Source organism: Lonchura striata, chromosome 26 (assembly GCF_050655825.1).
Source record: "Lonchura striata isolate lonStrDom1 chromosome 26, ASM5065582v1, whole genome shotgun sequence".
In the NCBI taxonomy this organism is placed as follows: Eukaryota; Metazoa; Chordata; class Aves; order Passeriformes; family Estrildidae; genus Lonchura; species Lonchura striata.
The window spans coordinates 7,860,318-7,973,515 of record NC_140728.1 but is presented as its reverse complement, the minus strand read 5'-3'; the positions used below and the strand labels follow the sequence as shown (position 1 = coordinate 7,973,515).

General features: G+C 52.6%; 5 protein-coding genes and 2 long non-coding RNA genes across 16 annotated transcripts; 4 read left to right on the top strand and 3 right to left on the bottom strand.

Moving 5' to 3' along the window:
* The first annotated feature begins 9,575 nt into the window (after window positions 1–9,575).
* RBM15 (RNA binding motif protein 15) lies at window positions 9,576–17,812 on the top strand. Its single transcript, XM_085561424.1, has 2 exons — window positions 9,576–13,639; window positions 17,425–17,812. Exon 1 carries the CDS (start codon window positions 10,202–10,204, stop codon window positions 13,022–13,024), a length of 2,823 nt encoding a protein of 940 aa, XP_085417550.1. The 5' UTR covers window positions 9,576–10,201; the 3' UTR covers window positions 13,025–13,639; window positions 17,425–17,812.
* Window positions 17,813–24,820: 7,008 nt separating this feature from the next.
* On the top strand, window positions 24,821–29,285 carry LOC146765303 (uncharacterized). Of its 2 annotated transcripts, XR_014950179.1 has the most exons (3): window positions 24,892–25,093; window positions 25,268–26,523; window positions 28,266–29,285. It is a non-coding gene; the product is annotated as an uncharacterized LOC146765303 (long non-coding RNA). The 2 variants fall into 2 exon arrangements; XR_014950178.1 differs by having other exon boundaries at window positions 24,821–26,523.
* On the bottom strand, window positions 28,607–43,775 carry SLC16A4 (solute carrier family 16 member 4). 4 transcript variants are annotated; one of them, XM_085561427.1, is made up of 10 exons: window positions 43,400–43,775; window positions 42,412–42,536; window positions 41,321–41,453; window positions 40,476–40,619; window positions 39,093–39,254; window positions 38,030–38,572; window positions 35,548–35,759; window positions 33,418–33,511; window positions 31,876–31,972; window positions 28,607–28,887 (listed from the first exon to the last, which is right to left on the bottom strand). In XM_085561427.1, exons 1-9 carry the CDS (start codon window positions 43,407–43,409, stop codon window positions 31,914–31,916), a joined length of 1,482 nt encoding a protein of 493 aa, XP_085417553.1. In that variant the 5' UTR covers window positions 43,410–43,775; the 3' UTR covers window positions 28,607–28,887; window positions 31,876–31,913. The 4 variants fall into 4 exon arrangements, with proteins under 4 accessions (XP_085417553.1, XP_085417554.1, XP_085417551.1 ...); XM_085561428.1 differs by having other exon boundaries at window positions 42,412–42,533; XM_085561425.1 differs by lacking the exon at window positions 31,876–31,972 and having other exon boundaries at window positions 43,400–43,771.
* A 3,133-nt stretch (window positions 43,776–46,908) lies between these two features.
* On the bottom strand, window positions 46,909–50,726 carry LAMTOR5 (late endosomal/lysosomal adaptor, MAPK and MTOR activator 5). The gene is made up of 4 exons (XM_077789053.2): window positions 50,661–50,726; window positions 48,914–48,975; window positions 48,245–48,362; window positions 46,909–47,233 (listed from the first exon to the last, which is right to left on the bottom strand). Exons 1-4 carry the CDS (start codon window positions 50,693–50,695, stop codon window positions 47,173–47,175), a joined length of 276 nt encoding a protein of 91 aa, XP_077645179.1. The 5' UTR covers window positions 50,696–50,726; the 3' UTR covers window positions 46,909–47,172.
* Window positions 50,727–57,924: 7,198 nt separating this feature from the next.
* On the top strand, window positions 57,925–64,717 carry LOC110469175 (embryonic pepsinogen). Its single transcript, XM_085561442.1, has 9 exons — window positions 57,925–57,980; window positions 58,305–58,467; window positions 59,340–59,457; window positions 59,870–59,988; window positions 60,810–61,009; window positions 62,935–63,048; window positions 63,525–63,669; window positions 64,205–64,303; window positions 64,490–64,717. The coding sequence occupies exons 1-9, from the start codon at window positions 57,925–57,927 to the stop codon at window positions 64,625–64,627; spliced, it is 1,152 nt and encodes a 383-aa protein (XP_085417568.1). The 3' UTR covers window positions 64,628–64,717.
* Window positions 64,718–67,670: 2,953 nt separating this feature from the next.
* Window positions 67,671–85,003, bottom strand: KCNA10 (potassium voltage-gated channel subfamily A member 10). Of its 5 annotated transcripts, XM_077789054.2 has the most exons (5): window positions 83,870–84,570; window positions 83,343–83,435; window positions 80,271–80,409; window positions 74,403–74,438; window positions 67,671–71,374 (listed from the first exon to the last, which is right to left on the bottom strand). In XM_077789054.2, the coding sequence occupies exon 5, from the start codon at window positions 71,301–71,303 to the stop codon at window positions 69,753–69,755; it is 1,551 nt and encodes a 516-aa protein (XP_077645180.1). In that variant the 5' UTR covers window positions 71,304–71,374; window positions 74,403–74,438; window positions 80,271–80,409; window positions 83,343–83,435; window positions 83,870–84,570; the 3' UTR covers window positions 67,671–69,752. The 5 variants fall into 5 exon arrangements, with proteins under 5 accessions (XP_077645180.1, XP_085417558.1, XP_085417556.1 ...); XM_085561432.1 differs by lacking the exon at window positions 74,403–74,438 and having other exon boundaries at window positions 83,870–85,003; XM_085561430.1 differs by lacking the exons at window positions 74,403–74,438; window positions 80,271–80,409; window positions 83,343–83,435 and having other exon boundaries at window positions 83,870–84,569.
* Window positions 79,107–100,663, top strand: LOC146765302 (uncharacterized). 2 transcript variants are annotated; one of them, XR_014950181.1, is made up of 3 exons: window positions 79,107–83,446; window positions 93,097–98,527; window positions 98,892–100,663. It is a non-coding gene; the product is annotated as an uncharacterized LOC146765302 (long non-coding RNA). The 2 variants fall into 2 exon arrangements; XR_014950180.1 differs by having other exon boundaries at window positions 93,097–100,663.
* Window positions 100,664–113,198: the final 12,535 nt, after the last annotated feature.

The window sequence follows — 113,198 nt, the reverse complement described above, 5'->3', positions numbered from 1 at the left end:
CAGCAAAATCCTCACAGCAGCTCCAGGCTGCATTTGACTGAGGTGTGAGAAACCACCTCAGTGCCAAATGCTGAGCACGCAGGCAGAGCCCAGGCAGAGCTCAGGGAGGAAGGGGCTGCACCAGCTCACCCAGTTTGGTTTGCTGGGAATGCTCTGTTTGTCACTGGTGGGTACCGTGATTAGAACCTGATTGTTGGCAGCCTCAACTTCGGGGTCATTTTGCACCAAAAAGGAGCAGCCAGGGTCTCTTAAAGCATTTTGGAGAGATTGGAAGAAAAAGAGAAGCTCTGAGTATCTTCAGGCCCTGGGATTTGCTCCTGTACTTGTGCTGCTCCACCTGCCCGTGGGACAGTTTGGAGGAGCTTTAATGGAAATCCAGGCTGGACTCTGGTGCATAAATCTCACAGTGAAACCTTGGGGCTGGCCATCCAGCATGGTGCAGGATAAAATCCTGCCTGGGCAGAGGGGCTGGGACCTCCCTGGGAGGCAAGGACTTGCCAGGGATCTATTCCCTCAGAGGGATCCCCATTTTCTGGTTTATGATGTGCTGTTAACTTAATTTTCTGATGGATCCTGTTGAGTCAACACTTCACAAGGCTTGGAGATGCCTGAGCAGCTGGGGAAGTGCCACAAAAAGGCTGAAGTGAGTTGCAGGTAGGGAGATTTGGGGGAAGGCAGAGATGGAAAGCCATGGAGAAGAGGCCAGGAACAAAGAAGCATTCCTCCTTTCCTGCTGGAAGCTGACAGGCAATCCTGCTTCTTCCCACTCAGCCAGACAAAATCCCCACGGACACCTGAGAAATGCCCAAAGCAAAGGGGTCAGGGTGAGGGGGAGGCTGCTGTGGTGGGATGGAACCCAGGGCTGGGGGTGAATCAGCTGTGAAAAGAAAGGAAGGGCGAGGGGCAGAGCTGGGAGGGATCACCCTGCGGGGAAGATGAATGAGCCAATGGCTGCAGATGAATGAAGGCTTCTCAAGGACATCAGCGGGGGCAGGAGACTGGGTGGAGATGAAAGGGTTAAACCAACAAATTGGTTTCTCCTCAGCACCAGCCTGGCGTTTTGCACTGGTTTGTGTTTCCCCCTGGCAGTGTTTCGGTGCACTAACCCGTGTGTGCACACACACACACTGCTCTCCCCCCCGAGGCTGCCTTGGAAAATAACCTCTTCCATCTGCAGGACCTTATTAGCTCCAGGAACGGGTGATTTTCCACAGGTGTCAGATGAGAAAATTGAGATGTAAAGCAGAGAAACAGCTTGGCCCAAGGTGGAAAACAAATTGGGTTTGGGGCTATGGCTGGACCCGCTCTTTACCACGGCAGGCTGGAATGTGCCTTTGCCTTGGAGCAGGAGCTGGTCCCAAGCATCAGGACCAGGAGTAGATCTCATCCTGACCACGTAGGTTTAATCTAATTTAACATTACAGAGGTTCTGAAAGCCTTGTTGGGTGCCTGGGCGAGGCTGCAGAGGGGAATATTCCACCCTGGGTGCTCTTGACTGCTGATCAGCAGCACCCTGAATCCAGAGGGGGCCGGACCCGCTGCGCTCTGCCCTGGGCCAGCCCTGTTGCTATTCTTGCTCAGCCCTGTCTGCTCTTTTTTGGGCTGTTTTTTGTCCTCAGCCAGTCAGGCACCCCATCTCCCAGACAGGAGAGATGAAAATGAGCTCTCGTCCTCTCTGGAGGAGAAGATCAGGGAGAGACACAGAGAAAAAGTGAGGGAAATTAAGCAGAAATAGCTTCAGGGGTCATTTAAAAATATCCCCACGACTGCCTTAAATATATATTTAGCAAGAATTCATAGTCCATGGCTGAAGGAGCTCCAGGCACCAAATGTACAGTGTGGCTTTTGATAAAGACCCACAGGATTTATCACAGCTTAGAGGGGAAGAAGAAGGAATGGAGACGGGATGGAGATGAGGGAGATCCCAGGGCAGGAGGAGGCTGCAGGGCTGCTCCTGTGCCTGTGAACTGCCCCCACACTGCATAAAGCCACGTGTGGAGCCTTTTGGGTCTCTAAAACAAGATCCTTCTCCACCAGGATCTCCCAGCAGGTGTCCTGTGGAGAGCCAGTGGGTCCCACCAGCCTGCCTGTGGCAGGTTTGTGGTGACATCACCCTGTTCTTCATGGCTTTCCTTTGGTGCCTGGACAAGCACAGCCTGGCTTGGGTCCTTGTACCCTGGAGGCTGGGAGCACATGAGGAGGTGCTGGAAGTGCTGATGGACCATCTAGAGGGATGGAAAAGCATGGAATTAAATCCGTAATGCAACATCCATGAGGAGACACAAGTGGCAGGTATGGTCCCATGGGATGAAGCTCATGGAGCCACCACGGGGATGAAGCTTGGTGGGTGTGAATCACCCCAGGGCGGCTGGAATGACACTGTGCTCTTTGTATCAGTTGGGATTGAGATCCCAAAGCATTTCCCAGCTCCCAGTTCTCTGGACATGAGAAGATTCCCTCGCTCCTTGGATGATCCTGGGCTAAAACCCCCTCTGAAGGGCAGCCCTCAGCACCCAGGCCTGCCCAGGAGCTGTGCCCCCAGCCAGCACCATGAATTATTCACGGCTCCTCCATAGGGTGGAGGATCCCCTTACACCTGGAGAAGGGTCTCCTTGAGCAGCACAGCCTTGCCCAGAGCTGTCAGATTGGAAACACAAGATCTTGAGGGAATTGAACTCACACATTTCTTCCTCAGGTCCAGCGCTGCTCCAATGGCAAAGGCGAGGTTTTGACTTTGGGGCCCCGACTGAAGGTTGGTGGGTGTCTCCTTACAGACCTAGGGGCCTTATTGATTGTCTCCTGCCTGAGTTCCCTCCCACTCCTGAGTTCAGGCTGGAACTGTTCCCCTCGAGATGATAAATGGAGCTGCCAGCCTCTGACTTATTTTAATTGCCGTTTTTCCCTTCTCCTGGTGATATAAAGATGTGATGAATCCATGCTGGAGCACCTGAGACAGGATGTGCTGGGGGCTTGGTGGGAGCATCACCCACCCCTGCATATGGAAAAACTGCTCCCTGAACCTCCCCAGTGTGGGGAAACTGAAGCACTGGAGCTGGTTAGGAGGAGGTGGGAAATTGTCTGCAGGTGATTGGGATGAGAAACCAGTTCAGGGCTGCTTGTGCATCGCAGGGGATGGGAAGGGCAGATAACTAGGAAAAATCCTGGAGTTTTGTGGTGAGCACATGTCCTCAGAGCTGAGTGATCCCAGGCACCTTCTCTGGGCTCTCACCTGTGCCCTGGGGTGAAGTATCTCAGCACAGCACCTTTTGCATGTGGGAAGGGGTTGGAGAGAAAGGAAGGTGTCAGGGTGTCAGGAGGATTTGGTCTGTTCTCCTCCAGGGCTGCAGGCAAGGCCCTGAGGGGACAGGGACAGAGGACGTGCTGCCTGGCATGGCATGCTCCACTCCCCCCGTGGCTGGAGCCTGTCACAGGGAAGAGCTGCCAGACGTGACACACACCACCCTGAAGACAAAGGGAGATGGGGATGATCCTTACAGGTGTGGAAGGGAGGTGTGAGGCGCCTGGAGCTGGCTGGCACATGGAGCTGTCTCCTGGGGCCATCTCCTTCGTCTCTCTGTGTGAGTGCTGGGCGCTCCGCAGGCTCCGGCCCAGTGCCTCCCTTCCTGGCTGCTTGTGCAAATGGTTGGAAAATGTCTTTTGCTGCAGGCTGTGTCCTTGTTCCTCCCCGCTGGGACACAGGGAAGGGCGCAGGTCTCGCTGCTGGTCTCACTGTCTGGCTCCTCAGAGCATCCTCAGCACTGCCTCTCCCTGCCAGAGCAAGTGTCACTTGTCCTGCAAACACGTCACACGCACCGGTGACGTTACAGCTCAGATCAGGGCTGGGGCTGGGGGGGGTCTCCCCCATTTCCCTCCCTCTCCCTATCCAAGGAGAATCCTTTGCCAAAGGCAGCCAAGAGCCCTGGCTGGGATGGAGTCTTTGCTGTTTGGGTCATTTTGGGCACTTTTGGTTATGTGATGTGCCCCCTCCAGAGCTGCCACCTGTTTGGTGTCTGCCCAGGAAGCCCCAGCTCGTCCGTCATTCCTGGCCGTGTCACCATGTGGTGACATGGAAATGGCTCCAGAGGAGGCTCCAGTGTTTAAAGGCACCGGGATTGCTGCAGGAGCAGAGATGGGCTGAGTCCTTCTGGGCCCTGCTGCTCCTCCCGAGCACGGGGAGGAACTGAGGCACGGCGTGGCCATGGACCAGGTCCCTGCCTCTCAGTGGAAGTCTCTGTGAGGGAGCAGGATGTAAATTTGGGCTCCTCTGAGCACAGGTAACGCTTGGAAGGCAAAGGCAGCAGCTTGCAGGGGGCAGATGGACCGGAGACAGAGCAGAGCCAAAGCACCTGAAGGCCGTGGATGTCTGCAGCTTCCCAGGGCTCTGCTTGGCTTCCTCCCTGCAGGAGGAGCCGCAGGTCCCAGCCACGAGGGATCGGGGCTGGGCACCCAAAATCAGGTGGCTCCATCCTGTACAGACATCACCGTCCTGAGTGGGGCCATTCTCAGCAAGTCCTGGGAGGGAAACGGGGCCAAGAGCTCAGGGGATCCCTGGTGCCCAAAGCTCTGGAATTGTGGGTTCATGTCCGTGCACTAGGTCTCCTCAGGACACAGGGCTTTAGAGAAGGATGTGGCCCTGCAATGCAATCCCTGATCCTGCCTTAATTCGCCCTGTACTTTGGGGGTTTATTCTTCCCTCTCCATTAATCTCTGAATATTAGGTGGAAAGCGAACAATTACCGTGCTAATGGCTCCATAAATTCCTTCATTACTTATTAAACTCGAGCCCTCCCCACGCAGCGGAGGAAAAGAGACGAAATGGAGAAGAAAAGGGAGCGGAGGGGGGTGAGGAGGCAGGGCAGAGGGTCTCGGGCTGGGCTGCGGCGGCGGGGCCGGACCAGACGCGACAATTCACGGGCTGGCGTTGCCCTCTGCCGGCAGCGGGACGGGCAGGGGCCGCCTGCCCTGCTCTTCGCTGCTCTTCGCTGCTCTTCCCTGCTCTCCCTGCTCTGCCCTCCCTGCTCTGCGGGCAGAACCTCGGGGCCACGGGGCTGGAGAGCCGCGGGGTGTCGGGGGCTGCTGCTGCTGAGGATGCTCCGCAGAAGTCGCTGCTTGGGGACCCAAAGCCTTCGGGAACGATGCTGAGCAGAGCTCATGGCAACACGAACTTGGCTTTTCAGCAGAGGTTTAACCCGGCAGCGGCAAGGGCAAGGAGGGGAGGAATCCTGAGCTGTCTCCATCCCATCCCGCCGGGCAGCGCTTTCCCGGCTGCGGGGATAAATCTGCTCCCTCCCGGCTTTCCTCGAGGTGCCGCCTCGCTGCTCGCAGCCAAACCCCGCCGGCATCCCGCAGCGTGGAGCTTCTCCAGCTTCTGTTCCGCTGGCCAGGGCGAGGTCCGGGCCGCTGCGGGGATCGCAGCCACCACTGCAGGGGAAGCTTCGCCTCGGTTCCAGGCCGGAGAGCGTGGCAGCTCCCGGGAGGGCTCTTGTGGCCTCGCCTAAGTGGAGCTAATGGATTTCCATGTCTCCAGCAGCCAGCTGGGATACGAGCACGTCTCGGCAGCTCGGCTGAATGCAAAACTGCAACAGGCAAATGCCTCCTCAGCAGAGGTGCTCGCAAGCCTGCCTGGATCAGTGGGATCGGAGAGGGAGCTGTGGGATCCATCCAAGGAGCTCACTGCATCTCCTGCTCCATCAGGCCCACCTGCTCCTCTGTCTTCTGCTCCAGCTGGGTTTGGAAAGGAAAACACACAGTTAAACCCCAAAATGATGGTTTTTTGGGGGGTTTGGGGGGGTTGTTTTGTTGGTTGTTTTGTTTGGTTTTTTTTTTCCCAGGAAACAGCCAATTTCTGTGGTTCTGCGACCCCCAAGTATCCTGTGGGATGAGCCCAGCCCTGCAGAGGGACCTGGATGCTCAAGTCCCAGGGACACCAGCTGTAATTAGGTGTTTAGATCTAGGCCAGGGGCTCAAGGGCCATCTGGCACCTGAATTATTCATACACTTTTATCTAAGCACAGGCAGAGCAGAGCACAGAGCTCCTTCTCCAGCCTGGGCCCAGGGGAAGATTCCTGCTTGTGCCAGATCGTTTTTCATGGCCTGACAAACGTGATCCTCTCCAGAGCTCCTTCCCAGTGCTGCGATGCCTTTTCCCAGCGCCAATCCTGCTCCAAAGCACACCAGTGCTGCCAAACAGAGATCCATGCAGAGCCACAGAGATCCACATCACCAGCAGCTGATGCGGAGGTGGAAAAATCCAGGAGGAGAAGTCTCCCCTTGGAAGGAGCAGTTCAGGAGGAATGAAATCAGATTAAATGTCTATCAGGAGGGCCCCGTTCCTGTGGTGATGTGGCCCAGTGCTCCCCCCCCCAAGGTGTCTTTTACCCTGTGACTCATCTGCTGAGGAATTTTAATCCCTGTCTTTCTCTCCCAACCCCGGGCACCATTGGGAAGAGAGGACCTTGGAGACAGAAGTCTCTATCATTTGTTGTTAACATGATGCATTTCTTCTTCAGCCATGGATGGAGCTGTGCCAGGTTTTACCAGATGTAACAAAAAAATTTCAGATGAAGCTGAAATATGGCACATTATGGCTTTCTGTGCACTTTTCTCTCACCTTATTGAGTGATTCCTCAGCTCCTCAGAGCAGTCTGGGCTAGTGGAAGGTGCCCCTCCCCACAGCAGGGGTGGAAGGAGATGGGCTTTCAGGTCCCCCCAACCCAAACCAGTCTGTGGTTCCATAATCCTATAGGCACAATCGGAGATGCAGGAAGGAGCTGGAGGGGGAGGATCTCTGCATGGGATGTGGGGGCATCGGATCCAGACTGCAGTGAGGCTTTCTTCTTGTACACTGGGATATTCTGCTCCCTAAAACCTGCTGGCTGCTGCTTCTCATTCCTCAGTCAACTCCAACCCGCCTTCCAAAACCTTTTTTAGCAGTTCTGAAAGGGAAGTATTGCTGTCAAGCAGTACCACCTTGACAGAATAACAACCTTTCCAGAGGGAAACCAGAATTCCTGAGTCTATCCTTCAGCTGTGTCTCTATGGGAAGCAGCTGGATCCAGCCGGGAGCAGCAGCTGGGACAAGCCCTGTGACAGATCCACGGATCAGCTGTGGCTCCTCCCGCACACGTCTTCGTGTCACTTCACCTGATCACATCCACCCAACTGCATCTGTGTCCCTCAGCTTCCCCATGATGATCCACACACACCGAGCTCCTGAGCCACCACAGCTCTGGCTCTGCTGGGTTCAGGTTGTTCCACAGAAGAGTCTCAGTTTCAGAAGCTTGGTGTATGTTCCAAACACAATTCCTGTCACTCCAAGGTCTGTACTTAAATATCATGGAGCATCCAGTTCTGCTGCCCCCAACATTAGAAGGATTTGGAGCTGTTGGAGTGAGCCCAGAGAAGGCTGTGAAGTTGTTGAAAGAACTGGAGCGTCTCCACCATGCAGACAGTCTGGGAGAGCTGGGAATGCTCAGCCTGGAGAAGAGAAGGCTCTGGGGAGACCTTAGAGCACCTTCCAGGGACTAAAGAGACTCCAGGAGAGCTGGAGAGGGACTGGGGACAAGGGACTGGCAGGACAGGATAAGAGGGAATGGCTTCCCACTGCCGAGGGCAGGGTTAGGTGGGATATTGGGAAGGAATTGTTCCCTGTGAGGGTGCTGAGGCCCTGGCACAGGGTGTCCAGAGCAGCTGTGGCTGCCCCTGGATCCCTGGAAGTGTCCAAGGCCAGGCTGGACAGGGCTTGGAACACCCTGGGTTAGTAGAAGGTGTCCCTGCCCATGGCAGGGGGTGGCAGTGGATGGGCTTGAAGGTCCTTTCCAAACCAGTCTGGGATCCTGTGACCCACTTGCAGCCAGTTGCTCGTGGGCTTCCCCAGGCCTCAGCACTGGGGCTGGTCCTGTTCTGTCTCTTTATCCACGATCTGGATAAGGGGGTCAAGGGCACCCTTTTCAGTGCACAGACAACACCAAGGTGAATGGATCTGTGGATCTTCTGGAGGGCAGGAAGGTTCTGCAGAGGGATCTGAACAGGTTGGATCCATGGGCTGAGGGTCAACAAGGCCAAGTGCCAGGTCCTGCCTTTGGATCACAACAGCCCCTTGGAACACTCCAGGCCAGGGCAGGGTGGATGGAAAGCTGGAAAAGAACCTGGGGGTGCTGGTGACAGCTGCTGGACACGAGCCCAGGTGTGCCTGGGGACAGCAAGGCTGAAGGCACCTGCCTTGGATCAGGAACAGTGTGTGCAGCAGGCCCAGGGCAGTGACTGTCCCTCTGTTCCTGCTCAGGCCTCACCTCCAGTGCTGGGGTCAGTTTTGGGTTTCTCATGACAAGAAGGACATTGAGGGGCTGGAGCACCAGGGTTTAGAAGGTGAAATTAAGAATTTGGAGAGTGAAATTGGGGATTGGGGAGGTCAAACTAGGGTTTAGTGGGGTGAAGTTTGGGGGATTAATTTTGGGTTCGGTTGGAGAAATGAGAGTTTGGAGGGCCTGACATGAATGTTTAGAGTGTGAAATTGGGGGTAGGATGAATCCACTTTGGTTGTGAAACTGGAGGGTTGAGGGTGAAATTTGTTTGGCTGTTGAAATCAGGGTTTTAATGGGAAAAATGGTGTGTAGGGGGATGATCTATGGGATTGTAGGATGTAGGGGCAGGAGTTCCAGCTGGGTTGAGGGACCCAGCCCTGCCCGAGCTTTCTCCTCCTTTGAACTTTTTCCCATCGACATTTCCCACAGGCAGAGCAGGGCAGGAGAAAGAGGAGGAAGCGCCCAGGGCCCCAGGTGGCAGCGGGATCCTCAGAAAACACAGGGATTATGGAAAGATCCTCAGAAAACACAGGGATTATGGAAGGATCCTCACAAAACACAGGGATTATGGAAGGATCCTCACAAAACACAGGGATTACGGAGGGATTCTCACAAAACACACAGATCAGAGGCGCTCCTGTTCCACGGGAGCTGGAATTCCCTGAGGCCTCCTCACCTCAGACCTAACCCGAACTCATCTCCGAGAGCCTCCGAGCTCCAACTCCCCAGGGAAACATGGCGAGAGCAGGAATGTACCAGGATAACCGCTGTGATGTGCAGCTTTAAACGGGAAATATCTCAAGAAGCGGTTTGCTGGCCCGGAGCAGGAGTGCCCGTGTTCTCAGGCAGTTCCTGCAGGTCCGCAGGGCTCCAGAGCCGGCAGAGCAGCGCGGGGAGCCGCAGCCTCATGCGGGCTGCACAAGCAAACAGGGAGAGCGTGAGGCAGGCACTGAACGCAGCCGAGCTCCCCCCGCTCGCCCCGCGGTGGGTTCAGCCCAGCCCGGCGGGCGCACTGGCGGGCTGAGGGCGGACACACGGCGCACCGCCGCACCTCCGCCCCGCACCACCGCCCGCCGCGCTCTGAGCCCTCAGGCGCCGCCGCACCGCGAGCTCTGCCCGGGGACCGCCCCCCTCCCCGCGGCGACCAATCGGAGCCAGAACAAGCCTGAGTGATTTTTGCCTTAGCCAATCAGCACTCTGCCTGTCTGCGCCCAATCAGACGCCAGGGGACGTTTTCTCGCCCAATGAGAAACCAGAAACAGAGTTGCGGCAGCAGGGCGCGCTCCTTCATGAGCGGCGTATGGATCAGCCAATCACATCAGTGCGATGGGTTGCTAAGTGACCAATGAGGAAAGGGGGCGGGGACAGAGCAACTCGCGAGAGTTTGAGGGGTGCGATGGGAACTCACATCTAAGCGGGAGAGCCAATGGCACAGGGCGGGGCGGGGCCGCAGAACGATTATTGTAACTGGCGGCCAGGAGAGCCAATCAGCAGGCAGAGCTAAGTTCGGCCCATTGTTCAATGGGCAGCGAAAATCCTCCCATGGTTGAACAGCCACGATTGACAGGTAGCACCATCCAATGAGATCGCCGCGCCCTTTCTAACTGCCCAATGAGCGAGCGGGGCTGGGAGGCGCGCGACGGCGGCAATTCCCGCCCCCCCCCGCGGGAGCACGGGGCTGGCTGGCAGACCGACAGCGCGGCGGACCAATGGGAACGCGCAGCGCCAGGAGGTGGGCGGAGCACCCCCGCAGCGGCGGCCAATGGGCGAGGGCACCGCCCTGGGCAGCCAATGGGCGCGGGGAGGGCGGCGCGCGGTGCCGGCGCGGCTCCAAGATGGCGGCGGGTGCGTGAGCGGGGCGGTCGGGGAGGCCCGGCGGGAGCGCGGCCGCCGCCGCCATGAAGGGCAAGGAGCGCTCGCCCGCCAAGGCCAAGCGCTCCCGGGGCGGCGAGGACTCGGCGTCCTCCTCCTCCTCCTCGCGCGGCAGCAAGAAGCCGAGCGGCTCGTCCGGCGGAGGCGGCGGCTCCAACGGCGGGAAAGCGGCGGCGGCGTCCGGCGAGAGCAACAGCGGGAGCGGCCGGCGCGGCGCCCACGCGGACAAGGGCGGCCGCGCCGGCAGCCGCGAGTACGAGACCGGTTCGGCGGCGGCCGCGGGCGGCGGGGGCCGGCACGGCTACAGCGGTAAAACCGCGGAGGCGTCGCGAAGCAGCAGCAGCCGCGGCGGCGAATCGCGAGCGGCCGCCGCCGCCTCCTCCTCCTCCTCCTCGTCGGAGCCGGGCGGCGGCGAGTACAAGACGCTGAAGATCAGCGAGCTGGGCTCGGCGCTGAGCGACGAGGCGGTGGAGGACGGGCTGTTCCACGAGTTCAAGCGCTTCGGCGACGTGAGCGTCAAGATCAGCCGGCTCCCGCCCGGCGCCGGCGCCGCCGACGAGCGCGTGGCCTTCGTCAACTTCCGGCGGCCCGAGGACGCGCGCGCCGCCAAGCACGCCCGCGGCCGCCTCGTGCTCTACGACCGCCCGCTGAAGATCGAGGCCGTCTATGTCGGCGGAGGCAGCGGCCGCCGGCGCAGCAGCCGCTCCCCGGCGCTGCTGGACAAGGAGTCTCCCTACGGCGCGGCGGCGGTCGGGGCGGTGGCGGCCGCCGTGCGGCACCCGCCGGCCGGGGCCGCGCAGCGGGCGCTGTCCCCCGCGGGCAGCGGAGGAGCTTTGGGCTACCGGGACTACCGGCTGCAGCAGCTCGCCCTGGGCCGGCTGCCGCCGCCGCCGCTGCCGAGGGAGCTGGAGAGGGAGCGGGACTACGGTGGCTTCTACGAGGCACGGGTGCGGCCGGCCTACGGGCTGGAGCGCGTGGCCGGCGTGGCGGCGGCCGGGGGATTCCGCGGAGGAGGAGGAGGAGGTGCCGGAGCGGCCGCCGAGGAGGAGATCAGCCCCGAGGATGACCAGAGAGCCAACCGCACGCTGTTCCTGGGCAACCTGGACATCACCGTGAGCGAGTCGGACCTGCGGCGAGCGTTCGACCGTTTCGGGGTCATCACTGAGGTGGACATCAAGAGGCCGGGGCGTGGGCAGACCAGCACCTATGGGTTTCTTAAGTTTGAGAATCTGGACATGGCGCACCGGGCCAAGTTGGCCATGTCGGGGAAGGTGCTGCTGCGCAACCCCATCAAGATCGGGTACGGGAAAGCCACCCCGACCACCCGGCTCTGGGTGGGCGGCCTCGGGCCCTGGGTGCCCCTGGCTGCCCTGGCCAGGGAGTTTGATCGGTTTGGCACCATCCGCACGATCGATTACCGCAAAGGGGATTCCTGGGCCTATATCCAGTACGAGAGCCTGGACGCGGCGCAGGCAGCCTGCACCCACATGCGGGGCTTTCCCCTGGGGGGGCCGGATCGCCGGCTCCGCGTAGACTTTGCCGACACAGAGCATCGGTACCAGCAGCCCTACCTGCAGCCCCTGCCCTTGCCGCCCCCGGCTCATTACGAGCTTGTGGCGGAGGCGGCTGCTTTTGGGGCTCACCGGGGAGCCCCCCCTGACCCTCTCCGGGGGGCCCGGGACAGGACGCCACCGTTGCTCTATAGAGACCGTGACAGAGACCTTTATCCTGAGACAGAGTGGGTGCCCCCGCCGCCCCCTGTGCGGGATCGGAGTAATCGGGCAGCTGCCTATGACCCACTGGAAAGCCTGGAGCGCCGCCGGGATGGGTGGTCCTTGGAGCGGGACCGCGGGGAGAGGGAGCTGGGCAGTAGCAGTAGGGATCAGCCTAGGAAACGGAGGCTGGCGGAGGATGGAGGCCGGCACTTGGACCGTTCCCCTGACAGCGAGCGCTCCTCTTCCTCCCGAAAGCGCCACTGCTTGGCCACAACCTCTCCCCCGGACCGCAGCCCCGAGCTCCTGGGAGGCCGGGAGCGTTACAGTAGTGACCCTGAGCGCTCGTCCCGCTTGCTCCTCTTGGAGCGACCTTCCCCCATCCGGGAGTCCCGCCGGGGCAGCCTGGAGCGGGGGCAGAACGAAAAGCGCGACCGCAAGAACTCCGCAGAGCGGGAGCGCAAGCACCGCGCTGCCGCTGCCGCCCAGGAGTGCAAAAGTCCGGCCAAAAAGGACGAGCGGGCGGCGGATGGAGGTGGCGGAGGCTCCCGGCTCAAACCTCCTCCCCAAAAACAGCAGCAGGATGGAGCAGCGCAGGCTGGGGCAGCGCCCAAACTGTGCCTGGCTTGGCAGGGGATGCTCCTGCTGAAGAACAGCAACTTCCCGTCCAACATGCACCTGCTCCAGGGGGACCTCGGAGTCGCCAGCAGCCTCCTCGTGGAGGGAGCGACTGGGGGGAAAGTGGCTCAGCTCAAGATCACCCAACGTCTCCGTCTGGACCAGCCCAAGTTGGACGAGGTCAACCGGCGCATCAAGGTGGCAGGTCCCAATGGATACGCCATCCTTCTGGCCGTGCCCGGCGCCTCAGACAACCGCTCCGCAGCCGGAGCCGCCGAGGCCGCCACCACCTCCACGCAGAGGCCGCTCAGGAATCTGGTGTCCTACCTAAAGCAAAAGCAGGCTGCTGGGGTGATCAGCCTCCCTGTGGGGGGGAACAAAGACAAGGAGAACAGCGGGGTCCTGCACGCCTTTCCGCCCTGCGACTTCTCCCAGCAGTTCCTGGACTCCACGGCCAAGGCGCTGGCCAAATCAGAGGACGACTATCTGGTCATGATCATTGTCCGTGGGGCGTCCTAAGGCCCTCGTGTTCTGTTCCCAACCCTGCCTACTCCTCCATGCAGCCCCTCCAGCGTGTGCCAGGTGCTATGGGATACAGCCTTAGCCAGCCCTGTCGTTATTTTAAATAGATCTTTGTTTGTAGGTGACTCTCCCGGGCCGATTTTCTGTTACTACATTTTTCTATAAAGATAGAAGCCAGAGAGGTTGGTTAGGAGTAGCGTGAATAGGATATTTTGAGAATTTCCTATCAGTGGGGACAGCAGGGAGGCTCAGCCTGCTTTGATTTACAGAAAATAGAAAAATAATAAAAACTGGGGTGGGGGGGAGGGGGGGAAAGAAAAACTCCTGTCTTCTTAATTTAGATTCATGTCCTTTTTTCATTTCATGTATTTTAAAGCAAGTCCCAAGAGCTCGTCCTCGAGAGAGCTCCAAACCGAACAGACCAGATTTAAAGCACTCAGTGGAAATGGAAATCCATACTTTAATAACAGACTTGGTGTCACCTCCTCTCTTGAGTCCTTGAAATTCCGTGTGGGCCTCAGGCCAGCGGCGCTTTGGCCCGTGGGATCCCTTCCCTCGGGAGCCGCAGTGGTTTCCCCGTTGAGTCGCGTGGCTCAGGTCGACGTTTTTCAGGTGAGCAGCAGCTGCTCTTGGGTGCACAGCAGAACACTGAATTCCTTTTTGGAAAGGGATTCCTTTTTCATCCAGCCCCCCCAGGTGCATGCACTGAAACTGGGCTTTTTAACAGGTGTATTTCCCCGATTTCCCAGTGTATCCCATATGTGCACTTTGGGCTTGTAGCAGTGACTAGGTTTGGTGAAGAGCTGAGGACTTTGTTGCAAACCAGGAATGTCTTGTGCTCACTCTGGTGTGCAGGAAACAAGGAGGTGCTTTAAGGAGAACTTGAGTTATATTGTGGGGTTTTGATTTTACTGCCTTTTTTTTTGTTTTGTTTTGTTTTGTTTTCCAAGAGTTGCAAGTTCAGTGGGGTTTGGTTCCACAATGCAAACTGAGCAAGTAAGTGCTTCTCTCCAGAGATGCTTTTCATTCTGTGATAATTTAATTACATAAAAGTTCTCATTAACATTTTACCTCTTTGTTAATAGCAAGGAACTGCTGTCTGCTAGGGACTTTTCAGGTACAGTGTGCAGTGGGCATTACATGAGGGTTATCATGGGCACCTGGAGTAAAGTGGTTTTAGCATCCTGGAGAAATACTAAAACTACTCCAAGATGCTAAGGTTTGAGCTCTTGTTCTTGTGATTCAAGGATGAAACAGTTTTCAGGTTGGTTTTTTTTTTCCCAAAGAACATAAGTTAATTTTTTCTTACTTTTCCCCAATCATTGGGCACTTTTCTCCAGCTGTCTCAGCCACCTTTGGTAATTCAGGCATTTAGGAGGGGAGAAGGGATCTCAATCCCTGATGTGATCTTAATTCCATGATACTCTGTTTAACAACTAAAAGGATGGTGCAGCAGCTTCTAAACTGAGGTGTAAATCTCACTGTATCTCTTTACAGGCCCTAAAATTGTAATCTTGCACTTAAACCCAGAATGTAATCTTGCACTTAGCCATGTTTTCAGGGATTTGGGCAACAGAGAAGTGACACAGCGTCACTTGGTCCATGCTCCAATAGATTCCTTGGATAATTTATACAGGCATGAGTTGATTTCTGTTACAACTTGCATGGCAAAAATCAAATTCAAAGTGTGGAATGGGATATGAATAGGAGATGAAGGAGGAAATGTGTTGAATGTATTTTATGGGTGTAACTGAACTTGCTTGAGTTTCTGTCACAAAAGTAGGAATTTTTGTTACTGCACCACTTGTCAGAGAGGGGCTGTGGTTTAAGAGGGCTTTGATTCCTCTGTCTGCCCAGAATGAGTGGACCCAACATCCCAAACATCGTGGTGAACTGAGAATTCCAATGTGGCAGCATCTCTTAAACACAGATTTTGTTTTCTATAGCTACTTTTCTTTCTAAATGAAAAGATGAAAGCCTCATTTAATGCTCTTAAATTTGAGAGTAAAATCCAGGATTTCTGGGTTGCCCTTCAATGTGAATGTAAGAGATGGCAGAATTCAGCTGTTCAGCTTACTATTAACAACGAGAATTTTTGGGAATGACACCAGAAATGCAAATCACTGTGTTTAAGAAGATACAGCATGTTTACCACTTATTGCAAAGAATGTTTTAATTGGAGCAGGTGCCTGTTGGGTGTCAGTAGGTGATCAATGCTGCAAGTGCTGCTTGCATTCAGAGGGACTTTTCTGGGAGATTTCTGTCATCTGACAGAAATCACTTGAAAGAGTTTTCTGGGAAAGAGACTTTAACAGCTGGGAATTTAAATCTGCCCAAAACTGGGGAAAAAAAAGCACTAAATTTTGTGTTGGACACTGAGAGCAGCATTTATTCCGCTGATCCACAGCAGGCACCTGCTTAAAAACCCATAAAACTTGGGGTCAACATAGCTTGTCAAAGCCAGCTTGGTTTGGGAAGCCTTTTAGGAAGGGCATGTTAGGTGCCCTTCCATTTTTCCTTGGGAAATCACCCTGGAATTTCCTTGGTCCTGCCTGCCACTGGCTGTGAAATTGTGCTGTGCTGGAGGGCGAGAAGGAACAGGCGAGGCCATGTTTGACTCCAGGTTTTCTGGTTCCTTATTTAATGGAGCACCTGCTTCCTTTGAATCTGGTTTATTTGTGGTTGCTGCTCTGTTTTGTAAGCAAGGATTTTAACACCCTTTGAGGGTTCTTGTGGCAAAACTTGGAAAGCTTTTTTTTACTGGCACTGAATTCCTGTGCTGCCATCCCGGCCGGTGCGGCTGGGCGGGCTGTGCTTTCCTCCTGGTCTGAGGTGTTCCCCACTGGAGTAACTGTCCACTGAAGCTGGCTTAGCCAGGGCTCAAGGTTTAGAAGCCCGTGGGTGATACCACTGTGTGTAGAGCAAACCAGATGTAGCAGCTGTTGGCTCTCTCCTTGTGTCTGGCATTACATTGCTGTGGCGAGAGCTCAGTATTCCCTCCCGACCTTGTGTGCAGCTGATGTTCTTCTATTTCATTCGTGTGTTAGCCTGGAGAAAGGATGTCCTTTTCCTGAATAATTTCATCCTTGTGCTTTATTCTTTGGGGAAAGAACCTCAAATGACTCGTAGTTTTGTTTGAGATTTTAGTTTGCTGTTTATTTCTTTCAATTGGAAACTTTGCGCAACTTCCTTGGCCCCTGGCCAGTGGCTCTGTTTGCCACGGGAACACCGGGGTTATCCTCAATCCAGAGGTTTTAGGGACACAAATATCAACAGAACCTTGTCAGCCTTCCAGAGAGAAAAAGGCATTATTGCCAAGCAAAGAAACCTTGCCCTCTCTCTCTTTTGTTTCCTACAAGGATGTTAAAGATGGAATATTTTCGTGACAACTTTCTTGGCCTCTATGGAGAGCCAAGTTTTATGAAAACGAGTTTTAATTTCTTGTGTGGATTTGGGAACCCTCTGGTTGATGGTAACTGAGGTGAAAGGCCTGAGGTATTAATGGGGAGGAGGAGTGAATCAAAATTGTGAAGACAAGTTCAAAAACTCTGAGGACTCAGGGAAAAATGCCTTGGAAAATGGTAGTTCCTGGCTCTAAGCAAAACAGTGTTGAGGGCAGCGCTCCTGGGGAGTGCTGTGTGCACAGAGGAGAGGAAATGGTTGCTGTGTGGCTCTAGAGCTTTTGGGGTTCTTTCCCCTTTGTCCCCCTGTTTATTTCTTTATAGCACTGAAGGACAGATATTCCAATGATTGATAGGCTGAACGATGAGGTGATTTTTGTATCAGGCTCAAAGCAGACCGGGTGGTGCAGAGAATGGCTCATTGAATATTCATCTTCCTGCAGTTCTGATTGTGTGAAACCGATGGCAAGGAGATACGACTTGAATAGTAACAATTTCAAATTATATTGGGTGTGTCTTTGATTTGACCTTTTAATATTGGCATTGTCTGCTGTTAGAACTGCGCAGCAGAACGAGAGCAAAAGAGCTGTGTAACACTACATTTCATGGTTTTGTTGATAAGTTGCCTTCAGGAAACACCCAGTGAGGAAAGTCAACCGAATTAGCAAGAATTAGGTTGGTTTTTCTCCTGGTTAATGATTTCGATGTGCCCCAACAAATGTTACTGCAAGTTGAGTAATCATCAGTACTGTAAGCCTAGTTTCATCCTGGTCCAAAAAGAAGCCCTGCACTACTTGTTTCGCATCTATCCCTAGAAGGCAACTTCATTCCGAGGTTTCATGCCCACGGGTGGTATTGGTGCTTTTTGAAGTCCAAGCAGAATATTCAGAAAGGCCTCGTAGCTCTTTATGTTCATCTGTATAATGTAGGGAGGGGAAAAACCCAAATCTGGTGTACACATTTGTATTGAAATAACGTTTTTTTTCCTCCTGCAAGCAAATCTGGTGGACTGCAGAAGACAACCGCATGGGATACCAAGCTCTAATGGACCTTTGGGAAGAGAAGCTGTGGCTTATGTGGAATTTACATGGGCCTCCTGGTGGAAGAAAGCTTATCTGTTTAGTATTTGTGCATTTTACTAAAATGGCAGCTTTAAAAAAAAAAAAAAGTTGTGTATCTGCTATTGTGATGCCAATGCCCGTGTTTTAAGTGGAAAAAAAAAATGACCTCTTTGCTTTGTGCTGTGTACACAAGATTGCTGGAAAAGTAAAGGAATACCCTTTTTATGGCTCACACAGCTTAAAAGTAGCTGTCACTCAAACATGCGCTCACAGTTGAGCTGATTTTGTTTTCATTCTAAATAAATTGTTTCTTTTGAGGAAAATGGTTTTTCTGCCTGGAAGTGAATTGACGACAAACGTTTGGCCCCTGTGTTGGCAGCGGAGGGGTTCCTGCTGCTGCTGCCCAATTGAGCTGATAGTTGTGGGTCTTGAGCAAGAAGCAGGGAGAGCACCGACACTTTTGCGTTGATCGACCTGTGGTACCAGTCAGAAGAATTGTGTCTGATGGCCTTGCTGTGGCCCCCGTGTTTGCAGTGAAAAAGGGGTCACTTGCTGCGTTTCTCCTCAGCGGGACGGGGCAGCGGTGCTGCTGCTGGCACGCAAGAAGCAGGGAAGCACCACCCTGCGCCTCGGAACGGTGGCCAAGTCTGGGGCTTCGCTGGTTGGAAGAGCTGGAGTTCCTGAATTTTAAGTTTCTGATTTATTTTGTTCACCCAACATGTTTGCCTTTAGTTTTGATTCTTGGTTTTTTTTTTTTTTTAATTTTGAAGAAAAAAAGTTTTGAAATTGCTTTGAATCTTGCACGTAAAACCTTTGCACCAAAATTGCCAAAAGAAAAAGAGAAATGAGTCCTTAAAAGTGTTTAAATGCTGTTAATAAAGCCTTTCCTGCCGTACGCGAGGCGCTCCTCCATCTCCAGGGGCTTTTCAGCAGTTGTGGGTTTAGTGCTGAATGGATGAAGAGTTCCTGAGAGCTGGAGGCGGTAATTTAAACCTTTGCGTGGTGTCTCAGTGCCTTATTTTGACCGGTTTTGAAGCCATTGGTTCCACACGCCTCGGATGTGCATGTGCCCTGCTCGCGTCCCGGCCCCGCCGCGCGCTCCGTGCAGTCGCTCCCGGTGTAGTGCAGACGGGGAGAGGAACAGCCGGAAACGTTGTGTGCTGTAGTTCTCCTGTCCCGGGGGCTCCTGAGCTTTGGAAAGCTGTTCCCGTGCAGGAGCACAACTCCGTGTTTGCCGCAGGAGACTTCGGGGCGCGCCTGAGGACCGCGGCCGTCGAGAGGAAGCTGCCACTGCTGCGTCGCCGGCTTCAGGAGCTCCCGTGCCGTGCTCGTGGTAGAATTCCTGTGGCGTGCCACGAAGACACCTCGAACGCTTGCCCTGTTTGCCTTGACATACTTTTAACTTCCATGGATAACCCCCTGCAGCCGGGCAGGATCTTTGCTAGGCTGCAGATGCCTCTCAGCCGACGGATGCTGTGGTTGTGCTCTGCAAGGTGTCTGTTCCCGGGGCAAAGCGCTGTGTAAATCCCTAAAACAGGTAAGGGGCTGGAAGAGGTTGGACTGAGTTGTCATGTAAAAGAGGATTGTTGTTCACCTTTTGTTGGCTTGATTCTGCAGTTTGTTAATGCTTGTTAATTGTGGTTTCTTCAGTCACCGTGCTGCTCCACCCGCTCGGGAATGGGGGCGAAGGAGCCGACTCTTGGATGCTCTTCCCTCTTTGTTGGGGAGCCCTGTTAAGAAACAGGGCTGTGCACCTAAAGCTACGTGTTCTCAGCTTGGCAAGCTGGAGCTGTTATTTTGACTTCATGAACTGCTTGAATTAACACTGCTTTAACCCAGAGTAGTGTTTATAATTTGTACGTGTTGATAAGGAAAGCCAAGCCAATGATTTGGCAAATTGTCTGTGTTTGTGGGATGCTGGTGTAATAATTTAAATGAAGTTTTTTGTTGTAAATGGGAGCAATTGTAGCTATTGCTGGTTATGAGGGAAGGGAATTGGAAAGGAGAGACCCAGGAGATGCCTTTTCTTCTAGAAGTTGGTGTTTGTAGTTAAAATTCCTATTTTTTTGCAATGTATTTCTTGTGCTGTTGAGATACAACCTCTGAATCTCCTTGGAAGTGTTGTACAATAGGTCTGGGGCTGGTAGCAGTAGTGGGAGATGTGTTCCAGCCCCTTTGCCTGGGTTGGGGGGTTGATGCTGACAGGAGATGGGTGGTCTGTCAGTGTACCCCAAAAAAGGGGATCTTTTGGCAAGCTGGTCACCTGCTCAGGTATCCAGGTGTTTGTGTCAGGGGTTGGGCACGCTCCCATTTTTTGGGTGTGCTCTCGAAGTGTCAGTGGCTGTTCCAGAAGAGCTCTGCCTCTCTGAGTCAGATTTCACTATCTGTTTCACTGGGAGATGGTTCCCTGTCTCCTTTACATCATGCATTTATTCCAGAGACTCGGAGGTATCGTGGGATGTGCTGTGGGATGGTTCTCCTACAGTCACTTTGCCATAGCGAGCTGTTTTTTGGGTGCAGGGTCTGCCCCTCTGCCTCCTGAAGGGCTTCGAGGGATGCTCCAGTGGCCAGGTAGAGCCAGGCTGTTGTTAAAACCAGGCTCTTGGAAGGGTTTAATGCTCTATATGCATCATATTAATTTGGCTAATGAGACTTCTGGGGAAAGTGGATTTATAACGAGAACCATTTAATTAACTGCACTGCAGCAGAGAGCAATGCGAGCGGATTAGATGGGAGCAGGTTATTTGAATTCACACATTTTTTTAGAATAGTGCTTTTACCAGCTGCAGCTGAATTAATAAGTTTAAAACATCAGATGGCCCAGATTCTGCTCTTGGCCAATAACAAGCTTGTGTTGGCCTCGTGCTGCTGGTTTACTATGAAACAGCAAATGCTGTTGGAGGATGTGCTCCCACCTCGTGTCCTGAGGTCTGGGGCAAAGACTGAAAAGGGTTTGGTCAAACAGGCAGAGCACTGGAAAGGCTCTCGGGCTGCTGGCTTTGCGATTCCCGTTGTGTTTCCTGCGGTTCTTGGCTCGGAGCCCTGTGCCTGAGTGTAATTAGAGCTGCCTGAGAGCTGGGTGAGGTACACTCCTAAGGCAGAGTAAGCTCTGAGGGCCCGGGTCAGTGCACGTGCTGTGATGGGTTTCACAGGAGGCTCCTGCTGTCCATCCTGATGGGTTTCACAGGAACCTCCTGCTGTCCATCCTGATGGGTTTCACAGGAGGCTCCTGCTGTCCATCCTGATGGGTTTCACAGGAACCTCCTGCTGTCCATCCTGATGGGTTTCACAGGAGGCTCCTGCTGTCCATCCTGATGGGTTTCACAGGAGGCTCCTGCTGTCCATCCTGATGGGTTTGACAGGAGGCTCCTGCTGTCCATCCTGATGGGTTTCACAGGAGGCTCCTGCTGTCCATCCTGATGGGTTTTACAGGAGGCTCCTGCTGTCCATCCTGTTTGTCCACGTGCTGCTGGAGGTGCCTGTAGTAGGAGCAGAGAACGTGGACGGTGGCACAGAGGTTGCCTATTTTTTTTCCCCCTTTGTACCCTGGTCCAGGGATGTGTTAATTAAACATTGGGGTGTGGATGCTGTCAAACATGCTGCCATTGCTGTGCATTAATGAGTTGCCACCTCCCGTGCCCAGGCTCTTGGGTTTGAGCTCGTGTGTGCTGTCCCAGGCTGGGGATGGGATGTGGTGGGCTCCACAGACGAGCAGCTGAGCTGAAGATTAACTGTGGGTCACAGCTATTTCATCTCCTTATCTGCCTGCCTTGACCTTCATGCCTAGTTCTGCAATTACATCTGAAGATTGGGCTGGAGGCTTTTAGCTCTCTTCAGTATTTCCTGTCCCCAGATCCAGTGATAGGTGAGGCCAAGGTTTAGCAATGCACACAACTTGACCCAGCCCCGAGCTGGCAGCTTTCCCTGGCGCTGCTGCCCTTTGTGCAGGCGAGCTCTTGGATCCTGCAGCCAGCCTCTCCTTTCAGATGCATGTGCTGCGTTTCCAGCTGCACAGCTGCACATTTTAGATATGGCTGGGGACACAATGTGTGTCTGAGGACACATGAGGGGTGTAGAAGGATTTGAGTGAAGTCAGCAAGGTCTCCCAGGGTGGTTGTTAAGCTGTTTGCCCATGAGGAGGAGATGTCCTTTGGGCCATGGAGTGTTTGCAGCCCCCTTGGCCAAGGGATTGCTTTGGTCATTGCCAGCCTGGGCTGCTCCAGCTCTGACCTGGGCAGAGGTTCAGGGCAGGATGAGGTCCTGAACCACCCAAGCTGCTGTCATTGAGGCTGGTGGGGAGCAGGTGCTGAGAAAAGGGGATGTTGATGTTTCTCGTGCTGCTCCTCTCGGGTGGGTGAAGACAAGACTGTGTATGAGGGACTCTTCATCAGGAACTGGACTGGCAGGACAAAGGGGAATGGATTCAACTGAAAAAGGGGAAATTTGGGTTTGATATTGGAAGAAATCCTTCCTTGTGAGGACGGGGAGGCCCTGGCACCAGGTGCCCAGAGCAGCTGTGACTGCCCCGCCCCTGGAAGTGTCCAAGGCCAGGTTGGACAGGGCTTGGAGCACCCTGGGATAGTGGAGTGTCCCTGCCTGTGGCAAGAAGAGGAACAAGATGAGCTTTAAGGTTCCTTCCAACCCAGACCATTCCAGTGTTCTGTGATTCCTGTGCTTCTCCTGTGCCAGCCCAGCTTTCCCCGTGGCACTGGGGCACAGCCTGTTCTGAGCTCTCCGCTCCCTGAGTGCCTCTGCTGTTCCCCGTGGCTCTCAGAGCTGCATCCCCAGAGCCCAGCCCCAGGTACCCCATCCCTGCCACCACCCTTGTGCCAGCCAGGGTGGCTGGGACTCCTTCCCAGCTTGTCCAAAGGCTTGAGGGGCTGGAGCTCGGTTTATTGGTGTTCTCTTTGTCCCTGGGGTGTCGTAAAGACACCCTTTGCCTCTTTCCTCCAGAGTACAGTCCTGGCTCTCTCTTGTCCACGTGAGGGATATCTGCAGGGGAAAGCTTGGCAAAGCTTGGTGGTGGCTTCAGAGGCAAAGTCTGCTTTGGAAAAGAGACTTTGACCCGTGAATTACTTCTGGAATTGTCCATGGCCACGAGCAAGAGCTCCCATCCCATTTGTGGTTTCTGCAGGCTGGAAAGTATTCCCATGAGGATCTCAGCTATAGCTAAAACTCCTGGGTTTTCAACATCTGCTTTAATTTTTGTTCATTAGAGTCGCTGATAAATTCCCATGGACTTCAGTGAGAACCATTATGGTATCTTTAAAAATTTGTATTATTATTTTCCAAACAACTCCTACATCCTATTAAGGCTTCCAGCACCTCAAAAGTGAAACTTTTAAATTCAGGCTCTGGTGAATTGCAGCTTAATAACGCTCCTCATCATAAACACAGCTGCAGGACATGTTCCAGGCCAGGGGGGAAGCCAGCACCAAAAAAAGAGTGTTCCTGTTATCAGTGTGAGGGCAGGTAAACAGCCCAGGCCAGGAGGTGTGTGCCAGGCAGGGGAGGGAAGAACAGCCACGTTTCCTGGTGCTGGAAGGCCCTGGTGTCATAGCCTTAGCTGTTTTAAATTGCTTTTGGCTTTCTTCATGCGGTTTAAGGTGAACCTGGGAACCTCGGCAGTGTTGGTAGCTGAAGCACCTTGTCTGGGGTGGTTTTTGTGCTGCCACAGCTGTGGAAAAGCCTCTTTAAATTCCCTTTAAAATGGGAATTCTGGAGATTTCCCCTGTGGTTAATGGGCGTGCTGGGAGCACTGCAGAGATGATTCGCAGTGTTTGGGTTCAGACTGCCCCTGGAAGGGTCAGGGGGAGATCCAGGCATGGGGTTAAACCCAAAATCCTCTCCCCTCAGTTTTTCTGGAGAAACTCCAGAATAATCCCAGCCCTCGGAGGGGATCTCACTGTGAGATAAACATTGTCCTTATTCTGTGATAAACCTGAGGATCAGCTTCCTCTGCTCCAGTGCCTGCCTTTATCTGCTCTTGGCATCTGAGGAGCGCTGGGAAAGTCCCAGCCTTGGATTTTAGGGATTTTAGTTGTTATGGTTTTCACCAAGGACAGAGCCTGACCACAGAGAGTGTGGGGCAGGGAGAAGTGTATTTTGTGTGCTTTGAGATGCCTCAATCCGACCCAGAATACGGAACAAGGAAGGGAAAACTGCAGCTGGTAGCCAGGACACTCAGGGATACTGTATAAATTATAAATATATGGATAATACATTTATTATTTATAAATCTATCTATATATATAAAATATATTTATAAATAATGATTATTCTATATGTAATATAGAATATATAAATATGTATTTATAAATAATATGAATTATACATATAAATATATGGAAAATCTATTTATTATTTTTAATATATATAAATAGATAAAACAGATTTATAAATAGTAGTTATATATGTAAAATATATATTATGTATAAATATATATTTATAAATAATATAAATTATAAATACATGTGTAATCTATTTTTTAATAAATATATAGAAATAAAAATATATTTGTAAATAATATAAAATATAAATAATATGTGTTAAAAATTAAATAATTACATATAAATCTATAAAAATGTTTAAAATAACAGAAAATATAAATAATAGTATAAAGAAATAGAATCATTTTATATAAATATGTAACAATTTATATAAAATAATATAAATTAGAAATAATATGTATAAATAAATTATGTATATAAATTTATATAAAATATTATAAAATATAAACAATAAGTATAAATAAATTAAAATAATGTAATTATTATTATGTAATAATTAAAATAAATAATGTAAAATCATTCCAATAGGCATGGAGGGGTGCAATGTGTTTCCTGACGTGAGCTCCAATGGCACCGATTTCCATCCCTTTGATGGACCCAAGCTGAGTCTTAGCAGCTTTTTATCCTGGCGTGTGGAACATCCCTTGAAGCTGGTTTAAGAGCCAGCAGGTGCCCACCCCATAAATCAGCCCTGCCAAGACGCCTGGCAGGCACTGGGAGCAGTCCTGGAGGCTGCCCAGGCTACTGCAGGATTACACCTGGGAGTAAATCTCTGGTAGCAGTGGAGAAGCGTTTCCTCCCCGGGGAGGGAGGGCTTTGGATGGAGCAAACCCAGCACTGATCCTCACCCGCCGTGTCTTGCTGGAGAAGCCACTTCCATATTTTCTTCTTGCTTGCTTACTCCTGTGGTGCTAAAATGAATCAGGATTCAGGGTATCAGTCCTCTTGTCTGTCAGTGCTCAGAAAACTAATTGTCTAAATGAAGTTGTTACGTTTTTTTTTCCCAAAGGCACTCGGGTGTTTTACCAGGTCTGAGTTCCTTTGGTCACTCGGATTTTTCCCAAAGGCACTCAGGTGTTTTACCATGTCTGTGTTCCTTTGGTCACTCAGATTTTTCCCAAAGGCACTCAGGTGTTTTACCATGTCTGTGTTCCTTTGGTCACTCAGATTTTTCCCAAAGGCACTCAGGTGTTTTACCATGTCTGTGTTCCTTTGGTCACTCAGATTTTTCCCAAAGGCACTCAGGTGTTTTACCAGGTCTGCGTTCCTTTGGTCACTCAGATTTTTCCCAAAGGCACTCAGGTGTTTTACCAGGTCTGCGTTCCTTTGGTCAATTAGATTTTTTCCCAAAGGCACTCAGGTGTTTTACCAGGTCTGAGTTCCTTTGGTCACTCAGATTTTTTCCCAAAGGCACTCAGGTGTTTTACCAGGTCTGTGTTCCTTTGGTCACTCAGATTTTTTCCCAGAGGCACTCAGGTGTTTTACCAGGTCTGAGTTCCTTTGGTCACTCAGATTCCCTCCAGCCAGCTCTGGTTCCCTGCAGGTCGCTGGATCTTTGGAGAATTCTTTAGTGTTTGGTTTCTCTGCACCATGATTTTTAGAAGGTTTTTAAACCAATGAATCCTACTTAAAGTACTTCCAGATGTGATTTCTCATCAAGATCCAGCTGACCATGGTTTGTTATCCCTTGTGCAGAGGATGAGCTTGGGTAGGAAAATGTTTCCCCAGGTGACTCTGGGCACAGTGCTGAGGCTGGCATTGCTCTTCCACGGGGTTTGATGTATTGTGAGTGAAATAATCTTGGAAAGATCCAGAAGGTTGTTGGTGATTTCTTTCCAGTGCAAAGGGTGGAGCTGCTGCCTGTGAGGTACAGAGGGTTGGAAGGCAGGAGGGATCCAGCTCTCCACTGCCTTCCCAGGAGCAGGAGGGATGGCTGGGAGGGCACCACCCTTCAACAAAGCATTTTTCATGCTGAGGATCATTTTCAGCCATTGCTGCTGATTCTCACTACTGCAGATGAGTAAGGGAAGAATTTCCTTTGAGCAAGGGAAAAAATTTCAGGAATCATTTCCCCATGGAAAGGGTGCTCAGGCCTTGGCAGGGGCTGCCCAGGGAGGTTTGGAGTGCCCATCCCTGAGGTGCCCAGGAAATTCCTGGAGGTGGCACTCAGTGCTCTGGGCTGGGGACAAGGTTGGGCACAGCTTGGACTCGACAATACAGGAGGGCTTTTCCAGCCTTAGAGATTCTGGGATTCCTTGAAGGGAGTAGGGACAAAAGGGATTTTCTAGTCCACCTCAGATTGCAGCTTTTAACCTCATTTGTGTCCCAGCAAGCCCTGCTCTTGCATTTCTCCACAGTCCTGTCATGTTTTGCACTATGCAAAAACAGTTTTAGGAAGAGATTTACATGATGACTTCAGTGGGATGGAAAAACCTTCCCGGGGCAGATGTTCCCATCCTCACTGCTGCTTTTTCTCATGCACATGTTGAATCCTGCAGTCAATGAATGCCTTTGGTTTTCAGAGCTGCCAGGGGAACTGAACCATCTGTTCTGTGCTTGCCTTCCCAGCACCAGGTGTGAGCAGAGAAGTGTTTGACCACCAGCCTGGGCCTGCCCAGTGGAAAGACAAAGGTCTGAAGACTCTTCACCCCCTTCCCAGCCCGCTGACAGGATGGTGCAGGGCACCTGGGAGGAGTTTCCCATTGTGGGAATTGGTTTCCTCAACAATTTTGGATAGACAAGAGGTAATTGTGGCTGGAGAAAGGTGCTTTGCCTGTGCAGGATTATTTTGGGAGTAAATAAAGGCTGGTGGTGCCCATCCATGGCCTGGGATGTGGGAAATGGGAGCTCCTGAGCTGTTTGCTCCTCTGCAGAAGGAAGGAGGGGGGGACAACAACTCCAGTTTTGCTAAATAAGGGTAAGGAATTGGTGAGATATTGGTCTGGTGGACAGACAGGGCAGGACTCTCCTTAAGATCCTGCAGGTTTGCAGGGGAGCTTTGTTGGAGCAGGTGGGGTGGGAGGTGTGGGCACCACATCCTGCCAAGTTGTTTCTTGGTGGCAAAAGAGGTGAAAATATCACAGGGCTTGTGTTGAAAGGACGAAGGTGTTGAGCAGAGGCTTCGTTTACAGGGAGAGGGAGAGAGCAGAGCACAGGCAAAGGTGTTGGAATTGTGGAGAGAGGGAGCAGCAGGGTGAGGAGCTGGTGGGGTGGCTCTTTCCATCCCCACAGAGCTTTGATCCCACTCTGTCAAAAGCCAAAAGCACAGCTGCTCTTAGGGAGATGCAGAAAAAAGCTAAAATCCTAAAATGCCTTCCAGAAAGAAATGCTAGAATCCTAAAGCTTTAGGACTGGAAAACTTGAAGGCGAGGCTCCCACATGGTTCCTGTTACAGCAGCAAACCAAAGCTGCTGGTAGTGTTTGAGTTGGTGAGAGTGAGGAACTTTATTGTTTCATGAGGTGAAAACTCGATTTTTTTTTTAAATGAAAGCTTTGTCCCTGCTGCAGAAGGGCTTGGCTGAGGCCTCAGTACAGGATTGGCTCAGTAGGATTCATCCCCCTGCAACTCCCAGTGCCTTAAACACTTCAGAAATAATAATCTTATCCAGAAATCTTGGTGCCTTGGCAAATGCCCCCCTGGGAATCCTCACTGATACTCGCTGGTCCATCCCAGTCACAGAGTGCTGGATGCTGAGGTTTCTGCTGTAAAGGGATGATGGTTACAGTGGAAAAGGAACATTCCCAAAGCACTTGCTGCTTGCAAGTTCCTGGGAGAAGCTGTGAAACAGCATAAGGAAAACAAACTGGTTTGTAGCACAGACATTCCCCTTTCCCTGTAATTTTCCCCTTATTTAAGCAGAATTTCTATGGCACTGTGGAATTGTGTAACTGCTGGGTTTGGCCCATCATCTATTGATGACTTTTGTTTATTGATGACTATTGATAGCCCATCATCTGTCTGTGACTTTGTTGGAGCTCCTTGAAACTTACAATATTCTGGAGCTTTTTATTAAATATAGACCACCTCATTTTGGGCTTGAAATAACCCTTTTCACAGTTTAAATGAGGGGAAACAACTCTCTTGCTGCCTTAATATTAAAAAAAGGGACGAGGAATAAAAGGGGTAAGAAAGAAAATAGCATAATTAAATCTCCTTAATAATTAAAAAAGGGGGAAGGTAAAAAGGATAATGCCATTGGCTGGAATGAATATCCCAGGTTGACATAATAATTTCAAATACCAAATTTAAAAAAATTGCACCTTCACTACTGGAAGGAAAGTCCAGGCTGCTGTGTTGTGTCTTACCCATCCAAATTCAATCTTTGGCATGCTGGGTGAATCCAGGCTCAGCCCTGGAGCTGCCTCTGTGTGTGCATGGAATCCCTGGGAGTCTCTGGCTGGCTGGGAAGCTGGAGAGGGACGGGTTTAGTCTCTGACTTTGCTGTGTTGTGGTTCTGGCTTTAATTAAAACTGGTTTTCTTTCCAGGTCCTCTGTGCTGTGGCAATAACAGTGCCTGGGGTGTGGAATGGCCCCACTGCAGCATCCTTCCCCCCAAGAGAGGGGCTCCTGGAGCAGCTGATCCTCATGGAAGTGTCACCCTGACCTCCCTGTCCCTGCCTTCATCCCTCCCCAGGGCCTGTTTGTGTCTGAATAGAACGAGCTGAAATCTCTGGCACTGGGAGCTCCCTGGCTGCTCATCCCACGAGGTGAGTGAGTCAGCTCTGCTCTGGGAAGGACAGAGCTGAGGATTAAATCTGAGAGGCAGAAAAACCCAGCACTGTGAAACCCAGGCCATGGCCTGCATTTTTCCCATACACTTCACACTGTGCATTTCTCAGATGGCTTTAATCAGGACAAATATCCAGGTTTCCAAACTGAATGTGACATCCAAAAATTCCAGTTTTCGGCGTTGCTGCTGTTGATCCTTCCCAGTTCAGATGTGATCAAAGCCCAGCCTTTAAACTTCAGCTTGTGTTCAAAGTGGCTTTTTTTAGCTTCCATTTTTGGGCTGCGGGCTCGAAGAAGAAGGAGATAGGTGAGATGAGAGCACAGGCTCCAGCAAAGAGGAAGGAGCAGACGTAGGTCTGGGTGTAGTCATAGAGCCACCCTGCAGGAGAGAAGGTTGTTATTAAAGCAGTGGGATTTTTCTCAGTGAAAAAAAAATCATTTGAGGAGGTGGACGGGAGGCAAAGGATGTGTGTTCTCATCTAAGAATTGCTCAGATATTTTCCTTAAATTATTTTAACTCTTCCTGGGCAGCATTTCCTGTGAGGAAATGACATGCAGGTCATTTTTCCCAGAGCCAGCTTTGATCATTGTAGTGGACATGGTGTTTAATTTGATTGAATTTAATCCCTGATTTTTTTTTTTTTTCCTGTTTTAAGTAAGTGGGCCAAAAGTAGCTGATGGAAGATCCCGTTGGATTGAAGGAATGACTTGCACATGTTGGTATTTGCAACATCTGGGCTGCAAACCCCCTTCTCCAGCCTTGTCTCCTTGTGAGCAGACCCAGCTTAATGTCCTTTGTCCAATAGGAGAGACACCAGGCCAGGATCTGGAAGTGAACTTGATGAAAGTGGCTCTGGGAGGACTTAAAAGGAAAAGCTGAATTCCATCGAGCCACAGGAATGTCTGGAGGATTCAGGTCACCTTTTAAAGTGACCTCCAAGTGTTGGAGGGGTTTGGTCCTGGCAAATCATCCAGGCTCTGGGCAGTCCTTTGAAAGGTGGAGAGTTCCTCTCTTTGAATCTAAAATCTGCAAAGTGGTGGGAGATGCTGCTGCACATAAAAACCCTAATCCAGTCCCAAATGTGGGTGTGGGGCAGCAGCTGAGCCAGATCTGCTGCTGGTGTGAAATGCAATTCCTCTGGAGACATCCACGGAATGCACACATCCATGGGCTTCCCTGGTTTACACCACCAGCAGATCTGGCCCAAGCCTGGGGTTCTTGAACCCAGGAAGGGACATGACACAGTCCCTGAGCTCCTGGGCTCAGGCACTGGGAAAGGGAGATCCAGTAAAATTTGGGATCTGTGCTGGAGCAGAGGCACCGACATTCCCCCGCTGTAGATTTCCACAGGAAGGTTTTATAAAGCACAGGAAAAGCTGCTCGTGCCCAGTTTCAGTTTCTGTTGGCTCCCTCCTGTCCCAGGGGGTGTCCCTGTGTTTGCTCCTCAGGGATTCCTGTGGGCCACGTGCTGGAGAAGCTGCAGCTGGAAAGGAGGATCCAGCCCCTGGTGGGATCCATCCCGTGGTGAGATCCATCCCGTGGTGGGATCCATCCCCTGGTGGGATCCAGGATCCAGCCCCTGGTGGGATCCATCCCCTGGTGGGATCCAGCCCCTGGTGGGATCCAGCCCCTGGTGGGATCCAGGATCCAGCCCCTGGTGGGATCCAGCCCCTGGTGGGATCCAGCCCCTGGTGGGATCCATCCTGTGCTGCTGCACTGGGACACTCTCCCATGACCCTGAGGTTCTTGTGGAGTGGTTCATTCCCAGGGGTGGGATCTGGTTTCACTGCCTGGAAGTCTCTGGGATTTGGAGAGAGGATGCTGACGTAGTTATTTGTGAGAGGAACAGGACAGAGTGCTCCAGTTGAGCTCTGATTTATTGCAATTCTTCTTAAAATATCCTTCAGGATATTTCTTAATTTTTTTTTTTAATTTTCTGGGGGTTTTTTTTTGGTGCTGAATGGGATTTAGGTGCAGTGGGATTTACCAGCATTGCCTCACTGGCAGCACAGCCATCAACTTTCATCACACCCCAACCTTTTGGAGCAACTCCAGTCTCTGTGCTTCCAATTCATTTCCAAAACAATAATCACTCCTGCTGCAGAAAGCTGAACTAGGAGCTTGTGGTGTTCAAACCCCAGCAAAGCAGCAGTTCTGTGAGGAATGCTGGTAAATCCCAGCAATGTAATCCAAACTAAACATTCCCAGCACTGCTGGTGCTGCCAGCTGGGTCAGGCTGTTTAAATGGTACTGCTGATTTTTAATCAGAAGTTTTATTTATTTCTGATGCCCTGAGGAGCAAAATTCAGTGGGAAGGTAAAGGTAAAATTTCGAAAACATCTAAATACTTGTGCCAGCAGAGCTTTTGGGTGACTTTGACCACTCTCTCCCCTTTGACCACCCAAATTTCTTGGGACTGGAGATCGTGCTCTGGGGGCTGGAATCTCTTCTAGAATTTGTGTTACGTGCTTTGGTTCAGCTCTTTTGCATTTTGAGTCAGTGATTTGTACTGCTTGTGGAAATAAACTCTGCCCTTCTCTCCTCAGCTTGCTCGTGGCTGCCAAAATAATGTTTATTCTGGTTTGGGCTGGGTTTTTTCAGCGTGGCAGCATCCAGAGGTGCCAGTGGATGGGGAGCTGTGATGGAGACTCCAAACTTTCCCTTTGGGTCCTGCCAGCTGCCCCTGGATTTCAGGGCTTTCAGCTGAACAGATTTGCAGGTAAGTCACCTTTTCCTTGCATTAGGGTTTGGTCTGATATGCAAATTAGGCAGTTTTAACCTTTGCAGTTCTTATTATCTGTTATCATTATTTCCGCTGCATAAAAGCACTTGAGTTTGATGAAATTGTAGTTGTAAACTCAAGGTTTTTGGGAGGTGAGAGCACCAGGGTCTCTCAGAGCACTTAAATCCTGCTGTCTGCAAGGAGCAGATGGTTTTGGACACTTCATCAGGAGATTTTGGTCTCACTCAGTTTTCACACTTAAAACTCCATTGCAAGAGAGATTTGCAGAATTTATCTTGGGCCCCAAGGCTGGATCCTGAGCTCTGGATTGTTTCCATTTTGCTCTGCTGGATCAGGAGTTGGATCAGGAATTGTTTTGCTTCTTGGCTTTATTTTGGCCTTTATTTATCCCACCTGCATTAAACCTGATTTCTGTGGAAAGCTTTTTGCAGGAAACCTGCTTGCTTTACAAACCCACTGCAGAAAGCAAAAGGCTTCCCATTAGTGCAGATCTATTGCAGGTGGATGGAACTTGAACTGCAGTGTGAGTGTGGATGAGACAGCCCAGGTGCTGAGCTGCTGCTGGATGTTCCTGTGGCAGGGGCTTCAGGGGACTGAGGGGTTGCTGTGTGCTCAGTGTTCACCTTGTGCCAGCAGCAGGATCTGCAATCCAGGCTCTGCATCACCCTGGCACTGGGAAGCTCGTTGTCAATGAAATGTTTTGGCTCCTTGAAATTGCATCTACAGACAGAAAGAACATCACCAGCCCAGGGATATTGATTGGGAATATAAATTCATTCCCTGTGCTGGTGGAACAGCAGCATTGCTGAAACTTTGCATGGAGCTGGAATTTACAGAATCCTTAGCAGCTTCCAGCCAGGCGCCTCTGCAGGCTGGGAGCAGCTGATTTGGAGGGCAGGGAACAAAAAATGATGATTTGGATTGGAAAGGACCCTAAAGCTGCTCCCATTCCATCCCCTGCCGTGGGCAGGAACACCTCCCACTGTCCCAGCTGCTCCAAGCCCTGTCCAGCCTGGCCTTGGACACTCCCAGGGATCCAGGGGCAGCCACAGCTTCTCTGGGCATGCTGTGCCAGGGCCTCAGCACCCTCACAGGGAACAATTCCTTCCTGATATCCCATCCATGCCTGTCCTCTGGCAGTGGGAGCCATTCCCTGTGTCCTGTCCCTCCATCCCTTGTCCCCAGTCCCTCTCCAGCTCTCCTGGAGCCCCTTTGGTCCCTGCAAGGGGCTCTGAGCTCTCCCTGGAGCTTCTCCTCTCCAGGGGAGCACCCCCAGCTCTCCCAGCCTGGCTCCAGCCCTTGGAGGATCTCCATGGGCTCCTCTGGACTCTCTCCAGCAGCTCCAGGTCCTCCTGCTGTTGTTCCCCAGGGCTGGGGCAGCTCTGCAGGTGGGGTCTCACCTGAGCAGGGCAGAATCCCCCCTCCCCTGTGGGGACTCGGCCCAGGAGCAGTTGGCTTGTTGGGCTGCAGGAAAGGCAAAGCTTTGTCCTGGCCAAGGTGTTTGGAGGAGGACAATTCCCCTGCTCCTTAGCAGAGGCTGGACACTCATTTCTAAGTACTTGAAATCTCCCAAATCCTCACAGCTGCCTTGCTTTCCTGGCAGAGGGAGAAGAGCAAATGCTTTTCATGCTCCTTATCTCTGGGCCCAGAGCTCTGGTGGCTGAGCTGTGTAATCTCTGTCAAAACAAGAGATTACTGAGCCTTCTCCTGATGTTTCAGTGCCTCTGCCTGGTGGGAATCTTGCTGAGTCTGTCCTTCCTTTCCCTTCCTCTCCTTGCTTCCCCTCCAGTCCAAGTTCAGTGTTATTTTATCACTACTGGGAGTAAAATCCCTGGTAATGTGCTTGTTGTCCTGCTGTGGTCAGGGCTAAACTCTGCACATGGGGCTTCACTGCATTTTCCAGATATTCCAGGCAGCATTTTCCAAACCCTGCCAAGCAGCATTTTCTAAATACTCCAGGCAGCATTTTCCAAGCTGCTGGTTGGATTTTGCAAATTCTCAAGCAAAATGTTGCCTGTCTATAAAAATACATTTCTGAAATTGGATTTTTTTTCCTCTCTGAACAGAAAACCCATCCTGGAATGGATCCCTGTAGGAGAGTGAACCAGCAGCATGATTTATCCCTGGATTTCTGGGGTGGGTGTGTTTTATATAACATCACTTACCTGCTAAAGGGGGTCCTGCCATGGCTGCTATCCCTGCAAAGAAAGCAGCAAACCCCAGGTAGCTGTGGAGCTTTTCCACACCCACAAGATCCACCTGTTTGGAAACCAAAATGGATAATTAGTGAATGGCTTCATAGGAATGCATATGCACAACAGATTAATTGAATTTTTCTTTTTCTTTTTTTTCTTTCTTTTTTTTTTTTTTTTTTTTTTTAAAGCACAAGAGATAATTTAATTCTTTTTCTGGGGAATTTCCTCTTCAGCTGCAGCTCTGGGAGGACTTTGTCCCTGTAGGTCTGATCTAGCCTGGAACCCGTTTGCCTCCTTAAGGCAGGTGTGGGAATTACTGGGATGGGAGATGCTTCTCTGCCTTCCAGCTGCCCAGATTTGAGGAAGGAGTTTTGAACTCTGAATGCCTTCCAGAAAGAAATGCCAAATTGTAATGGTGCCTCCCCACCTGGATCAGAGAATCCTGGAATGGTTTGGGTTGGAAGGGACCTCAAAGCCCATCCATTGCACCCCTGCCATAGAGAGGGAATTTCCACTGTCCCAGGTTGCTCCAAGCCCCATCCAGCCTGGCCTTGGGCACTGCCAGAGATCCAGGGGCAGCCACAGCTGCTCTGGGCACCTGTGCCAGGTCTGCCCACCCTCACAGGGAACAATTCCTTCCCAATATCCCATCCATCCCTGCCCTCTGACAGTGGGAGCCATTCCCTGTGTCCTGTCCCTCCATCCCTTGTCCCCAGTCCTTCTCCAGATCTCCTGGAGCCCCTCTGGGACCTGCAAAAATTCTGAGGGGATCTCCTGGAACCCTTTTAGGCTCTGCAAGGGGTTTTGAAGGGATCTCCTAGATCCTCTTTAGGCTCTTAAAAAAACTCTGAGGGGATCTCCTGGATCTCCTTTAGGCTCTGCAAGAGGCTCTGAGGGGATCTCCTGGATCTCCTTTAGGTACCTAAAGGGGCTCTGAGAGGATCTCTTGGAATTCTGCAAGGGGCTCTGAGGGGATCTTCTGAAGCCCCTTTAGGCTCTGCAAAAATTCTGAGGGGATCTCCTGGATCTCCTTTAGGCTCTACAAAAACTCTGAGGGGATCTCCTGGATCTCCTTTAGGCTCTGCAAAAACTCTGAGGGGATCTCCTGGATGTCCTTTAGGCTCTGGAAGGAGCTCTGAGGGGATCTCCTGGAGCCCTGTAGGCTCCGAGCTCTCCCTGGATCCTGCCCCATGCCCGGCTGGGCATTCCCTGCTGTCCCCGCTGTCCCCCCTGTCCCCCTATCCCCCCTGTCCCTCGGTCCCCATTGTCCCCTCTGTCCCTCTGTCCCCTCTGTGTCCCCCCTGTCCCCCTGTCCCTCTGTCCCCCTGTCCCTCTGTGTCCCCCCTGTCCCTCTGTCCCCCCTGTCCCCCCTGTCCCCCCTGTCCCCCTGTCCCCCTGTCCCCCCTGTCCCCCCTGTCCCCCTGTCCCCCTGTCCCCCCTGTCCCCCTGTCCCCCCTGTCCCCCTGTCCCCTCTGTGTCCCCCCTGTCCCCCCTGTCCCCCCTGTCCCCGCTGTCCCCTCTGTCCCCCCTGTCCCCGTCCCTGCTGTCCCCTCTGTGTCCCCCCTGTCCCCCTGTCCCCCCTGTCCCCCCTGTGTCCCCCCTGTGTCCCCCCTGTCCCCCCTGTCCCCCTGTCCCCCTGTCCCCTCTGTGTCCCCACTGTCCCCCTGTCCCCCCTGTCCCCTTTGTGTCCCCCCTGTCCCCCTGTCCCCCCTGTCCCCCCTGTTCCTGTCCCCCTGTCCCCCTGTCCCTCTGTCCCCCTGTCCCCCTGTCCCTCTTTCCCCCCTGTCCCCCCTGTCCCTGTCCCCCTGTCCCTGTCCCCCTGTCCCTTTGTCCCCCTGTCCCCCTGTCCCCCTGTCCCTCTGTCCCCCTGTCCCTGTCCCCCTGTCCCTGTCCCCCTGTCCCTTTGTCCCCCTGTCCCTTTGTCCCCCTGTCCCCCTGTCCCCCTGTCCCTCTGTCCCCCTGTCCCTGTCCCCCTGTCCCTTTGTCCCCCTGTCCCTTTGTCCCCCTGTCCCTGTCCCCCTGTCCCTGTCCCTCTGTCCCTGTCCCCCTGTCCCTGTCCCCCTGTCCCCGTCCCCCTGCCCGGCGCGGCGCAGGACTCACGAGCACGGGCAGCACCAGGGCCATGAAGGCCCCGCAGAAGCTGGCCAAGGCCACGGCGTAGGCGAGCAGCAGGGGGAAGGTGGTGGCCAGCGGCGCCAGCAGGTTGGTGACCCCGCCGAGGAGCAGGTAGGTGACGTGGAGCTGGTACCTCTTGGGCCACTCGTGGTCGGCCACCCAGCCCGAGAGCAGCTGGCTCAGCATCTCCGTGATGCCTGAGGGAACGGCAGCTCAGAGCCCCGCGGCACCGGGCAGCGCTCAGCTGGGATGCTTTCCCGTACTTCAGATGGCATTGTTTCACATACAGTTATTGGGTAATGTCAGTGATAAATTCTTCGGTATTATCAATTTAGCTATATTTTACAGTGTTTTATATGATTATTTTTATTATTCGTAATGTATGTATTATATTGATACTTAGAATATTTTATATTTATTAGATAGTATAAATTATAAACTATTTGATACTATAAGTTTAGCTATCCTTTATAGTGTTTTCTATGATTATTTTTATTATTCGTAATGTATGTATTATATTGATACTTACAGTATTTTATATTATTCAATTTATTAGTATAAATTATTAGATATTATTATAAATTTAGCTATACTTTATAGTGTTTTATATTATTATTTGTAGTATATGTATTATATTGATACTGACAGTATTTTATATTTTATTTATATTGTTGCTATCATAGTTTATATTATATTATATTATATTATATTATATTATATTATATTACAAATACATAATATTAATAATATAATAATTTATGTAATTACTAATTTATGTAATTACGAATATAATATAATATAATATAATATAATATAATATAATATAATATAATATAATATAATCTATAGACCTATTATATTATAGTATATTTTAATATTATATTACTATATTATTTTCTATAATTAATTGTAATTCATATAGTGAAATTATACTTATCTTCACATTACTATATTATTTAAAATTTTTATATTTTTATATTTTTATATTTTTACTATATGTTATATGATATTGCATATTATATATTCTAATATAGTTATCTTTTACAGTATTTTTTAATATTTGTATTCTTTTTATACATTATTTGTGTTACACTTGATTTTTTATATTAACCCTAATATAATTTATTCTTCTATTTATTTTATTCTATTAATTATTTGTATTATTTTATATTATTATATCCATTATTTTTATGTATTTATTTATACGGTTTTAAATTATTATTAGTGATTTTTCTAAGATTACTTATTTCTATTACTCAGTATTATTTCCTTTATTGGCTGTGTCACATCCCACTTTCCCTGTTCATTGTGAGGACGTGACCACAAAGGGCTGAAATGCCAAAAAGCTCCGGGTGTTTTTGGGCTGTTACAAAATCCAGGGATTGGCTTTTTTCCCTTTTCCGTTCTGCTGCTCTTCCTAAGGGCACCAAAGTGCTCTGGGAAAATTCCCTTGGGGGGAATTTCACCCTCCTGGGTGTCTGCCCTCTGAAATGCCCTAAATCAGGAAAGAGGAACTTGCTGAAGAGAAAAAGCTGAATATGAAGAAGAAAAATCCAGCTGAGTTTTTAATTTTTCTATAATTAATTCTATTTAAATTCTAAAATTTAATTTTTCTAAAAACCCAGGCGTTTTCTAGAAACCCAGACATTTTAGAGGCTCATTAGCCATTTAGTTGTTGGGGTTTTGAGAGTTTGGGTTTTTTGAGAGTTGTTTTTTACATTTTTTGGTACATTTTTATGAAGCAAAGATCAAAGAGCTCTCGAGTGAGCTCGTGTCCCACTGACCCCTGTGTCCCTCCCACTCCTAATTCCAAATATCCCATTAATTCCTGGGGATTCCTAACACCTCGACAACCCCTCACTGCTGAATATTCCCCAGCACTGCAGAAATAAAATGTATTTTTCTACAATAAAATACTTGCTGCTGACTGAGGCTGGAGCCACTTTTTTATCCCAGCATGGCTTTAATGTTAATCCTGGTTTATAACCAGGTATGAGTTTGGGTTTTGGGGAGTGTGCCTTGTTTATTCCCCTCTTGGAGGTGGATGTGCCAAATCCAAATCCCTGGATCTGGGCATGGGTTGGGATTTTGGGGAATGTGCCTTGTTTGTTCCCCACTTGGAGGTGGATGTGCCAAATCCAAATCCCTGGATCCACATTCATGTAGGGAGTTTTCCCCCAATATTGAATTTCTCCCTTTTGGGTCAAACTGGAGGGTTTTGGCTGCACCCCTGGGTTCTGGTGGCTTGTGGCTTTGAGCACAGCAGGGATCGTGGTGGGCAGAGATTTGGGGTTGTGGGAGCAGGGAGGGTGTGGGATCACCCACTGGCACCGGGAGAAGCACCCCGGTGGGGTGAGGACTCAACCTGTGCCAGGAGGATCCGTGCCAGGACAATCTGGGGCCGTTTTTTGGCAGAGCTGGGGGTGTTTCTGTGCGAGCTGTGGGGGTGAAGGATCCCTGTGCCTACCAGCCACGGCGATCAGGTAGGAGCCGTCCCTGCTGCTCATGCCCAGCGTCCTGGCCCTCGCCACCAGGTGGAAGAAGGGCACGAAATAGGCCAAGTGGCTGAACAGGAAAGACCAGGTGAAAACGAAGAAAACGGGATCCTTCAGTGGGGAGAAGTCCAGGAGAGGCTGAGAAGGTTCCTTTTTGGAGGCTGTGAGGGGTTTGTGGCTTTCCGTGGCCTCGGTGGGCGTTTCTGAGGATATTTCCAGGGTGGGTTTCTGCAACCTTCCCAAGGCAGGTGGATCTGCTGGCTCAGAGACATCTGTGCCATGGGGCACCACGAGTCTCTCTGTGGTGGGAGCCTCCTGTTCACAGAGAAGCTGTAATTCCCTGGGACTGCTTCCATCTGAACATCCACCAGGAGTTTCTGGGTCCTTCTTTGCCACTGAAGAGCCCCGGTGTTGATTTTTGGCAGATTCCCGGGGCGGTTGGGGGCTGACGGGCCACAGCAACATGCTGGAAGGCACCAGGTTCAGCATGATGCCTCCAAAAATCAGCAGAGTACCTGAGGGAAGGGAAAAAGTGTTTTTTTTCTTGATTGGAAAGAGAGGAGCAGCAGGAAATGGCCTTTGTGGAACAAGGTGTGGTTTTCACTGACTATGGAGGAAGTTCTGCCATGAGAAGGGAGTTTGCTGTCTCCTTATGGAGGAGTTAACAAAACAGGGATATTTATTCCTGCTTGTCTAGCTGGAAGTTAATTTTTCTGTGATGCACAGAACAAATCCACAGCTATCTCTGGGATCTGTTTTGCTTTTCCTCATTTAAAGTCATGATGGACCTTCAAGATGGTCTTGAATCACTGCAGTAAAATTAGGGATTTCTGGTTTTGATTTCTGAGGTCTGTGCTTTGATTTTAATGAGTGATTAAATGTTTAATTATTAACAAGATGTCCCCAGATTATCCTAGAAGAGGCAGAGTTATTCCTCAGTGTGCTGAATTTTTAAGAAGAGCCTCTTGGAGCCTCCAGATCTCCCCAGATTCCCTCTCAGAGGTGATGGATGGGAAGGAACAGGAGATGCCTCACCTTGCCAGCCGTAGGCCTCGAGGAGGAGCTGAGTGAAGGGAGCCATCAGGAAGGTCAGCCCCATCCCAGAGCGGGCCAGGGCGCTGCAGAAGGCCAGGCGAGCGCGGCAGCGCTTGGCCGTCATCACCGCGGCCGCCTGGTACAGGCAGGCAAAGCCCATCCCTGTGGGGAGAGGGAAAATGGGAGTAAGAGACTGCCACCACAGAGAGACTCCATCAGGAAAACCCCATCCCTGTGGGGAGAGGGAAAATGGGAATAAGAGACTGCCACCACAGAGAGACTCCATCAGGAAAAACCCCATCCCTGTGGGGAGAGGGAAAATGGGAATAAGAGACTGCCACCACAGAGAGACTCCATCAGGAAAAACCCATCCCTGTGGGGAGAGGGAAAATGGGAGTAAGAGACTGCCACCACAGAGAGACTCCATCAGGAAAAACCCATCCCTGTGGAAAGGGGAAAAATGGGAATAAGAGGCTCCCAACACAGAGAGACTCCATCAGGAAAAACCCATCCCTGTGTGGAGAGGAAAAATGGGAATAAGAGGCTCCCAGCACAGAGGCTCGTGGTGTCCCATGGCAGAGATGTCTCTGACCCAGCAAATCTTCTGCCTTGTGCAGGCTGCAGAAACCCACCCCGGAGATCTCCTCCTCAGAAACTCCCACCGAGGCCAAGGGAAGGCACAAACCCCTTGCAGTCCCAGAAAGGGGTTCCCGTGTAGGGATTGCTGTCCTGCTATCCCAAGCTGGCAGTCCCTGGCTCTGCAGCATTCCCAGGCTGAAAGGAGAAGATTTCTGCTCTCACAGTCAGGGGAGAGCAAGATTTGGTGGGTGGGGTTTGGTGTCTGGGGGATTGGGGGCTCTGCCCTTTTATAAGGGATTTTAAAAGGCCAGGATCTGTGTAGGTCCAGGAAAAAAAAAAAATCAAGGTTAGTTGGGACTGGAATATTGAAACTGGTGTTTTATTCTGAGCATGAAGCTTTGGGAGTTCACACAGTCTCACAGAAAGGAGCTGGGGATGCTTTGGCACTGAAGGTTCACAGAAGCACAGAATGTCCTGAGTGGGAAGGACCCAGCAGGATCATCCAGTCCAATCCCACAGACACCCCAAATCCCACCCTGTGCACCCCTGGCAGCGCTGTCCAAACTCTCCTGGAGCTCTGGCAGCCTCGGGCTGTGCCCATTCCCTGGGGAGCCTGGGCAGTGCCAGCACCTCTGGGGGAAGAACCTTTCCTGATACCCATCCCAAACCCAACACAGCTCCTTCCTTGGGTCCTGTCCCTGATCACCCCAGGCTCCTTCTCCAGCTGAACAACCCCTTGGCTGCTCCCCCTGCAGTCCTTCCCCAAGGCTGAAGGAGCTGATTTCCTGCTCCTGCCCGTCTCACCCAGCAGGAATCCCATGGAGAAGCAGAGGAAGGGGACGCTGGTGGCCTGAGTGCTGAGCAGGCAGCCCCCGGCCACCAGCCCGGCGCCGAGGATGGAGACCGGCCGCTCCCCCAGGCGCTGGCACACCACGGACACCAGCGGGGCTGCAAGGGAAACAGGGACACGGTCAGCCTGAGGGCTCAGAGCCTGCTTTGGGACCCCTGGGGAGCCTCAGGAGGCAGGGGGTGGCAGGGGGTGACGGGGAAGGGTTAATGTTCAGGAGAGAGGCTTTGCCTGTACCCTGGGAGCTCAGGGAGTGGGGCAGGGAAGGAGGCAAAGCCCAAAGGTTCAGCTCTCCTGAGCCTCCTTCCTCAATCACACCATGCCCAGCAGCTCCAAATATTCCACAGCTGGGACAAGAGTGTTGTTTGCTCTGGAGCTGTACAATAAATCTACAGCAACGTTCAGGGATTCCAGAAGGGTCTGGGTTGGAAGAAACATTAAAGCTCATGTAGTCCCACCCCTGCCACGGCTGGGACACCTTCCACCATCCCAGGTTGCTCCCAGCCCCATCCAGCCTGGCCTTGGACACTCCCAGGGATCCAGGGGCAGCCACAGCTGCTCTGGGCACCCTGTGCCACCCTCCCAGGAAAGCATTTCTTCCCAATTTCCAACTTCCTCCCCCTATCCCATCTGAATGGCTCAGTATTTAGAGCACATTTATTCCTGCTCAGGCACGTGTGGGTGCCAGCCACGTCCAGTTTGGAGCAGTCTGGGATGGGAATTGGATGCACAGAGCCCCCTCAGTGCCCCCAGGGCAGACAGAGGCTGCAGCCGTGCCCCAAGCCCTGGGACAGCAGCTCACCTCCGAGGAAGCGCAGGGAGGACATGATGGAGCCGATCCAGCTGACCTGCTCCGAAGATCCCCCCACCTCCTCTTGGAAAGCCACGAAGAAGATCCCAAAGGTCTTCAGCATCCCCATCACGAGCACATTGACCTGAGTTGAGAGGGGGTGGAGGTGAGGTGCCACAGGGCATTGGGAAGGGAGGAAAAGCTTTTCCTTCTGCTTCTTTTGTGGTGGTGTGGGAGGAACAAACCGGGACACTTGAACTTGGTGCTGGGGAATGCCAGCCAGGGTGGGCTGGTCGTGGCCATGCTGCAGATCCTCAGAAAACCCTCTGCAAACTGATTTTCCAAACGAAAGGAACAATGCAGCCCTAGAGCTCAGCTCTTGTAGGATGCTTTTACCTTTGAAGTTACTTTTTTGTACTGCAGCAATAGTCAAAATGGATCCGTTTGGAGATCACTGAGAGGTGATGAGGGGATGAGGGCAGTGGGGATGAATGTTAACTGGGACAGTTTCCCAGGATTTCTCTACCGCAGGGGCAAAGGACAGACAGTTCGTGTCCTGAATTTTAACTCCTGTTGTCTCCCTGTGGCAGGTGGTTAATGATTGGCAGCGAGTTACCCCGGATGGATTTGAAGGGAGGGAAACTTTCCTAGCTTGGGGGGATGGTGCCTTCTTTGCAGTTGGACTCAGTGACTTTAAAGGTCTTCTCCAAGCTTCACAATTCCTTGATTCATCACTGAATCCTAGAGCACAGGGAATTCGTGGCTTTAAGTGGTGTTGAGGTGCCAGGTCCTCCCAGGGAGTACCCGAGAGTGGCTCCCACCTCACTGCCCGAGGTGGGGTCACGCCCTTGCTGAAGGGACAGGACAGTCCTTTGGGGTTTGACACCCCTGTGGGGATGTGTTTGAGCAGGGAAAATAATCCTGGCAAGGGGATGCTCCTGTCAGTCACTGAGACATTTACAGGAGGCATCCCAAAGGGAATGGCGTGCCTGGGGTGTGCCTGGGGTGTGCCTGGGATGGCTGGGTCAGCCTGTCCCGTGCTCTGAGTGAGGCTGAGACCCCCCAGCCCCAGCTCGGGGAGGGTTTGCTTCATTCCCCCTTACCAGGAAGAAGTGGAACACCACTCCCCACGCCCACCCTCCGGCTGCTGCTGCTGCTGTGCCTCGGCTCTTCCCAGCTGACGGAGCCTCCGGAGCCTCCAGCTCTTCATCCTCCTTCCCCTCCCCTGCTGGTGAGAACGTCAGGACAGGTTAACACCTTCCACTGCTCAGTTCCCATTGCTGTTCCCATTCCCGTTCCCATTCCCATTCCCATTCCCATTCCCATTCCCATTCCCATTCTTGTTCCCATTCCTGTCCCCATTCCCGTTCCCGTTCCCATTCCCGTTCCCGTTCCCATTCCCGTTCCCATTCCCGTTCCCATTGCCATTCCCATTGCCATTCCCATTCCCATTCCCATTCCCAGTCCCGTTCCTGTTCCCGTTCCCATTCCCATTCCCATTCCCGTTCCCATTCCCGTTCCCATTCCCGTTCCCATTCCCAGTCCCATTCCCATTCCCGTTCCCGTTCCCATTCCCATTCCCGTTCCCATTCCCAATCCCATTCCCAGTCCCATTCCCATTCCCATTCCCGTTCCCATTCCCATTCCCATTCCCATTCCCATTCCCATTCCCATTCCCGTTCCCATTCCCGTTCCCATTCCCGGGCAGGCAGCGCTGCCCCGGAGCCCCGCGGCTGCGGCTGGGGCAGACACCACACCGCGCTCACTCGGGTGATGCTTGCACCAGACTTTCTGACAATTCCAATTGTCCCGGTGTGGAAATGGTTCGATATTCTCTCTCATCCTCTCCAAATGACTGTAAGCACTTCAGCTCTAAGGGCAGGTGAGAGCCTCAGCGCCGCTTTAGCAGTTTGGGCTTTGCCACAAGCCCAGCGGTCACACACTGCCTGTCTGGATCCACCTCGGAGCTCTCTGCAAGCTTTTCCTACTCCAGCTTTTTCTGCTTGTCTCCCTTCCATCCCTCATCCCCCCCGCGCCTCAGGATCCCGCCCGAGGGGCAGCCGGGGTGATGATCCTGGAACTTTTCCTTACCACCCTGCATGCTGGAAATCCTCCCCGGAGCAGTCGGCAGCAAAGAGGAATCTCTTCAGAGGATCTTCATTTGCTGCAGAGATTAAATCCCCCTTTCCTGACTTGGCACCCCAGAGGCTGCTCCTTCATTCCATGGGGTGAGGGTGGTGCTGTCTGTGCTGAGCAGGACGCGGAGCCCGACGGGGGACAGAGCCCATCCTCCTCCTCCTCCTCTTCCTCCTCCTCCTCCTCCTCCTCCTCTCTGGAGGCAGAGCTCAGCTTCTGAGGCCCCAAGGCGAGAGTCCCTCCCCTTCCCCAGCTGGGAACAGGAAACCCGGAGCGTTTGGAGCAGAAATCCTGTTGGGAAGGAAAAGGAGGGGGAGGCTGCGAAGTTGGAACCCGGGGAAAGCTCCGGGTCCCGCCCGAGCAGAGCCGGGCTGGCAGCGCTGGGCTGGACCGAGCCCGGCCCGGGGCTCTGCTGGCTGCGAGGAGCAGAGCCTGGTCCTGTCGGAACTCAGAATGTCCCTCAGACATTTTGGGATGTTCCGTGCCCAGGTCAGAAGCATTTGAGACCCTGGCACAGCTGGAAACAGCTGTGATTTTGGGTTTGAGCCATGGAATGAGTTACCAACCTTGCAGGAAGAACAAGAAGTCACAAAAGTTTAGATATTAGAGTAGAAGTAGTCACAAAGTAGAGGGAAGAATTTTTGAGTGCTGTACAGGGGGGGTTTGGTTTTGTACATGGGGGTCAGAGGGTTTAAGATGGATTTGGGATTTGGACCTGCCCTGTCCTCCCTCTTTCTCCTTCCTCACCTCCATGTTCTTGGTGATGTTGGCACTCACAGATTGGTTTAGAGTAGAAAATCACCATTTAATATAGGTAATAGGCATTGGGGAAAACTGTAACCATGTAACACGTAATGTACCATATAAAAGATAGAAAAGCACCATTTAATATAGGTAATAGGCATTGGGAAAAACTGTAAATGTGTAACACGTAATGTACCATATAAAAGACAGCAGCAGCCCTGGGTGGGAGAGAAGAAGCAGTCGGGGTCAGAGAGGATGTCAGGGTGTGTGTGTGCCTCTGCCTGAGCTGTGAGCAAACCACAGCAGCCTGAGAAAATCTTTTAGATAATTTGCAATAACCTGCCTTGAGACCGAGCAACAGAGACTGCTGAGCCTTTCTTTGGAAGCTCGGGTTGGAGAAGTTTTTTCACTCCCGACCTACGGTGGTCTTTGACACGGTCCTGGCCCATCCTGCAGGGCCCTTGGCTGGGAACTGCGTTGCTGAGGGGGGACAGGCTGGAAAATTTGGTGTTCTGCATCACTGAGAGAGGACAGGCTGGAAAATTTGGTGTTCTGCAGCTGGGCAGAGCAGCCGTGCTGCTGTGGCCCCATGCTTGGCTCCTGCCTGCACTGTAAATCTGCAAGAAACAACTCCTGGTGAACACTGCCCTGTTGCTTCTGCTGACTTGTTACCCCTGGCATTCCCCAGGCCAGAGAAACTGGCACCAGCGGGCACAGGGATGATCTCTGCTCTCCGTCGGCACAGAATGCAAAAGCTGCGTCCTTCTGGTGCAGCCCAGGATCTCTGGGAGCCAATCACTTGGTTTTTAAAATTTTAAAAGTTTAATAATAATAAAATGGTTGTAAAAATAATAATACAATTAGAGTAATAAAGTTTAGAGTTAGGACAATTACAAGACAATAAAAAGCAAAGAATTACGGACGTCCAGATGCTCTCGGACACTAAGTCAGGAAAAGCATCCCTTGTGAACAAAGGAATAACCTTAAAACAATACACTTGTTGCATATTCATATATCCTTCATGGTTATGCGTACATTCTATTCTAAACAAGAAACTGTTTTTTGTATGTCAACTGTTTCCTGTAATCCCCTGATGTCTTTGAGTCCGAGCAAGGCCTGAAGAAATTCGTTTCTTCTGATAAGAAGCCACAAATTCCTCTCCTTTGGAAGATTTTGGTGCTCCTCATCCCTAAAAAAAAAACCAAACTTCCCCCCACATACATAGTCTCTATTTTAACATTATGTTGTAACCTAAAACTACACTTAACACAATACGTAAGAGAATTAATACAGCATAACTTTCTAACATTACACATATAATATTAATGGTAATATTTGTGAAAAGCCAATCATAAATATTCATTTTTCACATACACTGAGCTTTATTTAGGCAGGAGGGGGTTCGTAGTGAGTGGTTTAAGGGCCTGGAGGAAGGGGCAGAAGGGCAGCAGCATCTGCACTCAGGGGGATGCCCAGGGGGACCTGCAGCTCCAGCCGCTCCCAGCCTGGTGGATTCCCCAGGGCCAGCACGGAGCTGGGACAAGGCAGGATCAGGGCTCTGCTGCAGGTGAACACTGAGCTGGGAGGGAGTGTGGAGCCTGGCCAGGCTGCTCCTGTGAGAGCCTGTGACTGCCACTGCCCAAGAGCTGCTCCGAGGAGTAAAGTCAGAGCAGTGGCATTGTCATTTCACTGACTCAGCCCAAGCATGGGAATAGGAAAACCAGAAACTTCCACAGACACTGAAGGGTTTGATTTGCAGCCTTGGGAGAAGCTTGGATTGATGTAAAAATACAATACACGGATATTAAGCAGAAAAACAATAAACTTATGTTTTTACAGTTGTAAGTAAGAATATGCCTTAAGTGAGAAACTGTATGGGTAAGATGGTGAAATGTTTCTCGAGTAGCAATATAATAGGATGGAGTAGGTTGGGAGTTTAGAAGTTATAATAGAAACATTAAGTTAAAAACTTGTGAGTTAAAAGCCCATTAGATAAACATATCTGCAGTGCAGCAGAAGTAAATAAAGGTGATAGGTCAGAAAAGCAAAATAAATCCTGTGGCCTTTTCTATCGGTTTAGAAAGTTCTATATTACCTTACAACAAAAAATCTTGTGACTACTCTTAAGCTATAGCTGACTGCTTGCTCCTTTAAAATGTCACAGCCTCGGAGACTGATGTTTATCTGAGCAATAAATTCTTCTTAGCATGGAAATAATCCCATCCCTTCATTTCTAGCGGTGACAATGATACCCAAGTTTTCCCTCATGCTCTGCTGGGAAGCTTCCCTTCCCCTCCTGCAGCTGCAGCCCAGCTCCTTTTCCCTCCCCAGCACACAGGAACCTTTGGGGTGTAGCAGCTCCCCCACCCTTTTGCAGGATCGTTTCAAATCTGCGAGGGCAAGAGGGGCCTGGATTTGTGAGGATGTTGCCAAGATCCCTTCCCAGCTCCCAGGGCTGGGATCCCTTCCCACCTCTGAACTTCAACCCAAGGCACAGTGAGCAAGAACTCCCACAGAATGTTTAACTTGAGCAGGAGAAATGTTTCCTAGGAGAAATTCCTTGGAAAGCTTTTGTACCTTTTCTACTGAGGAGGCTCCACGAGTTCCAGTTTTTCTCCAGAGAAATGCCAATGGAGGCAGTGGGAGGAGTTACCCTCCCTGGCTTTGGGAAGGAAGCTCCAGGCCCAGCTCTCCCAGCCGGAGCAGAGAGAAGGCAGAAAGGTTTTTTACAGGTTATTTATTGATTTCTCCAACAAATAAGACCCCCCACGTACAGCAGGGAGGATCTGCATGGGCCTGGGGGCGTGCCCATGCTTCATCCTCAGCAGCACAAGGGCTGAAACGTGAGCTGGAGAGCCAGGGAGCTGCCCAGGAGCTGGTGAGAGGGAGGAAGGGAGGGAGGGAGAGCCTTCATCCCAGGTGTGGAGCTCCAAAGGGAGGGTGGCAGTGCAGGGAGGAGCCGGGAGCAGAGCTGCTTCCAGGGCTCAGGACAGCAGCTTGTGCACTGCCACGGTGATGCTGTCGTGCTTCTGGATCATGATGTTCCTACAGCAAGGAGCCAGGGCTGAGGGAGGGCAGCTGGGGGTGGCAGTGGGCAGGGGAACCACTGGGCAGCCCCAGGCCCCAGCCCCATCCCAGGCCTCGGCTGCTCCATCCCCCAGCTCCATGAGCAGTGACAGAGACATCCCTGCTGCCCCGACTCTGGCAGGCTGTCACCCACAGGGACCCAGGATTGTCACCCACAGAGACCCAGGATTGTCATCCCCAGGGAATCCCAGGCTCTGTCACCCACAGGGACCCAGGATTGTCATCCCCAGGGAATCCCAGGCTCTGTCACCCACAGGGACCCAGGATTGTCATCCCCAGGGAATCCCAGGCTCTGTCACCCACAGGGACCCAGGATTGTCATCCCCAGGGAATCCCAGGCTCTGTCACCCACAGGGACCCAGGATTGTCATCCCCAGGGAATCCCAGGCTCTGTCACCCACAGGGACCCAGGACTGTCACCCACAGAGACCCAGGATTGTCATCCCCAGGGAATCCCAGGCTCTGTCACCCACAGGGACCCAGGATTGTCATCCCCAGGGAATCCCAGGCTCTGTCACCCACAGGGACCCAGGACTGTCACCCACAGAGACCCAGGATTGTCATCCCCAGGGAATCCCAGGCTCTGTCACCCACAGGGACCCAGGATTGTCATCCCCAGGGAATCCCAGGCTCTGTCACCCACAGGGACCCTGGATTGTCACCCACAGAGACCCAGGATTGTCACCCACAGGGACCCCATGCTCTGTCACCCACAGGGACCCCAGGATTTGTCACTTACAGGGACCCCAGGCTCTGTGACCCACAGGGACCCCAGGGGGAAGAGCTCCTGAGCTGCAGGAACCAGCAGCCCCTGAAAGGTTTCCTGCTGCTTTTACATCCCCATTAAGCCAGGGACTGTGCCTGTGGCAGCCTCCCCCCACAGCTGCTCCAGGGATGTGACTCCAGGAGTCTCCCAGGGCTGGGGCAAGGCAAGGTGGGGCCAGCAGCAGCTGCAGGCTGGGGCCTCACCCGCTGTCCGACTCCAGGCACACCACGGGCGTGTCCGTGGGGTCCGAGGTCAGCTTGGCCGCCTGCTGGGCCAGCACCGAGATGATGCCGGCGTGCTCATCCGACAGGGTTCCCCTGCCTGCAGGGGTGGGAGGGCTGGGTACACCCCCTGTGCCAGGGCAGTGCTGGGGACAGGCTGACTGTCCCCCCAGGCCGAGGGGCTTGGTCCTGCCTGGCTCATTTCCCTCCCTGGTCCTGCCCCAGCCCATTTCCCTCCCTGGCCTGTTTCCCTCCCTGGTCTTGCCCCAACCCATTTCCCTCCCTGCCCCATTTCCCTCCCTGGGGGCTGACTCAGTGTCTCCCCAGATAGTTCCTCTCCCTCCACCAGAAACCCCGAGGTGAGCTGTCAGGAACAGGCAGGTGGTGGCAGGGCAGGTGTCCCCAGAGTGGCACTGGTGCAGGACAGCTGGGGAGGGGGGGTCTGTAGGGCCGGGTGGTGTCCCCATCCCGGGGAGCCCTTCAAAGGGAACGGGCAGGACTGGGAGCACCCCAACCCCCCGTGGGCAGTGCCGGGAGCCCCCAGCCCTTTGGAGCCCCTGGAGGGGCCGGGCAGTGCCAGGAGCCCCTGGAGGGGCCGGGCAGTGCCAGGAGCCCCCCAGTGCCCCCCACGCCCGCCGGTGCCTCACTCACAGCCCAGGTTGAGCCCCTGTGAGTCGGTGCACAGCACGCCCACCACGGCCGGGCTCTTCATGCTGGGGGTGACAGCGGCCTCAGAGCCGGAAGCGCAGCCCAGGACAGCCCCGGTGCCCCTGGCCCGGCCCCGTGTGCCCCCATGTTCTCCATGCCCCCCCAAGTTCCCCATATCCCCTGTGTCCCCCACGTCCCCCATATCCCACCCCATGGCTCCTGTGCCCCCATCATATGCCCCCAATGTCCCCCATGTTGCTCATATCCCCACTGTGCCCCCCCTGTCCCCCCACGTCCCCAAGTCACCATATCCCCTCGTGTCCCCCATATCCCCTATATCCTCCTGTCCCCAAGTCCCTCCATGTCCCCCCACATCCACCTGTATTCCCGTGTCCCCCCATATCCCCCCATGTCCCCCATGTCCCTGTGTCCTCCCTTGTCCCTGTGTCACTGTATCCCCTGTGTCCCCCTGTCCCCGAGTCCCCCCCATATCCCTGTGTCCTCTCATGTCCCCCCGTGTTCCCCCATATCCCCCCATGTTCCCTGTGCCCCCTCATATCCCCTATGTCCCCCCCCCACCCCCCATGTCCCCCCATATCCCCCATGTCCCCTCACATCCCCCATGTCCCCCCACGTCCCTGTGTCACCATATCCCCCGTGTTCCCCCATGTCCCCAAGTCCCTGCAAGTCCCCCATCTCCCTCCATGTCTCCCCGTGTTCCCCATATCCCCACTGACCCCCCACATCCCCATGTCACCATAACCCCTCCACGTCCCCCCGTCCCCGAGTCCTTCCATGTCCCCCCATACCCTCCATCTCCCTCGTGTCCCCCTGTGTCCATGTCCCCCGTGTTCCCCCATGTCCCTATGTCCGCCCACGTACCCGTGTCACCACATCCCCCGTGTCCCCTCACATCCCCCCGTGTCCCCTCACACCCCCCATCTCCCACATGCCCCATGTTCCCCATACCCCCCATACCCCACACCCCTGTCCCTCACGTCCCCCATATCCCCTGAGACCCCTCACATCCCCCAATGTCCCCCATATCTCCCGTGTCCCCCCCAGTCTCCTCACGTCCTCCATGTCCCCGTGTCCCCCATACCCCCCGTATCCCCTCACACCCCCCATGCCTCCCACATCCCCCATGTCTCCCACATGCCCCATGTTCCCCATACCCCCCATACCCCACACCCCCGTTCCCTCCCATCCCCCATATCCCCTGACACCCCTCACATCCCCACGTCCCCCCGTGTCTCCTCACATCCCCCATGTCCCCCACACCCCCCATATCCCCGGTGTCCCCTCACGCTCCCCATACCTCCCACATCCCCCATGTCTCCCACATGACCCACGTCCCCCGTACCCCCCATACCCCACATCCCTGTCCCTCCCATACCCCACATCCCCCCACAACTCCCAAAACCCCCGTGTCCCTTCCATCCCCCATATCCCTCACACCCCCGTGTCCCTTCCATCCCCCATATCTCCCCATACCCCCTGTGTCCCTCACGTCCCCCATATCCCCTCATACCCCTCCCACACCCCCGTGTCCCTCCCATCCCCTCACACCCCCCACACCCCTCACACCCCACACCCCCGTCCCTCACGCCCCCCACATCCCCTCACACCCCCCGTGTCCCTCCTATCCCCTCACACCCCCGTCCCTCCCATCCCCAATATCCCCCCACACTCCCCATGTCCCTCCCACCCCCCCACACCCCCGTGTCCCTCCCACCCCCGTGTCCCTCACGTCTCCTCCAGGTGCTGCTCCAGCGTCGCCTCCATGGCGGCTCTCCGGCACTTCCGCCCGTACGGCGGCTCCGCGCGGCCAAAAGCGCTCGGGGCGCGCTCGGCTCCGCGGGGAGCTCGGCTCTTGGGGCTCCGCACCCGCCGGTACCGAGCCCCGCCGTGCCCCGCCGTGCCCCGCCGTCCCCCGCCGGTACCGAGCCCCGCCGTGCCCCGCCGTGCCGCCCGGGGCTTGCAGCGCCGAAGGAAACCCAGCCGCGGTTTGAATGATGCTCCCGGACTCGCCGCGTTGCGAGCGTGGAGTCACAAATCCCTTTCCCGAGGTGCTGGCTCCTGGGTGCTGCCCTGAGTTCTTCTTTATTTTGTCCAGGAAAAATCAAGGTTGAGGCAATTTGAAGAGTGAAGGTGGATGTGAGAAGCCAAGAGCTTCCTCCTGTGGTTTTTTTATCCTGGCACACGGTAAAATTTGGGATGTGAGGCTCAGCAGCATCAGCCGGAGCAGGGCTGCTGGAGACCTGACTTTAATTCTTTTTACACTTTTCAGTTGTGTACAGGGGAAAACAAAATTCCGAGGGGCATCGAAGGCACTTGAGACGACATTTCGTGTTCAGACTCAGGAGTTTGTTATTCCTTACCAATGTTACGGTCTCACAGCAGCGAGTTCTGCAGGTTTTTATTAGCAAAGTACAAAATTATTAACTGTCCCTTGTTATAATTTCGTTTAAGGCTAAGTTATCTCATTAAGAAATGATAATTGCATTATTTTCACTTTTAACCCAATAACTAATCCCTTGAAGAGGACTTTTCTGTCCAGTTACAAAACACCAGCCAAACCCATGGAGAAGGTGAAGAAGGAGCAGCCTTCACCCTAAAACTTCTATTTTGCTCCATATTTATTGCTAATTTCTAAAACCCCAAACTCTGACTTTTCCACCCTGTAATATTAACACACTTTTAACCAACTCCACACCACAATCCCAGTTCTATCTGCTGCCTGCAGCCACCCCCAGCCATGGTAAAGAAAGAGAAGGAATTTAAAAAAAATCAGCATTTACATCAAAAAAACACCAAATAAAGAGATAGTTTCCCTTCAGGCAGAAGCAGGACTTAATCACAAACTTTAATTTGGGGTGTGTGCAGAGCTGCTCCTGGAAAATCTGTGGAGGTGGGAGCTGGGCAAGGGAGCCAGTGGGGTTTGGGGGAGTTTGGGGGATTTTGGTACTCTAACATCACCAATTTTTATTTGTTTGTTTTTTTGTTCCTATTTACTTATTTGTTTCTTATTTATATATCTAGGTATCTATTTATTTCTATATTATATTATATTATATTATATTATATTACATTGCATTACATTACATTACATTACATTACATTATATTACATTACATTACATTATATTAATCTATCTATTTATTATTTATTTCTTCTATTTCTCTATTCATTCATTCGTTTGTTTCATGTACTCATTTCTATTCCAGTTTATTTGCAAAGCCCCCCCAGGTGTGGCTGTGGCAGGCTCTGCATTTCCATCCCCTGTGAAGTCGTTGGGATTTGGTGTTTGAGGCAAAAACTTCCCTGTGCTTGCTTCCCCCCGTCAAAAACATCCAAAATTGGGTGAAAATAAAACACTGCCAAGACCAGGATGAATTTCTTTAGGTTGTGTTTTTTTACATCAGGATTTTTTTCTTTTTATTGGTGAGAGAAAATCCTGCTGAGGGGAGGCTGCATCCCCAGGCTGGTGAGTTTGTGGCACCCAAACCCCCCAGGAAGGGCTCCCATGGCAATAAAGAGAGGAAAAAAATCAGAAAAACCCCCACAATAATTCATAAAACTGTCAAAAAATATATAATTTTATGGTTTGGGTTTATTTTATGAAACTACCTTATTTTATGAGCTGCCTCTGACCTTCCACAAGCTTGAAAATGGGCAGAAAGTGCTATAAATTTGAGAGTTTTGCTTAATTTTTAGACATCTCTGGGTGGAAAATATTACAAATTCTTTTCTCCCAGCAGATCTCACCACAACAAAAAGAAACAAAACGTCTTGGCAGCTTTGCTGGAGCTCACCCTGGGTCAGGGGAGGCTCCGTGTGGTGGAAAAGTCTCTCCTCCAACCCGTGCTTCTAGGTAATGGGGAATATCCTAGGGAATATCCTTTTAACTTTGAGGAAATAGGAAATATCCTTTTAACTTCTAGGAAATAGGAAATATCCTAGGAAATAGGAAATATCCTAGGGAATATCCTTTTAACTTCTAGGAAGTAGGAAATATCCTAGGAAATAGGAAATATCCTAGGGAATATCCTTTTAACATCTAGGAAATGGGAAATATCCTAGGAAATAGGAAATATCCTAGGAAATATCCTTTTAACTTCTAGGAAATAGGAAATATCCTAGGAAATAGGAAATATCCTAGGAAATATCCTTTTAACTTCTAGGAAGTAGGAAATATCCTAGGAAATAGGAAATATCCTAGGGAATATCCTTTTAACATCTAGGAAAGGGGAAATATCCTTTCCTCTTCGAGGAAATGGGGAATATCCTTTTAACTTCTAGGAAATGGGGAATATCCTAAGGAATATCCTTTTAACTTTGAGGAAATAGGAAATATCCTAGGAAATATTCTTTTGACTTCTAGGAAATGGGGAATATCCTTTTAACTTCGAGGAAATAGGAAATATCCTAGGAAATATCCTTTTATCGTCTAGGAAATGGGGACTATCCTAGGAAATATCCTTTTAACTTCTAGGAAATGGGGACTATCCTAGGAAATATCCTTTTAACTTCTAGGAAATTGGGACTATCCTAGGAAATATCCTTTTAACTTCTAGGAAATGGGGACTATCCTAGGAAATATCCTTTTAACTTCTAGGAAATTGGGACTATCCTAGGAAATATCCTTTTAACTTCTAGGAAATGGGGACTATCCTAGGGAATATCCTTTTAACTTCTAGGAAATGGGGACTATCCTAGGGAATATCCTTTTAACTTCTAGGAAATGGGGACTATCCTAGGAAATATCCTTTTAACTTCTAGGAAATGGGGACTATCCTAGGGAATATCCTTTTAACTTCTAGGAAATGGGGACTATCCTAGGGAATATCCTTGTAATTTCCCCCTGGAGGAGCCAGCTCCCGCGGGGGAAGCGCGGTGGCGAGGCAGGGACCGGGAAATGATCCCGGTGGCGGTGAGCGGAGCTCGGGGCTCTTTGATCCCGGAGCTCCTCCCCGCCGGAACGGAGCCAGGAGCCGCCCGGGGCCGAACGTGCGAGTCCCCGGCTCTGCTTGATGTTCTGCTCCAAGGTGAAGCGAGAGGTTCCTCCGCGAGAGCCCGAGCGGGGCGGGAGCGACCGGGAACGGCCGGGACGGGACAAGGACACGGCTGGGATGGGAGTGGGACAGGGATGGGACGGGACAAGGACAGGGCTGGGATGGGACAAGGACAGGGCCGGGACGGGACAAGGACAGGGATGGGACGGGACAAGGACAGGGATGGGACGGGACAAGGACAGGGCTGGGATGGGACAAGGACAGGGATGGGACGGGACAAGGACAGGGCTGGGATGGGACAAGGACAGGGCTGGGACGGGACAAGGACAGGGCTGGGACGGGACAAGGACATGGCTGGGATGGGACAAGGACACGGCTGGGACGGGACAAGGACAGGGCTGGGACGGGACAAGGACAGGGCTGGGATGGGACAAGGACAGGGCTGGGACGGGACAAGGACAGGGCTGGGACGGGACAAGGACAGGGATGGGATGGGACAAGGACAGGGCCGGGATGGGACAAGGACACCGCTGGGACGGGACAAGGACAGGGATGGGATGGGACAAGGACAGGGCTGGGACGGGACAAGGACAGGGATGGAATGGGACAAGGACACGGCTGGGACGGGACAAGGACAGGGCCGGGACGGGAGTGGGACAGGGATGGGATGGGACAAGGACATGGCTGGGATGGGACAAGGACAGGGATGGAATGGGACAAGGACACGGCTGGGATGGGAGTGGGACAGGGATGGGATGGGACAAGGACAGGGATGGGATGGGACAAGGACAGGGATGGGATGGGACAAGGACACGGCTGGGACGGGACAAGGACAGGGCTGGGACGGGAGTGGGACAGGGATGGGATGGGACAAGGACAGAGCTGGGATGGGACAAGGACACAGCAGGGATGGGATCAGGACATGGCTGGGATGGGATCTGACCCAGACATGGATGGGATAGGAGCAGGACACAGCTGAGGTGTCACAAACCCACACACGCCACATCCTGCTCTGAATGTTCCACACCTAAAATAATTTAATGGATAGTTTCCAAACAGCAGGGGAATATCCTCTATTCTATTCTATTCTATTCTATTCTATTCTATTCTATTCTATTCTATTCTATTCTATTCTATTCCATTCCATTCCAGTCTATTCTAGTCTATTCTATTCTATTCATTATTCTCCTCTCTAATTCTCCTCTCTCCTCCCTAATTATTCTAGTCTATAATTCTCTTACCATTATATTATTTTATTTTATTCTCATTATCTGATATTGTAATTCTCTTCTAATGTAATTGCCTTATATTCAGTTCTCTATTCTCTTCTACTCTAGTCTCTTCCTCACTGGACTTCAGGAGTTTTATGTATTTATATCATTAAAATAAGGACTACATAATCATATTTTAGTTTCTTAGAAATAATAGTATCCCTTATACATTATACATTAATATCATTAATATATTTATTTCAATAATTTCTATTTATTTTAAATTTTTGTTTGTTTTATTTTTTTTTAATATTAGTTTTTTTGGAGCAAATTTTTGTGGTTCCTACAATTCATCCTGGTGGCTTCCCACACTCCAAATCCATCTTGAACTCCCTCCTGACACCAAACTGGGATGAGCTTCATTGAATTTTTGGCTGCCACAGCCCAACCACTTCCCACTCCTCTACAAACCACCTGGATAATTTCAGCAGAAAAATCATTATAAGCGGTTATATTTTTATATAACAGTTCTAAATCATTATAAGTGGATAAAAATCATTATAAATTCCTACTTTACTGCGCTGCAAGATTCACCTCTGCTGTGGAAACCCTCTGTGTCCCTGCAGTGGAGGGGACATCCCAGCCCCCAGATCAGGAGTGGCTTTGCCCAGAGCATCCTCACAACAGCCGCAATTCCCACAGTGCCAGAGCAATCCCTAGGTCAGGGGTGGCTCCGTGTGATGGAAAAAACTTCTCCTCCAACCTGAGCTTCCCAAGAAAGGCTCAGCAGTCTCTGTTGTTGGGTCTCAAGGCAGTTTATTGCAAGTTATCTAAAAGATTTTCTCCTGGGGCTGCTGTGGTTTGCTCACAGCTCAGGCAGAGGCACACACACACCCTGACATCCTCTCTGACCCCGACTGCTTCTTTTCTCCCCGCCCAGGGCTGCTGCTGTCTTTTATATGGTACATTACGTGTGACATGTTTGCAGTTTTCCCCAATGCCTATTACCTATATTAAATGATGATTTTCTATCTTTTATATGGTACATTACGTGTTACATGGTCACAGTTTTTCCCAATGCCTATTACCCATATTAAATGGTGATTTTCTACTCTAAACCAATCTGTGAGTGCCAACATCACCAAGAACATGGAGGTGAGGAAGAAGAAAGAGGGAGGACAGGGCAGGCCCAGATCCCAAATCCATCTTAAACCCTCTGACCCCCATGTACAAAACCAAAACCTCCCTGTGCAGCACTCAAAAATTCTTCCCTCTACTTTGTGACTACTTCTACTCTAATATCTAAACTTTTGTGACTTCTTGTTCTTCCTGCAAGGTTGGTAACTCATTCCATGGCTCAAACCCAAAATCACAGCTGTTTCCAGCTGTGCCAGGGTCTCAAATGCTTCTGACCGGGGCTTGGAACCTCCAAACATGTCTGAGGGACATTTTGAGTTCCCAACACCAAAGTAAATTAAACAGTTACAACTAAATAAATGAAAAATCTGTATTCTTTTCCCTTCCACGCACAAGGAAACCCAATCCCCTGCCCAGCAGGTTCTGAGGGGTGGGACACGCTGCCGGGTCCCGCATCCCCCCCGCTCCTGGCACGGCGCTCCGGGGCCGCGATCGCGGCGGCGCCGCAGCTCGGAGGGGCCGGAGCCGTGCGGGGGTCCCGTGGCTCGGGCACGGCTCCGGGGTCACCTTGTGCTGTTTGCAGCCGCCGGGGTCGGTGATAACGGGGGGTCACGGGCGGCAGCAGCCGCCGGGGCCCCTCCCGTGCCAGCCCGGGCCGCTCCTGCAAACAGCTCCGCGCTCCCCGTGGGGCCCTGCGTGCTCCTGCACAGCCAGAAGGATGCCCCCAGCTCTGGCGTCTGCAGCAGCAGGGTGTGGAGCTGCTGGAGCAATTCCAGAGGGGATTTTGTTCCCAAGGTTGGAGGCCTCTGCTCTGGAGGCAGGCTGGGGGAGCTGGGGGTGCTCACCTGGACTGGAGAACTCACAGAATTCACAGAATCACCAGGCTGGAAGAGACCTTAAAGATCATCGAGTCCAGCCCATGCCCCAACACCTCAACTAAACCCTGGCACTGAGTGCCACAGCCAGAGAAGGCTCCAGGGAGAGCTCAGAGCCTCTTCCAGTGCCCAGAGGGGCTCCAGGAGAGCTGGAGAGGGACTGGGGACAAGGGATGGAGGCACAGGACACAGGGAATGGCTCCCACTGCCAGAGGGCAGGGATGGATGGGAGATTGGGAAGGAATTGTTCCCTGTGAGGGTGGGCAGGCCCTGGCACAGGGTGCCCAGAGCAGCTGTGGCTGCCCCTGGATCCCTGGAAGTGCCCAAGGCCAGGCTGGACAGGGCTTGGAGCAGCCTGGGACAGTGAAAGTTCCCTTCCCCTGGCAGGGGATGGGACTGGATGAGCTTCAAAGTCCCTTCCAACATGAATTATCCTGGAATTACGGATCTATGCCCACAGCCAGGCAGTTCCTGGTTCGGATGAAGGGTTTGGGACCTAAAGGATGGAGAGTTTGGGTTTGGGATCCAGTGGGGAGCACGGGCCCCCCAGGAAAGGCTCATGGGTGGCATTAGGGGACAGTTCCCCCCCTGCCAGGTGACGTGTGACTCGTGTGTGCTGTGTCCTTCAGTCCCTGGGTGTCACCTGCCTTGGCCAGGTGCCCAAAGGAGAGGAGGGGGCAGCTCCTGCTGGTACCAGCTGCTCTTGGCACGGCAGCTGGGGTGGGCAGGGGCTTTATAAACCAGCAGGAACCTGCCCTGGTGGCTGTCCTGGCAGGATGTGGCTCCTCCTGCTCCTCTGCGCTGCCCCTGCCCTCTGCCAGGGTGTCACCAGGTGAGCCACAGCAGCATCACTGCCAGGGCCACTGGGAAAAGTGAGGGGGAAATGAGAATCTGGAGGCTTTTCATGGCTTGGGGGAGCAGAGGGGAGGTCTGAGGCTGCCGAAAGCTGCTCCAGGGGTGCAGAGAATGAGGGAGGGACTGGTTTCTAGGGTTGTTTTGGGATTTTAGAGGAAATCCCTGACTCAGAGTTTTGGGGCAGATTCCTGTGCTCCTGCTGTTGGATCAGAACATTTGAGGTGTCAAACACTCCTCGCTGGAGCTGCAGGCAGCAAAATCTCCTCTCACTCTTCTTTTTTTCCCTTGTTTCTTGTGCCAGGCTGCCCTTGGAAAGGGGGAAGAAGCTGAGAGATGTCCTCAGGGAGAAGGATTTGCTGCACCAGTTCTTCCAGCATCACCACTACGACATCGGCACCAAATTCCCACATGCTTTTCCCAATGGAACCAGGGTGGCCACTGAGCCTCTGCTGAACACCCTCGACGTGAGTATGGGCTCCAATCCCCAGGGACACGGCCCTGGCAAGGATGGTGTGATGTCCATCCCTCTGTCCAAACCCAAATCCTCCATCCCAAAGCCTCCAGCTCACATCCTCCACCCCTCCTTGCCCACACTGCTGGCCCTGAGAGATGTCCCCCAGGAGCTCTGCTGGAAGCAGGGGCTCTCCATGAAGCAGGGGACCAAGCCTGGGGAAGCTCCAGGTTGGGTTTCTGTCAGAATCTGAGGTATTGATGATTCTGAGATTGTAAAAGTCTCTGTCTGTCAGCCCCGCTGCCAAAGCAGAAGCCATCATTGGTCTGTGCTGGTTTCCAGGTTGTTTATTCTGTTTATCTCTCACATGTTCTGCTGCCCTGCCCAGCTCTGTCCTGCAGGGCAGCGTGTGGGGCTCTGCCCTCAGTGGGATGTGACAAACATTCAATACCAGAAACTCCCTGGGCTGCATTGACAAGAACGTGCCAATATCTGTCACCTACGTTGGACAGTGTGTCCCCAGCCTGAACCAACAGAAAAATGCCAATACCACAGTGACACATGGAGGGCATGAAGAAGGAGAAAAAGGACAAGGCACACCCAATTTCCTCCAGCTTGTCCCCTTTGGACCCCTCATCTAGAATCCTAAAATTTTACTTTTGCACCCGTGCCACATTTAATTATTACTTATATCAAACACTCGGAGCTGGTAGTTCATCCTGTAAGATTGAAAACTCTTTTCCATGGACAGAGATCACAGCCAGTGTCTCTGGGGGCTCTGTCCAGGGGGTTCCTGACCCCTGCCAGGGTCCCAGGGCAGTGAGAGGGAAGCCCTGGATTCCCACAGGTTTCATGCCCCCAAATCTGTGCCTCGCCTGGCTGCAGGTGGAATACTACGGGACCATCTCCATCGGCACCCCCCCGCAGGACTTCAGCGTGGTCTTCGACACCGGCTCCTCCGACCTCTGGGTCCCCTCCGTGTCCTGCCCCAGCCTGGCTTGCCGTGAGTAGAATCCAGGCCCAGCTGCACATCCTGGTTTTGTAACGGCTCCACCGAGCCCGAAAATTGGGGTGACATTGCCAGGGGAGAGGGGATCACCCAGCTGGGCCCAAGGCAGCTGTGCAATGAGCTGCAGTGGGGAATATTTGGGGTGTAGGGGCTGCCCAGAGCTGCGTTCCTCAGGTGATGTGATTACTGCTTGGTGCCTCAGTTTCCCCATCTGTCCAAGGGGGATGGGAATGCCTGTGGATCCCTGGCTGGAGGAGGAGGGGAAGGATGAGCAGCAAATGCTCACAGCTAAATTACTCCTGAAGGCAGGATGATAAACGGCAATTCAGCAGGACTCCTCCTCCCACACCTCCCTTAGGCTTGGCCTTGCCCAAAGGTTTGATTCCGTGTTTTTCCATTTATCTAGGAACCCACCAGGTGTTTGACCCCTCTCAGTCCTCCACCTACAAGAGCACAGGGCTGAGTCTGTCCATCCACTACGGCACGGGCGAGATGGAGGGGATCGTGGGCTCCGACACCGTCACCGTGAGTGTCCGTGGTGTGGCTGGGGCTCTGGGGAAATCCCACCCCTAAAGCTGGCCTGTTTGCTAACCAAGGAGCCCAAGCAGGACAAGCTGTCCTGCAGTCAGTGTTTTTGCAGCCATGGGATCAACACCGGGCTGGCAATGAACATCTCACTGCTAAAGTGAGATCTGGTGAGATAAGCTGGGTTTATGACTCACAGACACTCGCTTTAAAAGCCACACCAAACTTCTGCAAAGCAGAAATCTTCATGTCTTCCTGGAAATGTGTGGGATTTCTCCTGTGGCTGGGGACACCACTTCAGGGATTAATGAAGGAATCTGTGCAGATTATCATTGATTTGGTGGCAAGTTACATCCAACTCCTAATCAATCCTATTCTTTTTGCCAGCTTTAACCCAGGTGCCTTGCTGTAGTGCACCTTTTATGTTATGCTGGAACCTATCTGTAGTTCTTTAGTTTTATCCTGTGCAGTAATTCATCTGTTATCTTTCCTCTGTGCATTTTCCTATGAAATATTTCATCTTTTATTAAATGCATGTGATTTACCATCATTAAAGTTGTGGGACGAGGTTGCAGAATTCAAACCCTTGATATTCTGAGGTAAGATTGGCTCCCGCAGCCTCCAGACTCCTGTCTCTGAGGAGGGGCTCCGAAAGCCAGGGCCCCTCTCAGCCCCTCCTGTCTTGGTTTTTGGGTTATCAATAACTTTTGTCTGAAGCTCCTGCTCCACCTGCAGCAGAAGATCCCCTGCTCCTTCCCCACCAGATGAAGCCCAGGATCCCAGCGCCTGCTCCAGGCCTCATGGCGCCTCCCTGTCCCCAGGTGGCCTCTCTGGTGGACACCAACCAGCTCTTCGGCCTCAGCACCGCTGAGCCTGGCCAGTTCTTTGTGGACGTCCAATTCGATGGGATCCTGGGCTTGGGATACCCAAACCTGGCTGCTGATGGCGTCACGCCGGTCTTTGATAACCTGGTGAACCAGGGCTTGCTGCAGGAGAACCTCTTCTCTGTCTACCTGTCCCGGTGAGACCCCTGGGCTTGCGGGGCTGGGGAACGGGGGACACCTCGTGCACAGCTCGGGCTCCTCCCTCCTCCCTTCTGTCTTGGTTTGGAAAGACAGGAGTCTGTGAAGGAAGGCAAAAGCCTCCTGTGAAATGGAAAAGGTAAACCTCCTCCCTCCGGATTACCACAATTTTAAAAAAGGCTCTCAGGCAAAGATATGGGAATGGGAATAACAGTTCTTTACTAGGAGAAAAACTAAATAATAATAATAATAAAAATGTAATTAGTACAAACAAAAATAGTGATGGAGTCAGAAACCTGACACCCTGAGGAGTCAGGGAGTTGGTAATAGTCCAGTTAAATGGTGCCTGCTCCTCCTGGAGGGGCAGATGGAATGCTGCTGGAGCGGGGATCTGGAGCAGGGTGGAGTTTTCTCTGAAGATCTGGGGATGGAGGAGTTGGGCCTGGTCTTTCTCTGGGAATCCAGCAGAGAAGAAGCTGCTCCTCTGGGAATCCAGTGAAGGGCTGCTCTGGTGTCCCAAAAATGCTGCTTTTATGCAGGTAGGAATGCTTGGCTCCTCCCTCTGGGCGGAGCATCTCACCATGGGATGATGGAACTTTCCCAGTCATGCAGTGAGACATTCAATGGCCATTAACAGAAGATATCTCCCCGGAGGGAGACATTGTTCTTGGGAGAGATAAGAAAACTGCCCCACCTCCAACAGATGGAAATAGAATCCATGCTGATCTCACAGCCAGGACACCTTCTCACTGCTGCCCTGGGATGTCGTGTCTGTGACACCACGTGCAAGGGCTGGGGCTACCAGCCTCCCAGAGAGCTTCTGGCTGGCTGGGGAAGAGTTTCCAGGCACCTGGCTCCTGGTTCCAAAGGGCCTGGCCCTGCTGCTCTGCAGTGGTGAGGTGATGGAACCCAAGCCTGGTTTAGGGGCTTCATGTGGTGGAAAAACTTCTCCTCCAACCTGAGCTTCCCAAGAAAGGCTCAGCAGTCTCTGTTGTTGGGTCTCAAGGCAGTTTATTGCAAGTTTTCTAAAAGATTTTCTCCTTGGACTGCTGTGGTTTGCTCACAGCTCAGGCAGAGGCACACACACACCCTGACATCCTCTCTGACCCCGACTGCTTCTTCTCTCCTGCCCAGGGCTGCTGCTGTCTTTTATATGGGACATTACGTGTTACATGGTTACAGTTTTTCCCCAATGCCTATTACCTATATTAAATGGTACTTTTCTATCTTTTATATGGGACATTACGTGTGACATGGTTACAGTTTTCCCCAACGCCTATTACCTATATTAAATGGTGATTTTCTATCTTTTATATGGTACATTACGTGTTACATGGTTACAGTTTTCCCCAATGCCTATTGCCTATATTAAATGGTGCTTTTCTATCTTTTATATGGTACATTACGTGTTACATGTTCACAGTTTTCCCCAATGCCTATTACCTATATTAAATGGTGATTTTCTACTCTAAACCAATCTGTGAGTGCCAACATCACCAAGAACATGGAGGTGAGGAAGAAGAAGGAGGGAGGACAGGACAGGTCCAGATCCCAAATCCATCCTAAAACTTCTGACCCCCATGTACAAAACCAAACCCCCCCGTACAGCACTCAAAAATTCTTCCCTCTACTTTGTGACTACTTCTACTCTAATATCTAAACTTTTGTGACTTCTTGTTCTTCCTGCAAGGTTGGTAACTCATTCCATGGCTCAAACCCAAAATCACAGCTGTTTCCAGCTGTGCCAGGGTCTCAAATGCTTCTGACCTGGGCCTGGAACCTCCAAAAATGTCTGAGGGACATTTTGAGTTCCAACAGTGAGGAGGGGAGGATGTGACACCATTAGCATCCCACCCTTGGGACACAGGGCCCTGCACTGAACCACATGGTAATCTCCCTTCTTTTCCTTCCCTGCATCATCCAGTGACACAGAAGGGAGCGTGGTCATCTTCGGGGGCATCGATGAGTCCTATTTCACCGGCCCCATCAACTGGATCCCTGTCTCTTACCAGGGCTACTGGCAGATCTCCATGGACAGGTGACAAACCGGCTCTGTTGCTCTCTGGTCTCCTCAGAGCATTGCTTCTAAAGTGACATTGAGCCCAGCAGCACCAGAGGCTTCCACTGACACCCCCACCGCAGGGCTGAGGGATGCAGGGGGACAAGGGGACAAACTCTGAAGTACTTTGGTGATGGACACCCAAAAGGAGGATGATGTGTGCCTGGGGCACAGCCTAGTTCCTGTCATTTAGGAGATGTCTCTGGTGATGAGGGGAGCAAAATCACGGGTCAAAACCTCCTTTGTTGGGCTGGAGTGGGTCCCAGCTGCTGGGATGTGTTCAGTGCCATGTCTGCAATGGTGGCTGCGTTCCCGGCTGGCTCTGCAGCTCCAGACAGGAAAAGGCTCACAGGCAGCACCTGGGATTACCCAGCTTTAACTCCTATAAAGGAAGTTAAAAACCATCCCTAAGGCCCGTTGGTTATTTCACAGCCCCTGTTGGTCTCTCCCCACAGCATCATTGTGAACAGCCAGGAGGTCGCGTGCGCTGGGGGCTGCCAGGCCATCATCGACACCGGCACTTCCCTCGTGGCCGGGCCACCCTCGGGCATCAGGAACATCCAGAGCGCAGTTGGGGCCAGGCAGGATGAGTATGGAGAGGTGAGAGCTTGCCCCGCTGGCCCTGGAGGCAGCTGGCACAGCAGAGCCCAGCCAAGGCTGCTGCCACGCTCGGGGAAACCGTCCCGTGCTCACGGCAGCCCTGGCAGAGACACCCTGGGGCTCTCTGGTTCGTCAGCGAGACAGAACCACGGGATGTCCTGAGCTGGAAGGGACCCACCAGCATCATCCAGTCCAACCCCTGCCTGGCACAGACACCCCAACAACCCCACCCTGAGCACCCCTGGCAGCGCTGTCCAAACCCTCCTGCAGCTCTGGCAGCCTCGGGCTGTGCCCATTCCCTGGGGAGCCTGGGCAGTGCCAGCACCTCTGGGGAAGAACCTTTCCCTGAGCTCCAGCCTGACCTTGCCCTCACACAGCTCCAGCCCTTCCCTGGGTCCTGGCCCTGCTGACAGAGCTTGGAGCTCTCTCTGCTGCCCCTCGGGAGGAGGTTGAAAGCCCCAGTGAGGTCTCCCCTCACTCCCCACCCTCTGGCCACGTTTCCCTGCTGAGAGCCCCTTCCCTCTGCTCCCTGCAGCACAGCGTGAACTGCAGCTCCATCGCTGCCATGCCCGATGTCATCTTTGTCATCGACGGGGTCCAGTACCCCGTGTCCGCCGTGGCCTACACCGAGCAGGTGAGTGGGACCAGCTGCTCCTGGCTGCAGGAGCTTCTCTCAAGGTCCTTCTGTTCTCTCCAGTGGCTCTGGTCTCCTTGGTGTCTCCCATTCCCACGGGAGATGGATGGCCACAGGCCTCCACGGCAATGCAAGAAGAGATTCCAGCCCACTCTCCCCTAATTTCCTTCTTGTTCTCAAATGCAGCAGAACCAAGAATCTTGCATGAGCAGCTTCCAGGACACCTCTGGGGACCTCTGGATCTTGGGAGATGTCTTCATCAGGGTGTACTACAGCATCTTTGACCGGGCCAACAACCGTGTTGGGCTGGCCAAGGCTGTTTAGATCCACCACGATGGGAGTGGTGCTGGGGTTTTGTCCACACCCAGACCCCGACCATGGCTTTTGGCACAAATAAAGTGTTGGTGGTTCTGAGCTGCTGGCTGTGTGTTTATTTCTGATGGGATCACAGCAGTCAGGAAGGAGCTGCTCTGTGGTGGCCAAGGACCATTTGGTCATCACAGTTCTGCTGAGGGCCCTTGAGAGCTGTGATCGCTGCAGGGCTGAGGGGTGGAAGCCAAGATTGGCTCTTTTATTGGGGCTACAACAAGTGGGGGATTCTGGAACCCCCGAATTTCCACAATGTTGGAACTCAAAATGTCCCTCAAACAGTTTTGGAGGTTCCAGGCCCAGGTCAGAAGCATTTGAGACCCTGGCACAGCTGGAAACAGCTGTGATTTTGGGTTTGAGCCATAGAATGAGTTACCAAACTTGCAGGAAGAACAAGAAGTCACAAAATGTTTAGATATTAGAGTAGAAGTAGTCACAAAGTAAAGGGAAGAAGTTTTGAGTGCTGTACAGAGGGGTTATAACAATTCATCCTGGCTGTACTATTGTTTTCTAGTTGTTCAGTAACTAAGGTTTGGTATCTCAAAACTTGTTGCCATCTCAAGCTCTGTATTTCCTAAATCTTTTGCTAGGCAATCATATTTATATGGCTTTCCTATTTCATCTTCCCCAAAAAACTCCAATATGCAAATGGACTAAAACTTATAAAAGTGAGACCCCCGTGACCAGTTGTGCATTTTGTGACCATTTTGGTTCATCTTGGGTGTAGCTCTGGCTGGGCTCTTGTGCTGCCCAAGGCGGATCCATGGAGACATCCTAATAAATTTCTGCTTAATTATTTAGCTCTGTCCAGCCTCTGTTCCAGGCCAGCCTTCACAAGGCATCACTGTGAGCAACAAGAAATGAGGCAGGTGCAGTGGGAACGGCGACTCCGAGGCTCAGCCATGCAGGATCAGCCCTGCCAGGACGGACAAGACCTGGAGGAGCAGCCAGGGGCTGGATCTGGCCTTGCAAAGTGGGGTGGGAGTGGGACCTTGGTCTTTATTCCAGGCAGGACCGACTCCCTCCATGCCTAAATCCTCCTCCCGCCTGGCGCTGAGAATTCCCTGCAAAGAGATTCCCCCCGGGAGCATCCCCCTGGCCGGGGCAGCCCTTCCTGCAGCAGTGTTCACATTCCAATAAAGGAATAAAGCAAGGAAAAGCTTCTTTGGAGAGCGGGGAGCGAGCCGGGGCTGCCCATGGCAGGGAAATGCCAATCCTGGAGTGCCACCTCGTGGCTCCAAACCTGAGCTCCTGGGTGCTCCATCCTGGAAGCGACCGAGGTTGGAGAGGGCTTGGAGCAACCTGCAATAGTGGAAGGTGTCCCTGCCCATGGCATGGGGTGGGACTGGGTGAGCTTTAAGGTCCCTTCCAACCCAAACTGTTCTGGGATTCTCGGGAATTTCAGCTCAAAGGAGGGAGTCACTCCTACCTGCAAATATTTCACACCTGGCCACAGGTTTTGTCTTGCTTCAAGAATAAAGCATGGCCAGGACACTTTTCTGATGGAGCAAAGGGGGTTCTTGTCTTCTTTTAGCTTTTCCCGAGGCAGTAAAAAATTGGAAGAGGGAATTCACCTTCTGTGCAGAAGGACATGACAGATTGTCTCATTAGGGCTGGACTCTGGAACAGGACAGTTATTGAGGTTTCTATGGATTTTGTTGATCTTTGAGCTTTGGGCCTGTGTTTGGGAAGGGACAAAGCTGCAAATTGTGCAGGAAAATGGGGTTTCTTGCAGGTTTCATTAGTGTTGACACTGGGAGTTTGTAGCCTGGTTTTCCTCCTCTTTGGGACAAACTGGAAATAGGTTGGTGTGTCTGGAGAGGTTTAATGCCTCTGATCTCCTTCCCGTGGCATCATTCAAGGATCCCACTTGCACTTGGTCTCCCCCCATGGTGTGAGCCAATCTGCAGAGTTTATCCTCATCTCTCAGAGCTGGAGAGCTGCAATTATCTGTTTTCCAGAGCAGCTGTGGCTGCCTTCCCCTGGATTGCCCAAGGCCAGGCTGGACAGGGTTTGGAGCAGCCCAGGAGAGGGGAAGGTGTCCCTGCCCATGGCAGGGGGTGGAATGAGATGAGCTCTAAGGTCCCATCCAACCCAAACCATGCTGGGATTCTGTCAGAACTCAAAATGTCCCTCAGACATTTTTGGATGTTCCGGGTCCCGGTCAGAAGCATTTGAGACCCTGGCACAGCTGGAAACAGCTGTGATTTTGGGTTTGAGCCATGGAATGAGTTACCAACCTTGCAGGAAGAACAAGAAGTCACAAAAGTTTAGATATTATAGTAGAAGTAGTCACAAAGTAGAGGGAAGAATTTTTGAGTGCTGTACAGGGGGTTTTGGTTTTGTACATGGGGGTCAGAGGGTTTAAGATGGATTTGGGATCTGGGCCTGCCCTGTCCTCCCTCTTTCTCCTTCCTCACCTCCATGTTCTTGGTGATGTTGGCACTCACAGATTGGTTTAGAGTAGAAAATCACCATTTAATATAGGTAATAGGCATTGGGAAAAACTGTAACCATGGAACACGTAATGTACCATATAAAAGATAGAAAATCACCATTTAATATAGGTAATAGGCATTGGGGAAAACTGTAACCATGTCACACGTAATGTACCATATAAAAGACAGCAGCAGCCCTGGCAGGGAGAGAAGAAGCAGTCGGGGTCAGAGAGGATGTCAGGGTGTGTGTGTGCCTCTGCCTGAGCTCTGAGCAAACCACAGCAGCCCCAGGAGAAAATCTTTTAGATAACTTGCAATAAACTGCCTTGAGACCCAACAACAGAGACTGCTGAGCCTTTCTTGGGAAGCTCGGGTTGGAGGAGAGACTTTTCCACCACACAGAGCCACCCCTGACCTAGGGTGAGCTCTGGCAGGATTCTACATTGCCCCATATCTCCACACTCCCACACAAGATTCCCTGCTGGAATTGTGTTGCCATGGAGCATCACAAAGCCAGGAAAAAAACAGTTGAGTCCAAATAAACAATATTTTCTGCATAGCAGATTTTGAAGCATTTATTATTTTATTTGAGGATAGTTTACAAGTTTATAAGAATCAGGCTGTCTGTCCATCCATCCATCCATCCATCCATCCATCCATCCATCCATCCATCCATCCATCCACTCACTCATCCCAGTACCATTACAGTCCATGGAAATGTGCTCATGGCTGATCAGGCTGATTATTTCCCAACCCAAACCTTCTCATCAGATCTTTTCATGGTGATTTCCCAAGGAAAAACCACCAAAAGTGCTTCCAATTAGAGAGGCTGGGAGAGAATTTGGGGAGGGGAGCAATAAAAATACAAAAGAATGGGGCTGGGGAAAATCAAGTTTTCTAGAAAAAAGGAGAAAGAACCTGCTATGAAATAAAAATAGTGATGTGAAGGAGCTGCTGGAGAGAACTGAGGGGTGAAACAGAGGAGCTGGGAATGTTTGAGTGCTGTTCCCAGCTGTTCCCAGCTGTGCTTCCTCCAGCTGTGCCCAGCTGTGCGCTCCCCAAGCGTCCCCACAGATGACAGAACTTGGACACAGTGGGAAGGAGATTAAACAGCTCTGACAGCTCCTCCTGTCTGAGATGATGGTGTGAGGGCTGCAAGGGAGGGGAAAAGGATGGTGGAGGGATGGGAATAAAACAACAGGGAGAGCAGGTGTTAAGTGGGATTTGTCCCAGAGGGAAAAGGAATTGTACTGGTCATGTCTCAGATCCATCTCCCGGGGTGCAAAACCCCTCATTGCAGAAAGACAGGGCACAGAATCCCCTAAAACCAAAATAACACCCCTCTCCCTCCAGGGCTGTGGGATTTCTGCTACAGGGAAAATCCCAGCGAGCCCAAACCCACATTTTCCAGCAGTGCAGGAGCAATAAATCCAACCCCGGTTCCACCACTGCTTTCTGAATAAAATTGCAAATCCAGGGATGCTGGCACGCTGTGTGATGATCACGGGAATCTGTCAGGAGATGAGACATCCGTGCAGCAGGTGTGGGACATCAGAGTGGATGAGACACTGCACGAGAAGCTGGGATTTTAATGGAAGGCAGAAACTTTAAAAAAAAAAAAAAAAAAAAAAAAGCCGAGTGAAACAGTGAAGTGGGAACAAAATGTTTTTCTCAGAAAACCTGCTGGCATTGGAGAGAATGGCAAAATGAGCTGTTGCTGGCTGCTCCCATCCAAAGCGCCACTGGAAATTTGCATTTTTAGGAACGCAGAAGTGCCTTGTTACAACAAGGGAGCGGAGCTGTCAGGAAATGCTGGCTCTCATTGCTCTGTGCCCCTTTTGCAGCACCAGAAGTGACAATAAAAGCTTCAAGGTCACAGTGGCTCATCCCCAGGGTTGTTTGTAGACCAGATAACGGGCATTTGTTGCAGGAGAAATCCCATTCCCTCTCTCAGAGCTCAGTTTTCCAGCAGAAATCCCGGTGGGCTTTGAGCTGCAGTGCCCTGAACCTTTGGGGTGGCTTTGCCTCTGCGCCTGGCCAGTGACCCCAAATCCCCCCGTGTTGCCTTGGGCCCACCCCTGACTGCCCACCCCGCTGTGCCATCAAAATCAATTAGGCAGGCAGGCCAGGGAACCCATCCAGCTAAAAATACCCCTTCTCTTTTCTTTTTGCCAGTTTATTTTTCAGCCAGAGCTGTCGCAGGGCTGGGAAGTTGTCAGACCCCCAGGTCTGAAGTGGTGAGTGGGGAGGAACTATTTAAAATGGGTTTAGCAAAGCAGGGAGCTGGACCCACCTTCATCCCCGGACAGCTGAGTGTCACCAAGCCAGGCATTTCATGTCATTTTGCCCTTTGTCCTCTCCAGGAAATGGGGAAATCTCTGCGTGTGGGGAATTCCTCTCTGACGAAATGTCAAGCAGACGAGCATCAAATAAAAAACACCAGACTGATGGGCAGGGCAGAGAGATAAGAAAGATGGTATTTATTTGAACAGCCACAGGAAATCAGAGATTGAAAAATGTCTAAAAAAAAAAAAAAAGCAGCAGCACATTATTAAAAAACAAAAATTCAGATCATGCAGATGTTGGATGCATTTTCCAGCCAATCCCACCTGACTGTGCCCAGTCCCTCAGGGCTTCGACCATCATTTTTTGGCCTTGTCTCGAGGGTAACCCCCATTGGTCTTATTGAGTGACTCCATGCTGCCGTTGCCCGTGGCCACGCTGGCCAGCAGCCGCTCCACCTCCCCTGGCAGCATCTGCTTCTCCTCGTTCTCCGTCTCCCGGTGGTAGAAATAGTTGAAATTGGAGACGATGACGGGCACGGGCAGGGCGATGGTCAGCACCCCCGCGATGGCGCACAGAGTCCCCACGATCTTCCCGCCCAGCGTGGTGGGACACATGTCCCCGTAGCCCACGGTGGTCATGGTGACCACGGCCCACCAGAAGCCGTCGGGAATGCTGGAGAAATGGGACTGCGGCTCATCGACTTCCGCGAAGTAAACGGCGCTGGAGAAGAGGATGACGCCGATGAAGAGGAAGAAGATGAGCAAACCCAGCTCCCTCATGCTGGCCTTGAGGGTCTGCCCCAGGATCTGCAGCCCCTTGGAGTGCCGGGAGAGCTTGAAGATGCGGAAGACCCTGACGAGGCGGATGATCCGCAGGATGGCCAAGGACATGTTCTGCTGCCCATTGAGTTCGCTCTGCTGGATCAGCTCGGTGGTGAGCGTCACGAAGTAGGGGATGATGGACACGATGTCGATGATGTTCATGATGTTCCTGAAGAACTCGGTCTTGCTGGGGCACACAATGAACCGGACAAAGAGCTCAAAGGAGAACCAGACGATGCAGGCGGTCTCTATGACGAAGAAAGGGTCCGTGAAGGTGCTGTGGGACATCAAGGTGTCTGTCACATTCTTAGAAAGCTCCTGGGTGGACCTAAATTCCCTCTCCTCCCGGAACTCCGGCAGGGTCTCCATGCAGAAGATGATGATGGAGATGACAATGACCAGGACGGAGACCAAAGCTACGCCTCTGGCTGCGCTGGAGCTTTCAGGGTACTCGAAGAGCAGCCAGAACTGCCTGTGAAAGTCATTGGTTGGTAAGAGGGTCTCAGGATCCTTGATGAACCCTTCATCCTCCCGGAACTGGTCCATGGCTTCATCACCCAGCTCATAGAAGGTGATTTCATCAGCAAAGACGTCGATGGGGACGTTGGCCGGGCGCCGTATTTTCCCCCCAGACTGGTAATAGTACAGGATCCCATCAAAACTGGGCCTGTTCCTGTCAAAGAAATACTCGTTCCTCATGGAGTCGAAGTAGCGCATCCTCTTTTCCGGGTCCCCAAGCAAGGTCTCGGGGAACTGGTCGAGGGTCTTGAGCCGTGTCTCAAACCTCAGCCCAGCGATGTTGATGATGACTCGTTGGTCCCCCTCATCCATGCCCACCCTCTCCCCCACCAGGTGGTCGCTGAACTCGGTGGAGAACCTGGAGAAGATGGTCTCATTGTTGGCGTTCTCGCTGTTGATGAGGATCCGCAGGTTGGACAGGAGGTTGGCGCAGCTGGGGTGGCCCTTCCGCGACTGCCCGGCGGGGCTGAGGTCGTTGGAGTAGCAGGGATCCTCCACGATCTGATCAGCGTTGTCAAAACTGACTAGTGCCACCTCCATCTCTTTCCAACTGGCCACGTCCATCATACGCTAATCAGCTCAGCAGAAATCCCCGCGGCCGACGCCGCCTGCCCGCGCCTTTCCCACGCTAGGAGGATCTGCAAGGGACAGGGACACAGAGCTGAACTGTGCATGTGCAGGGTAAAACAAACCCGAGGCCACACAGTCCTGCTTTGTTTTTTAATGAAAGCATTAATGATGCTGAGTAACAAATCACTTCCAGCGAGTCACTCATCTTTGGATCCTGCAGACCGTTTTGGCACGGCTTTGCCACTGTTAAACCTCCCCAGACCTACAGAACCCAAGGATGAAAGGTCAGGCAGCAGCAGAGGATGGGGGTGAATCCAGGTGTCCCACCCAGCCTCTCCCCAGTGATCCCAGAGCGAGGGGTCCTTTCATCCATTTCCAAGTGCGGATCCAAAGCTCCGAGCAGGATTTGCAGGTTTTAAACACGGCTGTCCCAAGTTAAGAGCAGCCCTTGATCCAGGCAGGAGAGGCATTGGGTCAAACCCCAGGAGGTCCTGGGCACGTTGCAGATGGGTCAACCATTGCTTGGAAGCAATTCCCAAAGCAGGAACCACACTGGAATTTGGGGAACGCAGCCCAGGGGGAAGCAGGCCAGGAGGAGGAATGTCCACCAGCCCCTTGGTCTGGGAAGAGGGGCAGGAACAGGACCCCCTGCCTTGGGGCAGGCAGAGGATGGGGTGACATCCTCCAGAGCTCTCCTAGTCCTCCTCCATACCAGACCTGACATTCCCAGCCCCTGGAAGAAGCTCAGGACCAAGCCTTGGGGTCCCTTGGAGAGCACCTTTCAGGCCACGGGGTGGATTATTTCCCAGCCCAGCTCCGAGAAGAGCTCAGGAACAGTCGCCATGTCCCCAAATATTCCCGGGCACACATCTCCCCACACACCGACATCATTCTGAACTCAGCAAAGTCAAAGAGGAGCCCAGGGACCAGGCCAAGTTCTGGAGCTGGGAAATTGCCTGTCCTGCCTCAGGGAGAAGCACAGAGAGAAATTAGGTGTTAACAGGGAACGCTTCTGTGGAGATTTTCCCCAGAATGAACTTTCTAAGTAAATTCAGTGCCCTGATTTATTTCCCCTCCAAATGTATTTCCCAGACATGAGACACCACAGGAGGACACGTGGAGCTGCTCTGCGTGACCGCTGCTCACCAAGGGCACTCTGGCTTTCTTACCCAGCCAGCTCCAGAGAGAGGGAGACAAAAAACCCAAATGCCCTCAACTGCCAGGAATAGCAACACAATTGAGGCCACGGAGCAGCAGCAGTGGTGCCAGTCCTGTGATGAGGATGGTCCCCAGTGCTGGGCAGGGATCCACCCCCCATGGGGCCCGAGCTGCCCCCGTGCCTTGAGGTCCCAGTTCCACTGGCGTGATTTGGGGTGCTGAAGGTTTTGCCTCCCCAGAAGCTGAGGATCCATCCTTGCTGACACACAGCTGGGGTAGAACAAGCCAAAATCCCCAATCTGTTGCAGAAATGGGCACGAAGAGCCTGACTTGCTACAAATCCTCCCTCTCCTCCTCTCAGCTTTGCAGCCCTGACAGCAAAGTTCATTCAGGACCCAGCATCCCTGTCCCAGACAAGGCTCCACCTCGCTCTCTCCTCAGTAGAAGAGATTCTGGATTTGGGGACAAATCCTACAATTTATCATTAGCTATTTACAGACCAGGTTTCTTTGCTTGAACTAAGCTCACATAGCTTGGCTGTTCTTAGAAATCCAGCCCTATAGAGCTGCTTCAGGCTGGCTTCGTGCCGAATTTCCCTCTTGGGGACATGTAGAGGGGAGTGGCTGGGGCAAGGGACAGAACGAATGTCTGCAGCAGCAGCGGCAGCAGTAGCGATGTTGTGTCCTCAAAGTGACCTCAGGCAAAGCTGGGGAGCCTCAAGGACTCCCAACCTGAGTCCTCCAGCCCCAGCCGTGTCCAGGTCGGACATGCCCAAGGTGCAGCTGCTCTCCACGGGGCTGGATTTATCCTAGGCTGGACTGGTCAGTGGCTTTGGGAAAAGCTGGTGTTGGCAGGATGATTTGTGGCATCAGAGCAGCATCCCAGAGGTGAGGATAACCCTGGTTCCAGGAGCAGCAGAAGGCCTACAAAGGGATACTGCAACAAACCTGGCCCAGATAAAGCACTTTCAAGGGAAAAATAAATATTAAAAGAAAGAGAAAGCAGCACACATCATTCCCCTTCTTGCATTCTTATTTTTTCTTAATATAAATCCCAAGCTGATTTTTAAATCAGAATAAAATAAAGTTTGAAGCAGAGTTTAATGTTCAGTGGGAGGGTGAGCTGACCTGGCTCACCTCACCTCCAGCCAGGGGAAGGACTCAGAGGGGTCCACATGTACAGGAACTTCTCTTGGCAGTGGAACAAAGAGCAGCTAAAGCTGACCATGAAATTCCCAGAACACTTTAACTCCATTTCAAGCCCTTGGAACAGTTTTCCATGGGATGCAGGGCTCTGAGGTTCCTTTACAGCCCCAGAGCATGCTGATGTCCGTTTGTCCCATCACTGGAGGGAGGTGCCCCACCTGACCCCAAACCACCTTATCTGTCTTGTTTTTAATTAAGACCAAAATTAACGGTGCATCCAAAGCCACAAAACATCCTCCCTAAGCTTTGCACCACGCTCCGGGCTCCAGCTGAGGCTTGAACTAGAAAGTTGCCTCATTTTTTCCTCCTAAATCACCCAACATCTGCTTCTCAGAATCTGATTAACTAATATCCTTCAGCGGAAATCCCTGCCTGTGGAAAATCATAATAATAACAAAAAAACCACGCGAGGGAAAGCGACGGTGAAAGAGAAAGGTCGTTTGGAGGGAGAGTTTGTGTTTTCCCCATCACATCCCAGTGAGTTGAGGCTGTGGTTTCCACCAGGCTCTCTGCACCCAGTGAAACCTTCCTGCCTGCACTGCCCTCCTCCTCCCCCTCCTTTGACCACCCTGCAGTGAACAATGCCCATCCCCAAGGTTTTTCCAGATTATTGGAGATGCTGAGCCTCTTCTCCCCTCTCCTGTCCCCTCCCCTCCCCGTCATCCCTGGAAGGGATGAGAAAGGAGGAGATTCTCCCCGCTGCCCGCCCCCGCCAGCACCTGCGAGGACTTACCTGGACAGGGCATGGAAGCGCCAAGGCTCTCTGCATCTGGGAAGAGAGTTACCAAACACAGACAGAAATGTGTAGGGAAAGTGATGAGCAAAAAGTCCAGCCACACCCTTGAAAGGGACGACGCAGACCGTGCCTTGGGAGGCTCCTCTCTCCCGGGCTCACCGGGGAACCGGCAGCCCCGCGCCGGGACCGGCCTTTGGCAGCCGCGGGATCCGGCACCGCGCGGGGCCCCGGCCCCGCCATCCCCCTGCGAGCCCAGAAATCAGCCGCGGCTCCATGGGAAGCCCTGGTGGCACCCTGGGGTCTCCCTCTCCCCGCTCCCCCTCGCCCGGGGAGGGGGGACCCGGCCACCCACCTCCTGCCCCCACCGCCGGCGGCGAGACGGGGGAGGACGTGCCCTTCTGGCGGATGCCACCTTTAATCCCCAATAATGCTCCGGATGGTCCAGCGAGGACCAGTCTTGTCCGTGACGTGGCGAGGTCTGAGCTGGTCCCCGGGAGAGAGCCGGAGAGGGGGGACAGGGACCCGCACCGCGCTGGCACCGGGAGAGGGAATTAGAGCGGCGGAAAGGGCCCTTTTTAATATCACTATAAAAGAATGGCTTTAAAAAGAGGAGGGGAGGGGAAAGCCCAAGGGTTGGAGCATCCCCCGCTGCCCACCTACCTCTCGCCTGTGGTCGTGGGGACAGCGGGCGCCTTTCCAGGAGGGGACGGCCACAGTGCCACCACCCCCACGTGGGACACCTCGGTCCCCGCCCCGGGTGACCGGGACCAGTTGCAGCAGCGGGTACAGCTGGCACAGCCCAGCAAAGGGCATCGGAGGCAGAGGAGGGACGTGGCCCTTCCTCACGCCTGGGTGCAGCTGGATGCTGGCTCCGACCCCAGCGCCAGCGGGCTTGTCACCTCCAGGAATTAATTAATAAATAAATGAGCACTCTGGGTGGACAGGACCAGGCAGGTTGGCATGAGTTGTTAAAATAACAGGGATTTTGGGGGGTTTTTTGTCAATTTTTTCTTTATTTCCATTCTGGAGCTTGCTACTGCTCACAGCCATCTCGCCTTGAGTGCTCCAGAGTGATTTTATCCCCGTTGGCCTCACCCAGGGCTGGATCCTGCCTCCACCTTCACCCAGGTTATCTTCCCACCCTCCTCTTCCTCCTCCATGCCCTCCTCGCCCTCCCAGGATGGAGGAAGGCAGAGGAGGAGGTGGCACATTTCTACCCGCCGGCTTCAGCCTGAATTCCTGAATTCCTCCTCGGTGACGTTCCTTTGCTCTTGAGGGACCCGCTCACCTCGATTTCCCCCCCTCCAGCATCCTTTTCTGTCCTCTGAGCTATTTCTTCTCTCATGGCGTTAATGAGCACATTAAACCTTCCTGTCCCGGAGGAGAGCCCGGCTTGGAGCATCTTACAGACATCTCCAGCTTTCTGCGATGGAAAAGGGACAGGAGATTATCCAGGCCTTTGATCAGGTCCTTTAGGGAGGTTTTATCATTTTACACACCATTTCTCTATCCCTACAAACTACAGTCCTTAAATTTACCCTCATCCCAGTGAGGGCACCTATTAACAAAAAATAATTAAATTCATATTCCTGGCACTTTGATTCAGCTTACGTCCATCTCCCCTCCAAACCCAGCTTTGGAAGGGCTTTGAGCACAGGGTGATGGGGGCTGTAGGCAAAATCCGACCTTTTTTGGTGGTTTTTTTTTCCCCAAAATCTACTTGGAACTAGCCAGGGTCATTTCATGCACCCGGGCAAAGAGCAGCTCTGGCTGAGGGAAATGCAGAGCATGAAGAGCATCCAGAGGAGCAGATCTGGGATATCCCTGGGGTGAAAGCTGTGCTGTGGTCCAGGGGAGACGGGGACGGGGGAGATGCCCGGAATAACATCACTGCCTGTAAGAAACGGGACGGTTACACAACTCCCTCATCTCCGGGGAGCCCGGCGGCACCCCGACACCCCCGGGAAGGTTCTGCCTTTGTATTCCGCCAAGGTGACTTTAAACACCCTCTTGGCTCGAAGGATTTCAATCCCCCTTCCAGCCGGGCTGCCCCGGGCGCTCGTCCGGCATTTCTTTCCCTCTAATCCCCTGCTCATGGAATCACCGGCTCTGCTGGGATTTATCCCACGGACAAATTTGGTGTCCGGGTTGCACCAGAATCCGGCAAGCCCCGGTACGGGATCGCTGCTCAGCAGCTCTGCACGCACAGCTCTGACACCAGAGTGGAGATAAAACACCCCCGAGCCTGTCCAAAACCAGAGAGGGATTAGCTGGCAGAGGAGGAATTTCTGGCAGCAGGTCCCTGAATTGTTGTTTGGACAGGGATGCGCTGGGGCGGGCTGGGAAAAGGAGGAGGCTGGAGGGTCCTGCGGGTCCTGGCCGCAGTGGGACCCGCCAGCGACAATTCCTTCGCTTCTCCTGAATTCCCGAGCGGAGCGGTGCCCCGCAGAGGCTGCCGTGAAATCCGTGTGAGCCGGCACCGGCTTCGGGCCACGGAGCAGCTCAGGGCACTAATGAGCCTCTGCTAATTGTCCTCTCTTTGCAGCACTAATTACCTGGGGTTCGGTAATTCCAGCCCCGCGGCTCTGGGATGGAGCTCAGGTGGCTCCGCGGCGTTTCCATCAAGGGAATTTTTCTTATTTCTCATTCCAGCTAATTGAAGGGCCCCTCAATTAGCAACAGTCCCCCAGCATCAGAAGGGCTGGATTTTGGGGGGTGCTGTATGTAAAACCACACCCCAGACCCTTGAACGCCCTCGACTGGGGCTGGGGTTATAAATATTCGAGCTCTGATTCCAGCACGGAGTGTCCTTGGAGGCTTAGCGAGGTGCCCCGGGCATCTGGCACTGATGGAGCGGGGCAGGAATCATCTCTGCAAGGAATCAAGGAGCTGCTGGGTTCCCTGCGAAAACTTGCGGCTCATCCTCCTCCTCAGGAGAGGTGTTTGCAAACTGAACTCTTTAAATTCCAAGCAAATGTGTGGAAATGAGCAGGAGGGGAGGTGCTGGTAGTTTATGAATGATGCAAATACAGGAAAGAATAATTCAGATCTTCCAGGGGATGAAGGGGTCTGGCAAAAGCTGCCTCTGCTTTCGAGTCCCGATTGTGGGAACAGTGGAGAAGTGGAAAAGGAGCCAAAATGCACTGAAATAATGGTGTGGCTCAGAGCAATCCCAGGGTTTCTCCAGCCCCAGGAGAGCCCAAGGCTTAGGAGCGACCAGACCTGAAACCTCTTTGCTTCTAAAAGCAGAGGTTAAAGTTTGTCTGTGGCAAGGGGGGCAGGTCAGATGAGGTATTTGGGACAAATTCTTTCCTGTGAGGGTGGGCAGGCCCTGGCACAGGTGCCCAGAGCTGCTGGGGCTGCCCCTGGATCCCTGGCAGTGCCCAAGGCCAGGCTGGATGGGGCTTGGAGCAACCTGGGATGGTGGAAGGTGTCTGTGCCCATGGCAGGGGTGGGACAGGATGGGCTTTAAGGTCCTTTCCAACCCAAACCATTCCAGGATTCCATGAAATTGCACCAGGAAACAAATTGTGAGCCTGAGCAAGCAGCCACCAACTCCTGTGAGCTGCTTCCATCTCCGTGCCTCAGTTTCCCCAGAGCAGTGGATGTGCCATAAAGCCAGGCAGGAGCTCTCAGGACAAGGTGCACATGAGGAAGATCCCCAGCTGGATTCCCAGTGCTGGATTGGAGTGTCCATCACTGCTGCCCCACGGCATGCAGAGACGTGTCCACCCTACAGCCCTCCCCACTTTTCATACCTCCTTCTGATTTCTCCACCTCTATTTTTTTATATTAAATAAAACCCCCTGATTATCAGAGAGCTCAGTACATACAGCACACACCACGAGACAGATGAACGCTTTCTTATACCCAACCATGGAGTCCAAAATTAATCAGCTATGGATTAACCGGGTCAGGATGTAATTTAATAAGCAGCGAGGGCGAGTTGCTGCTCGGAGGGAGCCGGCGGGGTCCCGCACCGGGTGTGCCCTGAAAGCTGCCACAGCCCAGCGAGGGCAGCGGGGAAAGGCAGATGGGCTCAAATCAGCCCCGCGGCGGTGCCGGCTGCTCAGCCAAGGCACAGGGACAGGGACAGGGATGGGACAGGGACAGGGACAGGAACAGAGGGGACAGGGACAGGGACAGGGAACACAGGAGAGGGATGGGACAGGGATGGGACAGGGACAGGGACAGGGGACAGGGATGGGACAGGGACAGGGATGGAACAGGGATGGGACAGGGACAGGGACGGGGACGGGGACAGGGACAGGGACAGGGACAGGGACAGGGATGGGGCAGGGACAGGGATGGGACAGGGACAGGGACAGGGACAGGGACAGGGACAGGGGACAGGGACAGGGAACACAGGGACAGGGACAGGGACACGGGAGAGGATCAGGAACAGAGGGGACAGGGACAGGGACACAGGAGAGGGATGGGACAGGGACAGGGACACAGGAGAGGGACAGGGATAAGGACAGGGGACAGGGACAGGGACAGAGGACAAAGGAAAGGGATGGGACAGGGACAGGGACGGGGACGGGGACGGGGACGGGGACAGGGGACAGGGATGGGACAGGGGACAGGGACGGGAACAGGGACAGGGACAGGGACAGGGATGGGGCAGGGACAGGGACAGGGACAGGGACAGGGACAGGGACAGGGGACAGGGACGGGAACAGGGACAGGGCCAACCTGGGACCGGGCCAGGCTTGGCTGCTGCTGAGCCCTGCTCATCTTCCCTGCACTCCGAGCCGGGGTTTTAGCCTGATTCAGGAAAAGATTGAAATGGATTTTTGGCTGCGAGCTGCTGCGGTGGCTTTTTGGGGATGCTGAGTGGGCTCTTTGGGGGCTGGGGTTCTGTCCCCCCTGGGATTCACGGAGCTGCTGCGAAGGGTTGGGCGCGCTCTGGGAAGTGGCTGATGATGGACACACGGACACAAAGCGCTTGGAAAGTGCTGCGATCAGCCTGAAGCAGCAGAGGTGTGGAAAGGAGGGGCGTGGAGTGACCTCTTCCCTCTGAGCATCCCGGCTCCGGGCGGGCGCCTGCCTGGGGCCGGGGCACGCAGCCACCCCCGCGCTGTCCCCTCCTGCTTACCGCCCTGTAACACGAGCGAGAATCCGATCCCAAATCGATGGGGAACTTTCCCAGCCTTGTCCCAAAGCGCTGGGATAGAGGCAGAGCCGCCCCCCTCCAGCTGCTCCCCCACCCCCAAAGCAGCGTCCAGAGCTCGGTGCTGTCACCTCGGTCTGCTCCTAGGGGTGAACAAAGGACTTTGTCCCCCTCAAAATCTGCACTGGCAGCAAACCCTGGAGGAGGTCGGCGGCCGGAGCCGAAAATGGAGAGAAGGTATAAATGGAAAGCAATAGGAAGCCGCTAATCGGGTCAGACGGATCCTGCATTGATCCCGGTTTCTGCAACAGCAGCGCTGAAAGCAGCCGGCGGCAGGTTTGGAGTCCCGGTGTCACTCCAGGCTTGTGGCTTCATGTGCTGAGCCAGAGCCACCGCAGAGGTCAGGGCAGCCCCAGCCCAGCCCAGCAACCCCCACGGTACCCCCGGGGAGGACAGTGGAACTTGGACCCACAAAAAGTAATTAGGACTTAAAGTGACTGAGATGATGCCAGTGAGAGCCTCGCAGGGTTCCTCGCAGCACTCACCCCGTGTTCAGGAACACTTCCCCCTCCCTGCTTCTCCAAGGACAAACTAAACTTCCCCTGGTCACCACCATCCAAAAAATACCCACCAAGAAAAAATAAAAACAGCACCCCACCGCCCCAAACCCACCCACCAAAGTCTCCTCTCCTCTGCCCCCCAAACTTCCCCCGGCCACGACCTCGGCTGAGCCCAAGAGGGGAGCAACAAACCCGGTTTTGGCATCGTCCTCGTCCTCCTCCGGCGTGCGGGGTGCCCGTGCTGCCATCGCCGCGCCCCTGGGTGCGCCGGCCGGGGCTGCCCGGCGGAGCTGCCCCTGCGCTCGGCGGGCGGGGGATGCTCCAGCCTCTCCTGCGGAAAGGCGATGCCGGTGCCCACGTGAGCCCGGTGGGACTCCGTGCCCTCATTCTCCTTGTGCCTGAAATGGGTTTTTTGCTCCCTCGCTGGTGCCGCCCGGCAGCGGCAGCGGCAGCCAGGGCTCCAGCGCGCCTCTTTGGTGCCTGCAAAAGGGTCTGGGGCCTTTGCTTTGCCGGTGAGGGTGGGGAAGGAGCAGCGTGGAGCAGAGGAAGAGGAGGTGATGCCCAGGTGTGGCCCTGTCTGTCCCCTCCGAGCAGGGCTGCTCACTGGGGTGCTCCGGACAGGGCTCACAGGGACCCACGGAGGGAAAAGCTGGAAAATCAGGAGCCTGCAGCACTCGCGGTGCCAGCACGGACACACACCGAGCACCAGGCGGGTGGAGGCACCAGGGCCCCTCAGCCCTTCGTCCAGGCACTTCCTCACCGAGTCTGGCTCTTCCCTGGACGCAGGAAAATCCTCTGTTCCCAGAGCTGGGATTGCCAGCACTGAGCTCCCGAAGTGCTGGGGCTCCAGGAGCTGGAGCTGCCTCCTCAGGGCTTTTCCCATCCTGTTTTGCTATGGACAGGGGGAGTTGTTCATCCGTGAGACCCTGGGGGGGGTGCCACACCTCGATGGACAGCTCTGGGTCCTGGCTGTGCCTTGCTCGGAGCCCAGAGCAGCTCTCAGGTGCTGGGCAGAGCTTTGGATGTGGCCACAGTCCCTCTGTTATTCCAATGATCCATGGGGGCTGTGAGCATCACCCACCACCTCCACCTGAGGCAGCCCAGCTGCTGTTCCAAACCTCTGCCCATTTTTCCAGCAGGATTTATGAAACCACAACTATTTCCCTTTCCATGCATTCCTTCAGTGTCAGTGAGCTCTGCCTTCCTTCCCTGCCCCAAAACTTCCCAAGCAAAGGCAAAAATATCACCCTGGAAAGGGATTGGGCACAGAGGAATGGGGGAGCACCAGCCAGGGCATTTCCTGATTGACCTCCAAAAGTCATCTGCATCCTGAATCCTCCTGCCAGCATCTTGGGATGCGGAGTTTTCCCTCAAGCCTTATTCCAGCCTGTAATTGGGGCAGGTTTCCATGCTGTGCTGCTGAACTGGGATAGGAAAATATTGAGATCAGCCTGCACTGAGCCCTTCCAGAGGCAGTGGAGTGTGCAAAGTGGGGGTCTCCCAAAGGTGCTGCTCCAGAGAAAACCCAAGGAAATAAAAGGAATCCTGGAAAATCAGGTCTGGAAAATTCCCCCCAACTGTAGAAAAAAGTTCTCAAAAAAACCCCAAAACGTCTCCCCGTGGGTCACTCATCCCCTGGCAGCCCCAGGCTCTCTCAGGAAGCTGGAGCTGATTTTGCCTCGGAGCAATTTCCCAATCTCCTTCCCATGACCTTTACAAAGAGATGCAGCCTGGGGGTTCACAGCTGCCCGGGATGGGCTGGCCTGGTCCCCACTCCACAGCCAGGCCAGAGCCAGTTTTCCCAGCTGCATCCCAGGAGCTGAATTCCACCTTGGGACGCAATGGGAGGTCGGTCTCAGGGCACAGACACAGAGCCTTGCCTATAAAGGCTGCAGTTTTAAGGCATTTTGGGGTTGGAACAGCTCAACCCAGGAGCCCCAATCCTATCTCTCTGAGAATCAGCAAGACAATCAGTTTTTCTCCCATTAAAAATTGGGAGAAAAAAATTACTGTGTTGCTGATTTATTTATTTGGTTGAGGCTTTGTTTGGCTTGAATTTCTGCAATCCCTAGAGGCTGCTTCCTGCTGAGGCTGTGAAACTCTTCACGCAGCAAACACAAATCAGTTCTTACTGAGTAATCCTGGGGTGATGCTTGGCTGGATCTCAACCCAACACTACCTAAGGAGAACCTCTGATCCCTGTGAGCTCTGCCACCCATCCCTCACCCCAGTGATTGTTTACCATGGACTTCTCCAGTTATTTGGAGGATGGAAGTGTTGGTAGAGCAAGCAGTGAGCGCTGAGCCAGCACCAGGACTGGCTCCTGCACTGACCCGCAGGACCAGGGAGGACATCCTAAACCAGACCCTCAGAAAATCATCTTATTCCTCACCACGAAGAACAAACTGTACCAAATCCATGGAACCAGCAGCAGTTTTGGCCCAATATTCCCTCCCCAAACTCATCTCTGTCACTGGAGTGAGCACTGTGCACTGGGGATTCCCACATTCCCTCCTTGGGATCACCTAAAATATCCCTCTTATTCCCAAACCAACATAAAAACAGACATCCCATTAACTATATTATTATTATTGCAGCCTAAACCTGACATCATCTTTCCTGCATTCCATCCCCTCCCAGTTTAATTCATCCCCATGCAACGGGTGCTCCCAATGCTTTGGAATTTAAGCGACTCCTTGGCAGCCATGGATTTCAGCCTGTCAGAAATCCTGATGAATTATTTCACTCCAGGTCCTCACAGTTTAATTGGAGCAGGCTGAAGGCAACAAATATTTCCTCGGAGTGTTTTGATGTCCTCGCTGGTCCTTGCACACATTCCCATAAAGCAGATTGCAGCAGCTGAGGATTTTCTAATGGAAGCCTTGCAGAACATTCAAACCCATTAAAAAGATGACAGTCAAAAATCACCAATTTATTTAAGTCTTGGAAGAGAAAGAGAGGCTGCAAATGTTCAAAGCACAGAGTGTCTCTGTCTGGGGTCGGGCACAGACCCAAGAGCAGCCAAAACTCCTGTATCAGCACAAGTTGGTCTGAAACCACGAACCCAGCACCAATTTAGCTGGAGATAAAATGGAAACCTTTTCAACCAGGTGATTCTTCCACATCCTACTGACAATAAAGTAAAATAAGTGGCTAAATATAGGTGGGAACTTCCCCAGCTGGGTGTCGGGCTCAGCTGCATTGCCATGATACCATCAGCGGTGTCTACAAGCCCAGCAAACTCAATAAAAAGCAGTCACTCACCTGCAGCCCTGCTCAGGCAGCCCAGGTTACAGCCCTGCCTCGGGCAAGAGGAGCATCCCGGGGCTTCTGGACGTGGCAGGTCCCTGCACGCCTCTGACACGCAGGTAAGGATTAGAGTTTGTCTCAGGAAAGACTCAGATTCGGAAATCCTACACCCCACTGAAACCCTACCTCGCCTCGCTGCCCTTGGATTTAAAGGAAACACGGGGAGGAACGCGGCGCTGCAAACAGAGCTGGGGTGCAGCTTCACCCACGGGGGAGCTCGGCCCCAGAGCACCCCAAACCCTCCAGCAGCCGCCCCCAGGGAGGGTTTGCACCTCCCAGAGCCCAACCCCGGGCTGGGTGCCCCCAGGGATCCCTTCAGAGCCTGGGAACAGATTTATCCATTGCTGCTCCATGGGCAGGCTCCCATGGAGGGAGGGAGCTCCCCTGGCACTGAGGGCTTCCCCCTGGCACCAACGCCTGCTTTAAGAAGGAAAATTTACATTTTAAGACTAAATGATACCCAGGTGTCCAGGAGCTCTTACCTGCCCAGGTGTGGCTGTAGCTCAGGCCTGGGTCCCACCAAGGCTGGCCTCAGCGGGTGCTGCATGGCTTTGGGATCGGGTCCTGGCCTTCACCTCTTCCCCGTGCAAAACTCTGGGGACTGATTGACCTGAGACCTGTCTGTGTCCCAAAGAGGCCCTGGGAGCTTTTCAGGGGATTTCCAGGAGCCAGCACCCCACACTGTGGGTGTGGATTTCCACTGTGGGTGTGGATTTCTCTCTCGGGGTTCCTGGGGGTTAGGGTGACCCCAAGAGAGAGATCCAAAAGAGAGTCTTTGCTTCCCTAGCCCGAACGCAGCTAAAGAAGGAGTCTTGGAATGCTTTCAGTTGCTTTTTCAAGGTTGTTTATTTCTTCTTATCTCTATATTCTTTCTTTTCACTGCCATGGTCTGCCTAGTACAGAAGCCAAAGCTGTCTGGCCTCAAGTCCTGGGTGGCTCCCACATTATATAATCAAAACTGGGTGGGTATGTTTGTAGGTCTCAGATTCAGACAAAGAGAAAACAGAAAGTTTCTAACCAGGCAGAAGCCTGAGAAACTGCTGAGAAGAATGTAAATAAGGTTCTTTATCTCTCTTGTTGTTCACATTGTTTATGGTTCGGCTTTGCCACTGTGTGTCTTTCACTGCACACCAGTAGTTGAGGTGTTTGCACTTCAGGACCAATGGAGTTGTTCTGCATGCAGCTCTGTATAAAAGAGTGGTGTATTTTGAAATAAATCAGAGTTCTATTCTCTCGCCCTCTGAACAGAATCTGTTCATTCCTGTCCTGCCTCAACAGCGTAGTATGTTTACAATTTCTTCACCAATTCCTATCACCCATGTTAGACAGTGAATCTCTGCCTTAAACCAACAGAAAAGTGTCACCCTCACACCAAGAAATGGAGGGCAAGAAGAACAAGAAGAAGGTCAGGACACACCCAAATCCCTCCATCTTGTCCCCTGAACCCCTTATCTTAAAAAACCCCAAATTCTACTTTTCCACCCTGTGTCAGTTTAAATATCACACTACTAAAATCCCTGTGACTTGTAATTCCTCATCCAGAGTTGGCAGTTTTCCACGGGCTAAAATCGAAGCCCCAGCTGTTTTTGACTTCTTGCCAAGGTCTCCGAGACCCTCGCTAGGGTCTGGAGACAGCCAGAGGGATGTGCTGGACTCCAACAGTGGGGAGCAGCAAAAGGGGCCCCACATGAGCTTCGAGCTCCAGGCAGAGCTGGGGAAGAGGTGACCAAAACCCCAAGGATGCAGAAGGGTCTTCCCTTTAGCCAAGACCCACCTCATTTCCTGAGCACCTCTTGGTGCTGTAGGAGATTTTGGCTGCTCTGGTGGCTCCTTCCAAGCCTATGGTGTGGTGTCCTGCTCAGCTTTATCCCAGGAATATGTGGGATGTGTTAAACTCATCTTCTTCCAGGGAAGGGGACAGGAGGAAGGGACAGGCTGGAGGCTGCAGTGTGGCCATGGATGGGTGTCCCCCACTGTCAGAATCTGAGGTGTTGATGATTCTGAGATTGTAAAAGTCTCTGTCTGTCAGCCCCCTGCCAAAGCAGAAGCCATAATTGGTCTGTGCTGGTTCCAGGTTGTTTATTCTGTTTATCTCTCACATGTTCTGCTGCCCTGCCCAGCTCTGTCCTGCAGGGCAGCGTGTGGGGCTCTGCCCTCAGTGGGATGTGACAAACATTAAATACCAGAAACTCCCTGGGCTGCATTTACAATAATGTGCCAATATCTGTCACCTACGTTGGACAGTGTGTCCCCAGCCTGAACCAACAGAAAAATGCCAACACCACAGTGAAACATGGAGGGCATGAAGAAGGAGAAAAAGGACAAGGCACACCCAATTTCCTCCATCTTGTCCCCTTTGGACCCCTCATCTAGAATCCTAAAATTTTACTTTTGCACCCATGCCACACTTAATTATTACTTATATCAAACATTCAGAGCTTGTAATTCATCCTGTGAGATTGAAAACTCTTTTCCATGGCCAGAGATCACAGCCAGTGTCTCTGGGGGCTCTGTCCAGGGGGTTCCTGACCCCTGCCAGGGCAGCCAGAGGGAAGCCCTGGATTCCCACAGTCCACGTCTCCTTGCCACACTGAGCTGACCAACACTTTGGTGTTCAGTATCACACCCAATCCCACAGAAATCAGGGACAGCAGGTGCTGGAGGAAAGGTCCATGGCTTGGCTTTAACCCAGCTCAGGAGGAAGCCCCGAAGTCCAAACTCATCCTTCAAGCACCAGGGAGGGCTGTGCAAGCCCAGCACCCTCGGAGGTGGCACTGCTGTGGGTATTTCCCAGGGCTTCCTGTTACACTGCAGCCATGGGAATCTCCTTAATTACTGGTTCTGCTGAATGGTGGTAACGAAGGCCCAGGACACATCAAGAATCATGTTTGCATGGCAAAGTGGCACAGGAACACCCTCGGAGGGTGCTGCTCCACAGAAAGGCCTGAAGTTGTTACAAGAACGTCAGGAGACTTGATACAAAGGGCCAGCTTATTAATAGCTAATGGGGGAATAAATTATGCACCCACTCGGCTGGATTGGGTTTCTCCCTCCTCACTGCACCCTGACATCGCCATCACCCCCCTGCTCTCTGCTTTCTGTCCCCCCTGGCTCTTTCTTCTCCTCATTTTTGTACTTGGCAGGATTTTAAATGTGTTTACCCATCACCAAAAGCTTCAAAGGCGAGTCCACCCTGTGCCAGGGCGATGCCACAGCAGGACTGGGCACCACCCTGAGCCCTCACTGGGGAAGGTTGGACGCTTCTCCCCTCCCAGAGACCCTTTGATGCCCTGGAAACCTGAAAGAAAAGCTCCAGGCAGCAAAACAAAAGCTTCCCACCGTGGCTTTCCGCAGGACGTGCCGTGCCCTGCCTGCCATCTGCCCGGCCCGGCGGCAGCAGCCCGAGCTGCCCGAGGCTCCCGGGCAGGCGGAGGGACGGGGAAAGCTGCGAGAGGGCGTGGAGAGGGAGCAAAGCGGGGACCCCCGAGTATGGGGACTTCGGGTTCCCAACAGCCCCGAATCCAGTCCAGGAGAAGGGAAAGCTGAGGTTAACTTCCTAAAAGGAGGTCTGGGGATGCGCGACAGCGCCGGGCAGCCGGGCCGGGCGCGGATCCGCCCTGGCACCGCAATTCCAGCGGGATAACGCCGCAGCTGCTGGGGATGCTGCCGGGCTGGGACCGCCACCCTGCTATTTCAGCTGGGACAGCAATTCCCCCGTCCCTTCCCGAGCCCCGCGTCCCTCCTGGGCTGCGGGCAGCGCCGTCCTTCCCGGCAGATGCTCCCCCCGAGCTCCAAACCCCGCCTGGGAGCCCACACGCAGCCAGAGGAAGCCGAAGGCTGGGCGAGTGTGTTTTTCTGTTAAATCGCTCAAATCCCAGCCGCCCTGGGCCGGCACGGAACGCTCACAGCGGGAACTCCCCGCTCCTGCTGTCGGACAGCTCTGGGCACAGCCACGTCCCCAAAGCACCGAGAGGTGACGAGCATTTGGGGCAGGGCAGGAGCAGCATCCCAGCCCCTGGCCATGGGCGGCGGTCCCTGCGCCCCTTTCCCCTTCTCTAATCTCCCATTATCGCTTTCTCTGCCTGTAGCGAGCTCTGCTGCTCCAGGACGCTTTGGGGAATGGAGATGAGATCTCTGCAGGCTGCTCTTGGGGAATCAGGTTTATTAGGGATGGAGAAAGGTCCTGCCTCGAGCTGCCAGACACAGCACGTGGCGAGGCTTGAGGAGATTGGGGAGGGGAGAGACAAGAGGATGCTCCAGGAGAGGGTGAAAGTTCTAAGAGGAGGGGAAGTTCAAGAGGAGGGGGAGTTCCAAGAGGCCGTCCAGCCCCTCGAAGCCCCCTTTTCAAGGAGCTTCAAGGTGGGCTGGAACAAGACTTGGGCCAATGGGGTTACAGGCACTTGATGTTTTAGGGGAGGGATCCAGATGTGGGGTGAACTGTACATTTTGGGGGGTGAGATGGAACAGTCCACTCGACCCCTGGACCCATCCTCAGGCAGGGGCATTGTCCGGCTAGCAGGGAGGACTGTTTTATCTTGGCTGTATTCTTTATGAATAATTATATTTATCCATCCTTCCCAACACCTGCCCGCTCTGATTTCACGGGCGGTGTTACCCCTCGTGCCCGGCTGGGGCTGGGCGATCTGATCGCCGCCCCCGCTGCCCGCACCGACCCCGCTGAGCTCCCGGCTCCTGCCGCTCAGCGGCGGCTCCAGCTCCGGCCAGGCTCCTCTTCCATGCCCGTCACCTTCTGGGCGGCTTTGGATAACCCCAGCCCGCGTCACAGCAGCTCCTGGTCACCCAAATCGGGCTATTCTGTATCAGTAACAGGAAACTCCCAGGGGAGAGCCGCCTCTCACCCAGGACGGGGATGACACCGCAGCATCCAGCTCCAGCCCTAATTTAATCCCCACAAGTCTCCTCCATCGCGGGGGGAGGGGGAGGTGTTGTTCGTTCATTTTTTATCAGCCAGAGGATGCGGAATTACAGATTCATTTGGGTTGGGAATGTTATAAGTTGAGGCGAATAATTTGATTCAGCCTTTTAAGATCAATTAATAATTTTATTAATTACAGCAAGCAATAGCAAGCAAAACAGCGCTGGGTTCAGCTGGGAGCCTGGCTCGGCCAAAAGCTGACAACCTTTCCTTCTCTTCAGTCCCTTTTTATCTTGCATGAGTGGGGGTGGTGAGTCTCGTTCCACCGTGGTTATCAGTCCCAAAAACAATGGATTTCACAAGTGGGGTGGTGTGTCTTCTTCCACTTCGGTTTATCAGTTTTCAGCAACAATGGGTTTCCACTGCGGTTATCAGTTCCAGCCAGTCCTGCAAAATCTTTCCAATCTTTGTTTGTGGTTACCAGTCAAGCCTGCAAATTCCATGTCCCGACTTCCCCCCCTTTTATCCTAATTTCATACTTTTGATGAACAAACAAGTCAATGCAGTTTCTCACAGGGAAGGACCTTAAAGTGCATCTCCAGTTCCCTGCCATGGGCAGGGTCACCTCCACTGCCCCAGGCTGCTCCAGGCCTTGTCCAGCCTGGCCTGGGACACTTCCAGGAATGGGGCAGCCACAGCTGCCCTGGGCTGAAGTAAAGGAGAGGGAAATGGTTTCTTTTCAGATGATCAGGGCAGCAAAAAGTCACAGTTGGAAAACAAAACGCTGGAGCAAGTTGGTAATTAAATGCTTTCCCTTTGGTGCCCCTGAAAGTCAGGGAAAGATGGAGGAGTAAGGAGGAAAATGGGAAATTGGGATCTCTGCTGTGTCCTTTCTTCTCCGTGCACGTGCTGGGCTCAGGCAGGAGGAAGATGAGGGGGAGGCTCTGGGATTCCTCGCTGGAATCAGCATCACTGGAGGGGAAAATTCCCGGAGCCAGCATCCCCCCGAGTGGATATTCTGCTCCCTGGAGTCACAAGGCCAAACACGGCAACACTTCCTCATCACAAAACCCCGTCCAAAGCAGGATTATAAATAGGGAAACTGAGGCACGAGAGGGCTGAGCTGCCAAACTCCTCCTCCCACGGGGGCAAGGGAGGAGCAGCTTTGCTCCTCTTCCTATCCACGGCTCTGCCTGTTCAGGGTTCTCCAGCTGAGTCTCCAAAGCAGATCCCTGCAGCAGCTGCAGCCTGGTAACTTCCCAAAGTGTTTGCTGGTGCCTCCAAAGCAGCAGCTCCTGCCTGCTCTGTGCTTTCTGGGTCTTGTTGGCCACGGGTGACTCTGAAAAAATGACCAAGGAAATTAAAGTTACTGTCAGTAATCTTAAATTCACCTTGCAGGGGAATTTGTGCCCCTCCTGGAGAAGATTTAGTGGACCATAACTAAAATAAATAAATAAATAATTAAAATCACAAAACAGTCCCGGGAATTAAATCCAACAGTGCCGCTGTCTGGGGGAGGGAAGCACAGCAGCTCCATCCAGGAGGGTTTGCACAGCTCACCGCAATAATTATTTAATTATCATCGGCACCGGGGACAGCCCCAGGTACCCCCGTGTTCCCCAGGATCTGCGGTGCTGCTGAGGGAGAGGGACCTCCCCACGCCACCCCACCCTCTGCAGGGACGGAACACGGAGAATTCACCCCAAAAAAGGCTCCTGGAGATCTCGGCTGTGATAGAGCAGCTCCAGCCAGAAGAGGACAGTGGTGCCTGTGTTTTATTTAGGGCTGCACCACGAGGGTTGAAGGGCTCCTGTTCCTCTTTTCTCCTCAAATCCTCCTTTCCAACTCACAGCCGGGCTCTGAGGGGGTCCAGGCTGTTCCCAGTGGCAAAACCCCTCCAGGTGAGGGTCAGAGGGGCTCGAGGGGACACCAGCTGCAGCAGGGCTTGGCTCTGGCTGCTGGGAGGGAGCAAGGAGATATTGCAACAAAGATTGAACCTGAGGACGTACAGAATTCATCTTTTGGGGGAAAATTTTCCCCTCAGACAGATTACTGGGCTGATGGGAAAAGTGAGGAGGGAGCTGCTTCAGCTGTGCCATCTCTCTCTAGAGAAAAGATAAATAATGTGACAGAAATGTCCCTCTTGTGGGCAGAGACAAAAGAGAGTGGAAACACCTACCTATCAAAGTGAATTTCAATATGACACTTATATGCATGTTGATACGGAGATAAATATCATATAACTGCACAGAAACAGGTATTCACGCTGCTCCCTGCATCTCAGCATATTTTCCAAACCCCAAAATTAACCCCAGAGTGGAGAGCTGCCCCTGGCAGAGGGGCTGGCACAGACTGCAGGGGTAATTTCTTGCTTGGAGCTAAAAAGATGAGGATTAAAGTGAAAGCAGAGCTGGAAACCTGCCAGGCCCCAGCCATGCAGCAGGGTGCTGCTGCTGGCCCTGCTCTGGGGAGGAAGGCAAGGGGGAAAACACAGGGAGAGACCACTCTGCTGCCAAAAAATCACCACATTTAGGGATCTAGGATCAAAATGTCCCAGGGATTTGGCACCAGCTCTCAGGTGCTGCAATAAGACACTGATTCACAGCACTTCCATATGCTGAACCTCAAATCAAAATATGTTTCTCTAAAAGTCATTCAGTCTGGGATAGAAAGCCAGAATTGTTCCAAACGGGATTTTTTTCCACCCCACTCCTCTGGATCAGGGGAAGAGGAGGCTGTTGGTGACAGACACCAATGTTTGGGTGCTGCAGGAACTGGAAAGGTCCCGTTTCCCCTCAAATTGCTCCAACCCCTCACTTTCCTGCTGCTCCAAAGCTCAGAGGGGCTCGCTGAAGCTCCCTCCTGTGATGGAGGCCGGATGCAAAGGGCAAAGATGCAGCTCAGGAAAGGTCTCAGTGGAGACGAGGCTTTCCAGCCTTCTCCCAAAATGCTGTTTTCTTTCCCCAAGAGCCACTCTTGAGATGCAAAGAGAGAAGTCCCCGAGCTGGGCACGTCCTTGTGAGGAGCTGTCACATCCTGCTCAGTCAGCCCGGCCCGGGCACGCTCCGATGGGCACAAGTGATGGGAAAAGCCCTGACAGGGACAGAGCCCCTCCGTCCTCCTCCAGCCCTTCCCTCCTTTTCCATCCCCCGTGGGATGTTTAAATCCTGCCCTTTTAAACAGCTGCTCTGGGAGTGACAGGAGGACAAGGGTCCTGTAAAATTTACCCTCTTCAGGGGAAAAATGGGAAAACCCACTCACTGAGCCCCTCTGCATTGTCCCTGGGGCTGCTGAGGTGACACTTTAACATGGATAAATCCTCAGGAGTGTCAAAACCAACCATAAGTCAGGGGTGACTCTGTGTGGTGAAAAAACTTCTCCAAGCTGTGCTTCCAAAGGAAGGCTCAGCAGTCTCTGTTGTTGGGTCTCAAGGCAGTTTATTGCAAGTTATCTAAAAGATTTTCTTCTGGGGCTGCTGTGGTTTGCTCACAGCTCAGGCAGAGGCACACACACACCCTGACATCCTCTCTGACCCCGACTGCTTCTTCTCTCCCCGCCCAGGGCTGCTGCTGTCTTTTATATGGGACATTACGTGTGACATGTTTGCAGTTTTCCCCAATGCCTATTACCTATATTAAATGGTGATTTTCTATCTTTTATATGGTACATTACGTGTTACATGGTTACAGTTTTTCCCAATGCCTATTACCTATATTAAATGGTGCTTTTCTATCTTTTATATGGTACATTACATGTTACATGGTTACAGTTTTTCCCAATGCCTATTACCTATATTAAATGGTGCTTTTCTACTCTAAACCAATCTGTGAGTGCCAACATCACCAAGAACATGGAGGTGAGGAAGGAGAAAGAGGGAGGACAGGGCAGGCCCAAATCCCAAATCCATCTTAAACCTCTGACCCCCATGGACAAAACCAAAACCCCCCTGTACAGCACTCAAAAATTCTTCCCTCTTCTTTGTGACTACTTCTACTCTAATATCTAAACTTTTGTGACTTCTTGTTCTTCCTGCGAGGTTGGTAAATCATTCCATGGTTCAAACCCAAAATCACAGCTGTTTCCAGCTGTGCCAGGGTCTCAAATGCTTCTGACCTGGGCCTGGAACCTCCAAACATGTCTGAGGGACATTTTGAGTTCCAACACAGGAGCTCTTGGGCACTGATTGATCCATCACCTCAGCGGCCTTTCCATCCCAAAGCCTTCCTGGGGTACAATATTTTAAAATAAGCATTTGTAAAAAGAATAATTGAATTATTTCACCTAACTACAGCTGGCTCCTGAGGGGCTGGTTTCTCCTTGCTGCCCCCAACCTTCCTTTCCAGCCCCCCACTCCTCCTCTGCTCCCTCCAGCTCTGCAGGCAGCACCACCCCCACCTCCACGGTGCGCGCCCTGAAACGAGACAGTGAAATTCAGTGGTGTAAAACAAACCAACCCACGGGAGCCCACCTCCCCTCATCCCTTCCATTGCCAATCCTCCTTCCCCCTCCCGGCATCCCGCAGGGGAGGACGATGAGACAGGAGCTGCCAGGGAGCTGTCACAACATCCCCGGCACCGCTGCCTGAGCCGCGCGGATCCCACACTCACATCCCGGCTTTTATTCCTGCCTAACCACCTAAACCCGACCCCTTCTCCCTCTAAGCTCGCCCTGGCCTCACTCACCTGCTCCACCCCGAGACCAGCACGTTCCTGGCTGTCCCAGTAAGACCAGGAGCCCAAGGGATGCTCCCAAACTGGTTTCCCTTTTGCCCAAGGTCCTATCCCAACCCCAGGCAGGTGGAGCTGCTCACCAGATTATCACCTCATTCCTCAGGTGCCTGACTCATCCAGGGCTGTGGAAGGCTCCAGACCCCCTGAAAAAGCAAATGAGCAGTTTTTCCTGCTGGCCAGGTAAAAATCTGGATGAAAATCTGGGAACTGGATAGAAAATAAGGAGGAAAAGGTGATGAGGCTGGACTCACAGTTTGACCCCAGAGATCCCGGGCTATCGCCGGCCGGGGGCTGTGTACAAGTCACCAACGGGACAGAACTGCTGTGGAACACTTCTCGAGCTGTTTATTTTTTAGCATCACTCTCATTACATGATTGTGACAATGGGGAGATGCCAGCAGCTCATATTCCAGGCAGCAGACCAAGAACTTAATGTTACAACTTACTTTATAAACTTTTTGACCAATCACACAAAGCAAAAGCATATTGACAGTAGTTCTATCCAATCACTATAAGCACACGTACTGTCCTAGTTTAGGGCAAATTTGGGGAAAATCCTCTGGAAGGAGCCCCCAGAAAAAAACCCCCACGGCCCCTCCCCACCCACCTGGTTCGGGAAAAAAAATTCTCTGGGAGAAGTGGAAAAGAACCTGTTTATTTAACAAACAAAGCACCCCCAGCACCAAAGAAAATAACAACACCAGATGACAACAAAACTCTTTCACCACTCGGAAGAGATGACAAATCCAAAAGCCTCTCCTGGGAGTGGTCACCTGGGTCTGGGCGCTGGGGATTGCTCTGGGCACTGGGGATGGCTGCTGCAGATCACAGAGCGCAGGCTCCCCGTGTTCCTTGGTGTTTCCAGGTCCCAGTCTGGAGCAGGTTGGATGGTATTCCGGAAAAGGAAAGGAAAAATACAGTCCAGGGAAAGAACTGGACTGCTGAGCTAAACTGACTAGGAAGCAAAGGCAAAAGCAGAAGCAAGCAAGCAAGCAAGCACCAGCCTTTTCTAGACAGCAGACCATGGGGGGAGGTGAACCAGCTGATAACAAGGCAAAACAAACCTTCACCTTCACTTTCAGAGTCAGTTCTGAGAGCACAGAACAGAATATCAAACATAAACAAAACACACGATTTGGGATACAAACACCATAACACCACCCTAGGACACCTACCTTTGGTTAAAACAATGCTGCCTTATTTAGAATACAATACTTGCTTGTAAGCCTCAAGATACAATGCACAGAGCTCCATTATTAAGCTTAGAACTTCCCAATATCTCACCAGAGATACTTTTCTGAAACTCAGGGAGTTATTCTACCCAAGCGTTAATGCACAGACCATTGTTCTATTTGTCCTTTCTTTCTACTTCTTGTATAATTTTTCTGCTGACAAATCTCATAGCTACTGCTTAGCTCTAATCGCCATCCTGCTGTCTCTGAGGCCTGCCTTGTGCAACGTGCCCAGAACCCTCTGATTTTAAGGAATCGCACACCGGGCTGCAGCATCCTCCCTTCCCGTTCTCCATGTCCAGTTCCTGACATGGGGAAATCATGAAATCCATGTGCAAGACCATAGGGCTCTCTGACCTTCCGCTGGCTCTGCTCAGTCCCCACCTCACCTGGGCCATATTCCTGCTCTCCTGTGACCACCTTCCCAGGCGTTCCAAACACAGTGCACAAACCACTTCTCCTGAGTGCCGGGAGGATTTCTTTTCCCAGTGGAACACGGTTCCAGCACTCAGCTTCCACACAGTGAGGTGATTTAGATCAATTTTCAGGAGAAAAGAAAATCAGTCCCCACAGCTTCACTCAGAGAGTGAAAAAGAATGCTGGAGATGCTGGATCACCCATGGAGATGCTGGAATATCCATGGAGATGCTGGAACATCCATGGAGATGCTGGAACATCCACGGAGATGCTGGACCATCCATGGAGATGCTGGTCCATCCACAGAGACATTGAACCATCAATGGAGATGTTGGACCATCCATGGAGATGCTGTATCATCCATGGAGATGCTGGATCACCCATGGAGATGCTGGAACATCTGTGGAGATGTTGGACCATCCATGGAGATGTTGGACCATCCATGAATATGTTGGACCATCCATGAATATGTTGGACCATCCATGGAGATGCTGGTCCATCCATGGAGATGTTGTACCATCCATGGAGATGCTGGACCACCCATGGAGATGTTGTACCATCCATGGAGATGTTGGACCACCCATGGAGATGTTGGACCATCCATGGAGATGCTGGACCATCGACGGAGGTGCTGGATCATCTCTAGGGGTTGGCCCATCATCTCTGCCCCACAAATCCCAAGCAAATTCCTGCAGAACCAGGTGGGGCTCCGCAGCACAGACCTCAGGGGCCACATTCCCAAAGATGTGCCACAGAAAAGGTCTGGAGATAACATCCCACCCCTGTTCTCCTCCATGGGCAGCTCCAGGCTCATTCCTGGGGCTCTGTTTGCACCCATAAACCAACAAGGTGGCTGCAGCCCCTGGAGAGTTGAACCTGGGGACCCTCCAGAAGCAATTCCCAAGTGGGAAGTATGTCCCTGAGAAATATTCCTGCTGGGATTAGGCAGAAACTCTCGTTTTTTCCCCTCCTTTTCATCCTGCTCAACACCACCCCAATGTCAGACCTTTTCAACCCTGCAGCCTACCAGCATTCCAACAGTTCCAAGGGGCTTCTTGGAAAAGACTTTTAAGCAAAACATTAAAACTATTCCCCAGTCAATGCCAGCTGGGACAAATGGCTGAAATTTGGGAAGTCAGAGGTTGACTTGGGGGGGCCACAGGGGGAGATCCCCTTGAAATCCCACATCCAACCTGGTTTGATGCTGCCTCTGGCTTGGAGACAGGGACAGCTCTTGGCCTGGGTTCCCCCCATCCTCACTGGAATGAAAAGACAAAATAAGAATTTTTTTTCCTTTTTTTTTTTTTTTTTTTTTCCAGCCAGCAATGACTAACTCTCCTCTGGGAGCAAGGGAATAATTAGGGGTCTTTCCCAGGGAAGGGATAGCCAGCCCTGCATTGCAAGGCTGGCCAAACCCTCCGAGCAACATTTGGAATTTCTCTCGTCCTCCAATGAGCTCCTGACACCTCATTTCTCCATCTGCCAAGTAGGAATGATCCCTCTCTCCCACCGCCCTGGCACAACGCAGCCCTCGCTGGGAGATCTCCCTGGGATTCACTACGCAGAATCATTCCACTTTATTATTATTATTATTATTATTATTATTATTATTATTATTATTAGAGCTGAATAGCCTCTTAGGGAAGCCCCAGAGGTGGTATGTGCCCACTCCACACAAACAGGGAAATTCAGATTTTCCCATCTGCAAAAATCCAGGCAGTCCTTCCTTTTCAGGATGATGGTGCTCACCATGCATGGAAATGGTGCTGTTCCCTAAAAGCCCCCAGAATTTGGGATGCAGGCATGCAAATACCCCCTCCTCTAGCCTTTAATTTCCTCCAGGGGGGTCCACAAGGAAACTCCCTCCCAGGAAAAGCTAAAAAATCACGTGGTTTGTTAAAAATTAGGATTTAATTTTTTTTTCAATTAATTTATAAATAGATTTAAAAATTAATTTATTGATTTATATACAATAGGATTTACTTTCTTAAAAGTTAGGATTTAAAAATCCGATTTTTGCCAACCTAAAAAATGAAAAAATCATAAATAAAATTAACTATAAATAAAACCGATAATAAATAAAATAAAATAAAATAAAATAAAATAAAATAAAATAAATTAAAATAAAATAAAATAAAATAAAATAAAATAATATAAAATAAAATAAAATAAAATAAAATAAAATAAAAATAAACCGAATCCCCCAGAGCTTTGGAAGGTGTCTGCTCCAGACACAGGTAAACTGAGGCACGGGGGTTCATTCCCCTTGTGCGGGCAGGATTGGAGCCAAGGGCTGCCATGCCCACGGGCCCAGCTGGGGAATCCCGGTGAGTCGGGCTGGCTCCCAGGGCAGGGATGACTTCGAGGGGAGTTTTAAGGATAAATAACGGGGAAATGGCTCCGGCGTGCCTGCCCGCTCCTCCCGTGCTGCTCCGGGAAGGATTCGCAGCCTCCGCGGGCACGCAGGAGCTCGAAAACCCCGACATTTTAATTGTTTGGATTTAATTTTTTAAATTTAAATAGCTTTTTTTTTTTTTTCACTTTTAATTTTAAAGCTCGAAATTTGAATTTTAGTCTCTGCAGGGCTGGTGGAGGAAACAGAGCTGCAAAGCCAAGAGCGGCAGGGAACACGCAACAGCGTGGGAAGGGAGAGGGATGGATGCTGGATGGGAATGGGGCGGGAGGCGAGGCGCGGGGATGTCCTGCGTGCTCCTCCGCAGTGCCACAGGAATTCCACACCGGATTCCTGGGATGCACTCTGCCCTCGCGGGTTCTGCCATGCTGGTGAGACTGGTCTGCTCCCGGAGCAGGCTTCTTGGGATGCAAACGAGTTTGAGAGTGCTATCAATGAAAATTTGTCCAGCCAAATGAAAATGAAAAAATAAAATATTTATTTTGTAATCAAATTCTATCTAGCCAGCCACAAGGAAAGAACAGAGCCGAGCCCAGGGTCAGCATCAAAATTCAGCCTCAGCCAGAGGTTTTCCCCCGTGCCCACACACCTCCATCCTGGCATGAGTGGTTTTTATAGGGAAAATTCCACTTGAGGCCAAGATTTCAGCAATCAGTCTTTTCTTCCATTCAGAGTCTATAGGTTAATAAGATTTTCTTTTTTGATGATGAAGAAGAGCAATTTGGTGTCAGGAGTTGGTGAATCCCTTGATGAAGTTTATGTATCTACCCGAGGATTTCCATGAGATCCATCTCGGGTCGTTCAGGCCATGATCAGCGCCTGGGGTTTCCGTATCTCCCCAGCCATGGCCCATCCCTGGCTGAGCCACATCCTTTTACGTGTAAATCAGGTTCTAATATACACCAGGTCTCGCCTGCGAGGGTGGGGGACTCCTAATACAAATGTGTATACTCTAACAAATATTCAATATCACATATATTAGAAATGGCACGAATTATATCCACTACACAGAACAAGAGCAAGCCCCAAATGAGATGCACCAGTTTGAGAGCAAGCCCCAAGCCCGGCGAGAGGAGACGCAGGATTGTGGGTTTTCTTTTCCAGTGTGTTTCACCCCCACTCCTCCCCTCCCAAAACTCCGTTTTATGTCACCTGCTCCCCTCGGGATCCGAAATGGTGCCAAAATCCATCTGCAGGCTGGTGGGAGTCAGCCCTGCCGGGGAGAGGCTGCCAGGCACAGAAAGGCACGGAGGATTTTTCAGCCCCCTTTTGCAGCCGAGATCTGGAACACTTATTTCTGCCTCAAGGGTGTAATTGAAGCCCTTGGGGACCCAGAAAAAAGTGTCTTGCAGGGTGTTGTGTGATCTTTCTGGGGAAAACTGCTCGGGAGTGAGCAGGAGCACGGAGGAACTCGCGGCACGTTCCCCAGGACAGCGTTACCTGCAGAAACCGCTGCCCCTCCAGCCACACAGGTGAGTTCCCAGCCCACCTGGGGCCAGGGATGTCCATTGCCACGGCAGCTCAGTGGGATATAAACCCTTGGGAAGTGGTCCTGCAGCCACTTCCCCATTATTTGCTCTTAAAACTCCCCTCAAAGTCATCCCTGCCCTGGGAGCCAGCCCGACTCACCGGGATTCCCCAGCTGGGTCCGTGGGCATTGCAGCCCTTGACTCCACTCCTGCCCACGCCAGGGGAATGAACCCCCGTGCCTCAGTTTCCCTGTGTCCAGAGCAGACACATTCCAAAGCTCTGGGGGATTCGGTTTATTTGTTTGTTTGTTTGTTTGTTATCAGTTTAATTTATAGTTAATTTTATTTATTATTTTTTCATTTTTAGGTTTGTAATCGACTATCCCTTGGGAAGTCACCTCCCTGCTGATGGCCACATGGGCTGAAGGACAAGTCTGGAGTGGGGTTTGCTCCCGTGCCAGGGGCTCTGCCCGATACCTCTGACACGCCCCGAACGTCAGAATGGCCCCAGCGCCTCCTCCCAGGCACCATCTCCTGTCAGAATCTGAGGTATTGATAATCCCAAAATTGCAGAAAGTCTCTGTCTGTCAGCCCCGCTGCCAAAGCAGAAGCCATAATTGGTCTGTGCTGGTTTCCAGGTTGTTTATTCTGTTTATCTCTCACATGTTCTGCTGCCCTGCCCAGCTCTGTCCTGCAGGGCAGCGTGTGGGGCTCTGCCCTCAGTGGGATGTGACAAACATTAAATACCAGAAACTCCCTGGGCTGCATTTACAAGAACGTGCCAATATCTGTCACCTACGTTGGACAGTGTGTGCCCAGCCTGAACCAACAGAAAAATGCCAACACCACAGTGAGACATGGAGGTGAGGAAGGAGAAAGAGGGAGGACAGGGCAGGCCCAGATCCCAAATCCATCTTAAAACCTCTGACCCCCATGTACAAAACCAAACCCCCCTGTACAGCACTCAAAAATTCTTCCCTCTACTTTGTGACTGCTTCTACTCTAATATCTAAACTTTTGTGACTTCTTGTTCTTCCTGCAAGGTTGGTAACTCATTCCATGGCTCAAACCCAAAATCACAGCTGTTTCCAGCTGCCTGCCAGGGTCTCAAATGCTTCTGACCGGGGCCTGGAACCTCCAAAAATGTCTGAGGGACATTTTGAGTTCTGACAATCCCCGGCCACTGAGGCACAGGAGGGGGGAAAAGCCCCTCTGGCACCGGTGCCAGGTTATTCTCGCCGTGCCCTGACTGTGCCCACCCGGTTTCCCCTCGCCCAGCCCAGCCCCTGCCTCCCTCCCCACATTCCCATCCCTTGGCAGTGGAATCCTCCCTGCTAAACATGGCAGCCCCTGCCAAGATAAAAGCGAAGCTGTGAATAATTCATGGTTCAATCTTTTTCACCACCGTCTGCTGTAAATATTTAAATAGCTCCAAGATGTCTAGAGCTGAACTTGGGGAGGATGAACCTGAGCAGAGCCTCAGGCTCGGGGAGCAGCACCGTGCTGGAGGGGGATGAGCTGGGGATGGAGCACAGGGAGGGTGGCAGATGCCGTGGGGATATTTTTGTGGCTCTGTGTGCACTGGGGAAGGGACAAGAGAGGTCCACAGGGAAAAACTGATTTATAGCTCCATAATGAACAAATCTCCGAGCCTTTCTGCCCTTCAAAGAAGAAGAAAAAAAAAAAAAAAAAAAAAAAAAAAAAAAAAAGGCAGTTCAGAAAGGAACATATTCCCACTGTAGGATACAGAAGTATCCAAAGGACATGGTCCAACTCTCCTCCCCTCTCCTCTGCTGCCTTCCTCTGGCTCAAAACATCAGTGGAATTTCACTCGAATTTATGATTGCCAAAAAAAGAAAGATCAGCAAATTCCTCTGGTCTGCAGCTCCCTGCGCCCTGCTCTCCACCTGGAAAACAAGAAAACAACATTGACATTAAAAAAAGACATGTGATCCTGGGCTATCTCCCAGCTCCCAGTGCAGCATCCAGCCTGGACACAAGTTATTTACCTAATCCCAGTGCATTGGGAGCACCTGGGACCTCATTGCAGGAATCAGGAGCCTCCTCCAGGGACAATCCCCGTCCCCGCAGTGGGTTTGTGTTGGTTTTGTTGGCAGTGTGGAGGAGAACAGCACAGCCCTGGGCAGCTGCTGAGTGGCTGCGTCTTCTCCAGCTTCAGCACCACTTCAGTGTCCCCACAGCCCTTCCCAAATGTCTCAGGTTGGAAATGGGGGTGTGCATTCTATCCCCATCTGTCAGAGCTGGGGCAGCTCTCTGCTGTTCATTGGGCACTTCTCGTTATCTCTCCCACAGCCAATCCTCCCTCCATGAGATCTCTGCTGTTCATGGGCCATTAATTATTAATTATCTTCTGTCCATGGCCAGTGAGTGTCCCTGCATGGCTGAGAAAATTCCATCATCCACGGGGAGATGCTCTGCCCAGGGGAGGAGCCAAGTATTCCTACCTGGATCCAATCTGACCTGGGAACAGCACAGCAGCCTTTGCCCCCTGCATTCCCAGAGGAGCAGCTTCCTTCCCCCTGCATTCCCAGAGGAGCAGCTTTCTTCCCCCTGCATTCCCAGAGGAGCAGCTTTCTTCCCCCTGCATTCCCAGAGGAGCCCAGGCCCATCTCTCCCAGCCCTGGAGCTCCAGAGGAAAACTCCCCCCTTGTGCAGATCCTGCTCCAGCAGAAGCACAGCTGGCACTGCAGGAGGGCTGAGCCCCCCTGGGATGGGGCTGAGCCACCTCCCCGACCCACAGGGGACAGGGCATATTCTGACTCTGGCACTGGTTTGTTTTCTTTTTTGTACTATTGCATTTGTATTTTTATTTTTTCTAATAAAGAACTGTTATTCCTACTCCCATATCTTTGCCTGAGAGCCCCTTAATTTCAAAATTATAATAATTCATGGGGAGGGGGTTTGCATTTTCCATTTCAAGGAAGGTTCCTGCCTTCCTTAGCAGACACCTGGCTTTCCAAACCAAGACACCAAATAACTGTTGGAGCAATTATTGCCACTCTGGCTGCAGAGATGGGGACTCTGGTCCTAAGCTGATGTGTCCCACAGCCACCTTGTCCCCACACCTCCACGTCTCCCCAGGGCTCTGCTTTGAGTCCCTGTTGGGGATGTGCTCAGCTGCTGGGACTCTGGGCGTTTTCCTCCTGGGGGTTTCGGTGGGTTTCACCAGGACATGGGGTTTGCAAGAGGAGTTTTAAATGTTCCAAGTGATCTCCACTCTTCCATGTCTCCCTGCACAGGAAAATGTGTTCGTGGTGCTCTTGGTCCTCCTCCCCAGGAGATTCTGACTGCAAATTCCTTCAGTCATCCTGCAGTGAAAGGTAAAAAGAATCTGGGAGGGGTTGTGCTCTTGCTCCACAGGCTGGTGGGGTGTTCCAGTCCTGAGCTGTCGCCAGAGGAGCAGAGACCAGGCAGCAAATCCTGCCTACGTCCCCCCAGAGATCCACGGCTCCATCCCTGCAGAGGCTTTGGTGCCAAGCTTGGATGAAAACCAGGTCCAAAGTACCTCGACAGAGGTATAATCCTACTAATAACCCTATAATCCTTTCTTAATGACAACTTCTGGTCTGGAACAAGGGGGAATGGTTTCTAACTGAAAGAGAGTTTAGATGGGATTTTGGGAAGAAATCCTGCCCTGGGAGGGTGGCAGGCCCTGGCACAGGTGCCCAGAGCAGATTGGCTGCCCCTGGATCCCTGGAAGTGTCCAAGGCCAGGCTGGATGGGGCTGGGAGCAATCTGGGACAGGGGAAGGTGTCCCTGCCATGGCAGGGGGTGGAATGAGATGAGTTTTAAGGTCCCTTCCAACCCAAACCATGCTGGGATTCCATGGAACACCTTTCCCACCTGTGGGGCCTCTTGGCTTCCTGCACTGGAATCAGAGTACATGAAGACTTTGGGACACCAAAGCAATTTGCAGTTGAGTATTTGAATGACTGGTGCTCTTAAACCAAGCTCTTTACTCAGTTTAACCTTTTTAAAGCCTTTTCTCAACCAACTTAACATCTGAAACAAAAGAGATTTTGTTTTCCCAATAGGATGCTTTGATAACTTCAAATCTCTTTTCCCAAGCCAAGATATTAATCAAAACAATATGTTTCCCACAACAGCAACAGCAATAAAAGGCTTTGAGTCAATGAGTCATCATTTTTCTGTGAAGGAAAATAAACATTTTCCCAATTCCCTGCTCAGGGATGGCACAAACCTACACCAGCCCCTGTGGCTGGAGCAGCTGTGGCAGGTCCCAGCCAGATGTGGAGGTTTCCTGGGTGTAGGTGCAGGTCCAGGTTGTGTGGGCAGGGTTTTGTCCTCCCTCTGAGCTTGGTGGCAACATCTCCAACCTTTGGGGCCTGCTGGGCTTTGCCCTCCTGGCTTATTCCACTCACCCACAGAGATTTTGGAGCCTGCCAAGGAGAAGGAGAGTGTGCAGATGGAGTGAGCACCAAAGGGCTGGGCAGCTGGGAGTGGTTTCCCAGCTCTTGGTTGTCCTCCTACCTCTGGAAATGAAGAGGGAGGGAAGGGTTGGTGCACTGGGGAGATTTGAGCAGCCTGTGTGGATTGAGGCGCCCCACAGGGACACCTCACCCCCTCTGGGCCCAGAGATGGCACCAGGTGCTCCAGAGCCCACCAGCAGCTCAGATCCCCATTCCATGGGACCTTGGCTGCTGAGCAGGCTCCAGCTGTCCCCAGAATCCCAGAGCTGATGGACAGAGGAACACGAGCTGTGGGCCTTCCTGCCACTGCACAAAAGGTGGGGCAGGATGGAGCCTGAGGGGAGCCCAGGTGACTTCAGAAACACAGAGAAAGGGAGACAAAAGGGGCAAAAAAAAAAAGAAATCACGGAGCTGAAAGCCTTGGCTGATCAATTGTCCGCAGAGGCCTCGGAGGGTTCGCTCTGTACTAATGGTTTATAGATTTCCTCTAAATAGGAAGATGCAGCACACGAGCCATGGTGAGAGGTACAAGGCTGACGTAGGGGGACGGGGACAGACTCTGGGGCTGCTGCTCCTCTTCCCCTGCAGCAAGCACAGCTGATGGGGGCCACAGCCCAGGACAGGCTCCTCCCCACCCCCAGGCTGTCACTGCTGCAGGGGTGGGGTTTTCAAAGCCTCCCAGCACACCAAATCCATGTTTTTTTGGGGTTTTTTTGGAGGATTGTGCTAAAGGAACTTGCCCAGGACCTTCCAGGGAGAAGAAAAGAGGCAGAATATCCTTTCCTGCCTTTGTGTACCCCCAGCCCTGGCCAAGTCCCAACAGGGGGGACCCCAGGGTGAGCACATCCATCCCACTGCCACCTCCTCGTCCCACTCCAGGGAGGAATGGGATCCCATGGGTGCGTGAGTGAGCAAGGGTAAAACCAGCCCCATGTCAAAGCCACGGTAAGAGCAAAGAGGAGGGAGAGATTTTCCTGATTCTTAAGCATTCCCACTGTGTTCCAAGGGGAATTGCACTCTGGTATCACCTAGGAGAATCTGGAGAAATTTCCATTTAAGCCAACAAAGGGTCAGGGGTGAGAGAGCTGGAGTTGGAGGGAAGTGATTGATCAATGCCCTCATCCTTTATTGATGGAAACAGCAGATGGGAGCGTGAGCAGAACCGCTGGAGCCACGTCCTTGCAGGAGGCTTTGGAAGGAAAAATGGACAGCCAAGGCAATAGTCTTGAAGGAAAGTCTTCTCTGGAGGGCCGGATCAATAGGAAGAAGAACCATATGAGACTTCTTGTCTCTCCCAAGGCCACTGAAAATCTGCCAATCCTTCCCAATGCTTTTAAGACCTAAGCAGGAAGTCACCAAAAATGAATGGCTTTGCTCCAGGGTGGAAACATCACCAGGACATGCTGAGAAAGAAATTCTTCACTCCTGAGATGCTTGGATTCACCCTGATTTCCCTGCAGATGTCTCACCAGAACCCTTGCAATGTCTTTTCCTCCTCTGTTGGGTGCAGAAAACCCCTTGCAGACAGATCTGGTGGAGAGGACACCCCCTGGCTTGGGAAGGTGTGGCCATGAGGCAAATCCCATGGGCATCCAGCCAATATCCTGAGAGCAGGGAACGGGATACGCTGGGACAGGACATCCTGTGGCTCCAACTTAGGAGTCTGCGTGGAAGTGTGTGCAAGATATTCACCCCCACAAGAGCCTGGGCTCTCCCATGGGGCTGTCTCCACTCCCAGGGGACCCAAAGGAGTGAGCATCCCAAATCCCATGGGGTTTGGAAGTCACACTCCCACCATCACTCCCCTGCAGCAGAACTCCACCCTGGGCAAAGCCAGGGAAGCAGGCCCAGGATCTCCAGGCATTTTAAGGTCCATTAACTGGCAGTGCAAGGCCTGAGCCTCATCAGGCATAAAACTGGAGTAAATCCAGGGATGTGTGCAGGGCTGGAACACCAGAGGGGTACTGGGCACCAAAGGCTGTCTGAGCTGCGTGCGTGGACATGAACAAGCTCAGTAGCCCAGAAGATGCAGCACTGAGCTGTCCCAAAGCCCTGCTGACCCTCACACTGCCATGGGTGGGACCTTGGTGCTCCTCTGGGTTCCTCTTCAGGACCAGAAATGCTTCTCCGAGCAGGGATGACTCAAGGATGTGAGAAGATGACTCTGGGGTGGGGAAAGACAGGAACATAGAGCCCTTGACTCATCTCTTCACCTCTTCCACACGAGGGCATTCCCAGAGAACTTCATCGGGCTGTGATGCCAGGAGCACCAGGGTGGGCAGCAGACAGACTGAGGCCTTTCTCCACATCAACCCCCAGCTCGGTTCAGACAAGGCAAGGCCCTTCATGCAGAACAGCAAAGCCTTAACAAGACCTGGTTTTGTGCATTCCTGGTGAAAGGATTCAGGCAAACAAGCTCAGCTGGTCCACGGATGTTGGTGCAAGAGGTGCCACCCTGCAGAGCCACACAAGGACTTCCTTGTCCCCTAAACCAGATGTTCCATGTCCACACTGAGGCCTGTGCCCAGTGCCCACACTGAGCTCCAGCTGCTGCAGGGGAAGGTGAGGGAGGCTGGCCCCATGTCCCAGAGGTTGGGTGAGATGTTTAAGATGGATCCTGCGGAGCTCAAAACCAGGCTGGAAGGTGGAAAGCCTGAAGGGAAGATGGATCATGACTCCTGCTTTCCCCTTTGGCAGCAGCTGCTCTCTGCCCCCCGCCAGCCCTGCATGGTGGGAGTTCTCTGATCCAAACCTTGTGTTTTATCCCCGTGGGAGGGCAGGCCAGGAGCAGGGCTGGAAGTTGATTTTGCTGCTTCAGCTATCTAAACCCTGTTGGAACTCAAAATGTCCTTCAGACATTTTTTGGAGGTTCCAAGCCCAGGTCAGAAGCATTTGAGACCCTGGCACAGCTGGAAACAGCTGTGATTTTGGGTTTGAGCCATGGAATGATTTACCAACCTTGCAGGAAGAACAAGAAGTCACAAAAATTTAGATATTGGAGTAGAAGTAGTCACAAAGTAGAGAGAAGTTTTGAGTGCTGTACAGGGGGGTTTTGGTTTTGTCCATGGGGGTCAGAGGGTTTAAGATGGATTTGGGATCTGGGCCTGTCCTGTCCTCCCTCTTTCTCCTTCCTCACCTCCATGTTCTTGGTGATGTTGGCACTCACAGATTGGTTTAGAGTAGAAAATCACCATTTAATATAGGTAATAGGCATTGGGGAAAACTGTAACCATGTAACACGTAATGTACTATATAAAAGATAGAAAATCACCATTTAATATAGGTAATAGGCATTGGGAAAAACTGTAACCATGTAACACGTAATGTACTATATAAAAGATAGAAAATCACCATTTAATATAGGTAATAGGCATTGGGAAAACTGCAAACATGTAACACATAATGTACATATAAAAGATAGAAAATCACCATTTAATATAGGTAATAGGCATTGGGAAAACTGCAAACATGTAACACGTAATGTACATATAAAAGATAGAAAAGCACCATTTAATATAGGTAATAGGCATTGGGGAAAACTGTAACTATGTCACACGTAATGTACCATATAAAAGACAGCAGCAGCCCTGGGCGGGAGAGAAGAAGCAGTCGGGGTCAGAGAGGATGTCAGGGTGTGTGTGTGCCTCTGCCTGAGCTCTGAGCAAACCACAGCAGCAGAGAAGAAAATCTTTTAGATAACTTGCAATAAACTGCCTTGAGACCGAACAACAGAGACTGCTGAGTTTTCTTTGGAAGCACGGGTTGGAGAAGTTTTTCCACAACATGAAGGCGCCCTGTGACCCAGGGTGGTCTTTGACAAACCCCAGCAGTCTGGTTGCGGGGGCCACCTGCAGTGCTGTGCTGGTTGCCCATTCAGCTCGGCCTGGCTTGGCAGCAGCTCTCCTCGGGGACGCAGCGGGCGCGGTGCCACGGCAGCAGACGGAGGGAGCACAGGAAAGCACATCCCAGCACGCCAAAGGCATGCAGCCCAGAAAGGAGCATCCGCAGGGGTCTCCTCTCTTCTCTGTGGGCATGCAAGGCACTGGCTGAGAGCGTGGAGGGAAACGTCCTCATGGTTCCACTGTGAAAATATGGATCCGGGCATGGAGCTGGTGATGGGAAGCAGTTACAGGCATGGAAACTCCACATCTCAGCTCTGCTCTGCCTGGACACGTATCAAAGTCATCCCACCTCATAGTTAGGTCATAATAAAGGTCTTCCAGGCACTGGTGCCCTGGAAATCTGAGTGGTGTCCCTTGCACCAGGAGTGGGCATCTCTGCTCCCTCTGGGCTTGTTTCCCTGACTCCTTCCACAGCAAACACAGACAACCAGGTCCTTTTCAGGCTTTCCTCTTCTTACCCCGAGGCAAATGGCTAAATTAAGCCAGATGAATCATGCGGAGGAGTTTCTCTCTGCTGACCGTGACGGGGCTCCCAACACCGAGACCGATGGGAGAGTTCCTCCCGGGAATGCTGCTGTAAGCATGGGACGTGCCCGGGGGACCAGCCCGGTGGAGAGCCCGGCTCCAGAGCTCCTCCGTGCCCAGGAGCAGCACCAGGGTGATAAATCTCCGGCTCCCGGCCCAGGTCGGGCCCGGGGTCAGCCCTGCCGGGAGGGAGGCAGGGAGCGGGATGGGGACGGGGATCGATAGGACACACTCATCTTCCCGTGCATCAGCGGCCTCTCGGGGTCTATTTCATACACTAAAACACATTCCCCCCATTTTCTATTTATGGCAAATGAGCGGCTAATCCTCGAGCCGTGGAGCTGCAGCGCTGTGCTGAGCCGGCGCTTCTGCGGCTGCTGCTGGGGAGGGAGAGGATGAGTTCCTGGGATGCTGCTGGGGAGGGAGAGGATGAGTTCCTGGGAGCCACATCTCACAGCAGAGCCAAATGGAGCCTTCCCCAACCCACTGCCAGGGACAGCCCACCTGAGGAAACCCTTTCCCAGCAGCACACCCCACTGCCATCCCACTTATCCAAAGCAATGCCTCTGCTCTGGCCAAAGGTGTCTTGGCTTCTCTTGCTGGAACTGGCAGGGATTGTTTTCTCCCTGTGACAATTCCCACCATGGTGGCAGTGCCCCTATCCCACCAGGGAACCACTTGAGCTAAACCCGTGGGTTATTTTCCCTTTAACATCACTATGGCTGAACTGGGGAATGGGGGGATCTCAAACCCGTGCTCACTGTGATTTAACTGGGGTGTTTTCATACCAATCTTTCAGGAGCCAAATGGCAAAGGCAGCCAAAAGCCTCAGTCCCCACAGGTGGGGGAGGCCAGGCCGAGGCTGAGCTCACTACAAACCCCCCAGGAGAGTTCCCCGGGGGGCAGTTCCAGTGCTGCTCCTCAAATGCAGGTTGGATTTCCCCTGCCGGCTGGACATCGGCAGCCCCCAGCGTCACCCGGGCTGGGCTTCTGCTCTTTCCCGAGCAGTGTTTCCCCCCAGAAGGACAGGAGCCCAGCTCTCCTCCAGCAGCTCCTCCCTGCCCTCGGGGGGATGCAAGGACGGAGCTGCCCCAGGCTGGAGCTGCTGCTGCCCCAGGGTGTCTGGGAGCCAGGAATCCGCAGGGCCAGGGTGGACAGCAGCTCCTGTTACCTGCTGGCCCCCGGCCAGAGCTGGGGGAGGAAAACCAGAGGAGGATTTGTGCTGCAGAGCTGTGCCAGGAGCACTTGTGATGCCCTTTGCCTCTGCCCTTGCCAGCACAAACCCCTCTGGGCTGGTGCTCCAAGTGTCCTCCCCCAGGCACCTCGTGCCTCCTCCCACTATGGGAAAGCTGCTATTCCAGGGATCAGAAATGCTGGATTTTAGATCTCTGCTGCAGTCGTTGCAGGTGGAATGGGAATGCTGGCAGATGGAGGGGAGGGGGATGCTCGTGAGGAGGGTGTCCCCAGCTCTGCACTGGTTTGTCAGGACCACAGCCCTGTGTGCAGCATGGGGAGACTTCTGGAAGCTGAGGAATAACTAAAATGCCATTAGGAGCTGAGCAGAGGACCTTGCCCTGCAACCAGTGAACTGCAGTAAGAGCTTCTGCATCAGCCCATCGCCTGCCCTCTCTGCTGAAATCCCAGACATCTGAGGCTCTTCTTTCCTAAAGCACTTTAGAGCTCCTAATGAAAAGCACCCTGTAAGAGCCACACAACATCAGCACAATACCAGTTACTCTTTGTGCCTGCTCCTTACCAGTCTTACTGGATGCCACATTCCTTCTTTTTGGTGTCTGTCTTCATGAAATTATGCCTTGTTATACCAAATGTTCCATTGCTCTGGGTGTTTTTTCATCCTTAAGGGTTTCAGGGCATTACAGTAACCCAAAACCTTTAAAACCATTTGTGACTAAAGTGCTGTGGGCTGCCTGGCTGGGAGATGTTATGCAAGTGCAGAGCATCCTTCTTTCTGGTTTGATGGAGGTCCTTCAGGGTTAAATTCTTCTGCCTTTTACAGAGTGGAAATAACCAGCATGTGAATGCTCAAGAGCATGCATCAGACTAGTCTGCAAGTGGAAGAAGTTGCAGCCATCTGTGCAGTTGCTGGAGGGAGGCCAACAGCCAAGGGGAGCCTCATCCCTCCATCCTCTGAGGTGCCAGTCTCTCCATGGAGCACGCTGAGCCCCAGGTGACCCCAGCAGGCCAGACTGCTTGGGTTTAGACAGCTGCAAAATCAACTTCCAGCCCTGCTCCTTCCCCCTGCTCCTGGCCTGTCCTCCCACGGGGATAAAACACAAGGTTTGGAGCAGAGAGCTCCCACCATGCAGGGCTGGCAGGGGGCAGAGAGCAGCTGCTGCCAAAGGGGAAAGCAGGAGTCATGATCCATCTTCCCTGCAGGCTTTCCACCTTCCAGCCTGGTTTTGAGCTCCGCAGGATCCATCTTAAACATCTCACCCAACCTCTGGGACATGGGGCCAGCCTCCCTCACCTTCCCCTGCAGCAGCTGGAGCTGGGTGATGCTCCTTCCAGATGGGATCCAGCTGCCTGCAGACCTCTCCTTGGGGTGAGAGGACTTGGATCCAGCAGCAGCTGCCCAGAGAGCAGCACACACCTTTGTTTGCTGGGACAGGACTCACTCAAGCCCTTCCCCACAGCACCCCCAGGGACTGGTGGCACCTCAGCATGGCTTCATGGAATCACAGAATCCCAGAATAATGAGGGTGGAAGAGACCTCTAAGATCACCAAGTCCAACCTATGCCCTGACACCACAAGTAGACCATAGCACCAAGTGCCAAGTCCAGTCTTTATTTAAACATATCCAGAGATGGTGATTCCACCACCTCCCTAGGAAGACAATTCCAGTACTTTATTATTCTTTCAGTGAAAATTTTTTTCCTAATATCCAACCTAAACCTTCCCTGACGTAGCTGAGGCTGTGTCCTCTTGTTCTGCCAGTGCTGCAGGTGGAAGAGACCGACCCCATCTGTCTGCAGCCTCCCTTCAGGAGCTGTGGAGAGCAATGAGGTCACCTCTGAGCCTCCTCTTCTCCAGGCTAAACAACCCCAGCTCCCTCAAACGTTCATGGAATCACAAAAGGGTTTGGGATGGAAGGGACCTGAAAGTCCCCTTGTTCCAGTCCCCTGCCATGGGATCCCTGCTGCCCTGCTCAGGGAGGAGCTGGGAGTCTAGCTGATCCATCCAACTGATCCTTCTGTAAACTCGGACAGTACTGGACTGTATCCTCTGTTGCCTCCTTCTACAACTCAGGAATTTATTATCCCCACAGCCAAAGCTGGTAAGCTGCAAGATAAAAATGCTATTTCTGCCCAGGATTTCTGCGGCTGCCTCCAAGCATTTGCAGCCACTTTCCAGTTATTAAAGCTCAGCTATGAAGAACTGCGTTCCTTCAGCAGAGATTCGCCTGTAATTAGCCAAGGATAAAAGGACAGTGGAAGACAACCCTGCTCCTAAGCGGAAAAGGCTCCGCTCTCAAACGCTGCGCCGCTGGCACTTCTGTGCAGGCAGGGAGCAGGTGCCTGGCACAGGAGATTTGTTCTGCTTCCCTTGCCCGCCCCAAACCTTCACCTCTCGCTGGGCAAAACCACATCCCTGGGGCCTGACCCTGCTCTGTGCCCGTGGCCCTGAGAGGTGCTGGGGGGCAGGGGGGGCACGGCAGCTGTGGGTGGGCTGTGCCAGGCTGGGCTCCGTGAGGATGTCAGGAGCAGGATGACCTTGGCATCCCCAGCTCCCCAAACCCCGGCGCAGCTCCTGCCAAGAAGCAGCAAAACAAACTCTGAGCTCTCGCCTGCCCTGAGGTTTCTCTGCAGAGCCCGGGGCTCCAGCCCCTGTCCCCTTGGGTCCCTGTGAACTCAGCAAGGCATCCTTTAAACCAACAACCTCCCAAAGACTCCTCTGTGGAACATCATGGAATTCTGGGATGGATCAACACCCACGGCTGCTGGGCTCACCCAGGGTGGTGAGAGAGCTTTGCCCAGCAACAGCAGCCAGAGAGAGCAGGAGAGGGGCAACCTTCTGCTGAGCCTTTGAGAAAAACTGCCCAGATCCCCTGGGCCCAGATTGTCCCACTATTTTTTTTAGATTAAAAAGCTGAGGCAGTCTCACTGTGGCCTGTCCCCAGCACAGGGAGGCTCAGGACACCGAGATGTCCAAGCAGGACCTCGGCACTCCAGGCTGAGGAAAGCACCAAGTGCCTCCTCCATCAAATTGTGGTGACATTGGAGCAAGGGGCCCCAGCACTGGGAGAGCTCTAATATTTGGGTAGAGCCGGCTTTAGTCCTTGGATCTTATTTGTCTGCCCTAATGCTCTGTAGATGTGGGGCCCCAGCAGACTCAGTTCTGCCTCTGTAAAAGCACAGATTCATATTCAATACACCCAAATATTGCTCTCCTTTGCCTAACCCCCCTTTCTCCTGCCCTGGACACTGTGCTGAGGTGCAGATGAGAGAGCTGCTCCCAGGAATAGGTTTTCCAACACCCAGCACAAATGCAAAGGAGGAAGAAGAAGGAGCAAGGAGGAAGTGGGAAGGAGAAAGAGAGACCTGGCCTGATTTCCAGAGCTGCAGGATAAATGTTCATCTCGGAGCTGTGCAAGCTCCAAACCTTTGCCTAGAGGTTATCTAAAGATAGATTGTGGGGGCCACACTTAACACACCCACCCTTGCAAATGTTTTGTATTCAGCTGCCTGGTTAAGGCTCTTTGGAATCACCAGAACTGCAGCAGTGCTGGTTCAGCTCAGCACCAGCTCCCACCGCCCCAGGAAACCACAAAGCACCACCGGGAGGGCGGCAGCATCCCTGGCTCTGGGATCATTTTCCCTTTCCCACTCTCTGCATCTCAGTTAATGGCCTCCTCCAGCCCCGGCCCAGGAAGTCTTTCAGGATCCGAGTGCCCACTTTGCCAAATGGAAGCAGATTTGCTGATGGGCAGTCAGGAGGGCTCAAAATTCCTGCTGGTCCCTGGGGCACACACGATGGGCTGTAATGGGGTTTGAGCATCCCGAGCTTTCCAGGAGAACACAAGAGGTAGTGCTTTGCTGGCACTTGAATCCCCCTCCTTCCTCGATGAAAATGAGCAGGATTTGGAGGCCTTGAGCCCCTCGCAGGGAGAGGAGCCCCTGAAAGCTGTGCGGTGTGGTGCCTGCATGATGCAGAGCATCACCATGCCCACCTCGGGGGTCTCTGTGAGCTCGGCTTGGATCCACGAGAGGTTTTTGTGGGGTTTTGGCTGTCAGAGAGGCGACACTCGGCAAGGAAAGTGGCAGAAAGTGGCAGAAAGTAGGTCAGCGAGCACAGCAGGACCAGCCAGGCCGGGCTCGGCGGGGATCGGCCGCTCGCCGCAGCCGGGACCGCGGGCGGGGAGGCGCCGGTCTCGGGGGCAAAGAGCTGCCTGCGAGGGGCGAGGTCTCCACCTCGGCTGGGTGATCGAGGTCTCCACCTCGGCTGGGTGATCGAGGTCTCCACCTCGGCTGGGTGATCGAGGTCTCCACCTCGGCTGGGTGATCGTCCCAGCCCCTCCCGGCCTCTTTGAACCGTGCAAAAGCCCCAGCAGCTCGGCTGGAGGAGGATGCGCACCCCGATGGCATCTCCCGCATCCTCAGAGCGCGGCCGGGCTGGCGGCGCACGCTGGCAGCTCGGCAATTTAAAATAATTACCGTGTCTGCCATCGCCCTGAGAGCCCGGGCAGAGCAGCCTCTGCTGCAAACTCCTGCTGCCGCTTTGTGTTTAGATATTTATGAGCCCACAAGCCAACAGGACACGGGAAGGGAAGGATTCGG

What these genes read in the sequence shown, in the direction of transcription:
- LOC110469175 (XM_085561442.1), top strand. Translation starts at nt 57,925, where the DNA reads ATGTGGCTCCTCCTGCTCCTCTGCGCTGCCCCTGCCCTCTGCCAGGGT. An exon ending in TTCTCTGTCTACCTGTCCCG is followed by an intron (nt 61,010 to 62,934) that starts GTGAGACCCCTG and finishes TGCATCATCCAG; the next exon opens with TGACACAGAAGGGAGCGTGG. An exon ending in TGGCAGATCTCCATGGACAG is followed by an intron (nt 63,049 to 63,524) that starts GTGACAAACCGG and finishes CTCTCCCCACAG; the next exon opens with CATCATTGTGAACAGCCAGG.
- SLC16A4 (XM_085561425.1), bottom strand. An exon ending in TGGTGTTCCACTTCTTCCTG is followed by an intron (nt 41,454 to 42,411) that starts GTAAGGGGGAAT and finishes CTCTCAACTCAG; the next exon opens with GTCAATGTGCTCGTGATGGG. An exon ending in CGAGGCCTACGGCTGGCAAG is followed by an intron (nt 38,573 to 39,092) that starts GTGAGGCATCTC and finishes CCCTTCCCTCAG; the next exon opens with GTACTCTGCTGATTTTTGGA.
- KCNA10 (XM_085561432.1), bottom strand. Translation starts at nt 71,303, where the DNA reads ATGATGGACGTGGCCAGTTGGAAAGAGATGGAGGTGGCACTAGTCAGT.
- RBM15 (XM_085561424.1), top strand. Translation starts at nt 10,202, where the DNA reads ATGAAGGGCAAGGAGCGCTCGCCCGCCAAGGCCAAGCGCTCCCGGGGC.
- LAMTOR5 (XM_077789053.2), bottom strand. Translation starts at nt 50,695, where the DNA reads ATGGAGGCGACGCTGGAGCAGCACCTGGAGGAGAC. An exon ending in GAGCAGCACCTGGAGGAGAC is followed by an intron (nt 48,976 to 50,660) that starts GTGAGGGACACG and finishes TGTCACCCCCAG; the next exon opens with CATGAAGAGCCCGGCCGTGG. An exon ending in TGCCTGGAGTCGGACAGCGG is followed by an intron (nt 47,234 to 48,244) that starts GTGAGGCCCCAG and finishes TCCTTGCTGTAG; the next exon opens with GAACATCATGATCCAGAAGC.